General features: G+C 49.9%; 34 protein-coding genes and 2 non-coding genes across 36 annotated transcripts; 19 read left to right on the forward strand and 17 right to left on the reverse strand.

Annotated features, from left to right (window-relative positions):
* Positions 1-3,051: 3,051 nt before the first annotated feature.
* On the reverse strand, positions 3,052-3,414 carry POX_g09174 (uncharacterized protein; the record flags this gene model as incomplete). Its single annotated transcript, XM_050117933.1, has 1 exon — positions 3,052-3,414. One exon carries the CDS (start codon positions 3,412-3,414, stop codon positions 3,052-3,054), a length of 363 nt encoding a protein of 120 aa, XP_049966077.1.
* Positions 3,415-5,443: 2,029 nt separating this feature from the next.
* Positions 5,444-6,307, reverse strand: POX_g09175 (uncharacterized protein; the record flags this gene model as incomplete). Its single annotated transcript, XM_050117934.1, has 3 exons — positions 5,444-5,920; positions 5,974-6,134; positions 6,187-6,307. 3 exons carry the CDS (start codon positions 6,305-6,307, stop codon positions 5,444-5,446), a joined length of 759 nt encoding a protein of 252 aa, XP_049966078.1.
* A 2,321-nt stretch (positions 6,308-8,628) lies between these two features.
* POX_g09176 (uncharacterized protein) lies at positions 8,629-9,231 on the forward strand (the record flags this gene model as incomplete). Its single annotated transcript, XM_050117935.1, has 1 exon — positions 8,629-9,231. The coding sequence occupies one exon, from the start codon at positions 8,629-8,631 to the stop codon at positions 9,229-9,231; it is 603 nt and encodes a 200-aa protein (XP_049966079.1).
* A 1,326-nt stretch (positions 9,232-10,557) lies between these two features.
* POX_g09177 (rRNA-processing protein FCF1) lies at positions 10,558-11,389 on the forward strand (the record flags this gene model as incomplete). Its single annotated transcript, XM_050117936.1, has 4 exons — positions 10,558-10,628; positions 10,720-10,785; positions 10,868-11,230; positions 11,308-11,389. 4 exons carry the CDS (start codon positions 10,558-10,560, stop codon positions 11,387-11,389), a joined length of 582 nt encoding a protein of 193 aa, XP_049966080.1.
* A 551-nt stretch (positions 11,390-11,940) lies between these two features.
* Positions 11,941-13,911, reverse strand: POX_g09178 (uncharacterized protein; the record flags this gene model as incomplete). Its single annotated transcript, XM_050117937.1, has 2 exons — positions 11,941-13,453; positions 13,628-13,911. The coding sequence occupies 2 exons, from the start codon at positions 13,909-13,911 to the stop codon at positions 11,941-11,943; spliced, it is 1,797 nt and encodes a 598-aa protein (XP_049966081.1).
* Positions 13,912-14,423: 512 nt separating this feature from the next.
* Positions 14,424-17,886, reverse strand: POX_g09179 (uncharacterized protein; the record flags this gene model as incomplete). The annotated part of the gene is made up of 5 exons (XM_050117938.1): positions 14,424-15,032; positions 15,119-15,757; positions 15,821-16,066; positions 16,140-17,639; positions 17,770-17,886. The coding sequence occupies 5 exons, from the start codon at positions 17,884-17,886 to the stop codon at positions 14,424-14,426; spliced, it is 3,111 nt and encodes a 1,036-aa protein (XP_049966082.1).
* Positions 17,887-19,384: 1,498 nt separating this feature from the next.
* Positions 19,385-23,408, forward strand: POX_g09180 (uncharacterized protein; the record flags this gene model as incomplete). Its single annotated transcript, XM_050117939.1, has 3 exons — positions 19,385-21,857; positions 21,933-23,253; positions 23,327-23,408. 3 exons carry the CDS (start codon positions 19,385-19,387, stop codon positions 23,406-23,408), a joined length of 3,876 nt encoding a protein of 1,291 aa, XP_049966083.1.
* Positions 23,409-24,028: 620 nt separating this feature from the next.
* On the forward strand, positions 24,029-29,720 carry POX_g09181 (uncharacterized protein; the record flags this gene model as incomplete). Its single annotated transcript, XM_050117940.1, has 3 exons — positions 24,029-25,441; positions 26,340-26,497; positions 26,669-29,720. 3 exons carry the CDS (start codon positions 24,029-24,031, stop codon positions 29,718-29,720), a joined length of 4,623 nt encoding a protein of 1,540 aa, XP_049966084.1.
* A 208-nt stretch (positions 29,721-29,928) lies between these two features.
* POX_g09182 (Inositol monophosphatase 2) lies at positions 29,929-31,098 on the reverse strand (the record flags this gene model as incomplete). The annotated part of the gene is made up of 3 exons (XM_050117941.1): positions 29,929-30,616; positions 30,685-30,856; positions 30,981-31,098. The coding sequence occupies 3 exons, from the start codon at positions 31,096-31,098 to the stop codon at positions 29,929-29,931; spliced, it is 978 nt and encodes a 325-aa protein (XP_049966085.1).
* A 666-nt stretch (positions 31,099-31,764) lies between these two features.
* POX_g09183 (Protein HGH1) lies at positions 31,765-33,078 on the forward strand (the record flags this gene model as incomplete). The annotated part of the gene is made up of 3 exons (XM_050117942.1): positions 31,765-31,977; positions 32,050-32,163; positions 32,251-33,078. 3 exons carry the CDS (start codon positions 31,765-31,767, stop codon positions 33,076-33,078), a joined length of 1,155 nt encoding a protein of 384 aa, XP_049966086.1.
* An 837-nt stretch (positions 33,079-33,915) lies between these two features.
* POX_g09184 (uncharacterized protein) lies at positions 33,916-37,233 on the forward strand (the record flags this gene model as incomplete). Its single annotated transcript, XM_050117943.1, has 7 exons — positions 33,916-34,448; positions 34,539-34,597; positions 34,689-35,044; positions 35,113-35,472; positions 35,537-35,690; positions 35,756-36,269; positions 36,339-37,233. 7 exons carry the CDS (start codon positions 33,916-33,918, stop codon positions 37,231-37,233), a joined length of 2,871 nt encoding a protein of 956 aa, XP_049966087.1.
* Positions 37,234-37,763: 530 nt separating this feature from the next.
* On the forward strand, positions 37,764-40,126 carry POX_g09185 (uncharacterized protein; the record flags this gene model as incomplete). The annotated part of the gene is made up of 4 exons (XM_050117944.1): positions 37,764-39,119; positions 39,192-39,464; positions 39,532-39,621; positions 39,668-40,126. The coding sequence occupies 4 exons, from the start codon at positions 37,764-37,766 to the stop codon at positions 40,124-40,126; spliced, it is 2,178 nt and encodes a 725-aa protein (XP_049966088.1).
* A 1,045-nt stretch (positions 40,127-41,171) lies between these two features.
* On the reverse strand, positions 41,172-47,514 carry POX_g09186 (Fatty acid synthase subunit beta; the record flags this gene model as incomplete). Its single annotated transcript, XM_050117945.1, has 2 exons — positions 41,172-41,642; positions 41,722-47,514. 2 exons carry the CDS (start codon positions 47,512-47,514, stop codon positions 41,172-41,174), a joined length of 6,264 nt encoding a protein of 2,087 aa, XP_049966089.1.
* A 1,571-nt stretch (positions 47,515-49,085) lies between these two features.
* Positions 49,086-49,616, reverse strand: POX_g09187 (uncharacterized protein; the record flags this gene model as incomplete). Its single annotated transcript, XM_050117946.1, has 1 exon — positions 49,086-49,616. The coding sequence occupies one exon, from the start codon at positions 49,614-49,616 to the stop codon at positions 49,086-49,088; it is 531 nt and encodes a 176-aa protein (XP_049966090.1).
* Positions 49,617-50,326: 710 nt separating this feature from the next.
* POX_g09188 (Fatty acid synthase subunit alpha) lies at positions 50,327-56,154 on the forward strand (the record flags this gene model as incomplete). The annotated part of the gene is made up of 3 exons (XM_050117947.1): positions 50,327-50,846; positions 50,935-55,868; positions 56,044-56,154. The coding sequence occupies 3 exons, from the start codon at positions 50,327-50,329 to the stop codon at positions 56,152-56,154; spliced, it is 5,565 nt and encodes a 1,854-aa protein (XP_049966091.1).
* A 603-nt stretch (positions 56,155-56,757) lies between these two features.
* On the reverse strand, positions 56,758-56,965 carry POX_g09189 (uncharacterized protein; the record flags this gene model as incomplete). The annotated part of the gene is made up of 2 exons (XM_050117948.1): positions 56,758-56,799; positions 56,843-56,965. The coding sequence occupies 2 exons, from the start codon at positions 56,963-56,965 to the stop codon at positions 56,758-56,760; spliced, it is 165 nt and encodes a 54-aa protein (XP_049966092.1).
* A 705-nt stretch (positions 56,966-57,670) lies between these two features.
* Positions 57,671-60,013, reverse strand: POX_g09190 (tRNA (guanine(26)-N(2))-dimethyltransferase; the record flags this gene model as incomplete). The annotated part of the gene is made up of 1 exon (XM_050117949.1): positions 57,671-60,013. The coding sequence occupies one exon, from the start codon at positions 60,011-60,013 to the stop codon at positions 57,671-57,673; it is 2,343 nt and encodes a 780-aa protein (XP_049966093.1).
* Positions 60,014-60,638: 625 nt separating this feature from the next.
* POX_g09191 (uncharacterized protein) lies at positions 60,639-61,759 on the reverse strand (the record flags this gene model as incomplete). The annotated part of the gene is made up of 2 exons (XM_050117950.1): positions 60,639-61,429; positions 61,534-61,759. 2 exons carry the CDS (start codon positions 61,757-61,759, stop codon positions 60,639-60,641), a joined length of 1,017 nt encoding a protein of 338 aa, XP_049966094.1.
* Positions 61,760-62,338: 579 nt separating this feature from the next.
* On the forward strand, positions 62,339-63,201 carry POX_g09192 (uncharacterized protein; the record flags this gene model as incomplete). The annotated part of the gene is made up of 3 exons (XM_050117951.1): positions 62,339-62,347; positions 62,400-62,458; positions 62,502-63,201. The coding sequence occupies 3 exons, from the start codon at positions 62,339-62,341 to the stop codon at positions 63,199-63,201; spliced, it is 768 nt and encodes a 255-aa protein (XP_049966095.1).
* Positions 63,202-63,807: 606 nt separating this feature from the next.
* Positions 63,808-65,279, reverse strand: POX_g09193 (Pyruvate dehydrogenase E1 component subunit beta; the record flags this gene model as incomplete). The annotated part of the gene is made up of 4 exons (XM_050117952.1): positions 63,808-64,279; positions 64,392-64,678; positions 64,741-64,933; positions 65,029-65,279. The coding sequence occupies 4 exons, from the start codon at positions 65,277-65,279 to the stop codon at positions 63,808-63,810; spliced, it is 1,203 nt and encodes a 400-aa protein (XP_049966096.1).
* A 760-nt stretch (positions 65,280-66,039) lies between these two features.
* Positions 66,040-67,952, forward strand: POX_g09194 (uncharacterized protein; the record flags this gene model as incomplete). Its single annotated transcript, XM_050117953.1, has 3 exons — positions 66,040-66,200; positions 66,265-67,543; positions 67,593-67,952. 3 exons carry the CDS (start codon positions 66,040-66,042, stop codon positions 67,950-67,952), a joined length of 1,800 nt encoding a protein of 599 aa, XP_049966097.1.
* Positions 67,953-68,228: 276 nt separating this feature from the next.
* On the reverse strand, positions 68,229-69,604 carry POX_g09195 (Enoyl-[acyl-carrier-protein] reductase; the record flags this gene model as incomplete). Its single annotated transcript, XM_050117954.1, has 2 exons — positions 68,229-69,273; positions 69,372-69,604. 2 exons carry the CDS (start codon positions 69,602-69,604, stop codon positions 68,229-68,231), a joined length of 1,278 nt encoding a protein of 425 aa, XP_049966098.1.
* Positions 69,605-70,553: 949 nt separating this feature from the next.
* Positions 70,554-72,283, forward strand: POX_g09196 (Glutamyl-tRNA(Gln) amidotransferase subunit A; the record flags this gene model as incomplete). The annotated part of the gene is made up of 4 exons (XM_050117955.1): positions 70,554-70,689; positions 70,740-71,088; positions 71,161-71,336; positions 71,400-72,283. The coding sequence occupies 4 exons, from the start codon at positions 70,554-70,556 to the stop codon at positions 72,281-72,283; spliced, it is 1,545 nt and encodes a 514-aa protein (XP_049966099.1).
* Positions 72,284-72,560: 277 nt separating this feature from the next.
* Positions 72,561-74,384, reverse strand: POX_g09197 (uncharacterized protein; the record flags this gene model as incomplete). The annotated part of the gene is made up of 1 exon (XM_050117956.1): positions 72,561-74,384. One exon carries the CDS (start codon positions 74,382-74,384, stop codon positions 72,561-72,563), a length of 1,824 nt encoding a protein of 607 aa, XP_049966100.1.
* Positions 74,385-75,020: 636 nt separating this feature from the next.
* On the forward strand, positions 75,021-76,665 carry POX_g09198 (uncharacterized protein; the record flags this gene model as incomplete). Its single annotated transcript, XM_050117957.1, has 3 exons — positions 75,021-75,401; positions 75,482-75,741; positions 75,804-76,665. The coding sequence occupies 3 exons, from the start codon at positions 75,021-75,023 to the stop codon at positions 76,663-76,665; spliced, it is 1,503 nt and encodes a 500-aa protein (XP_049966101.1).
* Positions 76,666-77,465: 800 nt separating this feature from the next.
* On the reverse strand, positions 77,466-79,634 carry POX_g09199 (uncharacterized protein; the record flags this gene model as incomplete). Its single annotated transcript, XM_050117958.1, has 1 exon — positions 77,466-79,634. The coding sequence occupies one exon, from the start codon at positions 79,632-79,634 to the stop codon at positions 77,466-77,468; it is 2,169 nt and encodes a 722-aa protein (XP_049966102.1).
* A 2,254-nt stretch (positions 79,635-81,888) lies between these two features.
* POX_g09200 (uncharacterized protein) lies at positions 81,889-82,521 on the forward strand (the record flags this gene model as incomplete). The annotated part of the gene is made up of 2 exons (XM_050117959.1): positions 81,889-81,990; positions 82,072-82,521. 2 exons carry the CDS (start codon positions 81,889-81,891, stop codon positions 82,519-82,521), a joined length of 552 nt encoding a protein of 183 aa, XP_049966103.1.
* Positions 82,522-88,381: 5,860 nt separating this feature from the next.
* On the forward strand, positions 88,382-88,753 carry POX_g09201 (uncharacterized protein; the record flags this gene model as incomplete). The annotated part of the gene is made up of 1 exon (XM_050117960.1): positions 88,382-88,753. One exon carries the CDS (start codon positions 88,382-88,384, stop codon positions 88,751-88,753), a length of 372 nt encoding a protein of 123 aa, XP_049966104.1.
* An 83-nt stretch (positions 88,754-88,836) lies between these two features.
* On the reverse strand, positions 88,837-89,043 carry POX_g09202 (uncharacterized protein; the record flags this gene model as incomplete). The annotated part of the gene is made up of 1 exon (XM_050117961.1): positions 88,837-89,043. One exon carries the CDS (start codon positions 89,041-89,043, stop codon positions 88,837-88,839), a length of 207 nt encoding a protein of 68 aa, XP_049966105.1.
* Positions 89,044-89,117: 74 nt separating this feature from the next.
* POX_g09203 (Transcriptional activator hacA) lies at positions 89,118-90,673 on the forward strand (the record flags this gene model as incomplete). Its single annotated transcript, XM_050117962.1, has 2 exons — positions 89,118-89,320; positions 89,395-90,673. The coding sequence occupies 2 exons, from the start codon at positions 89,118-89,120 to the stop codon at positions 90,671-90,673; spliced, it is 1,482 nt and encodes a 493-aa protein (XP_049966106.1).
* A 605-nt stretch (positions 90,674-91,278) lies between these two features.
* On the forward strand, positions 91,279-92,048 carry POX_g09204 (uncharacterized protein; the record flags this gene model as incomplete). Its single annotated transcript, XM_050117963.1, has 2 exons — positions 91,279-91,323; positions 91,449-92,048. The coding sequence occupies 2 exons, from the start codon at positions 91,279-91,281 to the stop codon at positions 92,046-92,048; spliced, it is 645 nt and encodes a 214-aa protein (XP_049966107.1).
* Positions 92,049-95,070: 3,022 nt separating this feature from the next.
* Positions 95,071-96,465, forward strand: POX_g09205 (uncharacterized protein; the record flags this gene model as incomplete). Its single annotated transcript, XM_050117964.1, has 1 exon — positions 95,071-96,465. The coding sequence occupies one exon, from the start codon at positions 95,071-95,073 to the stop codon at positions 96,463-96,465; it is 1,395 nt and encodes a 464-aa protein (XP_049966108.1).
* Positions 96,466-97,151: 686 nt separating this feature from the next.
* Positions 97,152-97,267, forward strand: POX_rRNA028. Its single transcript, XR_007588119.1, has one exon. It is a non-coding gene; the product is annotated as a 5S ribosomal RNA (ribosomal RNA).
* A 190-nt stretch (positions 97,268-97,457) lies between these two features.
* Positions 97,458-97,572, forward strand: POX_rRNA029. The gene has a single exon (XR_007588120.1). It is a non-coding gene; the product is annotated as a 5S ribosomal RNA (ribosomal RNA).
* Positions 97,573-98,679: 1,107 nt separating this feature from the next.
* Positions 98,680-99,894, reverse strand: POX_g09206 (uncharacterized protein; the record flags this gene model as incomplete). Its single annotated transcript, XM_050117965.1, has 1 exon — positions 98,680-99,894. The coding sequence occupies one exon, from the start codon at positions 99,892-99,894 to the stop codon at positions 98,680-98,682; it is 1,215 nt and encodes a 404-aa protein (XP_049966109.1).
* An 802-nt stretch (positions 99,895-100,696) lies between these two features.
* POX_g09207 (uncharacterized protein) lies at positions 100,697-103,828 on the reverse strand (the record flags this gene model as incomplete). The annotated part of the gene is made up of 1 exon (XM_050117966.1): positions 100,697-103,828. The coding sequence occupies one exon, from the start codon at positions 103,826-103,828 to the stop codon at positions 100,697-100,699; it is 3,132 nt and encodes a 1,043-aa protein (XP_049966110.1).
* Between the last annotated feature and the right edge of the window lie 24,278 nt (positions 103,829-128,106).

Genomic DNA, 128,106 nt, shown 5'->3' on the forward strand with positions numbered 1-128,106 from the left:
TTCCGGCTTGGCAGCCAAATTTTCACACGGTAATAAATCTTATTCTTGGAGTCAAATCTAAATTTACCAGACAAAATGTCACAGCATGGTCTGCGGTCGCAATTTACGAGACAACAAGGGACTTAGTTTAGAATTGCTTGCACCTTGAATAAGAGGTCCAGCGCGAGACCCACTGCTTCTATCCCATAGGAGTCTACCCAGGCATAGATGTCTTAGCCCCGTTGCGGCTTTATTTCAGATGATCATTAGCACCATTAGGCTAGACCATCAACCATCGTCCTGATTCTTAGTGTCCCTGGGACGTCAAGTCCCACGCGCGAAATTACCTGTTTCTCTAGACATCCGCAGGAATGCGTACGGCAACCTTCGTATTCCACTGCACGGCCAACGATATCCCCTTATTCAACACACACTTGATTGCAATAATTCATTTTCCCTCTCGCTCTTCGGTATTCTTTTTTCCTCAGTTTAGAGCGAGGCTGATCTCAGAGAGCAAGCTCTATATATCGGTCCTTCACCTATTAAGGACATCTTTGCGGTTCGCTTCGATGACTTTAACAAAGATTATCGCGCCCCTGTTACTGTTTGCGATAGCTGTTCAAGAGTATGCAAAAATTTAGAATGGCAGAACCTGGCGCAAATGTTAGCGGAGACAACTTGCTTTCCTATAGGCAAATTCAAGTCATTACAAAGCGAAAATCTGTCGCACTCTTATTTCTTGCGGGCCTTGCTGCTCTTCCTCTTTCTGTCTTCTGCATGTTTGTCTTAATTCCTCGCAGACCGCGAATTCGATTGTTCCTCTCTCTCTTAATTCCTGTTCGTAGGCCTAGCTTGCTCATCGACGCATATCAGGCGGCCTTTTTTTAGTGAAATATGCCAATCCGTACGTCTTGCTTGAAGTTCTTTTGACCGATGAATACTTGCTTGGGCAGGAAGTAGCCTCCGCGGGAATTTTTCCATTTTTGTTATTTACAATGTTCTCTCCCGATCACCATCATCGGCTTTGTCGAGTCCACGTTACTCACCGGAGGACCATAGGATTTATTTCTCTACATCCGAGCAATACTCTCTTTCTTCTTGGCTGCTATTGGGGGATTTCGTACGACGTTCTGTCACTACCTACAGGAGATAAACACTTGCCACCAACCTACTATGAATAATCAGATGTCATACACGGACCTCATAATTGAGATGCTCGCCTTCAAGAATACTCTACATATGCAAGGCTCATCCAGCCCAGGAGATAAGATCTGTCCGTTGATCTGCGATGACCTGGCATTAGATTTGCAGACCAACTCGGCTTTAAAGTCAGCGCGCTAGGGCTCGCCTGCTCCGCCACTCAGCACATTTGACTAGGCATGCTGGAGATTCTGAATTGACTCGGAGTGTTGCGACATAATAATTGATCCTCTAATCATGAATGCTCATAATTTGAGGGTACGCTGTCTTCGTGCCTCCGTGCCCCCATGCCCATATTGCTGCCCCCCCCCCCGGGCCGCCAGCTCCAATGGTGTATCACAATTGAATGAAATCTCGAAGAAGGAGGAGAGTTAAAGCTTCACCAGCCGAGAAAGCAAAAAGAGGGGCCTAAGTCACTCATGGAATGCACGATTGTTTTTCAAGGAAAGGATTAGGGTTTATGAACAGAATAGAATCGCTTTCTGGTGCAACTTAGAGACGAAGAATTCCTTGCCTGGTCGGGAGTGTCTGAGCAGTTTGATCTGAGATTCCCGAGAAGAAGTCGGAATTTTGTTCAAGTATACTGAAGCACAATAATCTAGAAACAGCTGGCATAATAGCGGATATAGGAAATGTCATCTTCATCAACCCATTCCATCCACTAGTTATCTCTCTTTGGCCCAGATCTGGCAGTCCTGGATCGCAGATCTTGACTACATTAGGAGGTAACGTCCTTTGATAGTCAAAAAGAATCTCCCTCCCAAGGGAATTTACACCGCGTCAAGTTCACGGTTCCGAATATCCCATTACAATTTCGTGTTAGTGGCTTGAAGGAACGTTAGGAAAATTCTTCGGTGGTGGGGAGAGGCTCTTCTGGCGACGCCCCCAGGGTAGGGTGGTCTGCTAAAGAGCTTGACTTCTAGTTCAACACGGATGACCATGCAACATGAATATTTATCTCAAAGAAAACGAACGTGACTGAATTCCGTCATGCTCTATCCCGAACCTATCTAGAATGTGCTTGAAACGTTCGTCGTGAATATGCTCTCTCGGCATATTCGCCTTCCAGCTTTGCCATTTTGTGTCCTCGTCGGCACTCAATACAGTCCAGATACCTCAAATAGGAGGTAAATTCTCCTCCCAAAAGAGATCAACGTCAAGTCCAAAGAAGAATCGTCGTACTCTTTCATCCCTGCTCATAATGCCAGCCAAGCTGGTCGCGCCCTTAGCATCCAGGGAGCGAGCCAATGCAAGATTATGAATAGTCAAAGACGACCTGCCATTGTAGATACCGTCCATTTCCGCTGTAGCTAAAGACGGCCCAGAAGCTTAATCAGCAGGGACGACTCGAGCCGTTTGCCAATATATGATTCCTATAGTGTTCAACTTATCATCCACCATCAGGTGATCCCCCTTGTCGTCCCAATGTTTGAGGCAGAACTGTTCCGTAGCTTCCAATGAAATCTCTGCTGGCTTCGCTGCGAGGACCTGCACCTGAGATTTCAGATATGAGAACACTCTATAAGCATTGACGCGAAAAGACGTGAAAAGTTGGCCGTTGGTAATTAGGGCCATGTTTTGCTCCACAAATGCAGTATAGTAATCGTTCGATGTATTGAACGGCCCGCATGGGCTCAGAACAAGAAATTTGTCACTCGCAATCGCGGAGACTATTGACTCGAATGGTGAAGGGCTCGGTAGAAGAGACCCAGCCTGAGAAAATGGATGGCTTTTGAGTCCAATAAGAATATCTGCCAAGCTGTTCCAAATTCTTTCTTTGTCCTTGTCATCTGCGAAGCGCTTCCCGCGCGGGTCTTGCAAGGTCCAAGTCTTGCCAGGTATTCCTTCTATGACTAAATAGCTCACGGCCAACTAGTTGTTACTGTCGCAACTGATGCCATAGTCGAAGGCACGAGGAGCCGGCACTTGAGTAGTCTCGAGGAATTTGAGAGTTGCGTATTTGCTCCTGACCAGGTAGTTGGCGAGTGATTGGGGGATACTGCTATTCATTCGAGGAACTCGAATAAGCCGAACAGAGCCATTATCAGTGAAGCGAATACGAGCGTGATAGTTCCCACAGCCCATAAATAATTCGCGACCCAAGGCTGGTGGGTGCTCAATATCGCATTTGATACCGCCATTTAGTGCTGATGCGCGCTTGCAAACAGCCTTATCATTGACTTTTCGCGCGAGTATTTTGCACTTCAAATTGTACTTTGTCTTCGAACAAGTCATATTTAAGGGGCTAGAGCTATCAGAGCCAATCCATATACAGGTATTAGAAAGACGTACCTTGTCATCATGCATATGGAATAGTAGGCGGCGATGGGTTAAGTGAGGTCGACAACTGCATCGCCCACAGAGACCAAGACCTCGAGCACTTGGTAGAACATTGCCCGCAAAATTACAAGTACCTAAAAACCTATCAGGCATCGAGGTCATGGCGAACTAGTTGAGTAAGTAATGTTGTGCGGAGGGGGCGGTTGAGCGGGGGCCACTTTACAAGGTACCATTGTAATCTAAATAGCGGGCCACCGGAGACTGGAACATAATACACCAACGATCACCTATAAAGTAATATTGTCGAGATATGATCCGGGCTCAATATCTAGGAGACGCGTGTTTCTGAAAGGGGGAAGGTGCATGAAACTTATACAGAAAAAAAACTAAATCCTCCCTTCCTCGATCAAGTCTCACCTAGTCCTCTAACAGTATCCCTACTCTCCCAGGGTAGGACGTTGCGAGTATTGATTGTCTTCCTTTGAAATAGTGGTCGTAATCCCAGTCTTTCAACTGCCACTGGGTACCTGTCGAAAGTAGTTTTTTACCTGTCCACAGACGCTGGAACCAACACAGAACCAGGACAGAGGGCAAGATACGGAAGTTTGGCACAAACAAACACAATATACGATATGCACTGCTGGTCTGAATCTTTAAATTGGTATCTGCATATTGGCTTGGGTAGGTTCAAAGTCCAGATTTCTCCGATACTAACGGGCTGCATAAAAACGAGAGCCGGCTAGAACCCAGTCATTATATTTCAAAGAGCTGAGAGAGTTTGCCCTCTTCGGATGTTTGCCAGCTCAACCGTCAAGTGTCTTGAGCATCTTTCTCCTCGTGCAAGTTTTTTCCCTCTTCCTTGTCTCGTTCCTCCCTCCCAGACTCCTCTAATTCAGATACCTTGCTTCTAGATTACTTCCTTGCCATTAGATCTGCAGGTCTGTCAAAAGATGATAGCGTAGTATAAAAGGTATAAATATACGTAAATAAGGATAAGTTGCCTAGATCGTGACGTCCTCTCCGAATCTTCTAACAGAGACCACCCTTTTGTGATCATTCCTTCTATTGAACCTTCCTATCCCTTCCATGCCTTCTTTCTGCTACGTACAACCGAATCCCCAACTACAATCTATATTAATATCAAATATTTAGTATCGCTACTATTGATGAAGTATTTTAGTATATATTTAGGGGTTAGTATATCTAGGAGCTCATCTAGATTAATTCCAGAAATGCATAGATAATCTTACGAACTGTCGGATGTTTATATTGGAGCGAGCATACTATTATATCCTTGTTATTAGTCAGCTAGATGACTAGTAGAAAGATTTTAGTATTGCCTTTCTTTGGTTTTCTATAAGCTTAGTAGCCTATACTAAGATATAACCAGCTCTTCTAGATCTCTATCCCAGCCAGAGCGGAGGGCTTGAATCGAGTATAAAAAGCTGTAGTTGCGAATTCTTAGGATTAATATAGCCTAGTTAACGATCCGTGGGCTACTCATCAGACAAAAAGCCTATCGTCTACGTACGGAGAAGGGAGAAATTTGGCATTGTAGTACATCTGGATATAAGACTAAATTTTCAAGATTTCCAAGTCTTATCTGATCTTCCAAGATGCAGACATCTGGACGTTATATATGTGAATCATTAGTGAAATACAGGGGCACGGATCCAAAGTTTGTGCCCTTCGATTTATACAGCCTCTATCTCTAGAGGCAAGTGTTCTTTAAGAAGCCCTATGAGAATATACATCGTATGCTGGTCGCTAGTAGTGTCGATCTGTGTGATTTGTGATGATAATAGGCTCTGATTTTGTTAGAACCGGTAATAGGAAAAACAAAAGAGGCAATTGATACATTCTGCATGATTGCCATTAACAGATCACTGCGGACACAGATAAATTTTCATACTGAACCAGTCAGGTTACATCCCAACCAAGTGGCGTCACAATGAAACAGCACGGTGACACAGGAATATCAAGCTCAACAATTTTGCAGGAATCTGTGTTCTGCATCACCTCGATCAGCAGTCACGCACGCCCACGTGTACCCGTTGGTATCCTTGAGCATTGCAGCCGCCACCTGATAGCTACATACACCCGGCATATTAAGAACAGAATCAATGGCCTTTTCAACCTCATTCCCGGTGATAGCTGATGTCTTGCTTGGCGCCACCTGACACCACATCTTATTCGGAGCACCATTGGCAAAGATACTGAAGGGGCCGTTCAGTTGAACGGGATTGAGGGAAAAATACGACTGGTACGATAATTTTGCCAAGGCACTTTGCATATTTGGGTTGACTGGACAGATATGCATATGAACTTGATCCTGAGTCACCGTGCGAGCCGGATTGATTGCCAGGCCGGTAGTACTCAGGTCTGCGACGGACTGACCGAAGTCCCAAGCAAGGGAGGCAAGACTCGGACTCATTTGTAGGTCCAGCAGGTTTCGAATTGGCTGATTGGGTGTAGCGAGGTGTTGATTGAGCATCCACCATCCACCGGGATTACTTTCAGTACAGTGACTCGGATTCTGTAAGCACTGGCACAGAGAGTGTAGCCACACTCCGCAGGTATCGCAGTCACTGTTCGAGGTGTATGTGCAATCGCCATTGCAATTTGCGAGGGAGAAGCCTGCTGGTTCCGATCCGCAACTTCCACTGACCGTGCATCTATTGTTGCAATGCGAAGCACTTGTAGAAGTTGTAAAATCTCGGCACTGACAGTTTCCAACATTGTTGTCGAAAATCTCCTTACTGGTGCAAATGGATTGGCTGAAGACGTTTGCAACCATAAAGAAGTACGAGAAGATCAGGATACGGGCCACATGTTTCTGGAAATGCATGGTGCAGGCAAAGTGTGGTATGGTGATGTGTTTTTTTTCTTTCTCCCACTGGGTGTCAAGAAGCCATCAATATACCTGTTGATTGTTGCAACCCAACCAAGCAGACGTGTACTCTTTTATATACTTAGCGATCGCTCTCAGACTACTCGATGAGAGCGGAACGTTCCAGCCCAAATCAATCTTCCACTCGGAGTTGTGAATAAGAGCACTTGGCCAATGATAGTCATTGCTGCCATTCGAGGGTGGTTACGTAGGATAATTGTTATTTTTTGTCTGGCTGAATCGTACGATTGACCAGATGTACCGTGAAAAAGATACCTTTGACAGGAGGGTCAATGAGGACGTTGATGGTTAGCGACCCACTAGTAACCCATGGCTCTGTATCGGAGGATAGAGCCGATCGACTGCGTTGATGTATCGCGAAGTGCCACATAATCTCGGCCGTGTCGAACTACAACGGTCGCACCGAGGGCTGGCCTCTCTAATAGAACAGCTAGCGTTGATTATACCTCCAGAACTAGGAGTTTTGCACATGGTACCAACCGGGCTAAAGAACTGAAGGTGGTTACAGCTTGGGGTTTATAAGGCCAGATAGCTATACTCCACCCTCATTTAGGATTTCTAAAGGGGGGTTTACGAAGTGGCAGGTAACGACTTCCAATTGATCATATGTCGAGTTTCTGACCCTTGGTTCATCTCTGGCACTACGGGAGAAAGAGCGAGACATCATGTTGCAGAATGATGAATCAGTGGCTGAAGCGAGATTTGGCTCGAACAGATGCTCTTCAATTACCTGCTCATTGGTCCGTCCACCGGTACCGTCATCTCATGTCATATCGACTTTGTCGGTGGACAAAAGTGCGCGTACTTGGAATTCAGGCAATGTTGAAGGACAGAACTCGTTTGAAGCTCATAAAAATCAAACTTTGCGTTCTTTTGTTGTAGCTGCAGCTTCTTCAAATTCCTCTAGCAAAGCCCATCGCGGGCGCCTTCAACAGCGGGAGCCCATTGATTTTTGTGCTCCCTTCACATAATCTTTATTAAACACCGAACTGAAGGAACCTGGCAGCATGACTACTTTCACTGAGAAGTTCGGTGATTCTAGGACACTCAAATTAAAAACCAGAGCTCCTCTTTGTATAGGAGTCTCCAGCATGTGAACAAACGAGCGTTGCTGAGATGATAGATGGCCTACTCTCCGCTCATCTTTAGGCGTTCGGCGAGACCCCACCACATAGGTGTATCAGTACGTAGTCTTGTTTCCAATGTTGGCTCCGGGACGCAGTACAATACAATCCTAGGTCCGTCTAGAAATGTTAGAGTAAGTACACTTTTGCAATCATGCGGCTCCATAGCACCCGGCTGCGAAGCGTACTTCAGGTGAGTAAAGTGGTTGACTATTCTACGAGAAAGGGAGAGAGAGCATAGTCCCTGCTTTCCACTTTCCCGGGCTCAATCTGATTCGAACTAATGCGCCTTCTTCGATTCCCTCGTCGAATGTATCAATCCGACCGGAGGACAAAATGAGACCCAGGTTCTCTCTCTGCAAGCGAATGAGTGGGTTTGTAAACTGTGAGGCTGAGTTCTGCACGGAAGCACCAACAGGCGGGGTGTACATCCTCGACCCATCTGTTATGCCCCTGAGATTCACCTTGTAGGGAATTGGTTTCGAGGAACACAAAAGTGCATCAGACCAAAGCTCCTCCGACGCGGCCTATCCGCTCCTGTCAGCTACGCCTTTCTGATCTTCGACGATGTCCTCTCTCCTGATTCCACACCACCTGGCTCTTGTCACGGCTTTTCTCCGTTCATGTTCGGAGAAGGAACAAACAACCCCTATCGCCATTGACTGCCGTTGAGAAAGACCCAAATCAAGGGCACGAGACCATGGAAAAACGTGTAACGCCTCCAGGCAGCGTGGCTTTGGTCTGCTGCCTGCGACAACAGAAAGCCTAATGCCGTACACTCCCAACAGGGTTCTCAGCCCCGAGAAATTATCGGATAGTCTACCCGTCTCGTAAAATCCTTGTCATCACGCCCGGAAAAAGAAAAGTGACTGAGCGTGGCATTCCCGAGAGGAGCTGAAGGAGCGCCATGAGCAAACTCTCCTGGACGGCTGACGGGGGCCTCTGCTGAGTCGGAGAGACCCGCAGCTCAGTCAGAACTGTGGGGGAGGAGAAGAATCAGGAGAATGATTTTCGACACTCGACACTTGCGTTGAGTGAAAGTGTTAAAGTCCGTCATCGCCTCACAGATCTGAATCCATGTCCTTTATGAATTGATGATTCAGGCGGCTCTCTGTCCGTCCCACCCACGACGCCATGAACTCCTCGAGATCATCCCCATCTAGCCCAGTCGAGTTTCTCATCACGGGCGGCCACTGGAACAGCGAGTACCAAGTCGCGCATAATGGGACGGTCTTGTACCACGTGGAAAATAAGAGTCTCTCCCCAGATAAACCGCATCTCATCTTCTTCGCCGGCAATACCACCGGGGGTCCTGTCGTGGGATCGGCCGACACAGGCCGTTTCTCCTCGGATGTGCAAATCACCCTGGGCGATCCGCATTTTCCCAAAACTATCACTGCCACCAAGCTGCACAAGAAGGGCATGGTCTCACTCCGGTATATTATGGAGCTGGAGGTGGACCGCGAAAAGCGAACGTTCACGTGGAAACGGACCGAGCTGGCCGACAGCTTCGGGCCCACGGCAAGCCTCAAACTGACGGACGAGGCGAATGAAATGGTGGCCATTTTCTTGCCAGGCGGCGGTCGCGTACAATCGGATGGCGTGGTGAAACTGTACGCGGATTTGGGGGAGAGTTTCAAATTGATGACGTTGATTGCGGCGCTGGCGTTGCGGGAGAAGACCAGAGCCCAGTCGACGAAGCCAACGGCTGATCTTCGGTTTCCGGTGGCCTACTGACAATACCGCTGATGGATCATTTCCGACTGAAATTTCTTGGTGAAAGTGTGGTTGTGGGCAGAGTTCGGTCTCGCAGAGGGCAGAAACATAACTCGATCGCACGTGGGAAGCCTGTCCAACTTCGGTGAGAGGATGCCTTGATCTGGGTATTGCGAGCTGTGTTTCACATAGGGTCTTCTGAATCAATCTTTGACTTCGAATGAGGGATCATCCTTGAAGATGTATAGCTGTATAGCTGGATCTATCTGTGATAAGGCCGGAGCGGTCTCTTTGAGTAATGAGGTCATCGCGCTTGGATGGTACTTCTCCTGCAGAAAAAGCGGAGGCAAAGATCTACTTATCTTCTAGATCATCGAGGAATCCACAGCTCCGATCGGTGCTACAACTCGTCCTAAATAGTTTCTCAGCCAGGGACTATTCGATTATGTTTGTTTTTTGCTGGCCTGTTCTGAGCGCGCCCAGATACATGCAAATCCCTTTTCAATTGCTAGGATGAACTTCATCTAGAAAGATGTCCCAAGCCCCCAGTCCACCTCTTCATAGAACAAAAAGATCAAAACCGAAGGAGTGAAACAACCATCAGCGATGCTAACTTCTGCCATTTTGAGCACAGGAGGTGGAATGGGCGTCTTCTCCACGGGGTATTTAATGCCAGTATACGCACTGTATTGCAAACCAACTCTGACTTTCAAAAGAAAAAAAAAGAAGGGCTCAAAGGTAAACAAGTCGGAGGCTTTGAAGATCACGAATATCAATCTCATTTCTGGCTTTGTTGTCCTTGTCTCCTCTTACCACATATTTTGTGCAATGGGGTAGAACGTGTAAGCAAATTGACATGTTTTTATTAGATTGCAACTAGGTATGGCAATCTGATCAGATCTTTGGACCAGAAAGAGGAAGAGGGTGCAAAGGGCCGACAAGCAAAAGACTCGAATTTGTAAGGCCGCCCCAATCAGATTTAAATTGATAGAGGAGAGTAGATAACACCCCATTGTGATCAGGACCGACTGATAAGTGACAGTAAACATACAGTCTTCGATGGCCAGCGGTCGAAAGGGTCATGTGACCGTGGAAATGCGATCAGGCGGACTCTAGGGCGGTCAGAAAGACGCCAAAGACTCTTCGGTCGGCGAGCCGCTTTCTTGGACGATCCGAACTGGACTGGCAAAGCACCTCTTATCGATAGCACAATCGATAACGTCTAGTGGAGAACAGATAAGAGATAAGCTGTCGGAAATCTTTCATCTTTTTTCCCAACGCTGGAAACCGACTTGAGCGACAAGCACACCTTCTCATCCCGTCGGACCGCAATTCAAAAGACGCAAGATGGGTGTTCAAAAGAAAACTCGCAAGTTTGCGGTTGCTAAGCGTACTATTCAACTCCGGGATAACCGTCTGTACGTCCTCGCAGATCTCCCTCATCTGGCCCTCGATTGTGGCGCATCCACCCCCGACTATCAGGGCTTCATGTGCTAATGATGAACGCAGAAAAGCTAATGACAAGTCCGCCAAGGACGAGAAAAACAAAGGCAAAGATGATGTGATTCGTGAAGCGTGTGTTATTCTCCCTCAGCTCAATCAGTCCCGATGTGTCATGTCAATGTGCTAATCATTCGACGATCGCCGGGCTTTTCAGACCGCAGGTTCCTTCTTCGCTCTTCTTCCAGTACAACACGGCCCTGACGCCACCCTACTCCGTCCTCGTTGATACCAACTTTATCTCTCACACAATTCAACACAAACTTGACGTTATCCCAACCATGATGGACTGTCTGTACGCCAAGTGTATTCCGATCATCACGGACTGCGTTCTTGCCGAGTTGGAAAAATTGGGCCAGAAATACCGTCTGGCCTTGCGAGTGGCCAAGGATCCTCGATTCGAGCGCATCAAGTGTGATCACAAGGGAACATATGCAGATGACTGCTTAGTGGATCGAGTCATCAAGCACCGTGTCTACATTGTGGCCACCAACGATCGCGATCTCAAGCGTCGTATTCGGTACGGGATTTCCTCTCGGGCTAACGCCTGCAATACCACCGAGCCCTTTGTATCTTTTGCTGACTTCTGTATGACAGAAAAATCCCCGGTGCACCCATCATGAGTGTCGCTCGTGGTAAATACGTGATTGAACGACTGCCCGATGCTCCCGAGAAGTGAGTGAGATGTGTGCTCTTGTGTATGTGGACCACTGCTGGGGGATCTCAGACACACTGAACTCCCATCAAACGCATTTTCCGGGCCCCTCTTCAGACAGAAAGCCCCGCCGCCCAGGCGTCTGAATATGCATGAAAATCCGCCTGCCACATGATATATAACACTCTCTTCGCGCTTGCTTTTCAGTGATGGTCATGGAAACCGCTTATCTCCCTCCGGATCCCCTTCACAACACATCTTTTCTCCTTGCGATACTTGTCCGCAGGCCCTCGACCATCGAGTCGTTGTCTTTTTTGTTTTCTTTTCCTTTCTTTTTTTTATGAATGATTCCCTCTCATGTTGCCATCATTTATGGGAACTTTATGGTTTGAGCGAAAATTTTTCATTCTACGTGGTGGTACGCCTTCCATCCCGTCCCGGCAAAGGTCACGAAAAGAAGTTTTGTTTTTTGTATATACGTGCAACTATCTGGCCAACAAAGTCACTGCGACACGTCAAATTCCAAGGACTCAGTTCCGAGTTTGTCAAGCCAGAAGAGCTCATCCTTTCACTTCTCAACAGAATGTTGCAAACATTTTCTGAACCAAGCGATGGGCAGTTCCATTCCCTGAGAACCGCCGAACCATCTCCTGACGAGACGGAATGAGGCCATGTAAGGGAGGTAAATCTTGTAGAATCAACCGATTCCGCCCGTCAAGGTGCTCACTATCAGGCAACACGCGCAACAACTGCTGCAGAATGCGAAGCGAATACAGAACAGCGTGGATCTGAGCGCACAGATGAATATCTATCCATTCCGTTCGTTTCCCCAAGAATCCCTTGGTCAAGAATCGTTCCAAGTGTACTGCGTCAGGCAGCGACGCCTGGTTCTCAACATCGCAATAGATATCAGCCAGGGCAAACATGATCCAAAATGTAGATTGATCATCTGCCTCGAAAGCGTCTCGTGCCAGTTGGAGACTTTCTTCGACACTCGAGAGATTCACACGTGCAGTTTCTGCATCGTCGAGGGTGATTTGTTCGGCTACGACACGAGTGCCTCGGCGTGCATATTCGCTGATACCAGAGAAGCGCTTGTCCAGCAGATACGCCTGGTTAAGAAGAGAGTACCCTAGCACTCGATAGAAGCTTCCAAAGCCCCACGAGCATCGCCGGGAAGAGTCTTCTACCAGAATACCCAGGTAAACATGCGGGTTGCCGGTGGCGCAGAAGACATCGCGGCGCTCATATTGCCAGACCAGTTCAGAGACTCGTGGGTCCAAATCACTGACGGTCCGCAGATTACTGACCGAGAGTGAATCTTCAGCAGCTTGCTGATACTCGCGCTGAAACTCCCGGTACTTGACAGACACCGATCCTTCCTGTCCATGGGATCGACGAACCAGCTCCGCAAAGCCGAGATGAGGATCCTCATTCAGATGAAAGGCGAAAAGCTGAAGGTCATGAATTCCGAGTCGACGGGCAAGATTTCGCGGGTGCAGCCTCATCGCATTGATCCTGTAATTGGAACTCGAGTCTAAGCCCGAGCCTGAGCCTGATCCAGATCGCGATTGCGATTCAATCCCTTTTCCATCACCGATCCCACTGATCAAATGCACCGAGTTCAGGAACACCACTGACCCATCCGCTCCAAGATCATGCACGATCAAGTCAGAGTCATTAGTCAAAATGGCTGATCCAGTCTGTTTCGACACATTCGCACACTCTACATCTGCCTCTCCGGACGTCATCACTGTGAGATCAGCCCACGGGTAATCTCCCTCTGGCAGATCCGCCGTCTCGCAATCGGTATAATACAGAATCTGCGCTCGACTCCACCGAGTACGTAGATCCTCAAAGACTGCCGAAACCATGAACGGGTTCTCAGGGAGATTCTTCCACCGAGCGGGGAGAGTTCGGCCCTGCCATAATTGATGAGGTGGAAGAGAGACCTCTTCGCGCCACTGTCTGCTGGACGTGGGCTCTCTGCGACGAAAGGCGTCGAGTTTCTGTCTGGATTTATCAATCCGTGCCAGTCGGGTTTCTCGCTTGGAGACGGGCAGTGCTCCGTCGAAGCAGATCTTGCGTCTGGGATCGTTGTTAGCCGCGAAATCCAATAAAAAGCACAGAGAGAGAACAGGATGTCTCAATTGACAAATATTCGACACACGAGACTGAAAAAAAAAGTCCCACGCCAAAACCAATCAAGCAATCAAAAAACAAAAAGACAGAAAGAGTAGAGCAGGACAGAATTGCATTTACATTTGAACGCCTCGCCTCGACAACTCCGATAGACAAGTCACCACGGCACGACTGACTTCGTCGCACGTCGGCTGCACATCCAGCACATCATGCGCAGGGTTCATCCAGGCAAGCAGTCGATAGTAGAGGTGATATACCAAGCTAGGTCCATCGATGACGACCGACCGAACCCGAGCGGTTTCATCAATAGTATGCTCATCCGCCTCTTGGCCCGCGGGGACCTCTCCAAGCACGACTGAGTCGGCGTAGGGGAGAAGGTGTTTGGTCAGCTGTGGAATGCCCATGAGAAAGAAATACCTATTTGATGCGAACAACGGCGGCCAGAATGAAGAATATGTTTATTAATGAGCACAAGTAGTTTCGAGTTCAAGCCGTCAAGGATAATTGGCAATTGGGCCAAGTCGGAGCCGGAGTGTGGATCTGCAACCCGCCCAAGAAGCAAATTTGGCGAAGCTGAGTTGAGTTTGTTGAAACCACCGCCGAGAAAATGCGGCAACGGTGGTGACTTGGTGGAAAATGAAATGTTCGCCAGCTATGACTTCGATCAGTCGGTCTATGTGTCAGAGTCAAATTGGTTTGCATTGGTGTCGCGATGGCTCTCTTCAAAGATTTCTACCGACTCCGAGTTCTGTGAAGTGGACAAACACCTAATGTACAGTGCATGCTTAGATGTACGTACTGTACATGCTGCAAAAGGTCTATAGACGGACTAGTCGATTTCCCTCGTCACATAAATTAACATCGCTGCGTTTTCCAACTCCACGAGTGAGAAGAATAGACAAAAAAACAAAATGAATCAACGAGCTGAACGCAAGAAGCCAGCAACACCACGACAGTATCCTACAAGGCCGGCCAAGCGCTCGCCTTCCTGCCGCTGCTCGCGAGCCCAAGCCGCCAAAGCATCCCGCAGCAGCCGATACTCGGGCTCGTCGCGATGCGAGCAGAGAGCGACTGTGTCGGAGTGAATCTTCAGCAGAACAGCCATCCACGCGTTCACCAGCTCAAAGTCCCGGCGCAGCTTGAGGCGTGCAGTGAGCGCCTCAACAAAAGTCGCCAATTCAGAGAATCCGTTACGCACACGGGGATCCAGAGAGCGGATCTCAAGGTCGGCCCGTGCAGGCGAAAGGGATTTCATATGCTCAACAAGAGGATCAAACGAGCCACCTTCGTGTCCGGATTCCAGGAGTCGTGTGATGGGAGATTCTGCGGGACCAAGATTACCGGACTGAAGTTTGGACACGCGAGACCGCTCCGCGTCCACGGTCTGCGTGAGAGCTGCCAACTCGGCAGCGTCGGCCGCGGCGGCGTCTTTAGCGGCTTGAGAAGCGCCAGGGCCAAGCAGAGAGGGCAAGAAGAAAGGTGCCTTTTCAGGGGCTTTCGGGGCTTCTTTCGGGCGATTCCGTTCCTATCATTATCGCGGGTCAGTATTCATTCATTCAGGTCAAGTCGTCGCGAGAAACAAGACTGCTGCCTGGAGCAGGGGTATCGTACCCGAATGGAATCCAGATGCAGCAATGTCTGCCATCTGCTCTTGGGAACCAGACTCAGTGTCACCATGTCTTTCTGGAGTTGTTCAGTGGCCAGCACTGGCCCCTCGGACTCATCCACTTCCTCTGCGTCCACAAACGCGGCCTCGACCAGTCCCGCACCGCTCTCACCGGAAGAGGTAGGCACAGCCACGTCTTCGATTACATCGTCATCCATATTCTTGGTCGAAACGGGCATGAAAAGGGATCGGTTGCTCCAAAGGCTGATTCCAATGCTACCGGCGTGCGCAGTAGCAAGGAACTCGCCAGTTGACGACATTGCCAGCGACACGCAAGTACTGGAGACGCGGAAAACATCGATGAGATGACCCGTGGGCAGATCCCAGACACGGACGACGGAGTCCATGGAGGCCGCGACGATCCAACGTCCGTCGTTGGAGAAAATAAAGTCATTGACCTGACCCACACAGCCCCAGAACTCACGAACCAACTTTCGGGTCTCCAGATCCACCACGCGAATGGAGAGATCGTCACAGCTGAAGGCAACCAGATCGCTGGTCTTGCTGTAGCGGAGTCCCGTGATGGCCGCCATGGGATGCCAATCGAGCTGATCAATCAATGTGCCCTTGAGAAGATCCCAGAACTAAAGATCACATTAGTCACGTCGGGTAGCTAGGATCACTGGCTTGGGGGCACACCAACATACCTTGACTTTGCCATCCAGACCACAGCTGATCACCGTTCGATTCAAGTTGTCGACCATAAGACCAGTGACCGCTTTGGTATGCTTGTCCGCCGAATAATCCACCACCGGCATTTTCGCTTTGCGAGGCTTGGGTGCGCGCGGAGGGAAACTTTGGCGATGCTGACCGGACTGCATGTTGAACATATCAATGGCACCGCCGGCTGATCCAACAACGGCGAATGTGCCGCAGGGAGACATCGCAACGCTCTGTAACAAAAAGACAGAAACACACACGTGTTAGCGTCGAAAGTGGTGTAGATGGTGACGATAGTGGGCTTACCTTGACTTCCGTTCCGTCACTAGTAGCAAAGGCCCAGCGACCAGCCTTTTTCTTGCCCCAGAACCAAGTCCGGGCATGCTGATCACCCCGGTGCCCGGTCACGACACTCTCCCAGCCGGTGGCATTGGTGGCATCCGTGGTCCCAAACTTAGGATTCGACCACACTGGCCCTGAAGTAGCAGTGCCCATACCACCATCCCGATTGAGCGAGCTGGCAATACAGGTCACCTCAGGCGCCTTGAGCGCCTCGGCCGAGGTCATTCCGGTGTGGTCCGAGGGGCCCATCTTCTTGGCCTTGCGCTCCACATTGCCTTGTGACATTTCTGCGTGCTGGCTGTCTTTGCGAAGACTAAGGCCCCACATACTGCAATCCTTGCTTGCACTCAAGAGCCACTTGCCACCAAATTCGGAACCGTCCGACGAGGCCGGGAGGAACTCGATCGTGTTGACAGCCGCGGAGTGACCCGCTCGAGAATGCAATGGGCGGGGAATGGGCGAAAATGGCGTCTCGTCGAAGATCCACGTCTTCAAGGCGTTGTCATCGCCCGACGAGACGAGTACGGGCTGACCATCCAGGAATTCAACCCGGTTCACGCCCATTGCTGAGATGTTGTTGGACACTCGGTGGGCACCTCGAAGGATACCCGCCACTCGACCCCCGTTGTTCAGATCCCACATTGTAATATCTCCCGTTCCGCTCGTAGCTGTGGCCATCACGCCGGCCATTCGTCCATCGTGACCAGCGCCAAGGCCATCGCTCCGAAAAGCGATGGATGTCACCGGGGCAGCTCGGGCAGCAGAATTTCTCAGAGACAATACCAATTCGCCAGAATCGACATTTTGAATCGCCAAAGAACCGTCCTTGTGCGCGATGGCGAGAAGGGAAAGGGCCGGGGTGTGCTGCATTGCCGTCACGGGGCCCGGCTGTGAAGAGGCGGATGGAGGCTGAAGAGTGTGGAGAAGCTTGCCGCTGCGCAGGTTCCAAATGTCAACAGCACCATCGGTGCGACCAACGAAGACTTTGTTGAGGTAAGTGGGCATGGTGCACATGACACCGGAATAGACTTGGTCTCCCGATGCACCGGGAATCGGCCGGGGTCGCAGACTGGTGTAGTGCTCATAGCTGCCATTCTTCCATACTTCCAATCCACCTGACCAGCAGCCGACCACCCATGAGCCAAATACCGCCAAACGTTCAATGGGTGCATCCAGTCCGGGGCTGTCCAAGGACGCTACTCGTTTTCCACGTTTGAAGACCCAGATGCCACCGGGCGACCGCGGTCGAAGGTGGCCCCATGCTGCAAAGACCTTATCTTGCCAGGCGAACGTCGCAGTAATGGTCTCAGGAGTTTGTGGTCGACTCAGGAAAATGAGGCTCAAGCCCTTGCGCACATCATAGGTTTGCAAAGTATGACCGACTGAGGTCGTGATCTGGAAGGTCGATTTGCCCAGGCGCACAAAGGTGAAAGGGACCGAGGTCGGCGATACAAGACCTAGAGTCTATTTCAAAGAGCAAAGCAATGTTAGTACCGTAGTTCGTCAATTTTCACAGAGCTTATCTGATTTGGCAGCCTTGCGGTGCTTTTATCTTTCTCTCGGTGAGAGAGTTCAATTGGAGCAGTAGTCGTACCCTGTAAGGTGCAAAAATCTTGGAACCTCCTCGGGAAGATCCTTGTGCCTTCTCGAGAACAGTCTTCTGCCTCTTGGCCAGAGGCAGATCAAAGGTATCATTGGCCAGAGCCGGCATTGTGATGCTTTTGTCCGGTTACGCTCGTGAACCGTCTCGATAATTTCAGGCGGGATTTTTTTTTCTGCGGGAGCTTTCAGCCACACCGCCTTCTGGCATCCCCAAACCGCACCTTATCGGCCCGCAATCACTTGCCTTCTTATCACTTATTATCGGCTTATCGTACCGCCAAGCTCGAAAAGGTTGTTTTCGTAGCTCTGTTTCAATTGGACCTGCACAGACGCCGGAATTTACAGCAGGATCCGGTTGCAATGGAATTAAACTATCGTACTGACAATGCGAATCAAATTGGATTCAAAGGGGATATGGTTCGGTTTGGTTGTCTGTAATTTGGAGGAACACACTGGCATACTCGTCTTGACTCGGAGCTCTCAATATTGCATCAGCCACCGTAGCTTACTAGATGTATACTGCCTGTTTATACCCGTCGGGCTGCGACGATTCGAGAATAATCACCACACAGCGTCACATTTAGCTGCTTAAGGCCAGTGCCGCCAAGGGCAAAGAAACATGCCCGCCCTGAGAAGGTCGTTCAAATACAAACCAGCTATGTTCTGGCAATGCGGAGTCGCACTATCATCTCGTTCTTTTGTAAGGAAAAAGAAGCAAAGAAAGAAAGCACAAACGTATTTTGATGGGGCGCTTCGGTCTGTCAAATTGGTGATCAAGAGATAGCTGGAAGGTGGTGGCTCGCAATCTGGCTATTTTCAACGTAAACATTCTATATGGTCCAAACTACATCACTGCCTGATCACTTGATATACTTCCCAAAGGAAGCAAGAATAAGCAAACATGCAGCACTAGGGCGAGTGCGTTCCACGCCGCTCTTTCGTCACTGGTTTGCGCTCACGCATTGCGGCTTATTAGTGCGAATCTGGCAAGTTAGTGGCTGGCGGTGGACCCATCGCTTTACATCTAGATAAGCAGAGTTTCCTTTTTCTTGAGCTTTGACTCGATGTTTGTTTTTCTGTCCGATGATAGATTATTCGTAGATTCTGCTATGATTGTAGGCCGTAAGACCGTCAGTACCACGAGTTATTTCGGACTATGTTCACTTCCATAGAGTCACGGTTGATTGTCGATTGTCGAGTCGTATCGGGGCTGGCCGAGACTCTCGGCGGTGGTCTCTTTTGCATGCGGAAGAGCCCAATGAGGTCACTGGAAAAATGAGTCCATGCGATCAGCTGCAGCAGTTCATGAAATTCTTCTCTTGTTTCGCCTTCCCTCATTTTCAATAGATCACGAGAATTGCAATTGCTTCAACCTCGGACTGAACGCAAGTCTTGACTTGATCAAGTTCCACGGAACCAGTTCCACATTCGACCTCGTGGACAATCGCACGCCCCCCACTCTACTTGAATCCCTCTCCCCTCTTCATCCTCCGCTTGTCTTATCGCCACACCGCACCCAGGATCGACCCGCAGACCTCTGACCGCATCCTCGACATTCTTCCCTTCTCCTGTGTCCCTTGAGATCCTGCCATCAAACACTCAATGCCATGGATCTAGACAATGGCTCATCGGGTGCTCGCTCACCCCCAGATGCCGAATTGTTGAGCGCTCCTGCCGATAATGCCCTCGTCTCAGACTCGTCCCTTCTGCCGGTCTTGGAATCGACTCCGGATTCAAAAGGCCTCTCTCCGGTCGACTTGTCCACGTCCAGCAGGGTCCATAATCAGCATTCGCCAGTGAAGGCAGCCAGAGGTGATGCAACGCAAGAGCCTCGTTCGGGAAACAGAATGGGCCATGTGACCCGCTCCTCCAGTCGTGCCCGCCGGCGGTTCAGTGGGAGTACGGCGGCCAGTTCAATAAGTGAGATGGAGGCGAGTGGGCCAAAACCGTGGCGACTGGGGGTGTGCGCGCTGGACGTCAAGGCCCGCAGCAAGCCGAGTCAGAATATCCTGACTCGTCTGCAATCCAAGGGAGATTTCGAGGTCATTGTGTTTGGTGACAAGGTGATTCTCGACGAGGCTGTGGAGAATTGGCCTGTCTGTGACTTTCTGATCGCTTTCTTCTCGGATGGATTCCCTCTGGACAAGGCAATTGCCTATGCCAAGCTGCGCAAGCCGTTTTGCGTAAACGATCTGCCCATGCAAAAGGTGCTGTGGGATCGTCGACTTTGTCTTCGGATTCTCGATCAGATGGGAGTGCCCACTCCGAAGAGGATGGAGGTTAATCGAGATGGTGGACCCGTCTTGGAGTCGGCCGAGTTGGCTCAACACATCCTCCAATTGACCGGGGTCAAATTGGACGGCCCGGAGGACGGAACGGGTGGTGGCACCCCGAGAACGCAGAATGTGTCCATGTCCGAGGATGGAGAGTCCTTGATTGTGGATGGCAAGACTTTGCGAAAGCCCTTTGTGGAAAAGCCTGTCAATGGTGAGGACCACAATATCCACATCTACTTTCCCAACGATCAGCAGTACGGCGGTGGGGGTCGGAAGCTGTTCCGCAAAGTGGGCAACAAAAGTTCCGAATACGACCCGGAGATGACCATTCCACGGTCAGTGACTGAGCCCGAGGCCAGCTATCTCTACGAACAATTTCTACGGGTGGATAATGCAGAGGATGTGAAAGCCTACACCGTGGGGCCAGATTTCTGCCACGCCGAAACGCGAAAATCCCCTGTAGTGGACGGCCTTGTTCGACGCAATACCCATGGCAAGGAATTGCGCTACATTACCAAGCTGAGCAAAGAGGAAGCAGCCATTGCTTCAAAGATCTCGAATGGATTTGGCCAGCGGATTTGCGGCTTCGATATGCTCCGCGTTGGCGATAAAAGCTACGTGATTGACGTCAATGGGTGGAGCTTCGTCAAAGACAACAACGACTACTACGACAAGTGCGCCCACATTCTGCGCGAGACCTTCCTCGCAGATCTGGAGAGACGCCGAGGCGAACCTGCGACAGACGTGGTGGATTCGCAAAGTGCAGAGGTCGGCTCGTCACGCCGAAGTATGACAGGATCCCATCGACAGGCATTGAAAACGCTGCTCAAGTCGCCGAGTACATCCAGACTATATGGAAATTCGGGTGTTGTGCACAAGGCCCCCGAATCAAACGCTTCTGAAACGGCCACCGGCGCGCCGTCGGTCACATCGTCAAATGGCCAAGCGGAAGTCCTAGATGTCTTAGGGAACTCGGCGGTGGCGAGTCCTCGGGATGCTCAATTTGAAAATCGCGGGCCTAGTCCATCCAACACAAAGTCACCCGCGGTTTCTATCCACCAGTCAAACGATGGCATGGCGGCTCCCCCTCCCCCACCCCCGGCATCGAAGCACTCGTGGAGATTGAAGGGAATGGTGGCGGTTATTCGCCATGCTGATCGCACACCAAAGCAAAAGTTCAAGTTCACATTCCACAGTCAACCTTTCGTTGATCTTCTCAAGGGTCATCAAGAGGAAGTGGTCATCAAAGGCGAGGCTGCTCTGTCTAGCGTGTCCAATGCGGTCAAGGTCGCTATGGATCAGGGCCTGGAGGACATGGACAAGCTAAAGCTGCTCCGTACTTCACTTGAAAAGAAGGGTGGATGGCCTGGTACCAAGGTGCAGATTAAGCCCATGTTCCGTAAACGCAGACCGGAGGAAATGTCGCCAGAGATGCGGGAGCGTGACTCGGAGACGACGGCCACTCCGGCCGCGGAAGAAAACATACCTGAAGAGGTACTGACGCCCACGCCGGGTGAGACGGGAGGTGAGGCCGGGGTAGACAGTGACCCTCTTCGTCGGCCCCAGACCCGCAGTGACTCGATCTCGGGTGCCACGTTCTCTCGCTTCTCCGCCGTGGAAAACGACTTAATTCTGGACAAACTGCAGCTGGTGATCAAATGGGGCGGAGAGCCAACCCATGCGGCACGTTATCAAGCGCAGGACCTGGGCCTCAACATGCGAGACGATCTGAAGCTGATGAACAAGGAGGCACTGAGCAACGTGCGACTATTCACAAGCTCCGAACGGAGAGTAAGCACGAGTGGTATGTGCAGCCACCCTAGCTACTCCAGTCTTTTTTTGAGGGGGGAGGATTGTGTTTACTAATAAATTGGTCTAGCGCAAATCTGGGCATCATCGTTCCTCGATCAGAAGGAGATTCCTGAGGACTTTATCCAAGTTCGCAAGGATCTGCTGGATGATTCTAATGCCGCCAAGGACGTCATGGACAAGGTCAAGAAGAAGCTCAAGCTGCTATTGCGAGAAGGATTCGCGCCATCTCAATTCGCATGGCCCAAGGACAGCAATATTCCCGAACCATCGGTTGTTCTTGCAACGGTGGTTGAGCTCATGAAGTACCATCGAAGTGTCATGCGACACAACTTTCAAGAGCTCGAAGCGTCGGCATCGAGGAAAGGGGAAGACGCACTCGACCAGGAAGATGCGGAGAATGCTGAACTGAACAATGTTCAGGGTCGTTGGTGCGCCGGTGAAGACCCGCGATTATTCAGGGAGCGCTGGGAGAAGCTCTTTGCTGAATTCTGCGACACTGAAAAGGTCGACCCAAGCAAGATTTCGGAGCTCTACGATAGTATGAAATTTGATGCCCTGCACAACCGGCAGTTCCTCGAGTGGGTCTTTATGCCTCCCGAGAACGACCGGGAAGAAGACGATTGCAGTGGCTCCAAGGGCCGCAGTGCCTCCAAGTCCGACTCAGCCTCCGACAGCAAGTCAGGGTCGGAGCCGGCGAGTGAGCGCACAGAGGAGCGCGGCGAGACGCAGTCATTTGGCCACCGTTTCAACTGGAAGAAACGGCTGCACGCGCTGGAATCCTTCCCGCAACTCCGAGCTTTGGACGATTCGTATGACCATTACTTCAAGCTCTTCCCCGGTTCCAACTCCACCAAGTGCAAAGTCGACGAGCGGCTGTCCAAGCTTCGTGAATTGTACAAGTTGGCCAAGGTGCTGTTCGACTACGTAACGCCCCAGGAGTACGGCATTACCGATAGTGAGAAGCTCGAGATTGGTCTGCTCACATCGTTGCCTCTGCTGCAAGAAATCGTGCACGATCTTGAGGAGGTCCAAGCCTCTGACGACGCAAAGTCCTTCTTCTACTTTACCAAGGAGTCCCACATTTACACCCTGCTGAACTGCATTCTGGAAGGTGGGATTCAAACCAAGATTGCGCGTCGGGCTATTCCCGAACTCGACTACCTTTCTCAGATTTGCTTCGAGCTGTACGAGTCCATCGACAGTGAAAATGAGATTGAGCCGTACTCATACTCCATCCGCATTTCCATCAGCCCCGGCTGCCACGCCTTTGACCCACTTGATGTGCAACTCGATTCTCGACACGCCATTGGCTGTGCCCCACGACGCAGCCTCACTGCTCATCAGGATTGGAAAGAAGTGATTGAGACTCTGAAGGCGAAATTCGACACGTGAGCGCCCCGGATTCTTACGCGATCCTCACCTTCATTTTTCGTCATCGCTTGAACTAACGGATTGAAACAGGGTCAAATTACCGAAGTCGTTCATTGCCGTGAACCTCAGTGACAAGCATTTCGCGTCCTCGCCGGTTGAGCAGGGCGTTTAGTCCATCAGTTCCGAGTCCTCCGTGCGTCATACCAGTATACGACAACTATAAATAGTGGGCGCCGCCTATTATTCCACTTTTCCACTTTTTCGGTTTTCGTTGGCTCGACGATTCTGCGTTACCCTCGACGGTACCTTGCTTGGATGCCACGAATCGTGTCTGTATTAGTACTGTGCTTTGTATATAAATAAACGCCCCAGTCATGCTGCTTCCTGAAATGCGGCTCAAGGTCCGCTGGAATGGGTGCTTTTTTTGACGGACCAGCTAGGATGCTTCCGATTACCACCTCAGCTTAGAAATGGACAGCCGAGCAATCGGGCAATTTTTTTTTGACCAGAATTGACCAGAATTGACCATAGTTGGCTCTCTCTTCATTTCTTATCTTGTCTTGGGTAGTATTCAGGACAGTTCCTTCATCCATATCAGATGCTGGAGGCCTGGTCCGGCTCGGGGACGACTATAAGCGCTCCTAGCTACATTCGGCTTCCTCGTGCCAATCTTGTGTCAGCTTATCTGATCATCCCTCTTCCTCGAGCATATAACCGTCTCCTGCCCTCTCTTCCTTCTCCTTTCCAAGCTGCTATTCTCCCAGAAAACAAAGACTGAAAGCGAACTTAGTTATGTCGCCGCTCGAAGTTGCCGCGACGGTTTCAGTCGACGAGGCTGCGCGGACTCTGCGTTGGAGTCCCTCGACGGGACACGAGCGTCAAGTCGAATTAACGGACCTTGTGGGCGTTGTGCGCTCTCCGACCTCGTCCACATCTGAATATCGCGTACTGTACATCGACCGGAACTCGGCTAATAATAGCCCAAATGAAACGCCGAGTTCCCTGTGTCAAATTGATATAGCTTCCATTCCTGAAGGTCTCTCTTCGCATCTGCAAGAGATTCCTCGCCATCTGCGTCGGGACAAGCCCATCCAGGTCATCATCTCGACTCGGAGCGGGACAGGCTCTGCGAAACAAGTCTTTCGCGACAACGTCGAACCTTTTTTACGCTACTTGGGACTGAATTACGAGGCAATTGAGACACAGTCCTCTCAGACTATTCTTGAACTGGCCCGATCGCGCTTTTTGGAGGATGCCTGTGCTGGCGTTCCCCGAACGATCATCCTCCTGTCCGGCGACGGAGGACTCGTCGACTTGATTGATGTCTTTTCCAAATCGCAAAGAGCAATTCGAGCAATGCCTGACATAGCCCTGGTTCCCTGTGGTACTGGCAATGCCATGGCCAGCTCAATCGGTCTACGATCGGGCCCAGCCGGCGCTCTCCGCGCCTTGCTCTATGGTCGTCCGACCTCCGTTCCGACCATCGCGGTGAACTTCTCCCCCGGGGCCCAGCTGGTCATAGACGAGGGCAGACAGCGCGCTCCCATCAGCGAGTCTCCCGAACTCGGGTCTGACCAGACCATGTATGGTGCCGTTGTCGCGAGCTGGGGCCTTCACGCCGCCTTGGTCGCGGACAGCGACACGACTGAATATCGGAAATTCGGCACCGAGAGATTCAAGATGGCCGCGAAAGAATTACTTTATCCTTCTGACGGCAGTATGCCTCATCGTTTCAGAGGCCGGATTACATTGACCAGCCCTGACCTCGACCCCAGTGCCAATCCAAGTACGAGCGAAAGGAAAGGTCCACGCACCACCGACCCTCATCAGCACACCTTACCCGAGACGGAGCACATGTACGTGCTGACAACTCTTGTTCCACGCTTAGAAAAGGACTTTTTAATCTCTCCGGCCTCGAAAGCGCTGGACGGGCGGATGCGATTTCTCCGATTTGGACCTTTGTCCGGGGATGAGGCGATGCGTCTGACTATGCTGGCGTATCAAGGTGGGGCGCACGTGGCGGATGATTTAGTGACATATGAAGAGGTCGATAGGGTGCGGATCGATTTTGATGAAGATTTAGAGCGATGGCGACGCGTTTGCATTGATGGGAAGATTGTCATTGTTGAACAGGGCGGATGGATGGAGATTCGGATGGTGACGAGACGGGTTTTGAATTTGATCAAACCTGCCGATGCCGTTGAAGTGAGAGAATGACAAATGGTAGGTTTTGCTGGTATATACTGGAAAGAAGAAATATGGATATATCTGAATATGAACAGAGTCATCGAAGCAGATTTAATACGCAATGACTATCCCGATCTTGCCTGAAATGTCCCATGTCTGTCCGATGTGTAGCTGGATTGCAAGAATAGTACATGGGAGTACATGACCACGTGCCACCTCGTAGGAGTGGCTACATTCGAGCGATCTCGTCGGTCAATTCCCAAAACACGACCAAGCTGAAATCTAAGCAGGGGGTTTGCCATCAGTACCTCTGAAACTGCTACGCTCCACCACTCAACAGTGACCATTTTCTACACAAGATGCCAAGATTGTTGCCTGTTTCAGTTGTCCTCACCTTAAATGCCGGCCGGGCCCCACTGGGTTGTGTACCGGCTGCATATTCAATTGCTTGTGTGGGAACATTAAGGTAATGATGTACATTCGACACTGCATGACTAGTCGTTCCCTTTTCTTTCTAGAATAGAGAACGTACAATCTGTCACTTCAAACCATGCCCCCGCACTGATCCAACTCAAATACGAATTATCCAGTTTTTCGATCTCACAGTAAGTATAGATCTGGCTGTCGGCATGCATCGATCATGTACAATGTACATTCACTGCGGCAGCCGCGGAGGCTACGATGACCGAATCTTCCGATCTCCGCTTAAGCTCAGGCACTCTCTCCGCCCGGCTCACATGAGCAACAGTCACGGTGCGGGATGATCTAAGGGCAGAACGATTGCAACATTCCTGGATCTTTCGGGTGGATGTGAAGCTATCTGGTCTCTCTTTGGGAACGTTCATGTCTTGCTAGGCCATGGAATACATGGCCAGATCCGATGCTCATCACCCCCCGAACGTATTCCGCATCACAGACTCCCGACCAAGGAATCAGTGCCAATAACGACACCGCGAGTGTACCCTACTTTACGACACTCGGTGGCTGGCAGCAGCCTATCGATCACAGGGTACCAACAGCCGATATGTTGTTGGTTCACCAGACTGGAAGCGTTCGCGTTGGAGAAGTTTTTCGGTATGTCACTGCAGCAATTCCCCCGAGCGACTCCAACACGTGCTGGAAGGGGGGGGGGGGGGGGGGGGAAGCTTCACTTCTGGCCGCTATACTCGAGGAGGGTGTGATCAGAAACTAGCAGGTAACTTGAAAAATAGCAAGGCTGACAAGCTTCTTCTGGGATCACTGCAGATACACTTTGACCTACACTCCCGCGGCCGACCCTATCCTACCTATCCCCTCCGAGCTTTACGTCAAGATCAAGAATACCTCTGCGATTCCGCTTCGCGCCGCCTATCTCCATGGGCCGTACACGCTTTACACGGCTTGCTATCCGTCCAAATTTGATCCAAATGCCAAGTACAATCACCAAGATACCGAGGGTGTCCCCCAGTTTGAGCCCTACCTGAAGGCGGGCGGGAGTTGGGATGCGATGATCAAGATGCCGGCGCGCTTTGGGGACTCCCATAACCTTGCGGCGGGTCAACTCGGCCAAGGGAGCGACCGGAGTATGACTTGGGTCATCGAGATCGTATCCCAGGTGATCTTTTCGACTACCGCCGCGGTTCATTTTGAATTACTGGTGGCTCGCGATGCCAACTCGATCGAGTATTTCTCATCAGGAGGATCAGCGTCGAACAGTCATGGACCTCCCGGGAAACTGCAGGATCACTGGAAGGAAGAGACTGCACGGGGCCACTCGGCGATCGCAACCAAGGGAGTCTACTCCAAGTCGACGACTCTGCGCGTTGACGATACGAGTAGCCTGTGGAACACGCCGCCGCTGCCGTCCTGGGCGTCTGAACGGGCGGATGGCCCGCCCGAACGAGCTGACAGAATCTCAAAGGATGAGGTACCCGGGACAACGACCGAACAGTCCAAGGGTAAATCTGAAAGGAAGAAGAAGAAGATTCATTTGGTCGTCATCACTCACGGGCTGCACAGCAACCTCGGTGCAGACATGCTCTATATGAAAGAAAGTATCGACGCCGCGGCTGCGAAAAGAAAGAAAGTCACCCAGGAAGAAAGGCAAAAAAGGACCAGGAACGGCGCTGTCACCGGCAGTGCCAGTGGAGATGAGGGAAGCGGCGACGATGACGATGAGGAAATCATCGTGCGAGGATTCTCAGGCAATGCTGCCCGCACGGAACGAGGAATCCAGTATCTCGGCAAACGATTGGCCAAGTACATTCTTTTGATGACCTATCCAGATCAACCATATTATCCATTGAAGCTCAACCGAGTCAACACTTTCACTCGTGCCTTCAGTTCTCGGCACGAGCAGGATCAACAGACTAACAATCCACATCCATCGTCGGACCATCACCACCCGGATTCGGAGAGCGACGACCATGCCTACCAGATCACAAGCATCAGCTTCATTGCTCATTCCTTGGGTGGGCTGGTCCAGACCTACGCGATTGCCTACATCCAGAAACACTCCCCGGAGTTCTTCGATCGGATCCAGCCGGTCAACTTCATTGCACTAGCCTCCCCATTCTTGGGTCTCAGCAACGAGAACCCAATGTATGTCCGCTTTGCTCTCGATCTTGGACTTGTGGGACGGACCGGACAGGACCTTGGGCTCAGTTGGACACCACCAAAGGTACGTAGCGGGTGGGGCGCCATCATTGGCGGCCGAGGGGATTCAGGGCACGACCAGGGCCATAACGACCCGGGATCCAAACCCCTATTGCGTATTCTTCCGTGTGGCCCAGCACATACGGCCCTGAAGAAGTTCTACCACCGCACAGTCTACTCCAATGTCGTCAACGATGGAATCGTGCCGTTGCGGACCTCGTGTCTTCTCTTCCTTGACTGGCGTGGTCTCGGTCGAGTCGAGAAAGCCAGGCGAGGCAACGGCCTGGTCGGTACGATGGCGGAATGGGGATGGGCCGAGCTGACCGGCGCTAACTCCAAGTCACCTCGACTGGCGCGCCCAGACGACGTCCCCCGCTTGGGAGAAGTTCAAGAGGCGACCAAGAACGGATCGGTCGACGCTAGGAAAGATACAAAAGCGGTGCGGGACGAAAATTCATCGCTCCGACAAGAAGAGCCAACGTCACCGAAACCGAGCCAATTCCTGGCTAGGCGGAAGTCATCTTTATACAACGACAGTGCAGCCTCTGCAGGAATGGACACAGAGAGCAGGAATGGCGAAGATGCCAATCCCGGTCCCCTAGCCAGTCTTTTGGCCTTCTTCCGGCCGAAAGAGACGAAACGTCCTCGTTCGAAGAATAAACATGCCAAGATCTATAAACGAAGTCAGACTTTGGCCAACTTTGACTCTGACGAGTCGCCGTCACCCCGGGTTCGTGGCAACTCTCTCTACGAAGAAGAAGATGTCGGCGTCAACACACCTCCCAAGACCACCTTCTTCGAGTCGGCAGGCGACCTGCTGATGCCTCCTCTCCCGCCTCCCGACTTCATTTTGGATCCTGCTGCCCGTCCGCGAACGATTTTCCACGACCGCGTCTACCACCCGGAAGATATCCCTGCTCCATTACCCGCAAAGCGTCGCACTCTTTCATTCAGTCCTACGCATCCCAAGCATGCTGCCACCGCGCCCGCCAAGACGACCAACATCCCACCGACATCCCCGTCGGGCTCAAGCACCAAGAGCAATGAAAGTGGACTGAAAGTCGAGGAAAAGATCGCCCGGGCATACCACCGCGACCTGACCTGGCGCAAGGTTCTGGTTCGACTGGAACCCGACGCCCACAACAATATCATCGTGCGTCGCATGTTTACCAACGCCTACGGCTGGCCAGTGGTCAAGCACCTCGTTGACACTCATTTCGGTCCCTCGTCACAAACCGAAGTGGACGACACCTTGAGGAGCCACGATGAGCGGGCCAAGGCATTGAACGTGGGGCCCACCAGCTCAGGCGAGGAGGTGGAAGAGCAATCGGACGTCACGTCCGAGGCCGATGGTGAATCGAGCGAGCATGACCCAAACCACGCGTCTGCCTCGAATGAGGCTCTTCACCTCCGCGGCCTAGCAGATGTATTGCCCGGGAGTCATCAAGCTCCGGAAAGGCTCCGGCTGCAGACCCAGTTGCCGTCGGACCTCGCCGACATCTCTCGGCCGGAGTCGGCGCGCGAGACAGATCATCAGAGCGATGAAGATGATAGCCACGAGTCCGGACTGGGTGTGGACGAGATGCATGCGGGATTTCTTCCCTCGCCCGTATCGCAACCCCCGTCTGAGGTCAATCCATTCCGTGGGTCGGCCGAAGCATGAATCCTTGGGATATTGCCATCTGTTTGTGACTTTCTAGATCAATAATACCCTGTAATTAATCAATGTGTACATAGACATACTCTTTTTCTGCACCATTTCTTGACCATCTATTTGCTTTCCATCAGGCCTCAATCACCAGATAGACCCTCAGACTCACGCTCGGGAGACCTCTCTTTTCCCGCCCTTGCAATTCCATCTGCTGATAGTCCTAATACTCCAGCCGACCTTGAATAAAACTCCAAAACTCCCGCACAATCTCCTCCTGACTCTCCCTCGGCGCACCCCGAATGGCCAAATACTTCCTTCCGTTCAACGAAGTCTGCCACCCATCCGGGTTCCCATCCACCATCATCCCTCCGGCCTCGACCAGAATCACCCACGCCGCACACACGTCCCACTCCCAACACCCGCCCTCCCAGTATACATCCATCGTGCCCTCGGCCACGGCACACATGTTCAGCGCCGCCGACCCCAAGCTTCGGAATGACCGGACCATGGCGCCCCCATCTTCTTTCGCTTTGCCCAATTTCTCAAACGTCCTCACCTTGGTCTCCCAGTTCGGCCCACTCCGGTCCGAGCCCCATTCAATCGCAACCAGCGCGTTCGACAATCCGGACAGTGGCTCGACCGCGGTGACGTTTCCCTGAGTCTTGAGGGGAAGACGAGTGCTCTGATTCCGGAAGGCTCCATGGCCGCGAATCGCGGACCAGAGGGTCTTGGTCGACGGGTTGAAGACCACGCCGACGGTGGGGATCCGATTGACGGCGAAGCCGAGGGAGACGCAGGCGTAGGGGAAGCTGTGGACAAAGTTGACGGTGCCATCGATGGGATCCACGATGAAGGTGGGCGCGTCGGTGAGGGGTTTCTTGGGATCATAGGTCTCTTCGCCGTGGAATCTACATGGGATTGGGGAATTAGCATGATTGTATACCTGGTATGCCTCTACGTGTATTTTGTGGCTCACGATAGCTGGGCATATAGGAATGAGATGGATAGACGGAACATGTCCATGTGAATGAGTAAGATGAAGAAGATGCCTACGATTGAAACATACTTGTAATCCGGGTATTTCTCCTTCAACGACGTCGAGATCATATTCTCCACGGCACGATCATATTCGGTGACGAGATCGGCGCCTGTCATGGAAGCAAAGCACAAAGACACGAAATTCCTGGCGTCAGTCTATGTCATCCACATGAAAGAATCCGAGACTAGCATGCATCATGATCCATTTTCAGTTCGAGAGAGGAAACCCCATACTATTCTTCTTCGAGCCAGGTCCGCTGGTATCGGGCAGAGCATTGTTGATGATGTCCCCGGCCTTGAAGGCCAGAGAGATGAGAAAATCATGGATTTCTTGTAGATTGGGACTGGACATGATGGTTGATGGACTTGTGCTTCAATGATTTGAAGCTGCAGCAGGGGAGCAATTGAAGGGAGACACGAAATCAAATAAAAAAGAGGTCACGACGACGAGATTAAAAGTTTGGGAAATTCACACTCCCCCGCGAACTGGCGGCCGGAGACGAGGCTCCTCCGGGGTTGGATGAGGGACCAGTGCGGGGGCAGGAGGGGTACTTTTTTATGCATACGAAAAGTGTACTGTGTGGAAGTATCATATCATTTCTTCAACAGTTGGACTTGTTTGGCCAACCATTGACACAGAAGTATAAATTTCTTTTTCATTCGAATTCCTCGAATTCCATTCCTCATCAGCAGTCTTTTACTGTAGATCCGTCGCAACTGTACCCTCCTTGTCCAGTCTCAATTCCAGTCCCTCGGTGACGTCGCCCCCCCCCACTTTGTCGCGGCAGAAAAAAAAAGTTTCGAGTCAACTCCGATCGGACTGGTATAGTTCACAGCTTCCACTGAACACACACGAACACAAACGCACACACCTCCCCTCCAGAATGCCTACAGAATTAGAAGAGGTGAGAGAGGTGATAATTCACCCAATATTTACATGCTACGGCTGATGCGCTTTTCTCTCTATAGCTGGTGGAATTCCTCCACCACGGCAACACCCAGATTCGACAGATTGGTAATGAACACCCCCCCCCCCGGAAGCACTCGACGACAGTCTGCGTCGTCTCTTTCGGATGTCCTCTTTTGCAATTGTGACGAGTATGATGCTGATCAGAGGGTGTCTCTAGCCGCCGAGAATCTTGTGGGCTTCTCCACCGCGCAACCGAATCTCTTCAAGGCGCATCAATTACTCCCCATTCGAGACTTGAAGCTGCTCGCCAAGGACTACACTGTGCGTTGGACCGGGATCTCAATGGTACCTGCGAAAGGAGACGCTTTTTTCGGCTGACACAAAACCGGCCAGCCTATTGCCAAAAATGCCTTGACTATGCTCATCAACCTTTCCAGCGACCAGGAGGTTCTCGAGTGCTTGGCCAGCGATGACGAGTTTCTCGGAGTCGTGCTGAGGAAGCTCATGGTCAGTACTTCAGTCGTGCCTCAGAACTTCCACCCTTGACACGTCATTGAAGTCTCCGGAAGACTAATTCTCCCTCGGCCTTGGTAGGACGTGAAAGAACCTAATGCCGACGAATTCACCATGCTGCTGGCCAATCTTGTCAAATCCCCGCACCTCAGCAAGCTCCACACCATGAAGCGCAAAGCGCCCTCTGATGTCTCCAGCTCCGAGAACGCCATCGATCAGCTGATGGACTGCTTCGTCAAGGGTGCTGAGGGCGGGTTGAACAAAAACGCCAACTTCGACTACCTATCCTACATTTTCGCCGATCTGTCGCAGACGGAGACGGGGAGAGCCTACTTCACAACTCGCCAGGAGTACGACGGAGTGGTCCCCATCACCAAGTTGACCGTTTTCACCGAACACAAGAGCGATATTCGACGAAAGGGGGTCGCTTCAACCATCAAAAATGTGGCCTTTGATGTCGCTTCACACCCCATGCTCTTCAGCGAAGACGGTGCCAACCTGCTTCCCTATTTGCTGCTCCCGATCGCCGGCCCGGAGGAGTTCTCCGATGAGGAGATGCTGTCAATGCTTCCTGATTTGCAACTCTTGCCGCCAGACAAGAAGCGCGAGAGCGACAACACCATCCTCACCACTCACGTGGAGACCCTGCTTTTGTTGACGACCACTCGCGAGGGTCGCGAGAAGATGCGCGAAGTTCAGGTGTACCCCTTCATTCGGGAATGTCATCTTCACGTGGCAGATGAGGAAGTGCAAGAGGTCTGTGATCGATTGGTTCAGGTCATCATGCGCGACGAGGAGGGTGAAGGGGACAAGACCGAGGCGGAATTGGCCAAGGCTCAGAAGCAGATTGAGCCTGCGCCCGAAGCCAAGGCCACGAACGAGGATGAGCAAGTGGTGGAGTTGTTCTGAGCGTGACATACCCTTTTCTTTTCTCTTTTTTTTCTCCCTCTCTTGATAGACCCATCCTTCGTGAGCCAAAAGTTCATACCACATTCTACGTGTCTCTGCGGGACTTGAATATACCATGTACACGCAATTACCGGCCAGGGCTCTGACGGGATAATGATTGATATAGACTTGCCCTGCTTGGATACCCTTGTTCGATTTGGAGGTCTCAGGTACCGCAGCCAGTATCTATGACTCGAACACTCAACCGTCGGGTGTGACACGACGTGCACTCGCCGAGTTACGCGAATTTTGCGAAGAAGAACTATGCGTCAAACGTATGAACCTCAAATGGTGATGCGATGTGCTGCTATACCATCGATAGCCGCCAGTCCGTAGTCAATGAGTCTATAAAACATCTACTCGCATAGAGCTATGTGTGAACTGCTTGCAAGGTGGAATGCCACTCTTTCCTTTTTTTTTCTTTCGTTTTTTGTTTTTTTTTTTCAAGAAAAAAAAACGAAAGACATCTCTAGTCTCCGTGTGAACTTCAGGTTGAATCTGTTCATCTACGTTGGCTATCGTTTCCAAACACGGCAGAGTGGGCTCAATTAAATCTCCGAAGCCGTCAGGGACAAGCTTCCCCGCCAAGTCGGACCGATTCGATCGAGATCTCGAACTCTGACGTCGACCCTCCACACGCGTCCGTCCGCGTCAAATCTTTTTCTGTCACCGACACAACGATGGAGACGAGATCATGAACACAGAGACCCGAACGTCTTGCTGAAACAGAGGAAGAGGGAAGAAAGGGAAAAGGTTCAGGGAAACCGCAATCGCGGGCCGCAACATTGCCGGCTTTTCATGTCGCGCACTCCACTGCTTCGGACGTCGCCCGCGCTTGGCTCGTCCTCATACGGGGCAGTTCGGATTCCGCAAGACGAAGAGAATGAACACGATCACGACAGGAGGGAGATACACGTTTCGCTGAGTGAGGACGAGTCTTCCGACGAAGTATCCCCCAGGCAGCTATCTCGGACCCGGGCGAATTGCGAGGATGGCGTCGGTGGTCCCTCTGGTGAAGCGCAACGACGATACCGGCGATCATCCCAATCGACGAAACCTTCGCAGTCTTCCAGTCAACGGCGGCGGCGGCGAAGAAGCAGTGTTCTCCATAGGGATGGACATAGTCGCCGACCATCGTCGGCCACGTCGGATGTGGGATTGGGGCCCGACTCCAAGTTCTCGTTCGCAACAGGGCTCGCGGTACCAGGAAGTCCGGTGTTGCAGGATACACTATCTTCCTCGCCGTGCATGACCACGGATGAGGAGGATGTTTTGGACACTGAAGACGAGGACACGAAACCATTCGATGAAGACCCCCCGGATAATTCGCCGTAAGTGTGGTTCTAAATTGGCCTGGAGATGTAACTCTTGGCGTTCTGGCTTGCAAGTCATGCATACATGATTGACAGATGAGTGGATAGATATGCGCAAGTACGCGCAAGCGTCCCGGCGACAGATGACATTACTCTTTCGATCAATAGTGAGTACTCGCCGTCGCTACGGGTCATCGAAATGGCCGGCCTCGAGTTCAACTCATGGTACGCCCACTGACATTATTCGTCCGTGTCTAGCACCTCGCATGTGGATCCTTTCGTTGCTCTTTTCCTTGACGGGATCGGCCGCGAATCTGTTTTTCTCTCTCCGTTATCCGAGTGTGGCTATCACGCCCATCATTGCACTGGTTTTGGTCCACCCTTTGGGCAAATCCTGGGATGTGCTTCTGAAGCGGTCAGATGATCCGATTGAGGTGTTCGAGAACGGCACACTGAGCCGCCGGGACTTTTTACTGAATGACACCAACATCGCGCATCTGAGCTGGCCGGTCAGATTGAGGCTTTGGCTTGGTCAAGGGCGGTGGAATGAAAAAGAGCACGCCTGCGTGTATATCAGTAGTAATGTCTCCTTTGGATTCGCTTTTGCTACCGATGTGAGTCATATATGCCTAACAACCACGCCAATATTTCGACGGTCAGGGCTGACAGCAGTCTTCCACAGGTGATCGTTGAGCAACACAAATTTTATCACCAGGAGGTGCCTATTCTCTATCAACTGCTGCTCATCATCTCGACTCAAGTTCTGGGATATGCATTTGCTGGACTGACCCGGCGATTTCTTGTTCGCCCTTCCGCCATGATCTGGCCCGGGACTCTGATGTCCACCGCCATGTTTTCGACCATGCACAGGTCCTCCAACAAGAAGGCGAATGGCTGGAGTATCTCCCGCTACAGGTTTTTTATCCTCGTGTGGGCGGCTGCATTCGTCTGGTATTTTGTTCCAGGCCTACTCATGCCGGCACTGAGCTACTTCAATGTGGTGACTTGGTTTGCGCCTCAAAACGTCGTGGTCTCCAATTTGGTAAGTCCTGTGTACGGGGCTTCTCTCCCTGAAAGATCCTCCAACGCCTCTCTGACGGACATAGTTTGGGGTGGCGTCTGGACTCGGAATGTTGCCATTGACATTCGACTGGGCTCAAATTGCCTACATCGGATCGCCCCTTCTCACGCCATGGTGGGCAGCGGCAAATATCGTCACCGGTCTGGTCGTAGTCATTTGGGTTATCGCGCCCATTCTGTGTCAGTGACCTATGGTTCCTCAATAGCATCGAAGATGTCGCTGACTGACTGGCTGATTACCACAGACTACAAGAATGTGCTCTTTTCCTCATATATGCCCATTCTCTCCACGGCAGTGTTTGATAATACCGGACGTCCTTATAACGTCAGCCGCATCCTGACGCCAGAGTTTCTCTTTGATCAGAAAGCGTACGAAGAGTACTCGCCGGTGTACCTTCCCATCACTTACGTTCTATCCTACGGGGTCCAGTTTGCCGCGCTGACCTCCCTCGTTACTCACACCGTTTGCTGGTACGGAAAGGATATCCTGCACCAAACGCGCAAAGCCTTCGAGGAGCGAAAAGAGGTCCCCAACGTTGAGCCTTATCAGCCTCTGACAACACGGGACGAATCAAACTCCCCTTCACAACAAAGTCGGGAGCCATCACGAGTCAGCTCTCACGATCCGGGCCGTGAGTTGCCTCTCGGGACAGAAGACGTGCATTGCCGCCTGATGCGACGCTATGAGGATGCTCCTCTCGCGTGGTACTTGATTGTACTGGTCCTCATGCTGGTCATTGCCACCTACACGGTCGAGCAGTAAGTTTGCGCCCCTCAACCCGTGACAGATTCGGGCCACCACTGATGAGGGGGTCTTTCCCGCCATAGCTACCCTGTCCATCTGCCATGGTACGGCCTACTTCTGGCTCTCCTCATTACGAGCATCTTTTTCATCCCTGTTGGTATCATCATGGCTGTGACCAACCAGCACAGCAGTCTCTATCTCATCTGCCAGCTTCTGTGTGGCATTGCGTTTCCCGGTCGACCAGTCGCCAACATGATCTTCGTGACTTACTCCTACATCAGCTCAGCCCAGGGCATCAAATTTTCGTCCGATCTCAAGCTCGGGCACTACATGAAAATTCCACCCCGCATCCTGTTCGCTGTGCAAATGGTCGCCACTCTGGTCTCCAGTTTGACCCAGATTGGCGTACTCAACTGGATGTTTGCCTACATCCCGGGTCTCTGTACCCCTCAAGCCCTCAATGGGTTCAATTGTCCCATTGCACGCGTTCATTTCAACGGCAGTGTTCTCTGGGGCGTCGTTGGACCCCAGCGCTTCTTCGGTCCGGGTGGCCTATATCGCCCTCTTGTCTGGGCGTTCTTGATCGGAGCCGCGGCGCCCTTTGCAGCCTGGCTTTTGGGGCGTCACAGCAAAAAGAGTTTCTGGCGAAAAGTCAACTTCCCCATCCTCTTTGGCAGTCTTAGTTGGATACCCCCTGCAACCGGTCTCAATTTCTCTATTTGGGCACTGGTCTGCTTCTTGTTCAACTATGTGATTCGTCGTCGCAGGACCGCTTGGTGGGAGAAGTACGCCATGACCCTCTCTGCGGCGTTGGACTCAGGTCTGGCCTTTGCAGTGGTGATTGTGTTTTTCTGTCTGGTATATCCCGGGTGGGTTGACGGGTTCAAGTGGTGGGGGACCGAGATCTATAAACAGGGTTGCGATTGGACGGCTTGCCCTTATAAACGTTTAGAACCTGGGCAAAAATTTGGGACATGAGACGATCGAGGGCATTGGGGGGTGCTTGGCACAGTTGGCCAATGCTGACGACTGATATGCTACATGAATATATGAATACAATGGCATGCGACTTCCGCTTATAGTCACGGCCCGATCATGTATTATACAGACTTTCTAAAATTTCAAATGATAACATAAGAACGAGCCTAGACAATTCCATGTTCTTTTCGGTCTCTGACTGCATGTAGCATATTTTTCAGGTACGCAAACTGTCTTGCGGCCTTTTTTCCAGATCAGAAATGACCGGGCAGCAGACACTGGGCGATGTTTGTTGACCGCATCCCGCAGTGACGAAGGCGGCAGCAGGTGAGGATTACCTAAGCGTGTCATCACTGCCCAGCCCGGGCCCGCGCTGGAACCTCCAACTCTCACCTCACCATCCGCCTCTTGTCCGTCTTCGTTTCATCAAGTCGACCCGGCCTCGTCTTTCCCTCGTTGGTGGATGCGCTGTAATATCGCTCAACGGATCAAAGCGGACGTGATCACTTTCATTCCTCACCACAGGGACCATGTCGACTCCAGGTAACGCCTCCAACGGCCCGACCCCAACCGGACCCAACGGCGGTCCTCCTCCTCCGATGAGGCTTCGCCGCCCCAAAAACGCCGGCGATCCTCTGGTCCGACCTAAGCGACGACCGGCGCGACCTCTTGGAGTTGCCCCCGGTGCCGGTGCGACTGTAGCCTCAAAGACCCTGCCCTCGCACCCTTCCTCTGTTCACGGCCCTGCGCCTCAGCCAAAGCTTCCAGCTACTCGACCGCCTGCCGCCCCGGATGCACGCTCCGTCAATGGATTCAGTGGACCATTGCTCTCCGAGAAATACGTTGATTACCCTCTCGTCACCACTCGGAAAGCTTTGCGCGAAGGACTCAAACATCACATTGCCCGTTTTGCCGCCAAGAAAGCCATTGATCCACGCGATGAATCCCAGTTTACACGACCCGTCCGACTTCATCGCCGCGACCCACGAGCTCGAACTCACGAGCATCACGGCCAGAAGATGGTCGGCCCTGATGGCCAGCAGTTGGATGAGGCGGAGCGAGAAGCTCTCGAGGCCCGCAAAGCCGCGCGGGAGAAAGAACGAGCGGAGAATTTGGCGCAGATCGCGCCATCAGTGGGATCAACGGCAAAGAGACCAAATGCACCCAAGCAGAAGACACAGCAGGTGTTCAAGTCGGACATGACCAAGGAGGAAATCGCCCGAGCTCGGATCAAGTACGAAGAAGCTCTGCCGTGGCACCTGGAGGACTTTGATAATCGCAATGTCTGGGTGGGCAACTACGAGGCTGCCTTGTCGGAGACATATGCCGTGATCGTGTTTGAGAATAACAAAATGCGAATGATTCCTGCCGAGAAGTGGTACAAATTCACTGCCAAGCAGCAGTTCAAGGCGTTGACGATCGAAGAAGCCGAGAAATTCATGTCGAAGCGCATCAAGGATCCGAGATGGTTCATGGAAAAACAAAAGGAAATTCAAGCGAAGAAAGAACTGGAGAGCTATGCCAAAATCCACAAGGTGTATGCCGGAAAGTCGGGCGGGATGTCGGGCAGGGAAGGCCTGGAGGCTAGCGAAATGGACTTTGAAGAGGACCGATTCGCCGATGACGAGGAGCATGCCGATCTGTTCAACGACGAGCAGGATGAAGATACAAAAGCCGCCGAGCGGCGTATCAAAGAAGACCAATTGAAGGCCAACGTCTTTGACCTGAAGAACGAAAAGGATTATGAAGATGAAGAAGAACGAGAGAAACGGGAGCGAGAAGCGCGCCGCACATTTGGCAAAAAAGTTCGCAAAGCTCTCAAGAAGCGAGAGCGAAACTTTGACTACAGCAGTGGCTCTGACGCGAATCCATACACGGACGAAGAGGTGAGAACGTATCATCTTTCAAACTATTGTTGCCGTACCGGTACTGACGCTATTTTTTTTCTCTTTCGGCAGAGCTCTGATGATAGCGAGGTGGAGCGACAAAAGGAAGAAGAGAAAGCCCAAAAGGAAAAGGAAAAGGATTCGGCCGTGTCCACCAAGGGCAGCAACACACCTTCTGGCCGACCCAAGCATACTGATGCCTTGAAAAAGCCCACCGGGTCTCGAAAGCGACTGGGATCCCCTGGCTCAGATGCAAGCGGTACTGACACCTCTCGAAAGAAGGCGAAGAACAAGCATCAGACCTCCGCACCCACTTCGCGTCCAATGTCCCCCTCTGCAGTACAGGTGAGCCAATCCTCTAGGTCTCATTCCCAGTTGTTGCATTTTCCGCCTAGACTAATCAATCATATAGCCTGGTAAGAAACGCATGCGAGATGATACTCCCGGCCTCACTGGCTCCGGCAGCGAGATCGATATCGACGCTCGATCTGGAGGCGAGCTGGTTGAAAATGGCAAATTCAAGAAACTGAAACTGATTCTCCCCCCAGCCGCTTCCCGTAGTGGCACCCCTCAAGGATCCCGAGCCACCAGTCCCGTTGCCGGTCACCAATTCCCTGGCAGCCGAGCTGCAAGCCCCGATGGCATTCGAGGCAAGTCTCTTCTCTCCTCTCCTCTCTCCCTCTTCGGTGACCCGTCTTCCGCACCCATTCCCAGAAGAGTTTTGCACTTTCTGGAAGGGCTATACTAATGCTCTCCCCGTGGAAGTCTCAGGCGCCGGCCGCTCCACTCCTGTCCCATCAAACCAGCCCTTCCCTACCCCGGCCGAAATCCACGCTGCGATTCCAGCCACTGGTATCACCAGTTCCGACCTTTTGCGAATCTTCCGCCCTCGTATTGGTGAGTCCAAGGAGAATCATCGCCGTTTCATTGCCATCGTGAAGGATGTTGGCTTGTACGGTAAAGAGGACCGTCTCCTGCGCCCTGGCACTTGGAAACCCACTCAGTAAACACACACACACCCCCCCTGTTACGCGGATGCGTCGATGAAGATGATCATCTAAGCACATTGCACGAGTTTGAGAGGTTCTAGATACGGGATTGCTATCCTTCTCATCAGGTCCAGACGGGAGTTGGGCGAATCGATTGGATTGTACGATTAGATTACCTTGTGCAATGAACAACTACCCTACCTCCGCTGTTGGTAGCCAAGGATTGATGGGTTAAAAAAGAAAAAATCAGACCCCCTTTGATGAATGAATACCAATCTATCAGGAAACAATCAGGCCAGTCAATACCTAGGTACAGCGCACTTTTCCTATACATAGGATGTCCGTCCACATCCCTCATGTCCCGTCCTAGTTTATCTTCATGTCCATGTTTCGATATATTGAATTACGTGGGACGACATGAACTTTGCTGCCGTCCGTCGCCCGGACACTCAATCAGACAACGACGTAGCGGCGTGGCTACGTCCTGTATGTAAGCCCGGGCTGTTGATGCTAATTGAGGATTTATTAGGTAGCACCTAGTCAGATGTGTAAATCCAAGGTACAAGGCAATTCATGACAATGTGTAATCAAAACACAGAGCGAACCCGACGTTCTATGAGGAATTTTTTGTTGAATTGGTCAAAAGTGTATATAGTCTAAAGAGCAGCACTTTGCAAATGTATTGAGAGCGAAAAAAAAGAAAAATAAAAAATGACGGGGATGGAAACGAAACAGCAAGCCAGAGAGACCAACACAGATATACATGCATCAAACATATAAGGATGAAAATTGGAGACGAGATCAACAGCGCCAAGTGGAGAAAAGATCTTTGCAGATAATAGAAAGACATATCACATCACACGAACCAAAGGGGGTGGAAGGGGCAGGCTTCGAAGGCCCATTCTAACGGATCAGATAAAATGTCGAGAGAAACCCCCTCCAAAAAGAAACACAACAATGACAAGTGCGACCCAACCGATCGCAATGGGGAATCACATCACACCGCAACAGACCAAGACAAAACAACGCACAAGTGCCAGAAAAAAAACAAGGAGGCGACTTCTTACGCCTCACGGGCAGCATTCTCAGTGCCTTGCTCGTACTTTTCCCAGTTGGCCAGAATGGCAGCAATACGGGGAGAGTTGGTGAGGCGGTACACATCCTCGAAGTACTCCTTGGTGATCTCGAAAGGACGGGCTGTGACGTTGGGAATGTACTTGCCGACAAGCTTGGAGGGGTCGATGGTGGTCTTGTTGATCTTCTTGAGCAGGAAAGAACGGAAGGGCTTGACGCCAGAGCGCAGGAATGTGCTGTGGAAGGGAACATCAATGCCCTTGAGGGGGATGGTGGCAAATCCACGCTCCAACTGGATGGGTCGAGGCTTGGCCTCGGTCTGCTTGACACACTCCTGGATAATGCTGACCAGGTGAGCCTTCAGATCCTCGAGAGACATGCTCTGCATGAGGGCAGGGATGTCGATGTTCTGGGCCTTGAGGAAGTTGAGCAGGTTGGTCAGGCAGTCAAGAGCGCGGAGCTGTAAGAAAAATGCATTAGAATTATGATCATTTCGAAAGGCGCGGACATGGGGCGGAGAAACGGGACAAAGAACTTACATCTCCAGCGGCGACGTATTGCATGTTGGCAACGTTGTAGTTGACAATCTCCAGAAGCCAACCGGTCTGCTCGGAAATAACCTCAACGACGTACTGCAGGGCCTGCTCGTTGAAGGTCTTGGAGATACGGCTAGGGTTGACAGCACACATGGAATAGTTGGAGCGACCCTGCTCGTCACGCTCGACAGCGACTTGCATGGTCAAACCACGGTAGAACACAACGGAGACCAAGCTCTCAATGGGCATGACATCGGCAAGTGCAGCCAGCGCGGAGTATTCACCAAGAGAGTGACCAGCAAAGCTGCTGTCGCGCTGAACCAAACCCTTGGAGCGCATGTCCTCGAAGCTGGCCTTCTCCATGAGGGTCAGAGCAGGCTGGGTGAACTGTGTGGCCGACAGGAGACCAGTGGGAGAACGGTAGGTGTAAGAAGCAGTGTTCTCATCAACCTCCTTGAAGATCTTCTCGGACTTGATGGAACCATCGGCGTTGACTGACTCGAAGGTCATGGCCATGTAGTTCTGGCGAATAGCCTTACCACGGGGGCCACCAAAGTAGACAGTCAGCTCCTTAGGATTGTTCTTGACAATATCGATGATGGAGAGGCCATAGTTCTCCAGGAAGTGACGGTCGGCACGGTCCCACACTTCACGAGCAACGGGGCTGCTGGCATAGAGTTCCATACCCATACCCTGTTCCTGAGAACCTTGGCCGGTGAAGACGTAGGAGGTCACGGGCTGCTCGACCTCAGCCTCACCGGTGAGGACCTTCTCCTCGGTCTCCTTGTTCATGGCCTCAACCTTGATGATCTTGCGACCAGCGATCATACCAACGTGCTGCAGCTTAACAGTGATCATGTCATTGGGCAAAACCATGCCAACGAGAGAAACTTGGAAGCCACGGACACGACCAATGTTGTTCTCGGCAGCCCAGGTCTCAACAAGCGAACGCACAGCGGCGCTGCTGTACATGCCATGAGTGATGGTGCCGGGCAGGTTGGCGTAGCTGGAGAAGACACGAGAGACGTGGATGGGGTTGTAGTCGCCGGACACACGGGCATAGGTTTCGTTGGAAGCCGGGGCGCGCAGTTCCAGAGCGGTCTTTCCAGAGAGCGGAATAGGGTTCTCAAAGTAGACAGGCTGTTCAATGGAGGTACCATTGCGCTGCAGGTAGTCAATGACGGGGTTACCGTGAGACACACCAGCCTCGTATTCGACAGAAGCCACCTGGATGACCTCCTTGGTAGGCAGCTCCAGAAGGACCTGACCGATGGTTTGAACGTTGCTGAAGACAGTCTGATTCTTGAAGCGGATCAAGGACTGGAGGCGGAAGGTAAGAGTCTGGCCCAAGAGCTCAGTTTCGGACTCATCCATGCGGAACCACTCCTTGGAGCGGAGAATAGCAACATCACGGCTGGTAGCGAGGTGGACCTGCATGGGCACCTCATCCTTACGCTGGAAGGTGTTCTCGAAGTCGGTGTATGCACCGCGGTACAGGAACTGACTGGTGACCTGCATAACGGGCTCGCCGTTTCGCTTCAACGTACCGCAGACCTCGACCATCTTACCGGATTCCTGGTTGATGACGGCATTGATCTGGGCAGTGGTGTCCAACACATCGCCAACCTTCAGAGGCTGAGCTCCAGGGAGCATCTTGAAGCCGTTAGACAGGTGAACCAGCTTGAGAAGATCGCCGTCGATGGTGCGGGGGAAGATTGGCTTGGTGATGGCCTTCCAGCCAGCAACGATAGCAAAGTCCATGGGAGCATAAACCTCCTTGCCGGGACGCTCAACGAAAGCCTCGCCAGTATTGCCAACAGCGTGAACGAAATCAGCAACAGCCTGGCTGGTGATGGTCTCACGACCACCGTCGAAGGTGGCAGTAGTAGGGGTATCGAAAGGCACGTTCTTGTCACCGAACCAGATACGGTAGTAAAACTCCTTGATGCGGTCATTGCGGTCTCCCATAACCTCGCGGATGGGAGCATAGCCAGCCTCGGGGTGGTAAGTGAAGAGGAAGGTCAGAGGGACGACACCACCTTCCGCAGTGCGGCCCTCGAACATACTCAGAGCAATTTGGCCATTCTCGTTCATCTTTGCCTCGACCGTCTTAACGAGCTTGCCGGACTGGTAGGGCTCGCGCACGCTCACGACAGTCTTGGCTGGCTCGTCGGGGTTGGTGATCTCCACAAAGAGGCCGGCGGTAGGAGCCACGACGCGCTTCATGGGGTTGGTCTGGAACCGGTGGCCCTGGACGAACACATCCGCCAAGAAAAGAGCGTGACGCCACGAGTAGGTCTTGCCAGCCAACAGACGGAGCCAGCGATCCGAGCTCGGCAGGTCGGTAGAGGACGAGGACAAGCGGAAGCTGATCTTGTTGGCCTCCTCGGAGACGGTGAGACCCTCGGCCTCACGCTCGTCCACATTGTCCACAAGCTTGCCACCAAAGTATTCAATGGTGGGGATCTTGGACTTGTCATTGCCGTAGACGTCGCGAAGCAGGCCGGCGATGTGACCATTATGGATACCATCCAGGATGTCCTTGACGGGCTCATCAATGACATTCGAGAAGCGAGCGGCCATGGGACCCTGCAGAATACACACACGGCCGACATCCTGGTCAACAACAGCCTCAAGGTCCTCGCTCTGCCAGAGAGAGTCCTTCTTGAAGAAGTATTCAAAGTTCTCGTCAAGAACAGGGACGAACGGCACGGGCTTTTGGCCACGGCGCTGGCAGAGCAGCAGGAAGTGGTGAACATCCTGGGCGTTAATCAGCTGCTTGGCGGCATCGGGGTACGCGGCCAGGATATTGTCGACGGCAGGGTAGGGGGTATCCAGCTCGGAGTAGTTCTGGAGAAGCGAAGCCTTGCCACTGGCGGTGGTGAAGCGCTCCTCAACACGGCGCAAGAAGTCGCCAGTCAGACGCTTGAGCGAGTCGTCGATCCAACGAGACTCGTGCTTAACGTACATCAAGTCGACCATGCGGTGGACAACTTCGGCGTAGGTCATGTCCTCAAGATCGACAGTTTCACCGGCAGCGTTGCGACCGAACCAGACCTTGGAGAAGTCGTCGTTAAGCTTCTTGATGATGTAGTTGCGCATCTTTTTCAATTCAGGAACTCGCTTAGCCTTGTCGAGCTTGAAAATCTTCTGGTCCATCTCCTGCCAGAACAACACACCACGAGTAGCGAGCTTGTGGATCGGCTCTCCCATCTCGGACAACACAGTGACAACGCCGCCGGCGGCACCCTTGTAGGTCTTTTCCCATTCATCATTGCCAACACCGGGGGCATCGGCAATAGCCTTCTTCGCATTCTTTGAGGTGTGAGCCTCTTTAGCAATCATCATGCGGCTACCAAACAAGCAACCGTCAAAAGGCATTGGGGGATAACCGTATTTGGCAGACCAGGCACCCGAAAGATAGGGGTAGGTATCCTCTGCGCCACCGAAGCCACTACCGGCAACCAGAACGATGTTGTCCTGCTTGCGAATACGGCCGTACATCTGGAGAATAGGCTGGTGGAAGTCCTCGAAAGAGTGGTGACCACCACCACGTCCACCAGTCCACTGCAGGATAATGGGGAACTTCGGGTTGGCCTTGGCGATATTGATAACCTGCTGGATAGCGTCACCAGAGCCGGGCTTGAAGGCAATGTGCTTGATTCCCAAGGTCTCAATGTACTCGTTGGCGACCTCGATGGAAGGCACACCGGCACCGATAGTCAGACCCTCAATAGGCACACCCTCGGCGCGCAGACGACCGATCAGAGGAATCTGCCAGGCCATAGCGCGAGGGTTGACGTAGATCAAATTGACGGTAATACCGCGTCCGGGCGGGATGACCTTCTCGATCTTGTTGAGAGCGGCAGTCATCGTCTTCGCATTGTAGTAACCACCACCAGCCAACTCAATGTGATAGCCCGCGTTCATGGTTGCAGCCACAAAGTCCCAGGCAACGGTGGTGGGGGTCATACCGGCCACCATAACGGGGGGGATGCCCAGAAGACGACTCATCTTGGTATCGACATAGGTCTCGCCAGTAGAAGTTTGCACCAGACGCGGGCCATGTTCTTTGACCCAGTCCACGGCGTATCTGACCGAGTGCTCATCCCGGTCGAAGAGCTCTGGCTTGTATCCAACCTCGGCGTTGGTACCATCCATTTCACCAGCCAGAATGACGCGAACACCAGTACCGTCCTTGTTGCGGTTCGTCAGAACACCCAAGCCAGAGATTCCACCGGGACCAAAGTCAACAATGTGGGTGGCGCCCGGGAAGACAGTGGCCTGCTCCCAGTTCACAGCATCGTGGGTGATCATGCGAATCAGAGCAGGCACGGCATTCTCATCACCGAGCTCGCGAAGGTCCTCGCCAGTCTTCGTGTTGAACACGGGGATCTGAAGGGATTTGGCGGGGATCTCGACCACATCTTCCAGGTCCTCCAAGATACGGTCGTAGGCGGAAGAGAGGTACTGGCTGTGGAATGGAGCAGTGATAGGCAGGAAGCGGTTGACAAAGCGGACCTTGCGCTGCGTGAATGGTACGCGGTTCTGGTCCAGTCCCGTGGGGGCCTTGACCTTGCGGAGACGCAAGTTCAGACCGTAGAGGGAGATAGGGGGGCCCGTCACGACGAAATTCCGAGCACTGTTGACGAGGGAGATGGCGATGTGGCGATCCTCGGGTAAGTGTTGGTTGGTAGCATCAATGTGCTCCTGGACCGCACTGAGGGACAAGTCGCGAATGGACAGCATGGGGGTCGGAGTGCCCTCACCGTTCTCGACCGAGTCTTGGAGCACGGAGGGGGCCAGAGAAGTGCGAGGATAGGCCTGCTGGCTGCGCAGACCGATCCAGAACAGCATGGTCAATGCATTGCGAGCAGCTTTGGCAAAAGATTCCCAGCTGGTCGCAGTAGCGATGGCGGCCGCGGTGACGACACCTTGGGAGTGACCAGTTGTACCACGGATGCGCTCCACGAGATCACCAGGCTGCTGTCCCAGGACCTTGCAGGTCACGGTGTAGTGAGCCAATTGGACGAGACCGATCAGGGGCAGACTGACGGGGGCCGACACGAGGTAGTCGGTATCTGGCTGGGTGTCTCGGTCTCGCAACCAGCGCATAATGTCGAGGCCCTTGGGATAAAGCTTGCTCGCCTCGGGCTCGCGAGACAGAGTCTGCAGAAGCTCCGCGGAGGACACGATCAGGTCCTCCACGAAAGAGGGGTAGGTCGTGTAGACGGTTCGCAGCTCGTCAAAGTACTCCTCAATGTTACCCTGGCCGCCAAACACGGTATAGATGCCCGCCGCGTCGTCTGAAGCCGCACGGAAGAGTGCCGAGTCGTACGGCTTGGTGGGGCGGTTGGCGGCCGCGCGACCAGCATAGTAGGCTTGAACGACCTGGTTCTTCTTGACCACAATGCTAGAGAGGGCAGCGGCCACGGCGTGGACGTCATTGCCGCGCATGAACGCTCTTTCGAATTCGTTCATGACGAGCTTCAGAACTTCCAAGTAGCTGCCTTGGGCGTCGTCCTCGCCCTCCTCGACCTCGTGAGCAACATGGCCAATGTAGCGGGCGACCAATTCCACGACGGAGGATGGCTCGTCATCCTGGGCCAATTCATCCGTGGGCTCGGGTAATGATGTGGTGAAACTGTCCTTCAGCTGGGAGGCATGGAAATGGAGCGAGGTGGGGACGAGGAAGGAGAACTCGAGAGAGCCGTGTGAGAGGATGAGTGGGCGCAGCGACTGCGAGGACCGAGGCGTGTTGATACCAGTCTGAGGACCGGTGGATGTGCCGTACATGGTGAAGGTCCTAATTTTCGCCTCTGATGAACCTGTTCCTTTTTTTTTGCCTCTGAAAGACCCGAGTGAGATGGGTCAACTGGAAAGTGAATTCTGGGGAGCGACAAGCTGTCAGTGAGGCTCCTGGTTGAGATTGAGCTTTCTCGTCTTGTTTCGACACCACCAAACAAAACGAACTACCACCGCAAGTGGCGCAGCAATTCAGCTGGCGTTCCTTTGGCGGGGGAATGGACTTACACAATATAGCCGTGTCGGCCACGAATGAAATAAATTAAATAAGGTAGGAGGCAGAATTCACACGAGCATCAACAGGTCAAAGGAAGGGAGACTGAGAGCAAGAGGGGGTGGGGGTTTGGAGAGTATTGAAAGGGGGAGAGTAGATGGAGGAGGGAAATGGAGGGGAAGGAGATGAAGCAGAAGACACGGAGTTGGGAGAAACGGAGAGATCTTTTGGCTCGAAGAATGTCTTGTCTCTCGCCGTATTTCCAGACCAGGAGTGGGCAAGCAGACCGCAGAATTGGTGGTCTGGTGGAACGGTGACTGTATGGGAAAAAAAATTCAAAAATTCAAATAAGCGGATTCGGGTGTTGAATTGAAGTGGCCCTGATCGGGTATAGTGTCGAGGGGGGACCCGCCCCAATACTCTGGCAGACCCCGCCCGACACGGCGGAAGAGCAGGGGCCTTGCGTGTAGTTTGCAGTACTGTACAAGTGGTATCTTAGGATCATCTTTTAACATTACTGATACAGACAGGCTAGACAGGGAGACGCACGATACATGGTGACAGAACTTTGTGCAATTCAACATTGATAAAGGACGGAGCACATAATGACTCAGATACAAATATGACTCCTCGTCGATCGACTGGGGAGTTAACAGAGAGCTCCAGATGTATAATCATACCTCATGATTGGATTGAGCATCGGGATCACAGCATTTTAATGCATCACGAAGCTTGAAAGCTGTGAGCCACACTCGGCAGATACATTACGCCGAGTAAGTCCACTGACGGGAGCACGGGTATGGATAAGGGAGGTCTTTCACCAAGCCAGAATGGCTGTCCAATTGCCGGGGTCCAACGAGGATTGGTCTGCGAGATGAGATTCGGCCGGTTCTCCAAATACCGGTAATTTATCAATAATTCGCACCTCGACCCATTTTTGAGCAGTACAGGACCGTACGTTCATCTTCGAGTGTCCTTGCAAATGAGTGCTTTTGTAGCAGAGAGGGAAAAGAAATTCACGCAGGTATATACGAACGCATCACGTACAGTAACTATGTACACAATTCTGCATCCAGTAGTGTAGTGAACGTACGTAATGTCCCCTGAAAATCCAGCGCGGCGGTCAACAAGGAATTGATACATTCGACATCTCTCATTGGTGCCTGGGGGCTAGAGTACTTTCGGTAATCGCTCGGCGTCGCTCTGCTCCGGCACGAGTGACGATCAAAGTCCCATGTTCTGTGTAATCATCATCTGCCGTATAATAGGGACCTCATCCAGTGTGAACATTGAACAGGCACAGATGGAATTAGAGGCTTCTAGCCGATCCCTCGCGGGCCGACCATACTCAATGGCGACGCCAAGACAGGATCTGGCGGAAGTCTCTTTGACCAAACTCCGATTGATCGGGTCTAGCGCGACGGGTCAATGGGGCATGGATGGAGTGTTGGGAGTGTCCCCATTGGTGGCAGGCGGTCTGCCAGGAACGGGCTCTTGTACCCGCCGCACGGGTGTTCTGATGAGCTTCCAGAGCCCCCCCAACGGCCTCACCACTTCTCCCATCCCTTCTGCCCGCGGTGCCCACCACGTAAGATGCACAGAGTCTGTAGCCAGAACTCCATGAGGGGAGAACTCTGGCCTGACCAGGTGGCTCAGAGTGTGTCTCCACGAAGGCTCGACTGTTCACGGTGACCCACTGGTCACGTCTTTTTCTCCCAACTGGTCTTCCGGATACTGTAAATATGGTAATTTCTCGGACACAATACAACATCATACCACAACAATGGGTTGCTGACAACTGTGTTGAGATTTCCATGAACCGACAGAGCTCATTTCCCGATACAGGCACATCAGCGCGCCATTCATTTTGTAGGGGCATATCAAACCCAATGGCTTAGACATATGCTGTAACCCCGATGCCACTTGACTCGGGAGGTCTTAGTGTTGAGCACCACGGCATCTAAGTGCATACATCTGGTGGAATCTCATCAAGCTTACATGCTGACCCGCTACGCCAAAGTGTCGGCTCTGAATCTCCGCGCGGCATGGATGATCAGCCGATCAAAAATTACCCCGAGGGAGGACATAATTACATACAGACGTACTTGGTATTACAGTACCCATCAGTCCCCATCCTCCTATCGAATGAGCCTATCGCGTTCCCACCTTTTTTTTCCTTCTCGACACTTTGGTTTACACTCCACCGAGTCCCATTCTCTAGCATCCTCTGGATTCTCCTCCCCCTCCTGCCCCTTCCCCTTCTCTTCCCTTCTGGTGATCATCTGGGACTCTATCTTCTACCACTTCCTAATACTCGTGTGCTTCCTTTTCCTGACCTCTCTCCCTCCTCATTTACCTCCTCATAGACCTCATTCTTCTCGCGGGCAAGAAGCGACGAGTCTCCCCCGTCGCGCCCGAATTCTGGACGCAATCTTTTTGACGACCTATCCTAATTACCGTTAAAAAAAAGTCGATTCGGCGTCTTCAGTGTTCAAACCTGTCGTTGATTCCCCAATTTTCCGTACATTCTCACGACTAGATACAACACACGCACACATTTCACACGCACACCTCTTGACACCACTCACCATGCGTCCTGAGATTGAGCAGGAGCTGGCTCACACCCTGTTGGTGGAGCTGCTCGCCTACCAATTCGCCTCCCCAGTCCGATGGATTGAAACTCAAGATGTCATTCTCGCCGAGCAACGGACGGAGCGTATCGTTGAAATTGGTCCCGCAGATACTCTCGGTGGTATGGCCCGCCGCACACTCGCCTCCAAGTACGAGGCATACGATGCTGCCACCTCGGTACAGCGTCAAATTCTCTGCTACAACAAGGACGCCAAGGAGATTTACTACGATGTCGACCCCGTCGAAGAAGAGCCAGAACCCAGCTCTGAAACACCTGCGGCTGCTGTCGGTGCTGCAGCTCCGGTGGCTGCGGCTCCTGCCGCCGCCGCCGCTCCTCCCCCCAGTGCTGGCCCGGCTGCCGCAGTGGAGGATGCGCCAGTATCTGCCGTGGACATCCTGCGGTCTCTCGTGGCCCAGAAGCTTAAGAAAGGCTTGGAGGAGGTGCCATTGACAAAAGCTATCAAAGATCTCGTTGGAGGTAAGCTTGCACAAGACCTGTGGCTATCGGGCTGGAACTCGGTTTTAATGAAGCATATACTAATGTTCGATTTTCACGCTTCTTTTAGGCAAGTCTACATTACAAAATGAAATTCTCGGAGACCTGGGTAAGGAGTTCGGCTCCACACCTGAGAAGCCAGAGGATACTCCGTTGGACGAGCTTGGTGCTGCCATGCAGGCCACCTTCAACGGCCAATTGGGCAAACAATCTTCCTCCCTCATTGCTCGCATGGTTTCCTCCAAGATGCCCGGTGGCTTCAACATTACGTCTGTTCGCAAGTATCTAGAGACACGGTGGGGCTTGGGCGCGGGCCGCCAGGACGGAGTGCTGCTGTTGGCCATTACCATGGAGCCTGCTGCTCGTCTGGGCTCTGAGCCCGATGCCAAAGCTTTCTTGGACACCGTGACAAACAAGTACGCTGCCGCTGCGGGCATCAATCTCTCTGCCCCTGCGGCTGGGGGTGACAGCGGGGCTGGCGGAGGTGGCATGATGATGGACCCTGCCGCCATCGATGCCCTCACCAAGGACCAGCGCGCCCTCTTCAAGCAGCAATTGGAAGTAATTGCTCGCTACCTGAAGATGGACCTGCGCGCTGGTGATAAGGCGTTTATGGTTTCCCAGGAGAGCCAAAAGGCTCTTCAAGCTCAGCTTGACCTGTGGTCTGCTGAGCACGGTGACTTCTACGCCTCGGGCATCGAGCCTTCTTTCGATTCCCTGAAGGCTCGCGTGTACGATTCGTCCTGGAACTGGGCCCGCCAGGATGCTCTCAGCATGTACTACGATATCATCTTCGGTCGTCTTCAAGTCATTGATCGTGAGATCGTCAGCCAGTGCATCCGCATCATGAACCGTTCCAACCCTCTGCTCCTGGACTTTATGCAATATCACATCGACAACTGCCCCACGGAACGCGGCGAGACGTACCAACTCGCCAAGGAGCTGGGACAGCAGTTGATTGATAACTGCAAGGAGGTCATGGATGCGGCGCCCGTCTACAAGGATGTGGCCGTTCCTACCGGCCCTCATACCACCGTGGACGCCCGCGGCAACATCAGCTACGAGGAAGTGCCCCGTGCCAGTGCCCGAAAGCTCGAGCATTATGTCAAGCAGATGGCCGAGGGCGGCCCCATCTCGGAGTACAGCAACCGGGACAAGGTTCAGAATGATCTGAAGAACGTGTACAAGCTTATTCGCAAGCAACATCGCCTGTCCAAGGCCACCCAGCTTCAGTTCGACTCTCTTTACAAGGATGTGCTTCACGCGATGAACATGAACGAAAACCAGATTATGCCCCAGGAGAACGGCTCCACGAAGAAGTCTGGTCTGAAGCGCACCGCCGCCCTTCGCCCCGGCAAAGTGGAGACCATCCCCTTCCTGCACCTCAAGAAGAAGTCCGAGCATGGCTGGAACTACAGCAAGAAGCTTACTGGGGTCTACCTCAACGTCTTGGAGTCTGCCGCTCGTTCCGGTCTTTCTTTCCAGGGTAAGAACGTGTTGATGACCGGTGCCGGTGCCGGGTCCATTGGTGCCGAAGTCCTGCAAGGTCTGATTTCTGGTGGCGCCAAGGTCGTCGTGACCACCAGTCGCTTCTCCCGTGAGGTGACCGAATATTACCAGGGCATGTATGCTCGCTTCGGTGCTCGAGGCTCTCAATTGGTTGTGGTGCCCTTCAACCAAGGTAGCAAGCAGGATGTGGAGGCCCTTGTGGACTACATCTACGACACTAAGAAGGGTCTCGGCTGGGATCTCGACTTTGTTGTGCCCTTCGCTGCCATCCCTGAGAACGGTCGCGAGATTGACTCAATTGACTCCAAGTCCGAGTTGGCCCATCGTATCATGTTGACCAACTTGCTCCGCATGTTGGGATCTATCAAGACCCAGAAGCAGACCCACGGCTTCGAAACCCGTCCCGCGCAGGTGATCCTTCCTCTGTCACCTAACCACGGTACCTTCGGTAACGACGGCCTGTACTCCGAGTCCAAGCTGGGCTTGGAGACTCTCTTCAACCGTTGGTACTCTGAGAGCTGGGCCAACTACCTGACCATCTGTGGTGCTGTCATCGGTTGGACCCGTGGCACTGGTCTGATGAGTGGTAACAACATGGTCGCCGAAGGTGTTGAGAAGCTGGGCGTTCGCACATTCTCTCAGCAAGAGATGGCCTTCAATCTGTTGGGTCTCATGTCCCCCGCTGTTGTCAACCTTTGCCAGGTCGATCCCGTGTGGGCCGATCTTAACGGCGGTCTGCAGTTTATTCCCGACCTGAAGGGCACGATGACTCGTCTCCGGACCGATATCATGGAGTCCAGCGACGTTCGTCAGGCCGTCATCAAGGAGACTGCTATTGAGAACAAGATCGTTAACGGGGAGGATAGTGGTGCTCTGTACAAAAAGGTCGTTGCCGAGCCCCGTGCCAACATCAAGTTTGACTTCCCCAAGCTCCCCGACTGGGAGAAGGAAGTGAAGCCTCTGAACGAAAACCTCAAAGGCATGGTCAACTTGGACAAGGTTGTCGTTGTCACTGGTTTCTCCGAGGTTGGACCCTGGGGTAACTCCCGTACTCGCTGGGAGATGGAGGCCTATGGCAAGTTCTCCCTTGAGGGCTGTGTTGAGATGGCCTGGATCATGGGTCTGATCAAGCACCACAACGGCCCCCTCAAGGGCAAGGCATACTCTGGCTGGGTTGACGCCAAGACTGGCGAGCCTGTTGATGACAAGGATGTCAAGGCCAAGTACGAAAAGTTCATCTTGGAGCACACTGGTATCCGTCTGATTGAGCCTGAACTGTTCAAGGGCTACGATCCCAAGCAGAAGCAGCTTTTGCAAGAAATCGTCATTCAGGAGGATCTCGAGCCATTTGAGGCCTCTCAGGAGACCGCGCAGGAGTTCAAGCGTGAGCACGGAGACAAGGTCGACATTTTCGAGATCCCCGAGTCTGGCGAGTACACCGTCCGCCTGCGCAAGGGTGCCAACCTTCTGATTCCCAAGGCGCTCTCCTTTGACCGTCTTGTCGCCGGTCAGGTCCCCACCGGTTGGGATGCCAAGCGTTACGGTGTCCCCGACGATATCATCGAGCAGGTTGACCCCATCACTCTGTACGTCCTGGTCTGTACCGCCGAGGCCATGCTGTCTTCCGGTATCACCGACCCCTATGAGTTCTACAAGTACGTTCACTTGTCCGAGGTGGGTAACTGCATCGGCTCTGGTATTGGTGGTACCCACGCCCTGCGTGGTATGTACAAGGACCGCTACCTAGACAAGCCCGTGCAGAAGGACATTCTGCAAGAGTCCTTCATCAACACCATGAGCGCTTGGGTCAACATGTTGCTCCTGTCTTCTACGGGTCCCATCAAGACCCCTGTCGGAGCTTGCGCCACCGCTGTGGAGTCTGTTGACATTGGTTACGAGACCATTGTCGAGGGTAAGGCTCGGGTCTGCTTCGTTGGTGGATTCGATGACTTCCAGGAGGAAGGCTCGTACGAGTTCGCCAACATGAAGGCCACAAGCAACGCCGAGACTGAATTCGCTCACGGTCGCACCCCTCAGGAGATGTCCCGTCCTACTACTACTACTCGTGCCGGCTTCATGGAGTCGCAGGGTTGCGGTATGCAGCTCATCATGAGCGCCCAGCTGGCCCTCGACATGGGTGTGCCTATTCACGGTATCATCGCTTTGACCACCACCGCTACCGACAAGATTGGCCGCTCCGTCCCCGCGCCTGGCCAGGGTGTTCTCACCACTGCCCGCGAAAACCCTGGCAAGTTCCCTTCGCCCCTCTTGGACATCAAGTATCGCCGCCGTCAACTTGAGCTGCGGATGAAGCAGATCAAAGAATGGCAAGAGTCAGAGCTCCTCTACCTCCAGGAAGAGGTCAATGCCATGCAGGCCCAGAGTGACTCGTCTTTCAATGCCTCAGAGTACATGCACGAGCGCGCTCAGCACATTGAGCGGGAAGTTGTTCGTCAGGAGAAGGATGCTCAGTTCAGCCTGGGCAACAACTTCTGGAAGCAAGATTCGCGCATCGCTCCCCTGCGTGGCGCCCTTGCCACTTGGGGTCTCACTGTCGACGATATCAGCGTCGCTTCCTTCCACGGTACCTCGACTGTGGCCAACGACAAGAACGAGTCTGATGTTATCTGCCAGCAGCTCAAGCACCTGGGCCGCAAGAAGGGTAACGCCGTCATGGGTATCTTCCAGAAGTATCTCACTGGTCACCCCAAGGGTGCTGCCGGTGCCTGGATGTTCAACGGGTGCTTGCAGGTCTTGGACTCTGGCCTCGTGCCCGGTAACCGCAACGCCGATAACGTTGACAAGGTGATGGAGAAGTTCGACTACATCGTCTACCCTAGCCGCAGCATTCAGACCGATGGCGTCAATGCTTTCTCTGTGACCTCGTTTGGTTTCGGTCAAAAGGGTGCTCAGGTCATTGGTATCCACCCCAAGTACCTGTACGCTACTCTTGACCAGGCTCAGTACCAGGCCTACAAGACCAAGGTCGAGTCCCGTCAGAAGAAGGCTTACCGCTACTTCCACAACGGCCTGATCAACAACAGCATCTTCGTGGCTAAGAGCAAGGCCCCCTATGAGGATGCCCAGCAGAGTCAGGTCTTCCTCAACCCCGACTACCGTGTCAGTGTAGACAAGAAGACCTCCGAGCTGAAGTTCTCCACCACTCCCCCCAAGGCTGAGGAGCGGGAGAGCACCCGCCAGATGGTCGAGTCTCTTGCCAAGGCCCACGCTGCTGGCGGGAATTCCAAGGTCGGAGTGGACGTTGAGAACATCGACGCCATCAACATCTCCAACGAGACTTTTGTCGAGCGCAACTTCACCGAGGCCGAACAAGCGTACTGCCGTAAGGCTGCTTCTCCTCAGTCCTCCTTTGCTGGTCGCTGGAGTGCCAAGGAAGCTGTGTTCAAGTCGCTCGGTGTCAGCAGCAAGGGTGCTGGAGCCGCCTTGAAGGATATTGAAATTGGAAGCGACGCAAATGGCGCTCCTATTGTCAACGTAAGTCTTTTTCCCCTTCTTTTGATTTTCTTCTTTTGATTTTTCTTACTGTTTCTTTTCCTTTTTTTTTTTTATCCACGTCTCTGCCTCGGAGGAATTACCGCTTTGGTTCCCTCTGAGCGGCCCCGCCAGAATTGATTTGATCAACAACGCTAACGGAAGATCCTCGATTTAGCTCCACGGCGCCGCCGCTATCGCCGCCAAGGAAGCCGGTGTCAAACAAGTCACTGTTAGTATCAGCCACAGTGACACTCAAGCCGTCGCGGTCGCGGTTTCGCAGTTTTAAATTACGCAGGCCAGAAAATTCGGTAGCCTGCAAACCTGACCAATAACCACAACAAGGCAGGCCTCTGGGATATTAAAACGGATGTATAGATGGTCTTTGCGATTTCCTTTTTCTTCCTCCCCCTTTTCTTTTTTTTTTAATGCTCATGTAATACGGTGGGAGGGATGATCCTGCAATGCGGTGCTGATTTTGTTGTGACGTGATACCTGATGTTTCTTTTTTTTTTGCGTTGTTGAGTACCTGTCTCATCCGGTTATTTGAGAGAGTACATCTTATTATCTTGTGGTTGGAGGCGGTACACCTACACACCAACTGGAAGAGCGGACCCTGCGCTCTCAGAAAAGAGAAAGGGCATTAGGGGAATGTACTTTTTGATTCGGCAGTTCGAAGACTCTTTTTCTTTCCATGTTATTTGTTTATTTTTTGTTGGATAAATCATTTAGACTCTATGATTGTGGCTCCGGCTAAGAGTGTGTTTCAACTCTTGTTCGCTGAGAATGGATTACCGATATTCTTATGGTTCTTGTTCGATTATTGCGTTGGTACACTTGAATCAGAGTGGGTTCAAATTGACTCGTCTCAGCAATTTCATACTCAAGTCATTCAATCTGTAGCAAATGAGGTACTCGTGGAATATGCACTGAACTACATATACTGTACTTCTATGCGGAGACAGTAACTGTTGTACCTTTTCGAGTAATTGGATGTTCACCCGAGGATTCCAATCGCTCTTGGAAGAATCCATATATATTCCGTTTTCCACCTTGTTAACCTTGAAGACGTCCCATTTGAGTAGTTCATATATGTCCATGATGCTAATATATCTCTCTAAAGTTATCTGTGCCGTATGCCTACAAACGGATCGTCTACAGTATGTTGTTTTCAACTTGTCATATCTAACATAACTCCCCCTGTTTCTTGTAAACTCGGGCCTCAGTCTACCAGACGCAGCCCGGTTGGTCATGTACCAGGCCGTACTCTGCAGTGGTTAGGAACTGTGAATCAATTCTATTTACAACCTAGATAGGTACGAGCTTACTACTTGGTAGGTAGGTAGGTAGGTAGGTAGGGGGTACATCGATGGTGGACATGTCTGTCCAGTCTAGTAGAATGGATAGGTACTGCAAATGGATGTGGAAATTTACTCCTCAGCTCTCATGGATGGACTATATGGGTACTTTTATACTATACGCTAATATTGTATCTTAGTACACGGATGAGACCCAAAAGATGTGTCAAGCGGGTAAGTTGAATTGATGGGATATTTCTTTTATCAAACCTACGACATGTATAGTTACACTTAATTTTTTCCCCTTTCTTTCCCTTCTGCAGAAAGGGGGAAAAATGAAAAAAAAAAGGCAATCAGTGAAGATTGTGTTGCAAAAAAAAAAAAAAAAAGAAAAAGAAAACAGGTAAGCAGACACTAAACTTCCTATTCAAAAGTTCAATTTCTTTATAACCTCGACCCGCTTCAATATTTAGCCATCCCAGTATCAAACATATCAAATATCAAGCTTCAAGCATCGATTTCACCGCCACTTCGAATTTTTACAGCCGCGCGATTCAAAGGACCCCAATTCGCACGGGGATTAAGCTGATACCGCACAAGACGCTTCTTGGAATGAGCCGCCGAAGCTTCCCGGCCGAGAGCCGCGTCGAATTTGACTTCAAGCGTGCTGGGGTGTGTGGAGGGTTGGGTCGGGGTGGTTGAATTGGTGTTTTCCTCGACGGAAGTGGCTTCCTTCTTATTCTTCCTCTTCCCCTTTTCCTTTTCTTCCTCCAGCTCTTCCTCCTCCCGCTGCTGCTGCTGCTGCTGTGGTGGCGAGATAAATGATTGGCGAGATCCAGATCGATACAAAGAAGCCTCGACCTTGGTGACCAAATCAGTGATATCCCTTCCGGACTCGACTGCAGCAAGAAGGTCGTTCTTGAGCTGTGCAAGCCAGGGATCTTGACTCTGCCCATCGGTGGTGGTCATGGTGGTTGTGGTGCTCTTGCGCAGATTCTCCCGGCTCTTCGCCATGATAGCTGCACCGGCAGTCCCGGGCTTCAGAGAACTTTCCTTCACGGGAGAATGTTGACGGACCCACTCCCGCATGACTTCCCAGATCACGCTCCAGGGGGCATCCGTGCGGATCGAGTTGGGCTTTGCATGGCTGCGAGTCGAGCGATATCCGACGGAGCGCAGGGCGCCTCGGAACTCATCTTGTGGGACAGTCGAACAATGGAGAACTTTGGAGAGAGCGCTCAGGGAGAAGTAGAAGGGGTATGGCTCGTGGAGGGCCGGATTGACGCGGGGGATGATGGCTGGATAATCGGTCTGTTCCTGGGCTTGCTGGGATCCAGTCGAGTCTGTATTGGACGATTTAGGGGGTGGATTTTGGTGTTGGTTCTGGTTTGGCTGCTGAGCGCTGGGCTTTGTCAGAGCAGGACTCAAATCCAGGTCTTCTTCCATGGCGGTGGTCAGCATGCCCTCGATACGAGGGATTGTCTGATAGACCTCTGGGTCGAGTTTGGGCAGCGTGTCCAAAATACGCTGAATAAAGTGTGGGTTATGGAGTGGACCAGCCCACATGGGCCCTGCGAGATGCGTCTTGAAGCCGCAGTGCTCGCAGTAAGTGTTGGCCGTCGGACCCTGGGCCAACTTGAAGTGGTAGACAGGCCGGCCGTTGCGATCGAGCTTCTCTCGGGACGCGGCGAGAGGCTGAATGCTCCATGCGCCGCATCCGGAATCGCAGTTGTACACCACCATGGAGTTGCTTGCTGTGAACTTGACTTGAGCCGGGGAGCGAGTCACCCGCACAAAGACACGAGCGTAGAAGTCGATCGAGAGCGAGAGCAATGGCTCAATGGCGATACCATACTTGGCCGCCGACATGGCCAGACTGTTCAGAATCAAGCGCAGACCAGCCTCATGCGAATGCAGGCCCTTGACCGGATTCCCGCCGTAGAGGGAGAACGCCTTCTCCGCATACCCCGTGGAAGCCCAGACTCCAGCGTCTGTGCATGTAACACACAGGAGACCGCCATCCTTGACAGCCTGCAGGGCTGCATCCAGGAAGGGAGCCGCGGTGCCATAGGGATCCAAATCAATCACATCAAACTTGCGAGAGGGATCACCACAGGCGCGGTACATGTAGGCGCGGGCATCACCGAGGTTTGGCTGGATACGGTCCTCTAGTTTATTGTACGCGATGTTGGTCTTCATTGACTTGATGGCTGATTCAGAGAGGTCGTTGCCCACCACTTTGGTCACGACGGGCAATTCAGAGGCATATCGCAGAGCGCGCAGTCCGGTGGCGGAGAGAGCATCGAGAACGGTGAACTGGGACGGAAGAGTAGCGGGGGTGGAGGCGGCGGCAGTAGTGGTAGTGGTTGTGTCGGGCTTGGATTCCGAAGGTTCGGTTGGAGGCACAGATGTAGTTGTAGCAGTCTCTTCGCTCGTCGGCCGGGCGGCTGATTTGCCCTCCTTATCTCCTTCTCCCTTTCGAGCTGTTGCGTTTGAGGCCTTTTCGTTCGGTGAATCCTCGCGCTTGCGCTTCATTCCTTGGTTGGCACCGTTGTTCGAGGGGCGTCTCTTTGATTTCTGGTCCGCCTTTTGCCTTTTCACGTCGGCCACATGTTCACTGTATGCGCGAATAGCAAGCACACTCAGGTCTCGATTGAATTGTTGAATTGGGTTGTAAAATACAGATTGGCTCTCATCGCTGTCGGTGAGATCTCTCCGTGTGCCCTTGGACGCGGCCTCCTGGGCTCGGGGATTCAGAATGTGCGCTAATCCTTCTTTGATCACATTGTACTCGACACCGCCATGCTGCACCACCTTGCTGGGTCCTCCGTCGGGAGAAGTATCCATCATGGCTCTCGAGGTGCTGTTGAACAAGGCCCGTGGGGAACTTCGTAGTAGCGGGCGAGTAGATAGGCGCGAGCGTGGACAAGTGCGAATGCGAAAAGCAAATGGCAGATCAATGGCGCATTTCGGAATGTGGATGAACAAGAAGAGGTGAGCCCGTGGGTTCATGGACTCATTCCCAGGGTGCAAAGACCAATGCGACGTCGATTTCTATCTGTGTGGCACGTCGGGTGGTTTCGTCGATAAATTTGCGCGCCGCTGAGGAAAAAAGAGTCTCCGCACGGACCATGTGACTGGTGTTTGAGCTTCTCCAACAAGAAGTGATTGGTCTTGGTCGCGATGAAGATTCGACCATTGTTGCTCCTCAAATGGAGACGAGAATCCGGAAATGGTAGCTTAAGCTGATAGTTGCCGATCTTGTTTTGGAAAGAAAAGCGTATAATGTAAGGTGTATTAGAAATTAAGTCATAATGCAGCCAATGTACTAAACTGTAGTCTGATATTTGCACATCCCGTCATTCGTCGTGAGCCATCAAGATCGTCAATGCTCTCCCATCAAATAGCTGTTAGCAGCCGAACCGATCAATCCACGACATCCCTCGTAAATTCTATGATCGTATTTCGGCACAGCTTACAGCCACTCTCCAATGACGGGCACATGGCTGTATAACTGATCCCATCCCTGAGCCTCCCAACCTGCTCCTCGACCAGCGCGCCCGATGATCCCCAGACCACCTGCTAACCAAACCGCCGCTCCCATCGCCGCCACACCATTGACCACCCACCACATCTTGCGCTGACGCTTGACCCGATCCTGGTTCTCCGGCTGACCCAAGTACCCTTCCAACGAGCCCTTGGATGCCATACCTCTCTCCTTCCTCGCCGTGGTCACTCTCCATCCCATCCAAGTAGCCCAGCCTCCGACAAAGTGCCAGACACTCGCCGTCACGAAGACCACGTAGAAGAGATTCCAGAACACCGGGCTGCGCGCAATACCATGCGCCACATAGCCCAGTCCCACTCCGGAACTCCCGCCGTCCACCACGCAGGGCGTCACGCGATTCACCACGGCATGAAGACCGACCAGCGGGGCAATCAGATATCCCAATCTCGCCTGGGTCGAGACCTTGGGCCAGAATGAAAGCAGATGACGCTGGGCGCGGGTCTCTGCACCGTAGAGACGAGCACGACGCGCGCCACGGATATTTCTCAGGGCAATACCGGACGCGATGTGCGCGAAAATGGGTACGGTGAGAACGAGATGTTCCAGTCCGGGGGCTTGATAGACGGGTCGTGTGAGGAGCAGGTAAGGCTCGCTAGCGGGCACGGAGCGAGTGATAAGTGGGATGATCGAGGTATTGACAATGTGAAGGACGAGGAAAGCCGAGGGTGGGTAGGTTGAGTACTTCTGAATGCCGGAGACTGAACGGGGTTTTCACTTCTGGTTAGATCAAAAGTCGAGGGATTGGAAGAGACGAACGCCATGAGAGTGACACTCGACCAGGATGAACAAACAGCACACGTACGTAATGCATCCCAGCGGTACGCGCGCAATCCTAAACTCGGTGCCGATACGCCGCAGACTCGCGAGGGCTTTTCCTCGACCGGTGGTGGAAAGTAATCGCCATTTTCGAGAGATTCGAGCTCTGGCGTGGAGAGGTAATCTTCCATCACGGGAGACGGTTCCAGCTCCCGCATGGAGAGGATGGACTTGGCGTCAACATCCTGTGGTTTGGCGTCTGGAGCCAGCATCTTGAGGGAGAACACAAGGTCTAATGGTAGAAAGATACCACGGAGAGAAGAAAAGGAAAAAGACAAGAGATCTCAGAATCTACTGAGCCTCATGACAGGCGGTGAATTGTTGGGGAAAAGAAAACCGGATCCGAAAGAAAAAAAAAAGGAAAATAATCCAAGACGAGCAGAGAGCCTTGCAAGTTGGCGCCGCCACAAACAAATCCAAGAATCACCGAAGCACTCAACGAGAAGCAGTAGACCTATTACCCAAGAGAGGTTCACCAAAGCTCGTTTCTTTGTATCTTGAGCTTGCTTCATACTCTCTTTTTTATCTTTTGACACAGCCAAACTTCACTCTCCTCAACTCTTTGCTCCCAACCTAATCCCTCTTCTCATCCCGCAATTATCTCCGGAACTTCTGACTGGACGCAACCACAGCAGATCGTCATTTGCAAGCTCCACCGAGCACCAGCCCGCAAAAAGACCCCGACGTCAGTTTTGGAGACTCAAGGACCATACCGCGTCACTTCGCTTGAAACATTGAAACGGAATTCTCGCTTTTGCCTCTCTCTCTCTCCCTTCGAAAACTTTTACATCATGGCACCGGTACGCTTAAACAATCTATACCTCTTCGTCCGCTAGGTGAAAACGGAGAAAGCATGAGCCAAAACTAAACGCAATTCTCGCCAGCGAGCCTTTACCAATCCCGCACCCAAGGTAGGTGTGCATGCGCAATACGCACGTGAGGCACAACTTGCAGCTTCATCGACTCACCATCTCCTCCACTCTGCTTCCAGACCGAATCCGCTCGCTCTGCTCTGAGCGCATTCACCTGCACCCTCTGCAACAAGTCCTACTCGCGCCACCCCGAATACGAAGCTCACATCGGCTCTTACGACCACCAACATCGCAAGCGCCTTCAAGATCTAAAACAGCTCTCCCGTGACCCCAACGCCGCCGAAAAGGCCCGGCGGGCAGAACGTCGCGCCGATGCCGAAGCTGGGCTGAAAGTCCTGGATACGACGCCCAGCTCCACGGCGTCTGCAAGCGCTGCTGCGATAGGGAAAACGACGAAGCCTGGCGGTAGTGGAGGCGGCGGAGGCGGTTTCAAAAAGGGCGGATTTAAAAGCTCGTTTGCAACGGTCAAGGGTCCTTCGGCGCCAGTGAAGAAGAATGTCTTGGGGGATGAGGATGAGGAAGAAGGTGACGGGAGTGGGAAGAATGGGGTCAAAGGCGAGGAGACGATGGACACGGTGCAAAAAGATCGAGAGTTAGAATCTCGGCGCAGTGGGGATCTACAGGGCAAAGTACGTGGTGTCGAGGGGGAAGAGCGAGAGAGTGACACGGACGAGGAATATGCGCGAGATCGAGAAGGAGGAGGATATTATGACCCACGACGGCCGACGGGGTGCCATACTGGTTGTCCTAGTCGGGCAATTGGTGTCCAACCATCGTCGTGATGGACGAGAGTCTTTCGAGAGGGAACAATGAGTGAAAACTCACAGGCCGGGAGAAAGAAAGAGAGAGGGAGATGAACGATGGTGGGCATGAATATCAATGGAGCAATGGAGTTCACTTTCCATGGGGTACAGGTCGGCGTTATCGGTTTCTTTCTTTTGCCATGATGATATCTTTTTCGCACACCATCAAGCCTAAATCCGTCGTCTTTGCAAGGTACACCATTGACCGCTTCAAGGTCTATGGTACTGGGAATACAGGTCTATCTTACGCTTGCAAGACACACTCATCGAACCCAGATCAAGGAAGATAATCGTACACTATTTTCAAATCTGTCTAGGCAGAAATCGAAAAAGAACAAATAAAAAAGGGAGTTCCAAGGCGGGCAAATAGTGACATGATTGGGGGGGGGGAGGAGACGATCATATGGTCGAGAAGATTGGGAAGGGGGCGGGAGAGAGAGAGAGAGAGAGAGATACGGCCAAGGAAATGAAATATGTCGTAGATGCCGGGTGAAAGAAAAAGAAGACAGACAAGATGGGAGAAAAGGTACTAGACACACAAAAGGGTTTTATTACGCCACGCTCACTTGCGCTCCGAAAAGAACTTTAAACCCGCAGCAGCTTAGCGGCCTGGGTGACAATGGTGTCCTCCTGGGGGAAGGACATGTTCTCGAGACCAAGAGCGTAGGGGGTGGGAACCTCGGCACCGGTGACACGGACAGCCGGGGCAGTCAGGTAGTCGAAACCGTACTCCATGGACAGAGCAAGGATCTCGGAGGCGACACCAAACATGGGGTAGCCAGACTCAACCACCATCAGGCGGCCGGTCTTCTTCAGAGAGGCAATGATGGTCTCAACGTCGAGGGGCTTGATGGAGCGCAAGTTGATGACCTCGGCGTCAACACCGTACTTCTGCTTCAACTCGGCGGCGGCAGTCAGAGACTGGCCGACACAGCGAGAGAGAGAGACAATGGTCAAATCCTTTCCGGCGCGCTCAATCTTGGCCTTGCCGATGGGCAGGACGAAGTCGTTCTTCTGGGCGGCCTCGCTCATGGGGAAAGCCTGACCGTACATAAGCCTGTTCGTAGGAGAAGGGCAAAAAGCAATGGTCAGCCATCTCTGCACCATCCATATAGTTTCACACTTGGTGATTGGGGGCATTGGGTGGGCGGAATAATTGAAAAACTCACTCGTTCTCCAGAACCACAACAGGGTTGGGGTCACGGATAGCGGCCTTCAGCAGACCCTTGGCATCCTCGGAGCTCCAAGGGGAGACGACCTTGAGACCGGGAATGGAGCCGTACCAGGCAGAGTAGTCCTGGGAGTGCTGAGCGGCGACACCGGCGGCGAAACCGTTGGGACCACGGAAGGTAATGTTGCAAGGCTGGATACCACCGGACATGTAGTGAGTCTTGGCGGCGGAGTTGATGATCTGATCAATGGACTGCATGGCAAAGTTGAAGGTCATGAACTCGCACTAAATCGGTTGGAAAGATAAGAAGTTAGCCTATCGAAACTTTGGCACTGCATGACTTTTACTCCCAAATCGCCGCGTCTCGGTGTGCTGTCGGGTTCGCCATTGCTCTCGCTCTCCGGAAAAATACTCACAATGGGGTGCAGACCAGCCAGGGCAGCACCAACAGCGAGACCGGTGAAACCGGCCTCGGTGATGGGAGTGTCGATAACCCGCTTGGGACCAAAGCGGTCCAACAGGCCTCGCGTAACCTTATAACTGCAGATCGAAACTAGATCAGCATGCGATCTTCACTCAAGTCTTCTTTGCTCATGCCTCGTTGCCTTCCAACAGCGAATCAAAGGGTTCCTTACGCTCCATTGTACTGTGCGACCTCCTCACCGAGAATGAAGGTCTTCTCGTTGCCCTCGAGCTCTTCGGCGAGCGCCTCGTTCAAAGCATCACGGACAGTGACCTCCTTGACACCACCCTCGGTGGCGTAGCTGCGAGTACGCAGAGCAGCCTGAGCGCAGACGGAGGGAGCAAAGGCCGGACGCTTGGCAAAGGTCGACAGGCGCGAAGACAGCAGCCGGGAAGCTGGGCGGAAAAGTCGAGGAGCGGCCATGGCGGGGAATCAAGGTAAAAGGAATTAGGAAAAGGATACAAAGAAAGCAGAAAAGGAGTAATGAAAAGGGTCTATACGGTCAGAAAGAAGCCGCACAGAGTCAATTGAAGACCACGAGACCAGAAGACCGAAAAGGCGTCGTTGGAGAAAGGGAAGGGAACCCGCGCATGAATCTTTGAGATGCAAATCCGAAGATGTTGGGCGCTGAGTCAGCAGAAGTGCTCATCAATCTCACCGGCCGCTACTTCGGTAATCGTACAGTATCGCAGAGCCAGTCAAAGTTACCCGCAGATGTCGCTGTCTGTTTTTGTTCCTGTAAAGTTGGCACCAACGAATGCACGAACTTACAATACCTTTGTAACAATACAAACTCCCATCACAGAGTCACCTGATTGTAAGCTTCTTTTGATCCAATTACTGCTCGGTACCTCACATGACTCCGCAGGAGGCCGCCGGATAGGTCCAGTTGAGGTATTGGGTACTGAGATTGACTAAGGCTCCTTCCCTAGTTCCATGTACTCCGTCCTTATCTTGTCTTCCGATAGAGCTCTCGGCGGCCGGCGCATATCACGGGAACCTTGAGGGCTGCCCAGCTCATTCTGGTCACCCAGTAGCTTGTCTGCTGCTCACAATTCCACATATTTCCACTGAACTCTCCCATCACTATAGCATACCTGTTATCACCCCAAATATTACCACCCCTAGGTTGAATGATCCTTCAAACTGGGACACATTCTCTTCTTCCCAGCTACACACCAGGATGCGGTTCTCGGTGTTGCCCTGGCTTGTCCCGTCGGCGCTCGCCGCTCAACCCTCCGCACCGGCCCCCATCTCCGCTCCTCTGCGTGAGCTCCAATTCGGGCAACTCAACTTCCTCCATACGACAGACACCCACGGATGGCTAGCCGGTCATCTACAGGAGTAAGCTGTGTCAGAGAGCCTTCTCCCTTCGATGGAGCGTGCGTAACTGATCCACCCGTCGCAGGCCATCGTATTCGGCGGACTGGGGTGACTATATCTCATTTGCGGAGCGCATTCGAGAAAAAGTAGAAGGGAATGGACAAGACCTACTCGTTGTTGACACGGGTGACCGGGTAGAAGGCAACGGTCTCTATGATTCCTCCGAGCCCAAGGGTGTCTATCTTTCAGAGATACTCCGTCATCAACATATCGACGTGATCACCTCGGGCAATCACGAACTGTACAAACAGAACACCTCCGAGTCCGAGTTCTTGCATACTGTGCCCGATTTTCGAGGCAAATATCTTGCCTCGAATATTGATATCCACCATCCTGAAACCGGCGAGCTCGTTCCATTGGCCCAGCGCTATCGAAAGTTCACCACTAAAGTACAGGGCATCCGGATCGTAGCATTTGGCTTTCTCTTCGACTTTACCGGTAACTACAATAACACGGTGGTTCAGCGTGTGGAGGAGACTATCAAAGAAGAGTGGTTCCAAGAAGCCATTCGGGACCCAGAAGTTGACCTCTTCCTCGTGGCGGGCCATGTCCCCGCTCACTCAACAGAGTGGCAGGCCGTATTCGAAGAGATTCGCCGGACTCGCTGGGACACGCCTATCCAATTCTTCAGTGGCCATCAGCATATCCGGGACTATGCCAAGTACGACTCGCAAGCTGTCGCACTGGCAAGCGGCCGGTTCATGGAAACCATCGGGTTCATGTCGATTGATGGACTTGCGACCAGTAAAGGACTGCGCAAAAAGTCCCAGGTGAGCTTCAAGCGCCGCTATATCGACAACAATCTCTTCTCGTTCTACCACCACACGGGGTTGAATGGGACAAACTTCCACACCAACAAGGGCCGCAAAGTCTCTGAGCAGATCAACAAGTCACGAACCACCCTTGGGCTTGATCAGGTGCACGCATGTGCTCCCAAGGACCTGTGGATGTCACGGGTTCCATATCCCCACCCGGACAGTGTTTATACCTGGCTGGAAAGCGAAGTCCTTGCTGAAACCCTGAAACATGAGACACCGACCGAGAATCCCTCTGTGGCCATTTTGAACTCGGGAGCGATCCGCTTCGACATCTTCAAGGGCGCCTTTACCCAAGATACCATGTGGTCCATTTCCCCCTTCACGAATGGTTTCCGCTACGTCAAGGACGTCCCATTCCAAAATGTGCAACTCATCATGGAGGTGTTGAACAAGCAGGCTAAAGTTTTGTCTAGCCTCCAAGTGACCTCTGAGCCCTCCCTGTTGCCCTTGGCTTCTCCTGATCAAGTAGCCCGGCCTGAGGAACTTGTTTATGACAATGACGGGCTCTTTGAACAGGGTATTCTGTTCAAGAAAGGTGACCCCCGCCAGGCACCTCTGGCACCCTCCACCCTCCGACTTTGGCGGCGATCTTCTACCTGGGTACACCACCAAGGACGACGGCGGTGAGGATGGAGACGATACCATCCATGCGCCGATTTCTTTCTATAAAATTCCGAATTGCATTCAAGCCATGGTCTCCGCAAACAAGACAGATGTGCCGGAGAAGGTGGATCTAATCTATATCGAGTTTGTCCAGCCGTACTTGGCGCTGGCTGCCAAGTTTGCCGGACTAGACGTGGATTTTGTCAAGGAGAGCGCGGTGTATATGCCAGACACTACTCTCACGGATCTCATTCTGAAGTGGGTGAAGAAGCACTGGAAATGTGAGTCTTAGATGGCCAGTGCTCGTTTTCTTTTTCGCTCTCTGTGCATTTTGCATACCTTTATTGATAGTTCTGGGTCTACTTGGTGTGTTCCAAACGAAGACACGTTTTGTAAGCTTTGAGAAAGCCTTTTCTTTTTACTCTTGCAAGTTGGAGAGAGAGAGAGAGAGAGAGAGAGAGAGCGCGTAGATCGAGCCAGGCATTGCCCGCGTATATTTGAACCACCAAAGACAATATGATACACTAGAAATCTCATGATCTTCTCAATAGTGATTGTGTCACCACGCCTACTCATCCCCGCCGGTGAATGTAAACACCCCCTTGCCACTCCGGTATCCCCCCAGAGTGCCCTGGACGGCCTCGGCCAGCTGTGGTCCCTCCAAGTTCCACTTCCATTCAACCTTGTCCACGGGGATGTCCTTGAATCGGCCAGATCGCGTCATCTGCAGGACATCATTGATCGTATTCTCCTTGAGCACCGGGTTCTTGTCGCCCCACCGGCTGACCCAGAACCCATCGAACGAGAGATTCTTGAAGATCAACAGCCCCGACGGCAAAGCCACCGGCTGCTTAGACATAGCTCCATAAGTGACCATATGTGAGTCCGGTGCCAGTGTCTTGGCCATCGCCGTGGCGTTCTTGCCCCCGACGCAGTTCAGTGCCAGCCGAATCGGTTCCCGGCCCTGCCGCGTCAGTTCGGCAACCGTATCCTTGAACCCGCTCGTCATCATCTCTCCTTCGGTAACCACCGCGGTAGCACCCAGCTCCTTGAGCTCCTTCTTCAGGGCCTCGGTCTCTTCATGCGTTTTCCGTTCCCGAACCACATTCAGCGACTTGATCCCCCACTCGCGACACAATTGAATCGCCGCGCGGCCAACGCCGCTATTTGCCCCATTCTGAATCATCCACTCCTCTCCGGCGCGCATCCAGTCCCATTCACAGAAGTCGCGAATCATTCGGTACGCCGTCACCGGGTTCACGCTGACTGTACCGACCTGCAACGGCGTCAGACCGTCCTTGTTCTCGATGCGGATGAGCTGAGACTCGTCAAGTTGCGCATGCGTGCGCCAGGTACCCAGTCCCGTGCGTCGCATAATCACCCAATCTCCCTTAGTCAGTGTTTTCACGTTCGCTCCGGTAGCAATCACCTCGAATGCGCCTTCGTTTCCGCCGACGGCAGATGGCTCAGCGGTACCGAGCAGAGTCTGAAACGGTGGTTTACTGGGGTAGACGCCTTGGATCTGGTTGACGTCTGCGGGGTTCATGGGCGCGGTCAAGAGGCGTAGGTTCACCTGGGTACCATGAGGAGCGGAGATGGAGTGTTTGTGAAGACTGTGAATGTGATTCCAGAGAGATTTCTTCGAGTGAGCAAACAGGTGCTTTGTTTGAGACGGGAATGGAATTGGATTTCTCAAATTGCTTTTTCTTACCTCAGAACATCCTTTGGCTCGCCATACTTTGAATACACTAGAGCTTTCGCTTGTGTGTAGCCATACATGGAAATACATCGACGACTCTGGGAGGGAACAAATGCGCCGGGGCTGCAGCCGGTCGTTTGGCTGGGAGCGAGAGCTCTCCCAGCTGCGGCGAGGCTGCCGCGCCCGGCAGCGCCGAGGGAGCGCGTAGTCTGAGTAGACACTCTCATCGCGCTACGTGACAGCATTGTGTGATCCTGGAAAATCTGGGGATGTAAGAGAAAAAAGTCTCAACGAGGAGAAAAAAATGCGGAGGTGGCTGAGAAGGTGATCCGGTGGGAAAGGAACTGTGAGTGTCGGATGACGTCTTGGGGTTCTCGGAGTTGAGGAGTTCGGGCCGAAGGAACAATCTGTTGACTTGGACGAGCATAGCTGAGAACCTGATCTGAACCGTACAGTGTGTTTGCTGCATTATTGTCATGCTAGAGTCTTTTAAATCACACTCGTGTGTAGGCTTGAGGGATGTCTTTTTTCATTTGGTGTCAAATTTCTCAGTGACTTGAATAGATGGTGGGTTGTGTGAATTTCATCGGCATAATTGGACCATTCCAGTACACACGGTAACTGTCCAAAAATATAGTTACGCTCCGGTGTCCCAAGGCACAAACATGTGTGACAACACCGGGCTGGGAGTCATCAACTAAATTCATTTGGTTTTTTGTACATAAAAATACTAGCTACTAAATTCCATTGGGGTTGGAAAATCGGACATACTCACATGAAATGGAGAGAGGAGTCCAGCTAAAGGCATCGAGATCATTCCAAGACTGAGCTCACAGTGCCTGCTTACCGCAGGGACCAGAAAAGCCCTAATACAATATGCATACGTAGCCATATCATCGTTCGAGTTGGTAGCCACTCTCAATCTTTGACATTGGATTCAATCATTCTGGTACCCAAGAACACACACATACACACAAAAAACATATCACTCCCTTCATGAAAGGCCGATAATTGATCTGATCAGATGCTTGTGTATGGACACAACCCGCACTCAAAGTATCTCTCGAAAAGCCGCGGCCGATCCGGCGGAGTCTGCCGCGCACGGGCCCTTTGGCCTCGGAGAGGCTCGTTTCCAGTCCGTCACTCTCAACTTCTTTCGTGATATCTCCTGTTCAATCCCGAATACAGCAATCCATGTCCCTTTTACGCGAGGCGGAGAGGTTCTTGGTCAATCAACACAAAAGTGCACTGAATGCTTTCATAACACCACTGCCCCGCGCGGGGGCATGGCTTGATCGCGTAACGGAAGCAGAGCAACGCCGCAAAGAAGGTGCGGAAAGAGAAGCCGCTTGTTCCTAGCAATTGAACCCAACTGATCAGGAAAAAAAACCATCAACGTTACAGGCACGCCCAAGTCAGTTCTTGACGGGCGCTTGATTTCGGTCAAAGACAATATTTGCACACGCGACTTACCGACGACATGCGCCTCGGGAATCCTTGACCACTTCACCAGCCCATTCAATGCCACCGTCGTGGATCAATTAGAGGCTGCCGGAGCTGTTGTTGCAGGGAAAACCAATCTGGACGAATTTGGAATGGGATCTCACTCCGTGTATTCCAAGTTTGGCGCCGTCAAGAATTTGCGACAAGATGAACATGGGCAAGACCTTTCCGCTGGCGGGAGTTCGGGTGGAAGTGCAGTAGCCGTTGCCGCGGAGCAGTGCTATGCGTGAGTTTGGAGAGACACAATTGCTTTGAGAGTGGCACAAGCTGATTGCGAGATGGTTTACCTCATCTCTAGCGCACTGGGGACAGACACTGGTGGCTCGGTCAGACTTCCGGCAGCGTATACGGGAACTGTTGGATTCAAGCCATCGTACGGGTTACTCTCGCGATGGGGTGTGGTGGCATATGCCAACTCCCTAGATACAGTTGGGATCTTGGGAAGAACCACGTCATCCGTAAGAGACGTGTTTAGTATGTTCTCATGCCCAAGTACTGTTTTGGACACACGCACCTCGCTAACAGTTACCTGTACAGCCATCTTGAATAAGCACGACCCCCGTGATCCAACCAGCATCACCTCTCCTTCGCGATCTCGAATCCACACTCACTTGCAATCAACCGCACTTGCACCTCGATTGACACAAAATCCCCTCCGCATCGGTGTGCCGCTAGATTACAACATCTCCGAACTCACTCCGTCTATTCGCCAAGCATGGCATCTCTCTCTTGCACACCTTCAAAGCCAGGGACATACAATCCACCAAATCTCTCTCCCCGCCACAAAACACGCACTCTCCGCATACTACGTGCTTGCGCCCGCCGAAGCATCCTCAAATCTGGCCAAATACGACGGTGTCCGTTACGGAACTCGTGCCGAGGGTCCAGACAGCGACGGACAACCGGAGAGCTACCTCTACGCCAACACCCGTGGGCAGGGCTTTGGCGCTGAGGTACAGCGGCGGATCCTTCTCGGCACTTTTAGTCTCAGTGCGGACGCGATGGACAACTACTTCATCCAGGCCCAACGTGTGCGCCGACTCGTGCAGCAGGACTTTGATGCCGTCTTCGCGGCGGCGCATCCATTCGCGACAACAGAGTGCCACGAGACCAAGTCACCGAACTCGACGAACATCGATGTCATTGTTTGTCCAACAGCACCATCACCCCCACCGCGACTGGGTGAAATCACAACGGGCTCGTCACCCCTGGATGCTTACGTGAATGATGTTTTCACAGTGCCAGCCAGTTTGGCGGGGTTGCCAGCGATTTCGGTGCCCGTCACTGTCTCTGCATTGGGCCGGAGCTCAGAGCGCGAGGAAGTGGCGGGGATTCAAATCATTGGACAGTACGGCGACGATGAGCTGGTGATGAATGTTGGCGAATTGTTGGAGAACCAAAAGATGGTGGGCCAAGAATAGCACCATTCCGTGCTTTTTGTGAGAACCAGTGTACAATTTACAATGATACCAAATGTTTTTTTTTCTGTCTCAGGTGGAAACCTTTGTTGTCCTTCACATAGCTGATACGCTTGGAAGATTTCATTTCATCCCGAGATTTGACGCGGATACAGTATCTCATTTCCTGCCGTTCCGTTTGCATGGCGCCGAGGAATGCTCACGTGGTATCATTTTATTTGCTCCAATTCGGCCACCAAATAATCAATTCTCACCCCCAAAGACAGCTGGAGCTTATACATCATGTCATTTCAACATCCTCATCCCCTCCCGCCACGGAAGCTTCCCCGACATGAACAGGTGTCCCGGCAGTGCCAACACTCATTGCATCCTCAGCCAAGGGAAGCGCCGCTGGCGTGGCGCGATTACTATTCGCAACCGAATCGGATCCGCCACCGGTAGCAGGCGTTGCAAGCGATGCACCCACCCCATTCTGTAGAATCTCCGAGCCATTGATCGCAGCAGGTGCAGCACCGTCTAGTTCTGTATTCTCATTGCCAATGACATCGCCATCGATCCCACCCCAGGTGAACATGGCTTCGACCTCGTCTACAATGTCGGCGACGACATCCTCGACGATCTGATCGTTGAAGCGTTCACCCATGGGCCGGACCGGATGACCGAGCTCGTCTTGCTCAGGGGGCCCTACCCACCATGGGCCTTCGAAACGACACTCAACCGCGCCGCCGCCGTAGCAGCTGACGGCTGGGTAGTACCCGATCATGCCATCGTCGGCATTCTCGCGTTCTCCAATGCCGAGGTTGTTGGTCCCGTTGGCAAGACGGCTTGCCGGTGGGAGAAATGCGTAGAGCTCTTTGAAGGGCGTGCCCATCTTGACGCCATTTTTGAAAATCGTGATACAGGAGCCAGGTAATGTGCGAAGGGTCGGGTCTTCGCTGTTCATGGGGGAAGGCGGTCCAAAAGTAGGAGTCTCTTTGAGGTTAAAGGCATAATCGCGGAGATGTTTCGTGGAGAAGACGTTGGATTGTTGCCAACAAAAGTCGGATTTGTAGTGAAAGGGGATACGGTCTCGGATGATATTGGTAGCGACGGGTTTAGATTCGGGGACTGGCTTGGATCCATCACCATCCACGGCCGGGTCGTAGGTTCCCTCGACGATTTTCTTGTGCAGAGAGAGGGACGGTAGGGTGATAAGCATGCCGATGACATCGCCTTCGTTGATACCCTCGCCCTTGGGGAAGAAGAATTCGCAACGCATGCGATTGACAACTTCCCCGTTCACGTCCCGAATACCGTAGCCGTAGCAATCAACCCCCACATTGACGTCGAGATCTGCCTCGCGACGAGCGAATCCCAGCCGGACATGGCCACGTGGGGATGCACTAGCGCCGCCCTTTTGGGGAGCTTCCTGCCTGTCGTTCACGCGACCACTGATGACTCGGGCCTCGTAGTAATATGATCCCTCCCGAGCACAAATATTTGCGCGTGAAGTATGCCATGCGTCGCTCGTCGTTACAGCCCGTGCATCCTGTGAGAAAAAGATCGCCGCGGGGGAGTCTTCAAAGCTGAATCGCGCGTGGTATGGTTCCACGTCCGTCTGCCGATATTTGATATGTGGGAAGCCAGGGTCGCTAATGGCATAACTATAGCGGAAGCCGTTCTTGTTGGTGAGTTTATCAACGACCTCGTAGAAGTCCCACGTCTGGCCCAGCACCTGCGAAGATTTGGTAGTCACAAGGTTGAATTGGCGTGGTTGTGGAGGTAATCGATCAGAGACACGAGGCTCGGCGAGTAGCAACGGGCGCAAGATCGAAAGCTCTGAACTTGCCCGCGCAGTACTTGTCGCCGTTGTCCGTTTCTTTGGTGGAGGCGCGCCCTCGGGATCTAAGCCTTTGGCTTCCCGTTTTTTGCGACTGTCCCGTTTGTTGCGCTTTGCACGTGCGTCTGCACCCTGTACTGATGCGTTGCTGGCAGGAGCTGGAGAAGCTCGGCTGTTTAATTCTGATAGTGCGCCACTGAGGAGGGGGCCATTGCCGGGTGGGAGGAGAGGGGAGTTGATATTCGAGGATGGCGCAGACGACGCAGGAGCTTGTGTTGACGCCATGGCGAGAAGGCCAAAGAAGAGTGAGGCAAGGTCGAATCGTGAATGAATGGACCTGAATTGAATGTCAAGTCCACCGATGATCCCGCTGATTGTAATAGAGTGGTTAGCAAATCGCAACTAGAGATAAATTCAGCAAAGCTCATGGATTACAGATGATGTGCTTTGCGGGACTCGTCGTTGCGACACGCTCACTTACTGAAATGTCGCACAACTTCAAGCCGACACCGTATCGGAGGTGGAATTGAAGTTTCACGAATACCACAAGATCATTACAATAGCAGCTCGCAGAATTCTGGCCGTTTTGACTTCAATATTTGCTGCAGAACGCCCTTATACCATGTGAAACAATAACAATAGAAGAAGATATAAGACCCATCGGCCGCGCGAGTACTTCTGGAGCTCCGCGGCAGAAAAGCATTGGAGACCTCAGTGGCGGTCAGACCGCCACCAGGCGGTAGAGATAAGAAAAATGAGTGGATCCCCACCTGGCAAAAAAAAATATCACTGATTAGATCACCTGATCTGTAAATTTACACACAGCCGATCAACGATTGATCGTGGGACACTCGAGTTGCCAGGGTATTCCACGAAAAAACAACGTCTTTGGATTGAGTCCAGTGATTGAAGACTTCCATTATGCCTAAGGCTACCAGCTCTCGAGCCGCCGCTGCGGCGCGACGACACAATCCTCTGGCGGACGACATCTCTGCCGTGGGGCATCTCCGGACAAACAGCACCACCAAGAAAGGCAAGCGCCAGTCGCACGATGACGAGGAAGATGGCGAGACCGGCGAGCGCTACGTTGATGCGAAGATGTCACGCAAGATCCTCCAAATCGGACAGGAACTGGCAGAGGAAGATGCCGCTGAACAAAAGCTGCGATTTGGCGGGGCTCAGCCAAAGTCAAACTCGGCTTTTGCATTTGATACTCGATTCGAAGAGGACGCACCTTCCGATGACGAGAAGTACGAGAACGATAATTGGGTCGACGAGGATGAGGAGGAGCGTGAAGAAATTGTGAGGAACATTGTTCAGGGCCTACGACAGCCTACCCATCCCATGGCGGACCGACATTCTAACAAATTTCGCTTAAACAGGAAATCGACCCTAACGATCTCGACATGTTCAACAAATTTATGCCCGGTGGCCACGATGAAGACCCAATATTTGGCACGCGGCAGCCCGGAGAACAGCTACAAGGGCAGACAACAAACCTGGCGGACCTTATTTTGGAGAAGATCGCCGAACATGAAGCCAAGCTGAACGGTGAAACTGCTGGCGGAAACTATATTCACGGTGGTGGTGCAGCTGAAGATGCTGTGCAAATTCCAGCCAAGGCTGTTGAAGTATACGAAAAGTACGTCAAAAATTCAGTTCTCCGGGGTCCTGATCTCGCTCCAATTACTAATGCGCTTCCAGAGTCGGCATGATTCTGTCCCGCTACAAGTCGGGCCCGCTGCCCAAGCCTTTCAAGATCCTCCCCTCAGTGCCGAACTGGCAAACACTCCTCGACATTACCCAGCCCGAGAGATGGACCGCCAATGCTGTGTATGCCGCCACGCGTATCTTCATCTCCTCCAAGCCCGCTGTGGCCCAAGAATTCATCGCCACCGTTCTGTTCGACCGCGTTCGCGAAGAGATTCACGAGACGAAGAAATTGAACGTCCACACGTACAATGCCCTTCGTAAGGCCTTGTACAAGCCCGCCTGCTTCTTCAAGGGACTGTTGTTCCCCCTCGTCTCCAGTGGAACTTGCTCTCTTCGCGAGGCTCATATCGTCTCCTCCGTGATTGCCCGAGTTTCAATTCCCGTTCTCCACTCTGCCGCTGCACTGCTGCGTATGTGTGATTTGGCTGCAGAGCAATCCATGCGCTCGCTCGAGAGCACCGGTGCTGTGAACACCTTTATCCGAGTGTTCCTGGAGAAGAAGTATGCCATGCCATACAAGGTGATTGATGCTCTGGTATTCCATTTCTTGCGCTTCCGCGGCGACAACCCCGCAGATATGATGACAGACGGGCCCGGCAGCTCAAAGGCCTACAAGTTGCCCGTTCTTTGGCATCAGTCTTTGTTGGTGTTTGCCCAACGCTACCGCAATGACATCACCGAAGATCAGCGCGAGGCTCTTCTCGACTTGCTGCTTGTTCGAGGACACAAAGACATTGGGCCAGAGGTACGACGAGAACTCCTTGCTGGTCGTGGCCGCGGTGTTGTTGTCCTCGATCCCGAGCAACAAAACGCCATCGATGCTGGTGACGACACAATGGACATGGCAATGTGAATGCATGATAATGGCGTTTGATTTTCTCAAAATGTGTTGAACCTTTTTTTTCTAATGATTAGATACTCTTGCCGCGCAACATGCTTCTCACTTTTCTCAGGAATCATTTCCCTTTTCATCAGCCTCGCAGCGCGAGTCAAAAACATGAAGTAGATGACAGTGCAACTTTTATCGTTTCAGCGCACCACTCTCTGAACCTTTCCTGTATTTTCTGTGCTCCGAATATGCCCCCCTAGCTTTTCAACCCTATACAAGTACCGTTCACTCAATACTTTATACTTTTCGACAAGAAAAGCAAAGCCCCTCGAAAGCGATACAGAGACGCCAGATGTTATTGAGTTCCTCGAGTTTCGGCATTACCCGATGCTTCGCTCCATCTTTTACTTCTGAACAGCTCCTTGGCCACGGAATAAATTCTGATTCACGCAAATTCCAACCTGAGCGTAAGTCGACAAGTAGGTTTCAGCAAGTCTAGTTGCGACAACTCTAGGGACGCGATCATATGCGACAGACAACAAGTTTGCAACTAAAACTAATTGTAAACCAGCAGAGGCTCTCCACCTGCACGCAAAAGGCGTAGCCATAGGCAGGACCCTCGTACCAAGCTGATATGTACATTAGTCAGGGGTTCACTTTCTTGTCTGTCAACTCACGCGCCCCGAAGTCCTCGCATGAATGAAGGCTTAAAAAGAGTCGGTAATCGCCCAGCCACAGCCCTTGGTTGGTGTGTAGGCTCTGCGTGGCACTGCTTGACTTTGATGACAGCCTGCTATTCAAGTCCCACCCCCGGTGACATTTCATCACATCTCACGCACCCGTTTAGAGTGACTTTTATTAGGACCATTCTGTAATCGCTTGGAAGCACCTGACCGTCTGCGTTGCAGTCGAGAGTGGAAGGTGCACCAATCAAAGTCAATGATCAGAGCTCGCCGGAGCTCAGCATTCCACAAAATATTGTCCTGCCGAAGGTCATGGTGCACAACACCGAGACGACGGATCTCCTTCTCGGATTGAGAAATCGCATGCTGGACGGTCCTGTCCAAACCAGTACGGCCTACGCTCTCACCACCCCAGCCCATGAGAAGCATATGACGGATACTGCCTGCACGGTGAACGAAGTAGATTTGGGCCAGATTGATTGCCCCGAGAAAGACAGGTACAGCGGATCCTTGAACACGCTTCAGGGCCGTGTAGACCTCAGCTTCGCGCGAGACTTTCCCCCAGAGTCCCGATGTTGTCCCCTTGCCCACGATGGTGTATCCGAAGGTGGCACACGTAATCTTGAATGGGACGCCCGTGGCCCCACAGGGCCCGATAGGGGCGCAATTATGTTCTGGATTCTGATCAAGCTGCGCCTTGATTTGCTTCACCAGGTCGGCTGCGCTGATCAGATGGTGGTCCTCCCCTCTTCCAAGCATATGCAGCTTTGTATTAGGGCACTCAGGGTCGAATGCACCGCCTTGTTGAAGCCCGAGGAGGCACTTTTGTGTGCAATATAGAGCATCATGGGAGCGAGATTGCCCGCTTTGGTTTCCTTGGCAATTTGCTCGGGGTCGCGGCGTAAACAGTTGGGTCGAAGAGGACGACGAGACCTGGCTGAGTCTACGCTTCCGTCCAGTAGGTGCGGCGGGCTCTGCGTCGGAATCAGAGGAATCCCCTTGAAGATGTTGGTCGGATGGGGGAGCACAGCGAGCGGCCGCTCGTGTGGTTACTTGAGGCCCTGAATTGACGGGAGACACTGGCGCATGATAATCAGAGCTTGAATCTGTAGGACTGGGAAGCTCGGGGATACTTTCGTCCAAGCTTGAGTCTCGAGGTGAATCTGCCACACTGATCTGGGAGCGATCGCTATCATAGCTCGTACGCCATCTCGGTAGGATGTCCATGGCGGAATTCCGCCACGGTCGATCACGGGAAATATGGCGACAACTCATCAGACACAGACACAGCGTCCTCTCAACTCGAGTCATAGGAGCCCTCGCAGGTCTACCGATATCTGCAGTCTCGTACATACCGGGCTCACCAAGGTCGTAATAAAGTGTAGTTGGATCGTCGTAGGGCACCCAGAGCAGCACATCGACCAGGCCGTTCGTCAGACATGAATACTCCAGACCCTCTTGAATCATCACATGAAATCCTTGAACGATGGGAGACCCGACTAGCTGCTTGGCGTGATATCTTGACTTCTCTGGCTCCTCCGTCGGAACATGATCAGGCTGTACCACGTCTCGCCAAAATTCCATCGAGTGGAGGCCTAATCGAAGGTCTGTAACGGAGAGCTTGTGGGGGGGTTTATATTCGATAGTGGTGAGCAAGGTACTCTTGTAGCCGTCTATCCGATATATGCAAAATTGATCTGGCTTCGAACGTTTCGCGGTTGATGACTCACCAGCGTCGGCTTCATTGTCTTTATCCAGAGCATTGGCGTGATTATCGAACCGAATTCCGTTGCCTAGGTTGAACTCCTCGCGAGCCTCTGGTATTTTGCACAACTCGTCGATAATCATGCGTACGGGGTCTTCTGCGGCGAATTGCTCGTAGAAGTCAAGATCCTTTTCGCTGCTGATCTGTCGACTTGTGGATTGACTGAGACTCTCTAGCGCATTGAGTGGCATGAATAACCGTGGTGCATCCTCTCCTGCTGGCTGCAGGTGACGGCAAACAGATCCGAAAATTTCTCGCTGTCTTGCCTCACAGTCACTCCATGGGCGCAGTCGTAGGGGACAGACTTTGCCGATAGGGGCAGGAATTGTACCTGTCGTGGAGCAAGACGGTGTTTGCGCTCGGAGCGGCCTCCAAAAGCGATCGTGGCATAGTTGAATGAACTCTGGAAAGGTCGTCGGTCGGTTGCGTTCTCTCTGATGTCTTTCCCTTTCCTCTGCCTGCTGCTTTTCATCCTTCAACTGCTCAATCTCCTCTGCTGCCTTTAGGAGAAGCGCCTTGTAATCCGGGGAGCTGTTCCCACTCATCTTGGTTGTGAATACGGGAAGACACAGATGGGGAACCCTATGGCGATGTTCTTTAGTCAGCTTCTCTTGGATGAAGCAAGCAGTACACACCCGAGATGATGCTTTTGAGTCGGGCTGGATGTCTTCATTGTTCATGTTTTGCGGCGGCTGTTTTGATCGAGGATGTTCGAAGTCTACCAGGTGTTTTGGCAGAGAGTAGCGCTTTCCCTACTATAAACTAGAGCGCCGGACGATCACAAGCCATCGGTCTTCGTCCAATGGGGAGCTGTTCCATGACCAAGTCGAATCCTACTTCCACTCGATCACATTCAGATGAGTTCACTATGACATTTCTCCCTGAGAGACGCTCGTCCGAAGAATTAGATGGCCTTCTTCTTCTCTGTTGAGGGCGAACCTTGAGGCATGGCCTTGAGGTAAGATTTTGGCCCTGAAGAAGCTCACTCTCTCCAGCTTGACAAGAGCGACGAGGAATTGGAAACAATATACCCCAAATATCCGTAAAGAATGTAGTAATCACAGATGCTGAAATCCAGCTTTTGCTCAGAGTCAGATAATAGGCGTATAAGCGAGCTTTCTCTCGATCTTCTCATTTATGATGCCGTCGACTTATCGGCAAGTAATAAGTTTCTGGTCAAGTGGTTATAAAGTAGTTACATCGGATAAATATCAGAGCTCCTCAGATTTCACGTAATATTAATTATTAAATATATCAATCATTTCCCCTACCTTTCTTTTCTACTTCATCGCCTAGCTTTTCGCAAACATTCACGCATCAATTACTGTTGATGAAGTTCTGGGAACTCATCATCTTCGTGAAACATCAACTAGTAGATGCCTAAACAAACTTTTCATTTCTTTGGAAATTTTCCTCTTCGACTACATGTCCAATCCAAGAAACTACTGGTAAGCCATTTCAGAACCCCTCAGGCTACGTACAACATCAACTAACAGGTATACAATCGAACTATCCCCTTTTTCCCACCTATCTTTTTCTCTTCGACGACTTTTGTTTCCTCAAATACCAACGAAAACTTTCTAACTAACCGTGATTCGTAACCTTAGGCCACTAAATTCATGCAAAATCAACTAATCCTCTCATTCCTCAATCCTTTCTCCTCCAAAAACCTACGTTACTACGAAAATTGAAGAATCAAATATTAACAACAACTTTGAGGGCTAGTTAAACATTACCTAGTAGGTGTATCGATAGATTTTTCCTTCTTTCAAAATCTCCTTCTATTGCGATTTCTTTCTTCAACAAACTTTATATCCGCAAGGTTCGCAAAGTCATTACTAATGAAGAATATCAAGGAATCAGCCAGCTTCGGAAAGTCTCAACTTTTAGTATAACCCAATTTTCACCCTCCCTTACTCCATTTTTCTTCACAAACCTTCATTCCAACAATTATCAACGAAGTTTGAACAACAACGTTCAGGGTAAATCAAATTTGCTCAATATCACCTAGTAGGTATATAAACGAATTTTTCCTTCCTTTACACTTTCCTTCTTCAACATCTCTGAATATTCACAAGATTCACGAAGCTATTACTGCCAACAAATTTCAAAAAATTAGCCGACTTCGTAAAATATTAAGTAGTGGGTATATAAACGAATTTTCACCCTTTCTCAATCCCTCTTCCTTCAACGACCTACCTTCTTTTCCACAAATATTAATTAAGCAAGCATTGATAACGACTTCTAGGGTCACCCGATTCCGTGAAATATTAACAGGTGGGTATTTAAACGACGTTTCCCCTTCTGTCAATCCTCCTTCCTTTAAAAACCTACATTTTCGCAAATATTGAGAAAGCTAGTATTGACAGCGACTTTGAGGGCCATCAGATCTCTCGCAGAACTAACTAGTGGGTATATAAACTGACTTTTCTAGTCACTTCAATCTCTTTCTCTTTATCAACTTTTATCTCAGCGATTATCAACGAAGCAAACATTAACAACGACTTTAAGGGTCACTGAACTTTGTGAAACACCAGCGAGTGGGTATATCAACGAGTTCTCACCCCCTTTTTCAATTCTTTCTTCTTCAACAACCTACTTTTACGAAAACATTCACGGAGTCATTACTGATCAACAGATTTTTTGCCTAGCTACTGCAATATCAAACATTCGGAACCACCCCGCCTCACTACAGCTACCGCTTTTCGCTCGCAGCTGATTCTTCACGCTCTTTCGCTTTCCTCTTCTCAAGAACCTCTTAAGCCTCTTTTACCTCCCCACATAACCCTGCGGGCAGCCATGGACCGTACCGCGGATTCAGAGCGGATGCTCGGCTTGACCTTGTCTGATCAGCGAATCCTGCTCTATGGAATCCTGTTCCCGTGTACCGACGGAAGCCGAGTGAGTCCATACTCCCAGTCTATATTTTCTTTTTTTCTCTCGTTTTCCACCAAGTGAGAGTGATTGCTGATCATCTTCCAGAATCCCGTGGACTATGTGAAACTTGCCGCTGCCCTAGAATATACTCCTTCATCTGCCAAGGTTATGTACGGTAACGCTCGTCGCAAACTGGCTCGCAACACGGGCATCGACCTTCCGCACAATCCTCGTGGAACTGCTCCTCGCACCAAAGCTGCCGGCACAAAGACAACAGGTAGTTTGGGCAATTCAGAAGCACCTGCAAAGGTCAAGGAAGCCGGGGAATCTGGGGAAAAGCTGCGCAAAGGTCGTCCTCCTGTGGCCTCGCGCAAGCGCAAGGCGGACGAGCTGGAAACTCCCGAGGCAGAGACCGTGACAGAGGCCAAGGCCGAAAGTCAGACACAGACGCAGGCCAAGGTTCAGGTTGAGGCGACGGTCGAGTCTGAGGCTGTTGCCGAAATGGCAACTGGGAATGCGGAGACGAAGGCTGAGTTAGACGAGGCTAAGCTTTAGGGCGACCCCCTCTGAGGCCCTGAGAAAGCAGTCTTTTGGTGCAGAGCGCTGAACATTGGTCGTTTGTCGTTCCTGCATTTTGCTTACTTTTACATCATTCATTTTGCTTACTTTTACATCATTTACATATCACCGCGTACACGTCGAGTTTTTTTCGACTCTTATTTTATGCCTTTTTGATACATGCATGGACTCGACTCGACTCGTCTCCGCTTACTTGGACTCGTGCGTCGTCACTTTTTCGATAGGCGAGTCGGCGGTCTTTTTGGACTTGTGTTTTTCGGATTCTCTAACTCAAATTTTGACGACTGTGCAGCTTGCTTTTAACCAGTTCTTTGGCTCTGATATCGTTGGTTTTTGGACTCTTTCATCTCTGGGGTTTCAGAGGTCCCTTTTTCTCAGTACTTGGCCCTCTCTGGACCATGCTTTTCTTTATCTGACAACTTAAGCAGTAAGCTCAAGTTGTGCCTTACCGTCAGACTTGGTGAAATTTCTTTTTTCTTGCTTCGTATCAGCGCTGTGTAGTGACTCTGCCCTGCGTTCATGATCTGGCTGAGAACTCATGCTATTAGTATTTTATTTGCATCGTTGAGAGACGTTTACAGTATCTGCTTTGAGATTTGGTATTGTTTTTGCACACGGTCCTTTGCACAAAGAAAGCAAGTTTGCATGTATATTCATATTTTATTCAGCAATTTTGCCTAATTCAAGCTCGTGAGCTCTTGAGCGCAAGAATAAGACTCTTCTGAATTTTTTTGATCTCTCTGTTTTATTAATTAGTATGACTAGATTTCATTGACTAAGAATACTTACGGTATTGTAAGGATATAGATATTTACAAAGGTACGTCTAATAAGTCTAGTAACTTTCAACAAAGAAATGTGCAAAAGGACTGTTAGATGCTTAACACAAAGTTAAAGTAGAAGCTACCACGAACATCTTCACTATTTTTATAAGGCTATTCTCTTCTTTTTACTACATAGAAGAGGGATTTATCAGCATGAACATCTTTAGTACAAGAGCACGCTATTTAAAAATAAGTACTGTAACAAAAGTATCAAACTCTACAGGGAGAGATACATCACATAGTCTTTCCTGGATGTTTCCGTCAGACCATTATGGAATTACCATTCAACGTGAAACAAACATGCTAGCGAATAGTCAAGACAACATTAAGGGTGGCTAGGTAGCTGCCTCTGTTCGTGCAACACTGTTTAAGTCGAGATAAGCTAGTATTAGCCAAAGAATCTGCATCCGAGGAGTTGGTTTAGCGCGGGCAGTCATGAAAGGATCCGTGAATCTAGATACTTCTGTCTTCAAGGCGGTCTTGGAACTTCTCGAAGGGGAGGAACCCCCGTATCTGATTGCTATAGCCGGCCGTGATGATGAACCAGCCCGATCGATCTATCTAAACCTTTATCCTTGATTATAGCAAATAGAATATGTATAGCAGATACTCTCTGTCTGGCAGACTGTCTATCTCATAGGGCAATGGCTGAAATACAAGCAACTAAGGGGGAAAGAGGCACGATGAGCAGGGACCAACGTATAAAGTATTAGTTGTTGGCTATATTCGGAAAGGCGTAAAGAAAGTTTGTAGAGGGGGAACGAAGGTTGAGAATGGAAAAAAAATAGTTGAATGACCTCGTTCGTATACGTCACGAGTTGATGGCAGGTTGACTTGCCTGGGCTTGGGCGCTTCATTCTTGGGGCAACTACGAGATGATAAGACGGTGCAAGTGGTTTTTGGGGGGGAAAGGGGGGAAGGGGAGCAATCTCTACTCCTGACGTCCATTCACCAATCAACCACTTTGACCTCTATCCATTTATTTGACTTGAGAATATAAATCTTTTACAGAGATTTTATTCCACTTTGTCAATATATATTTCATCAACACCTGCTCTTGCAAATCCGTCCCTTTGACATCTTTGCAGAGTGTGCAATATGCAATACTCTCGCCGTGACTACTAGTAGAATCATAATAATTATGATCACGATCATAATAATAATTATTCTTTTTTTTAAATAAAGGGCTGAATCCCCCTCTACTCATACACTGTGAAGAAATGGCTCCTCGAAACACTGATCGATCATGCCCAACCCCCCTGCCCCTAACAAACCAACGGTTCCATCATCGCACGATCAAACATGGGGAACCCCCACTTTTCCTTCAGATTGATTGAACGGAAAAGATGAAACGGCCGGAGATTAGGTTCTCGCGTGGAATATCGCCAGATCAGAGGGTGGTTCGTGCACGTTGGGGAGGTCAAGGGTCATAGGTCTGGATTCTGTTAACGGTGGAGAGAGGATAGGGGACGCGGGGGTTACTCCGTCGAGGGTTTTTTGGTTCCATGTGGTGTTGGACAAGGTACAGAGTGGAATCACCATGAGGTAAGGTCTTTGTGGCGTACTTTATTTCAAGCGGGGACTTCCATTGAGCTTGGGGAAATATATTGTTAACTCGTTTTCCTGAGAGAAATCTCAATATTCCTGACACCTGCTGCCTGGAGTGATGTCTATGTCAATAGTGTAAGTATGAAGGCTGGATGTCAGGGTCCTCAATCAATTGCCTTTCAATAGATTTAGGTAGTGAGTATAAAGCTGTTTGCATCGTCCAGATCTAGATTAAACCCGAACTATGGCACCTTTCCTTTTCCTGCTAAGCAGGACTAAATAGAATTCCGTGGATTCAATCCACTCCGTCGACCCTGTATCAGCTTGGCGATGGGCATTGATCTCTTCCGGCCAAAAGATACAGTAGAAATTGCGTGATTCGACTCGACTCCTCCATCTCCTCGCCACTCTGTGCTGTAGAATATAATCGCTCGGGGGGGGGGTCTCGGCCAACGGGAGCGAGGGATTCAGCGCCACACACCATGAACAATTAACCACCTGTGCAATTTCCAATTTCCGCGTATTTGCAACGACGCTTACAATAGAATGACGGTTCTACACTCAATAATTCATGAATCTTGAATGAGGAAATATCCCGTTTCTGCAACACCAACACCCTTCCCCAAACACCGTCCAGCCACCACATCGGATGGAGTCGATTCCGATTTTCTCTCGAAGCGGACGGACGCCGGCGGGGGCAAAAGTCGGCGGTCGGAAAGTTTCCAGTTTCGCCAAATGCGACTGCGGGGGTCTGAGGCAGCATGTTGGAGATCCACTTGGTCCTCCGCACTGCAGTAAACAAAGTACCATCGTTGTCTTGAGAGCAAAAAACTCGACCCCTTCCTGATAAACGTATCTTTTCCCAACGAATGCGAGCTATCAGGATGCTCACTCTATCAATCTGAATACATGACTTTGCCAGCAGAGCAATGAGAAATTGTACCAATTCCATTACCACCAACACGTATATACCCAGTCCAGTCCAGCCAGCTTCAGAATCAGATTCCTCGCGCAACAGAGGAGTCACTCCTGTCCAAGAAACCAATTAATCCCCCGCTCTCCTCCCTCTCAAGATCCCCGGACTTCCACACAGAGAAATAGCCAAAGCTTGAACCAGAGACCTAGTACATAGATATCAGACTACAACACTCAAATCTCCATCCCCGATCCAAAAACGGTGAATTCAATCTCGGCAAGTCTACTGCACTTGGACTAGCACAAGCCCAAAGTTCTACGAATTATGGATTGTACACAAGTCAATTCGCTTCGCTCTCCACCCTGTCCGCAACGCTGCACCGCTCAGCCATAACGGATCGACAAGGTCTGCTCTGCAGAACGAGTCAGGGATAGACATATTCACTCTAGCCTGGACAGGATTCGGGACCCGGACCCGGCCCCCCTTGCAAATAAGATGAAGACTGCAGGCGAGGTGATATGCTTTTGTGGCGATTGTGCTTGAGCCGAAGCACGGGGCTGGAGTGGTGGGCCGGTGGACTGACGAAAAAAACGTACTGCAGAATGCAGGACAAGACTGGGGTAGAGAGGGGGGAAAGGAAAGAAAGGGGAAGGAAGGAGAAAAATGTACACAAAGACGCATGTTCTACATGTTTGTGCAGAATTACGATAGTCACTACTTTCAATGCTTACGTAGACCAAGTATCACTGGATCTAGAGCTGGCGACGGGACTCTTAGTCCCTCGGTCTTGTCTCGTTTCGAATGATGATTCGTTCACAAGAGGTACTGCAAGTCTGTCATGCACTATGCAGGAGCAGATGCAATTCAGACTCCCCCCACTCCCCACCGGGGTAAGAGGGAGACAGAGACTGGGGAAACGGATCGAGATGGACAGGAAGATCGCTTGTAGACGGACTACGAGAGTACTGTACCTCGACTTGGTGAGATTGCACAAGCAATCCTCCATAGAATGGAGTCCATACTAATCCTACTGAAAACATAATTGATACTCGAGAGAAGCGAGACCGACAGCGTAGTAACCGCATTCCAAAGGACGACCATCCCACGGAGACGAGACGATATTGATGAGAAAGGAACCGGATAGACCACGCCCCAATCTCCGGGCAGGAAGAGGGGGTGGGGCGTGGCCGGTGAAGGACAAACCAATGTCGCTCTGGGAGATTGGAATGCAATCACGATGCCAAGGGGATACGGGAGTACAGTGAATACTACAGTACATACCCCTCCAGAGAGACCAACAATCACAGAAGCGAAACCTTTGATTTGCCAAACCAAAGTGGGCATTGCCCCAGATCGGATCACCCATCGGAGAAAGGTAGACTGGCTTATCAATCCAGCGAGAATCCGCTCAGACTAAACGGGTGCCACACTGTGGAAGATGAGAAGATACAAGCCGCTAGGCTGAATAGGGTATTTGGCAGGGAGGTGGGCTGCAGTAGTGCTCGCATGAAGATATTCTGACTTCTTCCATCTTTGACCATTCCCCCCCTCTTCCTCGGCTCGAGACCTTTTCCCCAGTCAAGCAGGCAGTATTCAAATGGGAATGGAGAGGAGATCCACTTTTCTGGTCGAGGGTCCTCCGGCCCGGACGGGAATCATGTGTCTCATCTGAGTAATGGTCTCTATAATCATGAGTCTTGTCGCATTCTGGGTCTTCTGGCTCAGACGCAGCCTATGAGTCTGTGGAAAGTGGATTGAATACAATAGGGGGTGATCACGCAACTGCCGTGCGAGTTTCGTGCCTAGTACAGTACTTGCTGGAAATATGGGCACGAGCGTAGTCGTACGTACCAAGTCCTACAATACTCCATCGCAGCAAGGTTGCGAGATGCAGCTTGGGCACACGAGGAGATGGAGTGGCGAGGATGGTCAAGCACTCGATGGATGATCCGGTCCGTGTTGGATGAGGAGGTCATGTCCGAGAGGGTCAAACTCTCCCCGTTCAGAATAGAACGTTTGGGGAAGAGCCATCAACGGGAGCAGTCGATGAACGGCGAATGCGACTCCCGAGACGATGTGCTTCATGGCATCTCAACATGAAGCGAGTTCGGAGTCACCCTCCGCGAGTGCTAAGCATGACTCCTACCCTTGTCAAATTCCCTCAGTGTATAATCATTCCATTGCATCCATGACCCATCTTACGCGAATCTCAACTGAGATCATAGCTTGTCCCTCCAAGGGCTCCTGTACCGGCAAGACTCACCAACGAGCGAACGGAGCGGAGGGGGGCGAGGGGCCAAAAGGCCGACCGTCGAGTCTAGCACCTCATTTTCGGCTATTTATAGACACAGGGGACCGCACCCCACAGAGGAGACGTGATGGTGACTAGTGACGATTGTGAGACGGGTGGGCTTGTCTAGTGGGGGGGAGAGGAAAGGAGGAAAGGAGGAAGAGCCGATGCTCTCCTGGTGGGGACTGTGTGCATCGTGTGCATTGTGTGGCTGGCTCTGGTAGACTTTCGTGGCACTGTGGAACTCCGCCTCAAGGAGATGGCGCCGGCCAGAGTTGCACCGTCTGACACCCTTCGAGTCGACGGTGAAACAGTCCCGTGGAATCCAGGGGGTGCAGGGGCTGGATTACCGTACTATTACCACAATTCCGGCGGCACGGGCTCGTTTCCCCCCTCTGGACAACGGCCTCCCGTAATAACCACCGTTTCGAACGGTATGCAGACCGGCCCCATCCAAGACGGACCACTCTCGCCCCTCTTCCAAGGCTTCCCAGGGGCCGCCGACCAGGTGGTTCTCGAACGGGTACCTGGGTCTGCCATACAATCCAGGAGGATCTCCCAAGTACCCTCCATGTATTCGAGACCTCCCCTCGTCCCCCCCCTTCGTTTGACCACGCTGGCCTCTACTTAAACAAGCCACCTCGCCCAAGTCACCAGCCCTCGGATCTCTCATCTTCCAAAAGACCATCTGTCCTCTCCTGCCCCTTCGCTGACTCATTCTCTCCAACCCATCCCCCCCCTCTCCGCCCGGACCACTAGAGAGAGAGGCTGATTGACGGTGCCTGACGGTGATGACAGCGTGGCCTTGATTTCAGGCAACCCGGGAAGTTCTTGCATCTCAAAGGCCCGCTGCTGGTACCACATTACTTGAACGGCACCGACAATCAATACCTCAATCATTGTGAAATCACTACACACCATCTTCTCTGTGACGAGTCATTTCCCTCTCGTCACACCAAATCCCTCATATACACACACACACACGCGCACACATAATGGAAGAGACAACGTCACTTCGCGAGCTGGAGTCCCTGGTGACCCCAGAGCCCGAGATGCCGTTGACTGTCTCCCCCTCAGACACGTCATTACAAACACCGGCCCCCGGGGACGAGGACAAGGAAGATGAGAAGAAGCCGGCGAAGAAGAGAAAGTCATGGGGTCAGGAACTCCCAGTACCAAAGACCAACTTGCCTCCTAGGTATGTCAACCATCAACAAGCAACTGGCATCACTGCCCACCACTCTGGACATTCTGACTGACCTCTCGTCTCAGGAAACGAGCTAAGACCGAAGATGAGAAGGAGCAGCGTCGCATTGAGCGTGTGCTCCGGAATCGGGCTGCCGCGCAAACATCACGCGAGCGAAAGCGCCTCGAGATGGAGAAGCTGGAAACCGAGAAGATCCGCATGGAGCAACAAAATCAGTTCCTCCTGCAGCGCCTCGCGCAGATGGAAGCCGAGAACAACCGCCTGTCTCAACAGGTCGCTCAGCTCTCTGCCGAGGTGCGCGGCTCTCGCAGCAGCACCCCCATCAAGGCTAGCACCCCGGGCCCAACCACCACCAACACAGTCACCATGACCACCTCCTCAACATCTAACCCGACATCTCACACCCTCACCTCCTCCCCGACTCTCACTCCCACTCTCTTCAAACAAGAAGGCGAAGACCTCACCTTGGAGCGCATTCCCTTCCCCACCCCTTCCACCGTCAACCTGGAATACTCCCCCACGCTCAAGCCCTCCACTCTGGCTGAGGCCTCCCCCGACGTGACACAACATCCTGCCGCGATGTTGTGCCCATCAGACCTGCAGTGTCCGTCGGTGGCCTCGAAGGAGTCGGAGTCAGCTCCGGCGGGGCTCTCCCTCTCTTCGACCTCGAACTTTCAACTCACGCTGGCAACGACGTTGCAGCTCCTCTTTCTGACGATGACTTCCGTCGCCTCTTCGACAACGATCTTCCCGCTGCTTCAAATCCTTCATTCCCTGAAGACGGGTTCGCCTTTGGCGCTCTCGACGGCGGAGATCTATCAGCATTTCCCTTTGATTCATTGGTTGATTTCGACCCCGAGTCTGTCCCCCTCGACGGCGACCGGCCCGTGCTTTCGGATGAGACTGCTCACCCGACTGCTTGCATGCAGCCCAGCCTTGGCGCGTCCACTTCGCGATGCGACGGGCAGAGCATTGCAGCTAGCGGTTAGGGAGCAGACCCTCAACCCGCAAGGCACGCGGTCGGCCTCGTCTGAGGAGCGACCGACTTGGACCTCGTTGTTAACCATGGCATGGGCAATCGATAGTATCACCAGCCAGTCGCGACGACGCAGGCGAGCTCTGGGTGCAGTCTCATCGCAGATCACTCCATCGTCATCATCATCCCTGTCGGCTGTCAAGTCCCGCGGCATTGGTAAAGTTCATCCCCGGGGCATCGGCCGACGACGCAGTTACGGAAAGATTAGTCACATTCACCCCCATCATCAGAGCAGACGGAGTTCATGGAGTTCTTCTTCTACCGGGACCGGCGAGACGTCGTCGGTCCTTTTCGCGAAGCAATCATAACGGTACCGGTTGCTGGTCGTTGAAAGAACATCTTCCTTTATTTTCCCCCCATTCCCACCCTTTCTTTATACCTCGATGGGTAGTTGGTTTCCTGTTGATGATTCCTGGATTTCAGCTACCTTGATCTACTCTGGCTGTACACTATTCCCATTGATCCATTCAGACTATGGAATTTGATCGTGCGCGCTTCAAGAAACTTTGAATTCTGTACAGGTTATAGACCCTTTGAGTAGAAAAAGTAGACTTCTCAAGATCCAAGATTCTCATCAGGATCTCTGTAGCCATGAGTCGTGTGGAGGTTCACCTCGACCAGCCCTCTTAAATCATTGTAAACTGACCCAAGATCACGTTGAGAGTGGAACTGAGGGATGATCCTCCGCTTTGCTTCTCCGCGTTTATGGTGTTGGGTGCTCAACGCTGAATGCGGTCAGTGACGTTTGCCACCCCTCTCCGTCTTTCTTCCCGCGCGCCGAGTCCTCATCTCAGCCACACTTCCAACTTGCTTTTCCTGCGTCTGCATCTCTGTTTTACGAACGCACTTTTAATACACTTCCACCTCGGAGTACCAGGTCCTTGTATCATAGCACTGCCCTCCTAGATTCATCATGGTTCGCAAGGATCCCATCTTCGAGGCTCGCACCAATGTCAAGGTTCGTCTCGTGATTGCTGTCCTGTTGATCTTTCTCCCCTTTCCCCCCCCACCACGGTGTTGATCACCATGTTATCTCCGCACGTTCTCTACAATAAACCCACACTCACTCACTTTCGCTTACAGCTTCACTCCAACCGCCTTAAGAAAGAAGCTGCTCGCGCCGAAGCCACCTTCAAATCTGAAAAAGCAAAGGCCGACCGTGCCATGAAGGCCCGCGAATTCCAAATCGCCCGCATCCACGCCTCCTCCGCCGTCCGTGAAAAGCGCCGTCAAGTCTCGCTCAAGGCCGAAGCCGCCCGCGCCGATGTGATCATCAACGAACTCAAAGCCGCGCAGAGCACGCGCGACACCTCGCGCACGCTGGCGCTCGCGAGCCGCGGCCTGGACGCTGCCAGCAAGAGTGTGAATCTGGAGCATCTGGTGGCTCATGCGAATAATTTCCTGCAGCGCAGTGAGGACTTTAAGATTGCGGGAGCGGCGATTGAGGAGGTGGCGGCGGGGGTGAGTATGGCGGAGTACGGGGCGGAAGGGGAGGGAGAGGTGGATGCGTTGATGGGTCAATTGGCGGACGATGCTGGAGTCGAGTGGAGGATGGCCTTGGAGGATGAGGCTGGCAAGGTTCCCGAGGGGAGGGTGCAGGAACCCAAGGTGTCGGAGGGAGTGAATGGGGAGGTGGAGGATGGACTGGGTGCGCGGTTGAGGGCTCTGAGAGCTGCGAATTAAAAGCAGTCTGGGGGCCTGCACTCGTATAGAGGCTGGCGGTGGGCCTTGCGATGGTGAGATGATATACATGTCTTGGCCATATCATCTTGATCAATCCCCTCCCCCCTCCTCGTTATGTCAAGACTGAACACTACGGTCTTTTGTTCCTCGTCTGAGAGCCAAGAGGGAAGAGGCACACCTAGACAGTCACCCAGTCCCCTGCATCTCCTATACTCCCACTTCTACTCCTTTCCCCTGCCATTTCCTCCACTTGCTTTACCTACACACTTCATCTTCCGCCCGTTCTCTTCCGTCCTGCTCCCCAGTCTAGGTCATCTTTCTTACGAAGTTATGGTTTCTGCGTTTGGGAAAGTGCTTTGCCACGCTTCGCCTATATCTCTGCTTGCATGAGTTGTCCTTGTCCGCCTCTTTTCTCAATGCCTATTTATCTATTGTCCCCTATGATAGTCCTTTGTCTTTTCTTGGCGTTTACTCTATACTTTCAACGGCAACTTTGCTGTACTTTCTTTCCACCTTGCCTGTCCTCCTACAATAAAGAAAAAACCCTGCGCCATTTCAAATCATTCCGATTCATATTCATGTTTTCTTGAACATACCTACCATTTCTTAATCATCGCGAATATAAGCCATTTCTTCGTCAGATCAATGAATTCCGACCATAAGTATCCAGCACCGCTTCGATACTCAATGCCCATGTAAATCGTCTAATGCAGAGCACACCACACCATACCTAGGTCCCTTCTCAAGTGAACACCTATGTGAATTGTAGACTGTATCAACCTCATACACACTGCCCCCAAAAACTCAACTACAATCCACGATCTCTTTTCATAAATACACCAGTTCAGCAGATATAATCCGGCCCCTTACCCACCCACCGATAGATCAGATGTCAGACACTCTACCACACCGAACCTAACCTCGTAAACAGGTACCATCGTAAGCTCTGGTGGGATAAAACGCATGATACCGAGTATATCACATTCATGGAAATCAATCTCTAGCCCGACCTAGCCTCCGAAAAAAGTTGACCACAGTTTTTGTTTGTTTTGAGAGAGGATGATCAGAGTTACTTTTGGGTTCGTTTTGTTGGAATGATTTGCTTGTCAAATGATTATTTTTTGGAGCTTAAGAGATAGTATGATTATGCATGTTGTTCTTTCTGTTCATGGGAGGTTAGCTATTTATCTAAATATCTATCGATCTGGACCGAAAACGGGGTCGGGGTCAAGAAATGTGTCACTTGGGAAGCGGAAGAAAGGGAAGAAGACGAAGAGTGTTCTTATCCAGTGAGGCGGGATAGATGGAGGATTTTCAGAAGAAATTGGATTAATTCATGGGTTAGGTTCATGGAATCTGGATGGTTTATCTCAAAATATTTGATTTGATTCTACATAGTTTCTATTTTGGTTATTATAATGTTTGCGTTTTGGGTTTAGTAGAGTACCTAACTTAAAAGGTGATCGACTGGAGAAATATGTCATATCACTGATATTATGTATTGATACTATGTATTAGGGAGAATGAGAAGTACTATACAAACTTGTCTCGTTTGTGAGTTCTGCGAGAGAATGGTAACTCATTCCCATCCATTTTGTGCAGTGTACTTTGTACTCGGAGCATGATGAGAACAAGGTGATGGATATGATTGTTGGATTGATATGGGATCAGGTAAGGGTATTTACACTACTCTTTAAACCCGAGAACTGAAAAAGATAATTGAACTCTACGGGTTAATATGAGGGGTGGTGTGAGAGTGTTTGTTTTTTTTTTTCTTTTTTTTTGGTATAGTCTGGGTTGATAGTCGACACTTTCAATCCGCATGAGGTACGCTTCATTGCTGACTATATGAGTGTGTGTAGCTATGTGTGAATGTCGTGAACTTGAAGAGCTGTATTTCCTTCAAATCTTAGCATACAAGGCTTAATGGCAAGTTGGCAAGCTCTGCTTGTAGAAATCAAGTTTATGGTGAGTAATGCGGGATAATAAGCGGCGCTTCGCGCCGCAAATTAATCAGCACTTATTACGAGGTCTGTCAGCTCTCCGCATCGAGAGTTGTTTACTGAGAATGTAGTCAAACGTCCCTATATAAGGATCCCTGCAATTCAATATGGATGGCGGAATCGAGTTGGTCTCGTACTGGCCTCTGGCTACTCTGTGAATCACGTGGGTTGACTAAACGCGATGCTCGTCTGCGTGTGGGAGGTTTTCTATTTTGGTCGATAGAGGATCAAATCACAAATCACCTCAGCTCATCCTCTTTGTCCTTTGGATAATCATCTGCAGTCATCATTCTATCGCCGGGTTCATGTCATTTTTCGGCTTCTGCCAAGCCATCTCAGGGACCAATTTTTAGAACAGGCTAGTTTTATGGGTCGTACCCAATCTGCCACCGAGGCACACCAATCACGGGTGTCAGACCATCTCGACAACGGGCCAATTCAGTTCGAGACCGCAGTCTTAGCTTCAAAAGAACACCGCGCTAGACACCATATTCATGACCGCTAAACTCTTTCATTCTTCGCGTGATCCTCTATCAGCCTTTTGATCCCGCTCGGACCGTGTGACCCTGAGGATTTAACCGACGGTCACCAATCGCCATCCTGAAAACCGGCCACGGATGATGCGACAGACAGCCAAGAGAGTTAAGGAACCAAAGAGCTCATCTCCCCTGGCATCTTGTCTTGTTTGGTCAGACTGGGCAAAACACTCGCCCTCAGCTCCAGGCTCATGATCTCGACACTAGCCTGCACAGGGTCCATTGAAAGACCCCCTAAAAACGGCGCCAAAATGATCCAGTTTGATTAGATTCGACTAATCACTCGCGCAGTATCATCAGGGTTTTCCGATTTCTCACCTAGCCCCCAATCTCTTATTCTCTTTTTTTCATACTCTCCTCTCTTTCTTTTTCTTGTCCTTCTTGTCATCGAGGGGACCATGCTCATGCACCAATCGCTCTTGTAGTCAGCAATTTCCGTTCGCAGCTTTGCGAATCACACTCGCTCAAGCAGGCCCAGAGATCATGGCGCCCACACACTCGTTGATTTGCGTCCTGTCGTTCATTCTGGCATGTTGGACTCCACTCGTCTTGGGCGCCCCGTGGATCGTAACCGATCATTTTCAGCAAATCGAAGAAGTGGGTTACGGGTATGACTATTCTCGCGACGCTCGAACATACATAACCAGGACAACCTATGAAGAGATCATTCCCACCGCGACGTCGCTTCCCGAGGCCATCTCGACGAATGTCATTGTCGCGACAGACCAATACTATGATGAATCCGTGACCAAGGTCAACATACTGTACCCGTCTGGCGTGGCGGGCACACCTGTCCCCTTGACCCAGTACGATGGCTACAACTATGGCAGCTCTGCGGACTACACCACAACGGTCTGGGTGGTCAACTTGACATTCTCAGCTCCCACGGGGTGTTCAACCCAATGGACAACCACCACCGCTGTACAAGTCAAGCCTCCGACCAACGTCGCCATAACTTTTGTGCCACTTTTGCCCACCACGGCGGCGTCCACGTCTTACAGTGTGGTCAACGACGGAGCCTTCAAGTCATCCACGTACGTCTATCAGTACATCTGGGTAGATCCGACCCAAGTTCCTAGCGCATCGCTGGCCTCGCTGAGTGACCTATACCACCCGATTTCTAAATATGGTACCGCCGACCGCGCCTGCGTCTACGAGGGATCCAATTCGGGTTCCTACGAAAGCCCTTACGACCCCAGTTTTGGCTACGGATACTCATGGGGCTATGAGCGTTCATTGTTGGCCATTGCGCTAATTACTCTGTTTGCCTGGGTCGGTTTCTTCTTCATATGTGGCATCATTGAGCAATGGTTCCGTTTCCGCCGTCTGATGAACGGCTGGCAGACCCGACGAGGTATCCCTTTCTGTTGGGTCCTGACTCTCATTCCCCTGACGTGTCTTTGTCTGTTCTGTTTCCGCAGAGGGTATCGTGCTCGGAACGCGCACGATGCCGCGGTGCTTCAAAAAAAATGGAAGGCGCTCAGCGCCTGGAAGAAATTCACTCTTTTCCTCAAATGGGGATTCCGGTACAAATACCCAACCATCTTGGGCCCTGCACCCCAGCGTGTGATTCCCAGCAAGCGACCAGGCAAGCATCCTGGTGAACTTGCAGGTCCCCCACTGTTGGACTCGACCGCATCCCAGGATGATGTGAATGCGCCCGTCTCACCGGCTCGGTCGTTGAACCAGAGGGCGGCTTCTGATGCCTCGGGTCCGGAGATGAGTCAAGCCCATGCGAGCGATTCACGCACCGTAACTGGTGCGGCTGCGCCTCTACAGGTGTCTGAATCCTTGGAGCATGGCCACGGTGCCGAACAGCAGCTGGTTCCTCCGCCTACCGAGACTCTGCCACATCACCGCGAAAATGATCCTCGTTGAGTGTGAGACGGGACGGGGCGCGGTGATTGCCCCTTGGGCGAATCTCTCTATCACATGATGCCGTTCTCACGCCTTCGAGCCGAATCCTGCAGAGGACTTTTGTTTTTGCTCTACCCGGTACCGATGAAACTTGCATCGTCCAAGGGATGTCATGATGCACTGTTTAATCCACAGAAATGTAAAAATACTTAGATTGAATTTCAATAGCCCCTGGCACCCCGACTATCAATCAATCTGCGACGATGACAAAAAAACGAAACCCCAGCTGAATAAACATGTCTCATCCAAGTCCTATCCTGTTCACAGCAAAGAAATTAGTATTCTCGCGGCCAGTCTTTGATAGAACGCAGTAGTCCATGTGTGGCCCAAACAGATGATCACAGCGGCGTAGCAGAGCCGGTCAGGAGTCTGATCACGACAACCACAATTGTCGCCAATGGCGATGAACTTCGAATGATTCTTACGAGAACACGCTATAAAAATGATATCGCATACTCATTTCGATAGCATGGATGCGCTTTGCGAATGGAGAGGAATGTATTACGCATGGACTCATCGTCGGTTCTTCGGCAGCGTGTGCTATGGCGAGTACTCACAGAGATCTGGGACCCATCGAGCCTGTTCTCTTTCGACGAATCTGGTTGTGAGCATGACCAGTTGTTTCATTCTGCATAGAAAGCAATCACATACGACCATAGGGTGTGGAGAACAGGGCTTCCCGTCCGCTCAGCCGTACTTAAGCCACACGCCGGCCAGTTAGTAGTATGGTGGGTGACCACATGCGAATCCTGGCTGTTGTATGTTTTGCAATACCATTTTTTCTCCCTTGTCTTAGTACAAGTTTGAGAAGACTAAGGTCTAAACTAAGGTCAAGGGAGGGAGGTTATATTGAATTCTATATTTTTATAAGGATTTCTAGTAGTCTTTATTTTATCTTACCTAGTTCGACATCCTCGAAGGAATATAATTCCTAGATATTACTAACTTTGCACATACGACCATAGGGTGTGGAAAATAGGGCTTCCCGTCCGCTCAGCCGTACTCAAGCCACATGCCGGCCAGTTAGTAGTATGGTGGGTGACCACATGCGAATCCTGGCTGTTGTATGTTTTTGAATTGTCTTGTTTTTGCCCAGTCTAGTGTCGTTATGGCCTTGGAGTACTATACTTTTATGGTCCTGTCGGATAGTATCCGTCCGAATGCTTCCCTGACATGCGGGCCCTCGGACCTTTATTGTCCTACACCATCATCCCTAAGGCTTCTGACTCCTCTCATTCCCCCCCAAGACATCGCTCCTCGATCGATCTATCGCCGATGTTTTGCAGCTCAGAGGATTCGCTAAGGCCCGTATGTAGGAATTCTGGAACTGCTATCGGATATACTCCAATAGGGGAACCTGCAGAGATCCCTGAAAATTGGTCTCTATGCCAATCTGACTGTTGAGGGTCACTTGTTCCCCAACGATCAAGTCTCTACCTCGCTAAAATAGAATTCTCGACGCTCTCTGGGACCAGATTTTCTCCGAATTCTTTTTACAAGTAGGTGCCACTTCAAAATCGGTTCCGACTATGAAGATTGGTCTACATTGATAGCATGTCATCGATGGACGCACTCACTCAATTCCACAACATCTTCCAGGTGCTTTCTCATCGGTCATCGCCCAAAGATAAGCATTAGGTAAGGCTTATGTTGGCTTTCGACCAAGCAGCCTCATGGTCTCCGTCCTCACCTTCACATGACAATTAGGACTAGCAAAGATGGCAGTGCAACATCTTAGGACGACTTTCACGAATGGAAAATCCTCGATAAGAATCATCTGCACGAGTCAGCTTGAAATTCCTGTGGTGCTGTATGGACATACAAGCTCGACTTGTGAGCGAGAAGCTCAATGTACTGGAAGATACCATGAAAAGGTGGAAAGCGATCTATGCATTGTATGTAAACCTCAAGTTTTTCGTTCTTCTCCTAATCAGCGTATTGGGTACCTTCACAAGATCTCTCAACAGTCATGTCTTAAACTCATCTCCGAAAAAATTTGGTACTTAGTTTGTCAAACATGATTAGCCAGTGTGCACCGTGTAAACTGCCTGTTCCAATATATTCCTCCTCGTGCGTCCTGGCTGTTCGGTGCGTCTCAACGCTGGAATTCTAGCCTAGTGTCTCTAACTCCAGCCAATCATTACATTCAACTTCATGAGATATTGGAGCGGATGGCTACTTTTTGACGGACCAAACTTCTGCAAGAATGGTGTCAACATCCTTTTCTGAAGTTTCCCATGCTGTTTCCATCACCCGTTGCTTCTGAGGATCTCGTGGTCGAAACATCGCTTTCAATGATGATGGGCCTGATGTTAAACTTTGCACCATGTCCCAGGACTCAATAAACTTTTTCCTGTTATCATCCTGACTGTCGACCTCGAATCCCCACAGCAGACGTGAGATGAGCACATAGAGAGAGTTGCGACCCATATGTTGACCCAGACATACTCTTCTTCCCCAGCCAAACGAAATTTGTGGGAGCTTCGGATTTTTCAGCCATCGCTCGGGCTGGAATTCGCCCGCATTTTCAAAAATGTCTTCGTCATGGTCTATTGCCCAGTGATTGACCAGTATTGTGGTCCCTTTGGGGATCTGATACCCCAGATATTCGTCGTCCTCACTTGTTGCGTGAGGCACGCCCATCGGAGTTGGTGACTGCCATCTGAGGATTTCATTGATAAACGCACGTAAGTAAGGAAGATTCGGAGCATCTTCGAAAGCTGGAAGTCGATCTAGGCCCACAACCTGATCCAGCTCTTCCTGTGCTCGATGTACTGCTTGCGGATAGAGCAGACAGACCATGACGAAGACTCCAAGAACAGCTTGAGTGACTTCATTTCCAGAGTGAAGAACACCCGTGACATATGCAAGCTCAGGAGCAGACAGAGGCTGAGCGCTTTTCAGGCGGAGAGACTCCTTTGTCCAATTCCATGACTTCTGTTGCAGTGCACCCATCATATTGCTCGAGTAGAATCTAACGACCCGCTGATGGAACTCTTCGCCCATGTCTTTCCATTTAGCCCAGCGTCGAGGAAGATAGTTCAACATAGGAAAAATTTCGACTAATGCACTTCCACTTTCATGGAAAATGCGTACAATCTGATCCGTCACATGCTCGACTTCCAAGATCTCACGATCCGTTGCAGCGAGTCGCTTTCCGTGGGCGAGGGCGAAGCTTACGCTGTAGGAAAAACGCCGAAAGTGCGATGCAATATTATCACTGTTCATGATATCGCACAAAAGCTGCTTGCTCTCCCTGTCCTGCAAGTTGCGGTATTTATGTGACATACGCGCATTGAGATATGCAGTGTGTATGCCATGATGAGTCTTCCAACGTTCCCCATAAGGCATAAATGCCATGTGGAGCCCTTTCGTCATTTTTTCGTTCATGATCAGCGCCGGTCGAGAGCTGTAGATTTCACGTCTTTTGTCAAGCAGTTCATGAGCCACGTCATATTTTCCGATGATAATCACAGTCCGCTGTCCTAGCCTGAGACTTATGATGGGGCCATATTTCTCGTTGCCACTTCTGGAATACCTTCCAGGGATTTTTTAGTAGAATTTGGTGAAGATTTCCTAGCAAAGGAAGCCGACGTGGACCCGGAGGTAGGTTGATTTCTCGTCGGATGTACGATTGAAGGAAAACAACAAACTTTGCAAATATAAATGCATACACAAGAAGCATTCTGAGACTCAATAGACGTTGGCCAAAACCAGAGGTAACACTATGATTTGAATCCAAAATAGGGATTAGAGCTGGCTTTAAGTCAGACTAGATGGATCACGCAGATTTTTGTTACTTACCATGAATTGCATCTAACTATTTACGTCAGAGTTTTGATCCTTGCATATACCGCAGCTCTCAGCTTTGCGGTGTGTAGCTCTGAAAGATTGTGGCGTTTTTGAATCACGCTGATCATGGCCCCCTTACTAGCATGAGTCTTTTCATAGCATTCGCTCATTATTTTGGTTACATGGGGCAATGAACGGTTGCCCGATATTATGAAGAACAACCCGTACACCTCTGTCACAGATCTAAGTCTATATGACTCACAGATTACATTTACACCCAGTCTATCTTATCCTTCAGCCTGGAGCAAACAAATCAAACCCCGGTATTATTGATATGATATGTCAAACATGACTAATTCATGGAGACTTTTGGCCGAAAGCAAGCTCTCGCCTTTCTTTGTCAAATTCTTGAACTTTGGTCTGGGTTGGTCAAGATTTGGTTAATGGTGGTGACCAAACTTCCGAACAAAATGTCCGCAACCTCTTGCTTGATGCGAGACGCGTTGTACTTCATGTCAAGCTCCACAGAACCATTTGGCTGGGACTTGGAGGTAAGATAGACATCAACGCCCCTACATTGCCCAAACTGCCGTTCTGCTCTCAACATTCGCCACTGCCCGATTCGCCTTTCACTTTGTTCTGATTCAATGTTAATATCCAAGTGCTGAATCATGCTTCCGATAATTGCAGTTGGGTCCCACGGAGTGCAGCGAGTGATGATCTCACTCATGGGTACATTTTCAAATGGAATGCAGTCCAGCATCCAAGTCTGTGTAGCCTTGAGGATATCTTTGTATGTCGCACACATCTCCAAATTTATCCGAGTTGGAATCACGTTGAGGCAAGGTCCAACGACATCTGCAGAGCCATCAAAGGCTAAGTTCCTTCCACTGACGAGACTGAAGAACACAGCTTCAGGGTCTCCGCTGAGTCTATGCAGACTCAGAGCCCATGATGCGTACAAGATCACCGCAAATGTGTATTCACCACACAGCAAGGAGGTATCAATAGTTTCCCGACACCAGCCATCTGGCTTGTCAGATATGGGAGACCCCGAGCCAATTATTGTAGGTGTTGATCCATCCAGTTTGCCTCTCCAGAAGGACTCAAAGATATCCCCACTCGACGCCAGTGATGAAAGCCGTGCAAATTCAGAAAATGGTGGCCCAGGATCGGGAAGCCCGCCGTTGTATAGGTCACACAGCTGCTGCAAGAGAAGCCTCATGGACCACGCATCGAACTGGCTGTGATGAAGTCCAAATGAGAAATGACTCACCCGGTCCTCGGAAACAACAAAACAAAACTCGACCATGTTCTCGCCAAGGTAGCTTGGTTTGAAGATTTTCCAATGCGCCTCTGCGCTCGATAGTGCATCAAAGTAGACAATTTGAGGATGAGTTGTATTGTCAGGAATTCCTGATATCCTCTGTGGGTCTGTAGACACAGAAAATGTTGTCCTCAAGATCTCGTTTCTTTCAACCAGAAGTTTGCATGCCTTCTCAAGCTGCGCCAAGTTAATTGTCCCATCGGCTTGGTAGATAAGACAGGTGTAATTCCCTTCGGGGAATAAGTGCCCCATTGTCAGACAAAGTGCCTGGAGAGGCGTCGCTTCGTAAGATTTTATAGCGTTGCAAGCAAAGGATGAATTTTCAAGTAGAGGATTATCAACAACTGTTGAACTCGGCGCCGTGTATGAAACTTTTTCATCATTCACGAGTGACACCTGGGTGACTACCATATCTCGCAGTATCGGATGGCGAAGGACTGTTTGCACATTCAAGTGTAGCCCAGCTCGACGCGCAGCGCCTACCAGCTCCATGGCTCTGATAGAATTACCACCGAGATGCAGGAAGTTGTCGATAGTCTTGATGCGCGTGTCGTCCCGACCAAGGACAGTTCCCCATAGCTTTCGCATAATTATCTCATGCTTTGTGGGCTGCGGATGATTATCTCCGAGCTCAGCAGAGCGGGACAAGTACTGATCACAATCCGTGGTCTCCAGGAGTCTCAACAGGCATGCAACATCAATCTTTCCGGTGGTCTGCCGAGGAAGAGTGGTTACTGGAATAACGAATTTCGGCATCATGGACAGGGCCAGATTTTCGTATAGCCTTTCCCAGATCGAAACAAGATGAGCTTTCACGTCGAGATTTACGTCGACAAGCTCACAGAATTGGTGTTTCCGAATAGACAAGAGGACCACAAACGCCACCAGATATGTAGAGCTTTGGATTTCAGTGACCAGAGCAACACAGTCCTTGATTGCTCCGCAGTCATGGAGCACGGTTTGAATGGCTCCAAGCTCGAGCCACTGCCCGTGATACTTGACTTGTTGATTCGTTCGGCCGATATATTGCAGCTGACCATCGGGAAGATAACGAACTAAATCGCCAGTCCGGTAAACCTTCTGGCCACTATCTGCAAATGGCAGCTTCGACAAGGGAGATTTGAAAGCTCCTTCAGTGTTCTTTGCCGCGTCAAGATAGCCACGGGAAACAGTTGGACCCTCGATCAATAATTCGCCAACGCATCCAATAGCGAGTAGAAGAGAGGGATCTTGTGGGTTGACAATCCAAGTTCGACAGGCGACGGGTCGACCGATGTTATTCCCAAATGGGGCGTCAGTCACTTGTAAATTGATGACAGAGGCGATGCAAGTCTCGGTCGGACCATATGCATTAATCAGGGTCCGATTCTTCCAGGACTTGACCAGGTGAGAGGGCAACTCCTCTCCTCCTATGATGATTTTCTTGACGCTCGGAATGTCTTCCGGATGCAAAGTCTTCAAAACACTGGGCACAAAGACGGCAGTGTTGACGTCCATCCGGGAAACCGCCTGGCCAATGTCATTCATTCTTTCGTCCTCCGAGGGAATGCAGACACAGCCACCATAGAGAAGAGTTCCGAATATCTCCAAGATAGAGGGATCGAACGTATACGACGTATACTGAAACATCCTGGTACCAGTATTCAGATGAATTTTCTGCCCCAGATGAACAAGAGCCGTTGTTATGTTTTGATGTTCAACCACCACTCCCTTTGGGGTACCAGTACTGCCGGATGTGAACAAAACATAGGCCGGCTGTGTATGAGAGGTTTCCAGGTCTAGAGGACGCATGATATTGTCGTCCATTGCAAATAGGGCTTGTCTAGTGACCGTATACGTCCGCCTCGAACGATCAAAAATTGCACTGCAGCTTGGCGAGACCAGAACCAAGGAAGACGCCGTCATGTCTAACACTTGATCAATTTGGTTCTTTGGAAGTCGGTGGTCAATCGGGATAAAGCCTTTGTTTGCTTTCAGAATTGCGATTGCAGCGACTACCATCTCGATGGATTTTTCAAAGCAGATCGGTATGTATGGTTGCTGCAGTTTTTGCTCAAGGAGCCGCATTGCCAGTCCATTGGCCATATTATTCAGCTCACGATAACTTATTTTTGTATTCAGAAACTGGAGAGCAGGATTCTCTGGCAATTCTTCAGCTGTAGCTTCAAAGGCAGAGTGAAGGCTGTATTTGACTGGCTCCGGCATCTCCGCGTTCCACTTCTTGATTTGAGTCAAATCCTCTTTAATAAGTGAGAGAGTTTGCCCTCTCCAGATGTTTGCTAGGCCTAGCAGCGGTCATGTGTCTTGAGGGTTTTTCCCCCATCGCGGGTTTTCCCTCTCTCTCTCTTCTTCCTTCTCCCTAGACTTCCCAATCCTAGTTATCTCGCCTCCAGATTGCTTCCTTGCCTTATAGACCTATAGGTCTATTAGGTTATAAGCCTAATCGCAATAGTAAGGCCTAAATTTGTGAAAACTATAAGTTCTTAAATTTTTCAATCACTAAATCTATTAAATTCGGCTGTGGAAGCTATAATCACTAAATCACTAAATTCAAATTCGAATTATTAAATCTAATATAAATTCAACAAACTTAACTAGGCTATAGAAGCCAGAAATTTACTAAATATAACACAATTAACTAGGCTATAGAAGCTAAATCTAATATTAATAAAAGAAAGACGCGTCTGTTAATATTTATTAGGACTACTATAATATTAATATCTCTTATTTCAAACCCTACTATAACACAATAATACTATATATCCCCACAAACCTCCCTTCTTACTAAATTCTATCCCTAAATCCTATCTAAATTACCTAAATTATTAAATTTACCTAAACCTTAATTATATTCCTAGATACTAACTATAGCTAAAGAAGATCTCGGCTAAGTAGCTAGGGTTAAAGAATTCCCTATATCTCGTAAGGACTATAGCAAATTCTTTACCCTAAAATCCCGAGGCTAGCTAGTGAACTAACTTACTAGCGCCCCTAAAGAATTCACCCTTAACCTACTTAAAATATTAGAAAGAATAGAAGACTTCGAGGACTAGTTCAGAGATATATACTAAATCCTTAAAAAGAAAGGACTCTATCGCCTCGTTAACCTAAAATATAATAGGCCTAAAGTAATATCTAATAAAGTAGAAACTTAGGTCGAACACTCCTATACTATATAGATATAGCTCTAATAATCTATCTCGAAGGATATCGATATAATAGTCAAAGCTATAAGATTCCGATACGAATTCGCTAATAAATATATTATTAGCTTGAAAAAGGCCCTCTATACTACTAGCTTTATTCCTAGCAAAAAGAAGGTAACTAGGGTTCTACGAACCTACCGAGCTAACTACCTATTAGTAGACGATTTTATATATAAATTTCGTAGTACCTATACTAAAGTAACGGAAGAAGTCTAACTTACCCTAGGTATAATCGTTTCCCTACTTCTTAATAAATTATAAAGTAATATCCTAACCTTTATAGCTACTAGACTAGCAGACTATTTAAATAGATACGAAAATATCGTAAAGATTACCGCCCTAGACCTTTTCTGAACCTTTACTAAGGTAATTTATAAGCTTAAAATCACTAGTTACTAATTCTTAACCCTTATAGTTACTAAGCCCCTACGCTCTCTACCGATCTTACTATTATTTTTACTATTATCCTTATCCTTATTCTTATTAATTAAGTATAAATACCTACTATTTAAATATTGTAGTGGGGGATTCGGTTGCATGTACTTAAAGGCGGATATTTAGTAGTAGGAGATGCCTGAGAGCCTTACCGCCGAGGAAGGTTATCTAGGACCTAGCTTGCGGGATCCGGCATTATTATCATACTTGAACAACAGTTTGGACGGAGGATTTAGGACAGTCTTCACAGTCAGATTCCTTATACTTGAAATATTATACTCTTTTTGATTCCTGCCTTTGGTACCTGATATCGGATCTCACGATTACTTTGGAGGATTCTAGGACTTGCGTGCTTGTGGGTTTGGTTTGGTTCCTCTATAACTCGACCTGTCTGGTGAGATCAGACTGCCGTGAGCATTCCCCTCTTTATTGGTGACCGACGCAGGGGCTTTGCAATAAAGGTGGCTGAGATAGAGGACCATACTATTCCTATGATACGATTGTGAAAGGATCCGCTGCTGAGATTGCTGCTAAGATTGCTGCTGAGATTGCTACTAAGATTGCTGCTGAGATTGCTGCTGAGATTGCTGCTGAGACTGCTAAGACTAAGATGACTAGAACGACTACTGCGACCGCTGCGACCGCTACTGTTACGACTACCGCTATGATTGAGAAATTCTGCACTTTTCTGCAGAAAAAGTAGGTAACGCGTTTGACCCTGACGAAAAATTGAGAGAAATTGAGACTATTGTTCGAAACTGATACCTTATATTATAGCTAAATACGCGACTTTTGGCTATATATAGGGGGCTACTCCTACCGAGGGTCTTACGGCTATACTATGCCTTTGTTCGACCGGTATACCTAGCTTGTTCGCGGATTGTTAGCCGATCGATACTAAGAGGATCGAGATATATTAATTTGATTGCTAAAAATGTCTCCGGACTAATTATATTAATAGATAAACTTAGTCTATCCGAACTTTATATAGAGTTAGTTTATCGCTTTGGAAAGGTTTCTATAGGTGGCTAATATAACGATCTTACTAGAAGAGAATGCTGTACTAAAACGGTAGTTACAAAATTCTTCTGTAGAAGAAAACACGAGAAAAACGTATACTAAACGGATGACGAAAAGCGATGAAAAAGAAAGGAACGGCTATAAGAAGAGAGTAAAAAACAGAAGAAAAATCGAAAAGAATCAGGAATAGCGCTACTATCTGGACTAGCTGCTAATTTTACGACTTCGTTAAATTTGAAGAGTTAATTACCTTGCGAATCTTGCTATGTCCCTCTGGATACTGTTATACCTAAAAAACCCTAAAAATATCCGGACTAGACAGAGCCTACGAAGCTAAAGTAATTATCGCAATCTGAACAAAAACTAAAAACTATAGAATATTTTAGATATACCTATAAATATAACCTCTTTCGATGCCTATCGTGATCCTAGTAATCGAGCCCCTTCTGAGTCTGCTGAAGGATCGCCTAAAGGGTTTAGCGAGAGAGTACCGCTACCGCCGCCGCTACCGCCGAGACTAGCTCCTTCGCTAATACTAACGCAAGTTTATACGCCTAATTCAGAGATACAAACTTTGCGATATATAGTTAGGACTATGCCTGAGCTAGGGACCCCTAGTACGCCACGATTCGAAGGCAGAAATATATTAGAATTCTTAGATAGTTTTGAACGTATATATAAGCGCTATAATATAAGAAATAACGCGCGAATTTTGGAGATCCTTCTAGATTACTACGGTTAGCTATAGCGTGTATAGGTTAAGGCGAATCTAACTAGTAAGCGAAGAACAAGGAAGAGTTTTTCTAGGACTTCAAAGATTAGTATCGCGATACGGATAGCCTATAGGCTACCTATACCCGTACCTGGCTACAGAGTTTCTATAGGAATCGTATCGAATAGGACGACTTTTACGTGTACTTAACTACCTTTTCGTCTGTTTCCTCGTATCTGGTAAAGAGAGGAGATATTAGCGATTTAGAACGATATACTTGGTTTATCGAAGGACTGCCCGAAAAGTTAAGATCGAAATTAATTAAGAAGGAGAAAATTAATATTAACTACCCTTCTAGGAGTAAAAGACGGATCTCTTTCGATTAGATCGAAAAAGCTACTAGGGATCTAAATTAGGACTAGAAGGATTACGATCTCGCGATAGGCTACGTAGTGCCCGAGAAAGGAATCTAGGTCTACGCGGATTCTGGAGAAAAATCGTACGAGGGACGGAAAATAACAGATACTCCGAAAAATAGAGGTTCTGCGATTAAGAATACGAGCTCTCTGAGAGGACAGGATTTGGAAAGTTTGATAAAAGCTTTCAACGGTCTATCGGTAAATATACTAAAGGTTATTAAAGACTAGCGGAAGGCTACCGATAAACAGAGAGTCTTGTTTAGTATCTGATCGCGAAAAATAACAACCAAAATAACCCTGCTTATATGCCTACAAGACAGATATCTGATAGTTACTACTAGTGTAGGAATAAAGGTTATCGGGTGACTGGTTATCCTGTCTATCTGAGTATGCAAAATAAAGGACTATACTACCGGAATAAACTAAATCGGGTAGTACTCGGAAGGGTTAGTAAGAATAGACCGGAGGCGCGCAAGAGAGGTAACTAATTTTAGAAGGATATGGTTCCGGACTAGTACTAGCAGTAGAAGAGTTAACGCGTAAGCGTTAACGCTATCTCTACTATTACTACGCCTTAATTATATTTAGGGGTCTATTCTTACTGTACTCCGCAAATTTATACTACTTAGTAGATTTAGTAGGGATTTCCCTTAGAAAAGACGCTGATTTCGAAGGATTAGAAGGGAGCGAAGACGAAATATATAAGGGAGAAGTCTTCGCTATTGATAGATAACTAGCTAGTCGTAAGCGCTCTAACTAGTCTAGAAATTATACGAAAGTGCGTAGCATACGTCCGAGCAGATACCGTCTAGCGACTGTTGATGAAGACGATATAATAGCGGATATAGTACTAGCCCCTTTACGAATTTCTTCTGTAGAAGAAATTTATGGGCGGGAACGGGATCGCTAACTAAACGGTTAGCCGCGAGATTCTTCTGCAGAAGAAATCCAAGACTAGGGTAGTCAGACCTAGAGAGCTAGTCAAGACGTAAGATTTTCGACGCCTACTTACCCGTCTGGACCGGGAAATTCGTCGACTATCCAAAAGCGCCTGAAACCTTCCGCGGATACTACTACCTAACGTAATAAAGAAATTGCTAGAAAATTGCTAGCTGTTCCTGTACTGCCTACGATTATACTAGGTAATCTGATATTTATGTCACCGTAACTGCGTAGCCAAGTCAGAAATATTGCGAATTCCTTCGAACCTTCGGTGCCTATGATTGCTACGGATGCTACGAATGCTACTGCGCCCGTACACTTCGCTACTGCTTAGCGAGTTACAAAGTGGATAAAGTAACCGCGCGGGTATGAGATCCCGGAAGGGTGGTCACGTGAGTCATGACTCACGTGAGTACCCCTGTTCGGCCCCGTATAGCCCCGTGACTGTCCTTACAGACCCGATATTTAAGAGATACTGTAGATATACTCCAAAAATCAACCTTTCTTTACTCTTCGAATCATATCTGGTAGCAAACCCTTAAAAGGAGGCGCCTTCTACGGCCCTCCCTGGAGGGGGGACCCCTTCCGAAAGGAAGCGCGAAGCCCTATATACTTCTCCCTCCCTCCCTGATCCTTACAAAAACAAGCACTCGTGGAGAAGGAAGATAATCCTTATCTAAAGGACTCACGAACGAAGATAATAAGGGACCGGCTTAGGGGGGACCTCGTGAACCCTCGAAAAACGGTCCCGGGGGAGGAGGGCGTTTACCCCCGATATAGCCCTTACGGCCCCGCCTCTCCTCCTACGTCACCGATCCGCTATAATACCCGAGGACCTCGGTTACTAGTAGACCCTTACTACCTTCTTAGAAGAGTCCGGACACCCCTATACGACTCCTTACGGACCCTTATACCAGGAATAAACTATAAGAAAGGGGAAACCCCTATAGGTATAAGAGGCTACTATTCACGATACTCCCTGTATTCTCCTTGATCCTTCCTATTTCTAATAGATACTACTTCGACTTACGGACCTGCCTCCGCGGACCCTCTCCCGCGAGAGGAACGCCTAAATACTCCTAAAACCGACCAGGCCCTCTCCTTCTTACCTCCGATCGTGGCTAAAGCCTACCGAACGTAGCTTCGAAACTATATCCCGGACGACTACGCTAAGGCTATATAGGATATTAAGACTACCGCCTTTAGTGTCTACCTATAATAGAATAGTACCTAGGCGTAGTCGAATACCTCCTCTTCCTCCCGGGCGGCGCTCGCTACTACCCCGGAGGAGACCGACTAAACTAGCTCTTCTCTGTCTCCGGTAGTTAGCTTAAATCTCCTAGAGATCCGCAAGGTCTTAATAAAAAAGGTGCCTAGTATCCGTCCCTACTCGGGAATAATCGCCTAAGACGCCGCTCGCGTGTACCTACGCGATTACGAAAGGTTCTTCTATAAGGTCTCGTACCTCGTAGGCGCAGGAGGAATCCGGATACCGATAAAATCATCTACGCCTAAGAGTCCCTAACCGGGCGAGCTAAGAAGGTATAGAATACCTATCGCTAATAGATCGTTAACTAGTACGCGGAACCGATTAAGACCTAGGAAGATTATCGCGCCTGGATCCTTCGGGAATTTTCCGAATACCTTGGCCCTAAAAAGCGCTAGGATCGCTTCGCTAATATATATCAAGGATCCCTTACTTTCGCTAAATACGCTATGAATCTGTAGCAAGTAGCTATTAATACCGAGGTGCCCCTTCTAGAAGAAGTCGTTATCTAATACCTCCGAAAGGGTGCGAAAGCTACCCTCTAGAAGAAGTAGGCTAAGGATCGCGAATACCCGACTACTCTCTGAGCCGTGATCGACCGCTTTCTAGTATAAGAGGGGAGAAATAATCTCTAGTTAGATCGGAAACCACTCCTCCTCTAAGGCTAGAGACGCTAATAGCGATTTCCGGATAAACGCTATAGCCGGCGGTCGCGATAGCTCGAGCACGGCCCCGCGAGGGAAGGTACGTAGACGGGCCCCTATGAAATACTATATATACGGGAAGCTAGGTTATATTAAGAGAGACTGCCCTAAGGGAGTTCCTTTATAGCAAAAAAATATAAGCGGCTAGACGAATTAGAGGCCTTCGCTAGCTAGCTCCGAGCTACCTCTTGCGTGCCCCCGCTTCTAGGACCTAACCCCCTCGAACCTAACGTATACGAAGCCTCCCTGCTCGCTATCTAAGCGGGTCTCCTGCTCTATTAGGCCCGAGTTAGCCCTCGGGAAGTACTAATACGCGCCCTCTTAGACTCCGGTTCCTCTTACACGTTTATCTCCTCTCGAGCTATAACGTTACTAAGAGGATCCGTTCGCCTAAAGAAGCCTCCGGACGCCCTCTAGGTAAGGCTACCTAATAGGCGGTCCCTACACACAGAAGGACGCGCTCGCGTCCTGCTAAAAATAGGGATATAGACCGGAAGCGTGAAGGCCTAGATCCTGGATATGCCCGACCTTGAGATCGTCCTTAGTCGGGACTTTCTGAAGTAACAGAACCCGACTGTTAATTAGGTTAGCTCTCGGCTAACTATCTGTGATTACCGGCGAACATACCTTATCGAACCTTATAAGGCTCGACCTAATCACGAACTCGAAGAAGCGGGTATCTTCCTGATGTTATCTAAATAGATATATAAGTAAATACGCAAGAAAGACGAGGGCACCCTTATAATCTCTATTAGGGCTCCTCGAGATGACTCCCTCCTCTAGAGGCTCCTATCTTATACCCGGACCCCCGGATCCGGACCCTTATAGGGAAATATAGGAAGATTATCCGCGACGAACTCCCTGATACCTTGCCTCCGGAAAGGGAGATCTAGTATAATATTAATACTAGCGACGCGAAGCCCGTGAATATCTATGTCTATTCTCTCTCTAAAGAGAAACTAGACGAACAGATACGCTAAGTCGATCTCCTCTTAAAGAAGGGACTAATCCGCCCTTTAGCTAGCCCCTAGGGGTTTCTAGTCCTATTCGCCCCTAAGTCTAATAGCAAGTAGAGGATATATATCGATTACCGTGCCCTAAATAACCTGACTAAGAAGAACGGGTATCTGTTGCCCCGGATCTAAGACCTTCTCGACTAAATCGGGAGCGTATAGGTCCTAACGAAGATCGACCTCGCGTCTAGATTCTAGTAAGTGCGCCTGACCGACCGCGTAGTACCTAAAACTGCCTTTAACACTATCTAGGGAAAATATAAGTAGCTTGCGATGCCCTTTAGTCTTTATAACGCCCCCGCAACCTTCTAGACGGTTATAAACGAGGCCCTTTAGCCCTACCTTAGCAAGTTCGTGGTTATATACCTTGACGATATCCTTATCTTCTTGGATAGTATAGAAGAGTATTACGAGCACCTTAAAAAGATACTCGAGATCCTCGAGAGGGAACGACTAATCGTCTAACTAGGGAAGTGCGAGATTATAACTAACAAACTAGAATTCTGCGGATATATCGTCGGGAACGGGAGCGTATAGCTAATACCGGCTAAGATCGATATTATCCGTACGTAGCTATAACCTTAGAACGTGCACGAGCTATAATAGTTCCTCGGCCTCGCGATATACTATCGGCGGTTTATCTACGGGTTCGCGGAGATATACGTGCCCCTACACGAACTCCTAAAAGAATCGGACGCTAAGCTCCGGAAGCTTAAGTTCCGCCCTGTCCGGTAGAATATGGCTTGTGAGGCTACCTTCCGAAAGCTAAAGAAGAAGTTATCGGAAGCCCCCGTTCTCTTATAACCGGATCTTACGTAGCTATTCACTATCGAGACCGATACTTCTGAATAGGCGATCGGCCTAGTCCTGCTCTAGAAGGGACTAGAAGAGGCACTCTACCCTATCGTATACGACGGGCGGAAGCTTATAGGCGCCGAGCTTAACTACCTGGTGCACGAGAAGAAGTTACTAGCTATTAAAGAGGCCCTGCGGCTTTAGGATAAATATATTAATAACGGAACCTAAACAGAAATCGTGACGGACCACGCTAGCCTATAGTACCTATAGACGACCGTTACCTATAGTAAGCGCCTCGCCCGCTAGGTTAGCGAATTTTAGGAGTATAATCTCAAGATCCGATACTGTCCGGGCACTAAAGCCGTCGTGCCCGACGCCTTGAGCCGACGACCGGATTTTATTGAAAGGTTACCTGCTAACGTTGTACGAGATCGACCTATATAGAAGGCCGCCCTAACGGCCGTGAACGTAACTGTTTAAAAGGTAGCCGAGGATAAATGGTTGGCCGCGACCGTTAACTTCTTAGATACGGGAGTGCTTCCTGATGATAAGCTCCTATCTAAGGTAGTAACTCGATACTCGGATTACCTCTCTATATAAGACTAGGAAGACGCTAACGACCGCTAACTAACCTTTACGTATGAAGATGGCCTGAAAGTACCCTACCTAGAACCGGTATTTAGGGGTGATCTAGTTAATAATGAGATCCCGGAAGGGTGGTCACGTGAGTCATGACTCACGTGAGTACCCCTGTTCGGCCCTGTATAGCCCCGTGACTGTCCTTACAGACCCGATATTTAAGAGATACTGTAGATATACTCCAAAAAGGAACCTTTCTTTACTCTTCGAATCATATCTAGTAGTAAACCCTTAAAAGGAGGCGCCTTCTACGGCCCTCCCCGGAGGGGGGACCCCTTCCGAAAGGAAGCGCGAAGCCCTATATACTTCTCCCTCCCTCCCTGATCCTTACAAAAACAAGCACTCGTGGAGAAGGAAGGCAACCCTCATCCAAAGGACTCACGAACGAAGATGATAAGGGACCGGCTTAGGGGGGACCTCGTGAACCCTCGAAAAACGGTCCCGGGGGAGGAGGGCGTTTACCCCCGATATGGCCCTTACGGCCCCGCCTCTCCTCCTACGTTACCGATCCGCTATAATACCCGAGGACCTCGGTTACTAGCAGACCCTCACCACCTTCTCAGAAGAGTCCGGACACCCCTGTATAGCTCCTTACGGACCCTTATATCTAGGAATGAACTATAAGAAAGGGGAAACCCCTATAGGCATAAGAGGCTACTATTCACGATACTCCCTGTATTCTCCTTGATCCTTCCTATTTCTAATAGATACTACTTCGACTTACGGACCTGCCTCCGCGGACCCTCTCCCGCGAGAGGAACGCCTAAATACTCCTAAAACCGACCGGGCCCTCTCCTTCTTGCCTCCGATCGTAGCTAAAGCCTGCCGAACGTAGCTTCGAAACTGTGTCCCGGACGACTACGCTAAGGCCGTGCAGGATATCAAGACTACCGCCTTTAGTGTCTACCTATAACAGAACGGCACCTAGGCGCAGTCGAATACCTCCTCTTCCTCCCGGGCGGCGCCCGCTACTACCCCGGAGGAGACCGACTAAACTAGCTCTTCTCCGTCTCCGGTAGTCGGCTTAAATCTCCTGGAGATCCGCAAGGTCTTGATAAAAAAGGTGCCTAGCATCCGTCCCTACTCGGGAACAATCGCCCAAGACGCCGCTCGCGTGCACCTGCGCGATTACGAAAGGTTCTTCTATGAGGTCTCGTACCTTGTAGGCGCAGGAATTCCGGACACCGACAAAATTATCTACGCCTAAGGGTCCCTGACCGGGCGAGCTAAGAAGGTATAGAATACCTATCGCTAACAGATCGTTAACTAGTACGCGGAACCGATTAAGACCTAGAAAGGTTATCGCGCCTGGATCCTTCGGGAATTTTCCGAACATCTTGGCCCTGAAAAGCGCTAGGATCGCTTCGCTAATATGTGTCAAGGATCCCTTACTTTCGCCGAATACGCTATGAATCTGTAGCAAGCAGCTATTAATACCGAGGTGCCCCTTCTAGAAGAAGTCGTTATCTAATACCTCCGAAAGGGTGCGAAAGCTACCCTCTAGAAGAAGTAGGCTAAGGATCGCGAACACCCGACTACTCTCCGAGCCGTGATCGACTACTTTATCTAGTATAAGAGGGGAGAAATGATCTCCGGTTAGATCGGAAACTACTCCCCCTCTAAGGCCAGAGACGCTAATAGCGATTTCCGGATAAACGCTATAGCTAGCGGTCGCGATAGCTCGAGCACGGCCCCGCGAGGGAAGGTACGTGGATGGGCCCCTGTGAAATGCTATATATGCGGGAAGCTAGGTCATATCAAGAGAGACTGCCCTAAGGGAGTCCCTTTATAGCAAAAAAACATAAGCGGCTAGACGAATTAGAGGCCTTCGCTAGCCGGCTCCGAGCCGCCTCTTGCGTGCCCCTGCTTCTAGGACCTAACCCCCTCGAACCTAACGCACACGAAGCCTCCCTGCTCGCTATCTAAGCGGGTCTCCTGCTCTATTAGGCCCGAGTTAGCCCTCGGGAAGTGCTAATACGCGCCCTCTTAGACTCCGGTTCCTCCTACACGTTTATCTCCTCTCGAGCTGTAATATTACTGAGAGGATCCGTTCGCCTAAAGAAGCCTCCGGACGCCCTCTAGGTAAGGCTACCCGATAGGCGGTCCCTATACACAGAAGGACGCGCTCGCGTCCTACTAAAAATAGGGATATAGACCGGAAGCGTAAAGGCCTAGATCCTAGATATGCCCGACCTTGAGATCGTCCTTGGTCGGGACTTTCTGAAGTAACAGAACCCGACTATTAATTGGGTCAGCTCTCGGCTAACTATCCGTGATTACTAGCGAACACACCTTATCGAACCTTGCGAGGCTCGACCTAATCACGAACTCGAAGAAGCGGGTATCTTCCTAATATCGTCTAAATAGATACGTAAGCAAATACGCAAGAAAGACGAGGGCACCCTTATAATCTCTATTAGGGCTCCTCGAGATGACTCCCCTCCTCTAGAGGCTCCTATCTTATACCCGGACCCCCGGATCCGGACCCTTATAGGGAAATATAGGAAGATTATCCGCGACGAACTCCCTAACACCTTACCTCCGGAAAGGGAGATCTAGTATAATATTAACACTAGCAACGCGAAGCCCGTGAATATCTATACCTATTCTCTCTCTAAAGAGAAACTAGACGAACAGATGCGCTAAGTCGATCTCCTCTTGAAGAAGGGACTAATCCGCCCTTCAGCTAGCCCCTAGGGATTTCTAGTCCTGTTCGCCCCTAAGTCTAATAGTAAGTAGAGGATGTGTATCGATTACCGTGCCCTAAATAACCTGACTAAGAAGAACGGGTATCCGTTACCCCGGATCTAAGACCTTCTCGACTAAATCGGGAGCGTATAGGTCCTAACGAAGATCGACCTCGCGTCTAGATTCTAGTAAGTGCGCCTAACTAACCGCGTAGTACCTAAAACTGCCTTTAACACTATCTAGGGAAAATATAAGTAGCTTACGATGCCCTTTGGTCTTTGTAACGCTCTCGTAACCTTCCAGACGGTTATAAACGAGGCCCTTTAGCCCTATCTTAGTAAGTTCGTAGTCGTGTACCTCGACGATATCCTTATCTTCTCGGATAGTATAGAAGAGTATTACGAGCACCTTGAAAAGGTACTCGAGATCCTCGAGAGGGAACGACTGATCGTCTAACTAGGGAAGTGCGAGATTGCAACTAACGAACTAGAATTCTGCGGATATATCGTCGGGAACGGGAGCGTACGGCTAATGCTAGCTAAGATCGATATTATCCGCACGTAGTCACAACCTTAGAACGTGCACGAGCTACGATAGTTCCTCGGCCTCGCGATATACTATCGGCGGTTTATCTACGGGTTCGCGGAGATATGCGTGCCCCTGCACGAACTCCTAAAAGAATCAGACGCTGAGCTCCGGAAGCTTAAGTTCCGCCCTGTCCGGTGGAATATAACTTATAAGGCTGCCTTCCGAAAGCTGAAGAAGAAGTTATCGGAAGCCCCCGTCCTCTCACAACCGGATCTTACGTAGCTATTCACTATCGAGACCGATGCTTCTGAATGGGCGATTAGCCTGGTCCTGCTCTAGAAGGGACCAGAAGAGGCACTCTACCCTATCGCATACGACGGGCGGAAGCTTATAGGCGCCGAGCTTAACTACCCGGTGCACGAGGAGTTGCTAGCTATTAAAGAGGCCCTGCGGCTTTGGGATAAATATATTGATAACGGAACCTAAACGGAAATCGTGACGGACTACGCTAGCCTATAGTACCTACAGACGACCGTTACCTATAGCAAGCGCCTCGCCCGCTAGATTAGCGAATTTTAGGAGTATAATCTTAAGATCCGATACCGTCCGGGTACTGAAGCCGTCGTGCCCGACGCCTTAAGCTAACGACCGGATTTTATTGAAAGGTTACCTGCTAACGTTGCACGAGATCGACCTATATAGAAGGCCGCCCTAACGGCCGTGAACGCAACTGTTTAAAAGGTAGCCGAGGATGAATGGTTAGCCGCGACCGTTAACTTCTTGGATACGGGAGTGCTTCCTGATAATAAGCTCCTGTCTAAGGTAGTAACTCGATACTCGGATCACCTCTCTATATAAGACTAGGAAGACGCTAATGACTGCTAACTGACCTTTACGTATGAAGATAGCCTAAAAGTGCCCTACCTAGAACCGGTGTTTAGGGGTAATCTAGTCAATAAGATACACTCACAATACGGATATCTAGGATGGCCAGGCCTAAACGGTGTCCTGAGACCGAGAGCTTGGTGGCCCTAGATAAGAGCGGATGTAGAGACCGCGGCACGTGAGTGCCCTTAGTGCTAGGTTTCTTAGGGATCAAAGAAGGCCCTGGAACGGGAAACGGCCTACTACCTAGTAACTAAAGGGATTAGGCCTTTCTAGAGATAGGGGATCGACCTTATCGGACGACTGCCGATAACACCGAACGGTAATAGATAGATTATTATAGCAATCGACTACGCGACCAGATAGCCGATAGCTAAGGCCGTCCCGGAAGCTACGGAAGAAGCGCTTAGGACCTTCCTCCACGAGGAAATCTTTATGAATTACGGAGCGCTACTCGAGATCCTCTCCGATAATAGTTCAAACCTCCTTTCGGGTGCGGTTAGCTACTACCTAAACCTGCTAAAAACTCGGTACCGGCTAACTACCCCCTACCACCCCCGTACGAACGGGAAAGTAGAAAATCTTAACGGTCTACTCGGCTATATATTGATAAAGTACCTTATAGGAAAGCTAACGAAGGCGTAGGACCTATATCTAGCGCAGGCGACCCTAGCCACACGGGTCCGGGAACACGCGGTAACTAGGTATAGCCTATTCTTTCTGGTTTACGGGGTCCACCCCCGCTTACTAGGTAACGACCTAATAAAAGAACCCTTAGCATTCGTAGGACGGACTAAAGAGCTCTAGGACGTAAGTGACGCCCGCACTAAAGCGAATAAACTACTACTATCCCGAGCGATCCGGACTAACAGGATCAGGGACAGCCAGGTAACGAAGACAAGCTTCGAAAAGGGAGATTAGGTCCTCGTTCGGAACAAATTAGTACAGAAATTCGAGAGCAAGTAGTTCGGACCTTTCAAAGTCCTTACGGCACACCTACTTGGTATATATATACTAGAAGAACCGAACAGACGGGTCCTAAAGAACCTGATTAATAGTTCGCGGCTGGTTAGAGCTAACGTAAAGGACCCGGGAGCCCTATAGACATCACAGGCGGCACAAGTAGCACTCCGGAGACAGGGGATCTGACTGAGACGACCCCGAGAGCTACTAAAAATTATCGAACAGGATAATACTCCCCCTACGTACAGGGACTTATCTACCTTCACGAAGGAAGAATAGAATCAATTCCTAACAGACCGGGCTAACGGTGCACGCCCGAGTAAAGTAGGGGAGGAGAACGTTGTAACGGAAGCCCTCGATCGGAGCCGCAAACGCATCGATAGGGAAAACAGAAAGACTAAGAAACGCGCGATAGACTAGGAGGAGCTCTAAGCACCTATATCTAGGAACGAGCTCTAGGACACGGACTCGTTAGGATCTAGTAGACTCCTACTAGGGGACGTTCGGAATGGCCGGGACGCCGACTAAGACGAACGGGATTTATTTAACGGACCTCTCGCCGTTATAGTCCCTACGAGGTACTAATACTAATACAAAGCACATCGAATTTAACTACCTATACTAACGCCGAAAGCACACGAAAAGGAGATTACTTCCCTAAACGCTTCTTAATAGAGACGAACGGGTTATCGTCGCTATTACTATTATTATCGTTATTATCGTTATCGTTATCCTCGAGCTTAATCTGCCCATTCTCGACTAGGTACGCCTCTAGGATCTCGAGATCGCTCTCCAAAGCCGCGATTATCTCCGGAATCGCCTTATAGGCCTCTAACGCGACCGTAAAGTCGTTCTTGTTGTAAACCTAAGGATCCTTTAGGGGACTAGATAGCCACGAATTCTTAAAGAAGGTGCCGTTATCCTTAGCCTTACCCTTGCCCTTGTCCTTCCCCTTCTTAGGCTTATTATCCTAGCCCTTCTTCTTTTTAGAGCTGCCCTCGCCGCTATCGTTATTATAGGCCCGCTTCTTGCCCTTTGGATCGCGCTACTAAAGGTTAGCTAAGGAGATCAGGAATAAACGAAGGGGAATATACCTTTTTATCCTTGACTAGCACGTAGGAGGGACATATCTTATTATAATATTCCTATACCCAAGGGTCGAGGAGCTTGTCCCTCCGTAAGAAGCACTAGGACGCGTTGCTATTAAATTAGCAATTTCTATAGCCTCCGGCCCCTAACAGACCCTCTCGCTTAGTCCCGAAAACGCGACAGGAATCGAACGGACTATTCAGGTTACCACATAACTAGCATTCCTCACCGTTGGGAGCCTGTTTACCGACCTATTAGGTGAAGGCTGCCCGAACCTTCGTGAGGGTACCGCAATCCTTCGGGTTATCGTTCCTCTAGTCTACGTCTCGGACTTATAAGCTATTCGTCTAGAAGTCCTTCGTATGGTTAGTCTTAAACTAACTCCCTAGAGGATTACCACGGGTATCTAAGCCCGTCTATAGCCCGTTAGTCTGCGCGGTATTCGGATCGAAGTCCTTCTTGCGCGTATACACGAAAATCTAAGCCGGAGTGTACTTTACCGCGACGGCCCTCTTCCTTGTTACCGGAGCCATCCGCGACTAAGCGGTCCAGACCTAACGCTCGACAGAGCTACTAAGGGAAGGCTTAGGAGAAGACGACGGAACAGGAGCACGAGACTCTGAAAACTCCCGATCGCTCACAAGCTAGTCCTTAGATTACCGAGGGCTCGATAGAGCGTCCGGTATAGGAAGTTTAAGGACGAGAGGAGACAAAGGGGCAGGAGCGAACTTAGCAGGAGGATTGACTACTAGCTCAGAAAGAGGATAAGGAGGAACTGAAGACCTATTAGCTACTTAAGGGTCTAGTTCGGACTCGGAGTGAGCTGCCCGGCCTAGGAAAAAGTCTTGGAATATACGGGATAACCTAGATAGTGTCAGAAGGGATAAGGAAGAAAGATAAAGAGAAGAAGAAGCGATCGAGGGGATTCACCTGTACTTATAGCGGGGGATCCTTTATTCCCCCGGACTGCCCTGATAGGAGCTTTTGGCGACCATTAGCCGTATACGGTGGTTGTGAGTGGCCGAAAATGATGTTGCACCTTTTCCTTTGTTAAACCCCTGCTATTTTGACTTTACCGTGTATATACAAACGTACTAAGGCGGGAACCTGCGGATATGACCGAACGGAGTAGCAGTGAGCTTAGGCTGTGTTACCCTGAAGCTCGGGGCGAGTTTAGTCTAAGTGGGGGAGGATAAGATCCCGGAAGGGTGGTTACGTGAGTTATGACTTACGTGAGTACCCCGTTCGGCCCTGTATAGCCCCGTGACTGTCCTTACAGACCCGATATTTAAGAGATACTATAGATATACTCCAAAAATCAACCTTTCTTTACTCTTCGAATCATAGGTACAGGATCTTAGGAGATCGGTGCGAATCTCTGCGCCGCGAAATTCGGTACGGTTAAGGAATATACTAGAGGGCTCTTGCGTACAAGGTATACGTATATAGGTATAAGCTTAAAGCTACGATTAATTAGGGATCATTAGTTAATCTTATTTCCCTAGAAACGGTACGCATATTAAACCTTGATGTTCGAAAAGATCTAAAGCTATATATAGTGCCTATTAATAGCCGAACGCGTCCCTTTTACGGAGTTACGGAAGGCTTACCTATTTTAATCGGCGATATTATAACGCACTCTTACTATATAATTATAAAGGATTATATAGCAGAGATTCTCCTAGGACGAATCTAGTTACGCGATATAATAGCTTCTACTACGGAGAAAATTGATAGTTCTGTTAAAATAGTAGTCTTTTCGGAAGACCGGACTAGGAAGTTAGTCTTTAAGGTATATTCTCCGAGTAAGAAAACTTCGGTCTAGGAGCACTAGCTATAGCCTAAAGATTTTGCAGAACCTGCGAATACGGAGGTGGATTTTTTAGGATATCCGGAAGCCTAATCGGCGATACTTCCGGTATAATAAATAAGACGCCGACGCTAAAAATAGGCTATAATTTACTATACGTTTTATATAGTCCCTCTAAAAACGCTAAAAGCACTAAAAATATTTAAAATACAAGAGACGGAAAGATATCAAAAATTTTGGATAAATTAAGATTTAGCTATAACTATAAGATTCCGCGTAGGTAGCCGTAGGATATTACTATAAGATTTCTACGACTAAGGTATCTTTTAACTATAAATCCGAGCCCTAACCCTACGGGTATAGGTATACCGGTTTATACTTTGTTTAAAAGAGTAGCGGATAAGATTAAACTAGTTAACGCGACCGAAAACGATAGATCGGTACTAACTAGTTATACGAATTAGAAGGAAATCTGCGAAAAGAAATACTTTACTAAATATCGCGCGTCTAATATTAAAAGTGAATTTAATAATCTGCTAATACCGCGGATCTCTACGATCGCAAGAGGTACGCGTCTAACCTAAAAGGGAGCAGAAAATATTAATTAGAAAGGATCTTCTGCTAAAGAAAAAGGATTATTACGCGAGATACTATTCAAAAGAGAAGGTTGTTTTGCGTAGGATTAGTCCTATATATCTTTGATTTTCCCGGAAGTAATACCGCTATAACGTATTAAGACGATTCGGTATAAGGCCTAGTAGTATCCTAGATTTCGAATCCCGCTAGCGCTAAAAGGTGTTAAAGAGATATTATAGGAAAGATTGCAAAAAGGGGTCCTAGAATATTGCGATAGTCCCTACCGAAATCCTTAGTTTTTGTACGCAAGAAGAATAGAAAATATCGTATAGTAACGCTATAATATATATTAACAAAGTAAGTGCGAGATACGAATATGCCCCCTAATACGGACGAATTCGTTAAAGAATTTTTAGGTAGTAATATCGTCCGCTATTATCTATTTTCCGGGTATAACTAGATAACTCTAGATAGTCGCGATCGAAATATACGCGATTCAGACCCCGATCGGTTTGCTAAGGCAGACTATATTATTAAGGGGCTTCGAATTCTGTACCGTAATTCTAAAGAGTAGTTATATAGATCCTAGCTAATATTCTGCATATTACTAAACCTTTTATAGATATATTCCGGTTAAAGGACCTAAGACCCGGTATAATAACGAGTTTGCAAGACTAGGGATTAGGAGGTTTATCTTGAATATATACAAAATCTAGATAAGACCCTACCTTTTAGAACTTGCGGGAGCGAGAGTTTCTGCAGAAAAATCGTAACTTTAATATCCGGCCTTAAATTATGGCTAGGTATACGATTCTAACGGGCGCAGACCTAATAAGCGGAAAATTTCTAAGTTAGCCGACTAGCCGTCCCTATTAATCGCGATAAGGTGCGCTCTTTTGTTAGTCTTGCGGTCTACTTTCGAATTCTGTAAAGGATTTTTAGTATATTATAGCGCCGTTATATACGATATTACGGAAGGATACGATATTCGATTAGGGTAATAATAAAGAATACCTTTAAGAAGATTAAGGAGATACTATATAGTTTTCCGGCGGTTATACTAGTCGATTATAGCTAGAATCCGTTAGACCTAACGCTTATAGTAGACGCGTTAAAAATAGGATAGGGTAGCGTTTTGAATAAGAAAAGAGAAGGGGTACGACGAGTAGTACGATACGAGTTAGGGGTTTAGTCTAAATCAGAGCAAATATACGATACTAGAAAATTAGAATATCGAGGAGTAATAAAGGCGTTCAAAAAGCTACGGTATTAGCTATACGGGTAAGGTTTATATTAGAAACTAATACTAATATACTAGTTACGTAGTTAAATCGACCGCTTTAGACTTACCTAGGGCCTTAGTAACGCGATAGCTTACTTAGATTCGGCTCTTCGATTTTGATATAAAGTATATTCCTAGGACGAAAAATAGTACCGCTAATAGCCTATCTAGGAAGCCCGCTACGCCTAAAGAAATAGAAGAGCAAGAAAAGGAGAGAGATATTAATAAATTTATCGTAGCTAAAATCTCTTATCTTCGCGTTACGGTTTCCCGGTAGAAACTATAGTTTCTGTTAAAATTCCTATTTCTTAGGAGATTTCTTCTGCAGAAGAAACGACTATTAATACAGAAATTCTAGACGGATTATATTCAGAAGAATCTTAGAAAATTGCAAGGTTCTTAATATACTGTAGGCCCGCTAAGATATCTCGTAGTAAATTTAGCACGTTTAAGAAAAAGGCTTTAGATTTGTAGTCTAAGATCGATATCTATTTTACAGAGGGTATAGCAGAGAGCTAATTATACGAAGGGTTTTAGACGATATTAGGATACGAAAAGAGACGCTATAGCGCTTATAAAGAATTAGGCTATAAAGGCCGCGAAGCTACTTATAACCTATTAGCTACGCGGTACTATTAGTTAGGAATATATAACGAGACTACGAAATTTGTGCGCGTATGCTTCGAATACTAGGCGCGTGATCCCGTTAGACTATATAAACCTACGGAAGCGTAAGACCGATACGAATCTAGGAGAAATAGTATATTAATACTACCCCGCTACCTAACGAGGAAGGTTAAAAAGGAGTTATCTAAGTAAGAGATTTAGCTAGTAGGTAGCTAGAAGCAAGGATTCTCTAGAAGGTGATAGCAAAAGCGCTACCGGATTCGTTTAGGAGGATATTATCTATAGGTATAGGGTGCCTTAGGAGATTATTATTATTTTAGTCCTAAATACGTTCGGAAATACGAAATTTTTTGAAATCGTACCGCGTCGATACTATTTTAATTTCGGTATATAACCCGTAGGCGAATAGGGCGATTAAGAGAGTAATACGAACTCTAAAGACGCCTTATCTAAAATAAAAATAGGTATAAACTATCTAGAAGGTATTAAACTAAAATAGTCCTAAAAGCTACCGGCCGCGATACTTGCTAACAGAGCGACTTTGTATGCGTATACCGTATCTTACCCTTCCGATTTGTTTATAGATAAGATACTATCTTGCTAGTAGAATTAGATATGCCTACCTAGTCGATACTACCCTAGGAAAAGGTAGAGACACGCGCAGATCTGATTACGTTACGAGCCGAATAAATTAAAAGACGAGACTAGGATATCTCTGATACGATAATACGGCTAGAGGCTAAGAGCTTAGAATAAAGAATCACGACTCGCATAGAAACCTGCGAATTGCGCCCCTAAAGAAAAAGATTTAGTCCTTCTCTATAATACTAGGTTAGAGGACGATATAACGTAGAAATAAGCTCCGATTTAGATAGATAGGGCCGTATCGAATCAGAAAAGATCTAAAAATAGCGTATACGAAATTAAAGAATTAGACGGCACCCTATACCGATAGATAAATAAGGTAAGCGCTAGTATTAATAGTAGTAGGCTAAAAAGATTTTATTACTAGGCGCTCTAGGATAAAAGAAATTTGATAAGGATAAAAGAATTAAGGCTAAGAACGGATTGCTACCTACTACGTAAAGGCGCAGAAGAGGACGGCCGCCGCGAGAGGGATAGGGTTAATTTTTCGATATTTTTCTTTGTTAAAAAGGTAGTATTAATTAGTCTGTTTAATACGAATATTTCGGATTTTTTTGTATTTTTTTATTTCTCTTAGAAGTAGATTAAATTTGTTAGATTTGCTAATTTTGTCTTTGTTTGAAATTTAGTAGTTTTTGAGACTATTTTGAAAGGTAATAGAAAAGGAGCTTGCTAGGGATAGAAGATTTTTAGGAGGGGAGGGAAGTCTCCGGAGAGAGCTTAAATTATAATAATTTTTCGCTAAGTACTACAAATTTCTTCTGCAGAAGATATCGACCTATAACGATACGTTAAACTCTGCGAATTTCTTCCGCGAAATTTCTTCTGCGGAAGAATTTAATATAATAGACTAGGCTACGATATCCGCCGTAAGCTAATATCTTAATATTATGCCTTCGATGCTAAGTAATCGTTTAATACAAATCACTTCCCCTACTAAGATTATCGAAGAATTACGCACGCTACCTACGGACTAGGTCTATAAGACGGCAAAGCTCTATCTGTATAAGATTTGCGAAAAAGGGTAGGTATTTTTAGACTCGTCGCGATCGAACTCTATACCTTTAAAGGATAGCGAATTTTGAAGGGATATAAGACTTAGGAAGATTTTGAGGATAGCTAGACGGTAGCAAGAGAAGTAATTAATCGTCGCGAATATAACAAGAACTATATCTAGCAAGTAATATACGTAGCGCTATAAGCTTAGAATAGGGACGCTAAAAAGATTATAATTAGAGTCCGAACGAAAACGTTCGCCGAAAAGGTTAGCAAACTAGTAAGGAGCGGGATTAGTTTCGAAGAGATATAGCTCCGAGTTAATAACGCTATTCTCTAACGACTTAAGAAAGGAATATATAGGCGGGGGATCCGAAGAGCTAAAGAAGTTATAAGGTAATCTCGATAACGCCTATAAATCGCTAGATTTAACGGAACTAACGCTAGAACGGTTATTAAAACACTATCTATCGATTAATAAAGATAGATTTATATACGAATATTATCGGATACCGCGAATTTTGATAAGGCAGATAAGGATCAGAGCCTAGCTCTAGATAAGGATAAAAGCTAAATTTCTTCTGCAGAAGAAATCTAATCGCAAACCTAGATCTAGAAGGAAGCCGAATTTCTTCTGCAGAAGAAATCTAACCGCGCAAATAGAGCCCGGAACTAAACGATAACGATAAACGATCGCAGGAATCAGAACTATTAACGGAGTCTGCTACTAAGAAACCGAAGATATCGCAAGGTTTATTAAAGTTAGCACCCTGCGGATATAGATACTTCTAGGCTAGCTAAAGTAGTTCCGAAGACGAAATTAGATCTAAAAGTAAGCGCGAAGCGCTAGTGATTTTTCGGCTTGTTAGTAGGTCTATCCGCGAAAATACGACCGAAATCAGCCCTGATTCGATTTGTAAGGGGTATATAACTTAGCTAGTATATCTTTTGTATATTTATACTAACGGTATCGATTACGGACTCTAGTATAACGCTTGCGATCCTTTACGCTCGGTACTAGGATAGGGCTAAGAAGGAATTTAGGTTTAGTTTAAATATCCTCTAGAAAAGAACTTAGGAGCTACTTTCGATTCCCTCCTAAGATACGAAAACCTTTAGTGTCGAATTTCGAGAAGATAGTATCTGACTTTTTAGGATATAAGTTTTCGCTATTTTAGAAGGGTTCTACTAAGTTTTGGAAGAAAATAGAGAGGGATTAGAACGTTAACGGAAGCGTAGTAGTACTAATTTTTGTATGCTACGTAACGATTAGGACGGCTATTATCCTCGCGGTCTATAGATATAATCGAGGAGGAATTTAATATATATCTAGTATTACTAATCGCGAAAGTATATACTAAGGGTTAGATAGGCTAAAAACGTATATAGTAGTATCTAGTAACTAGTACGGCGCGACTATACCTACTACCTGCTCTATATTCTGCTACGACCGGATTATTAATATCGGCTGATTTCGTTTCCTTACTACGCGAAGAGTATATACCCTAGTAAACAGACTGCTTTCCGCTATCTTAATATTAATAACGGATCTCCTTATCCTAACGAATAGCGAATATAATCTAGGGGACGGTTTCTTTACGGATAAGAACCTACGAAATTGTACTAAAATACTACTTAGGATACAAAACTACCTCGCCGAGTAGTAGCAGAATCTACGCGATCGTGGTACTAGAAAGATAGTTTAATCTATAAGATATCGGCTACGATATAGACGCAGAAGATAAGGAGAAATTTAGTCTCTCCTAGGAAAAAGTTATCTATAAACAGGGAGATATACGTATTTCGAAGCTATACCTTCCTTATAGATTAATAGGACCGCGACTTATCTTCGGCGAACGGTTTTGCCCTAGTTTGTTAGTATTAGGGAAGATTATAAGACCCTAGATAGTCCTAAATTAGGCACTTAGTCTAACTTTCGGCTTATTATCGCGATTTTTCGTTACCTAAACAGACTCCTTCCGGTAGTCTAGTCAGAAATATAGTAGTCGGCTTACGTATCCTTTTTCTGTATTAATTCGGTTGCTAGAATTAAGTCCGATCGGAGATACGCTAATTAGTCGCGAAAGATAGGATTCCCCTGTAGTTATCGAAGAATTAGACGTTCTTTTTAGCCGGAATTAGTAACGAGCGCATAGATTAATCTAGGAGTAGCGCGACCGGGACCTACCTACTATATTTTGAGATAACGATAAAGGCCGAACGGTAGCAATTTAGCGTATACTCTTATTTTCTGCGAAAGGAGAAGGGCCTATCGGTTTTGCTAAATTTTGTGTAGCCTAGTAAGTTAGCCTAAGGGTCTTTAGGAGATCTACGTTACTATCGAGGGATACGGGAAATTAACTAAGGGACGGTAAATTATAGGGGGGGAGGTTATATAGTAGGGGATTCGGTTATATATACTTAAAGGCGGATATTTAGTAGTAGGAGATACCTAAGAGCCTTACCGCCGAGGAAGGTTATCTAGGACCTAGCTTGCGGGATCCGTATTATTATTATACTTGAACAACAGTTTGGACGGAGGATTTAGGACAGTCTTTATAGTCAGATTCCTTACACTTGAAATATCATACTCTTTTTGATTCCTGCCTTTGTACCTGAATATCGGATCTCACGATTACTTTGGAGGATTCTAGGACTTACGTGCTTGGTTTGGTTTGGTTCCTCTATGACTCGACCTGTCTGGTGAGATTAGACTGCTATGAGTATTCCCTCTTTATTAGTGACCGACGCAGGGGCTTTGTAATAAAGGTGGCTAAGATAGAGGACCATACTATTCCTACGATGCGATTATAAAAGGATCCGCTGCTGAGATTGCTGCTGAGATTTCTGCTAAGATTGCTGCTGAGATTGCTGCTGAGATTGCTGCTGAGATTGCTGCTGAGATTGCTGCTGAGATTGCTGCTGAGATTGCTGCTGAGACTGCTAAGACTGAGACGACTAGAACGACTACTGCGACCGCTACTATTACGACTACTGCTATGATTAAGAAATTCTGCACTTTTCTGCAAAAAAGTGGGTAACGCGTTTTGACCCTAACGAAAAATTGAGAGAAATTGAGACTATTATTCGAAACTGATACCTTATATTATAGCTGAATACGCGACTTTTGGCTATATATAGGGGGCTGCTCCTACCGAGGGTCTTACGGCTAATACTATGCCTTTGTTCGACGGTAATAGCTTGTTCGCGGATATTAGCTGATCGATACTAAGAGGATC

This window comes from Penicillium oxalicum, chromosome VII (assembly GCF_001723175.1).
Source record: "Penicillium oxalicum strain HP7-1 chromosome VII, whole genome shotgun sequence".
NCBI lineage: Eukaryota > Fungi > Ascomycota > Eurotiomycetes > Eurotiales > Aspergillaceae > Penicillium > Penicillium oxalicum.